General features: G+C 48.6%; 3 protein-coding genes across 4 annotated transcripts; 2 read left to right on the top strand and 1 right to left on the bottom strand.

The window, feature by feature from the left end:
- The first annotated feature begins 63,836 nt into the window (after positions 1-63,836).
- XCR1 (X-C motif chemokine receptor 1) lies at positions 63,837-64,835 on the top strand. Its single transcript, XM_004614520.2, has one exon. The coding sequence runs from the start codon at positions 63,837-63,839 to the stop codon at positions 64,833-64,835; it is 999 nt and encodes a 332-aa protein (XP_004614577.1).
- Positions 64,836-71,753: 6,918 nt separating this feature from the next.
- On the top strand, positions 71,754-142,301 carry FYCO1 (FYVE and coiled-coil domain autophagy adaptor 1). Of its 2 annotated transcripts, none has more exons than XM_055136331.1 (18): positions 71,754-71,866; positions 81,832-81,968; positions 83,613-83,719; positions 86,137-86,262; positions 90,324-90,430; positions 91,588-91,731; positions 94,608-94,698; positions 95,627-98,005; positions 98,974-99,066; positions 99,725-99,843; positions 102,047-102,214; positions 104,828-104,977; positions 105,476-105,693; positions 109,308-109,440; positions 128,266-128,361; positions 132,063-132,273; positions 138,773-138,882; positions 140,296-142,301. In XM_055136331.1, the coding sequence occupies exons 2-18, from the start codon at positions 81,914-81,916 to the stop codon at positions 140,369-140,371; spliced, it is 4,383 nt and encodes a 1,460-aa protein (XP_054992306.1). In that variant the 5' UTR covers positions 71,754-71,866; positions 81,832-81,913; the 3' UTR covers positions 140,372-142,301. The 2 variants fall into 2 exon arrangements, with proteins under 2 accessions (XP_054992306.1, XP_054992307.1); XM_055136332.1 differs by lacking the exon at positions 71,754-71,866 and adding an exon at positions 81,281-81,400.
- On the bottom strand, positions 116,218-117,237 carry CXCR6 (C-X-C motif chemokine receptor 6). Its single transcript, XM_004614521.2, has one exon. It carries the CDS (start codon positions 117,235-117,237, stop codon positions 116,218-116,220), a length of 1,020 nt encoding a protein of 339 aa, XP_004614578.1.
- Positions 142,302-143,140: the final 839 nt, after the last annotated feature.

The following is a 143,140-nucleotide window of genomic DNA, read 5'->3' as shown; positions in this document are numbered from 1 at the left end:
CTCACTGCCACTTTTTCTTTTTCTATGTTCTGCCCTCCACAAAGCTGACAGTTGACAGTAAATAAGAGAGGAGTTTATTTGACTAATTATTTTTAATGTTTTGCATAGAATCAACCATGGACCCTTTAAAATAAAAGTAAGTCTTTGGGGGATAAAAAGTCCTATATATGTTTATGTATGTATGGACTGGAGCGATGCACAGTGGATAGGGCGTTTGCCTTGCACGCTGCCAACCCGGGTTCGATTCCTTTGTCCCTCTCAGAGAGCCCAGCAAGCTACCGAGAGTATCTTGCCCACATGGCAGAGCCTGGCAAGCTACTTGTGGGGTATTCTATATGCCAAAAACAGTAACAGTAAGTCTCACAATGGAGACATTACTGGTGCCTACTCGAGCAAATCGATGAGCAAAGGGATGACTGTGATACAGTGATGGATGTATGTATCATATTGTGTATCTCATATATATACATGTATGACATATATATACATATATACACTAACCTCCTCTCTTCCATTTATTTCCTCAAATAAAGTATTTTCTTGCTGAGCTTTAGTCTAGTTGATTACCAAGAGGCAACAAAACAGTGTTTTCTCAGGAGAGTACTCTGTTACTCTCCTGATTGATAGAGAATCAGAAAGCTTTGCAACCTGAAAGGAACCCACAGAATAATAGGACCAAGTCAACTATTTGTTTTTTATTGTTCCTGCTGTTTTGCGACCACCCCTGGCAGTGCTCAGGGCTTGTTCCTGGTTGAGTGCTCAGAGATCACTCCTAGCAGTGCTCAGAAGACCATATGTAATGCCAGGTATTGAGTCGAAGTCAGCCACATGAAAGGCAGGTGCTTTACCATCCCAGATAGAGAAGGGAGCATCAAGTAAAATGTGATTGGAAATCCCGAGCGGGGAGGGAGATGCACGCTGAAAGTAGACTAGAGACTGAACATGATGGCCACTCAATACCCCTATTGCAAACCTCAACACCCAAAAGGAGAGAGAGAGAACAAATTGGAATGCTCTGCCACAGAGGCAGAGCGGGGTGGGGGGGATGGGATAGGAGGGTGGGAGGGATACTGGGTTCATGAGTGGTGGAGAATGAACACTAGTGGAGGGATGGGCTCTTGAACATTGCATGAGGGAAAAACAAGCACAAAAATGTGTGAATCTATAACTGTACCCTCACTGTGACAATTAAAAAATAAATAAATTATTTTTTTAAAAAAGGCAGGTGCTTTAATCCCTGAAGCATGTCTCTTGCCCTGAGTTATTTATTTCACAGATAAGGAAATAAGCTATGACCCACCCCTTGTACATAATTGATAAATCAGGGTGAGAATAATAACCCCAGTATTTAGGCAAACAAATTATTGTCCAGTATATGTCACCTTCCTTCCCTGGACTGGAAATGGTCTGACTCACCTTCTGCACCAAGATCGAGGCTAGCCTGAGACAGAACCAGCACCTAAGCTGAACTATTAGGGCATATGGTAAAGAGAAAGGTGATGAGTGAGCAGCCTCTCGTTAGTCTATTATTACTCTGAATCAAGAAAATCCAGGCTTGGGGCTGGAGAGATAGCACAGCGGGTAGGGCATTTGCCTTGCACGCGGCCGACCCGGGTTCAAATCCCAGCATCCCATATGGTCCCCTGAGCACCGCCAGGGGTAATTCCTGAGTGCAGAGCCAGGAGTGACCCCTGTGCATCGCCGGGTGAGACCCAAAAAGCAAAAAAAAAAAAAAAAAAAGAAAATCCAGGCTAGTACATTTCTGTATTAAAAAAAATTAACCAAGTCAAAAACAAAAAAAAAAACAAAAAATACCCCAAATTCAATTTAATTGTTTATTGTTTACTCATTTTTTCTATGAAAGTGAAAAATGAATTTGAGTTGTCTCTTTGTATAAATATTAAAATTCTCCCTGCCCCCAAAATATAATAAACACCAAAAGTATTTTTTAACTTTGTTTTATTTTTAAAACAGGCAGAATCAGAAAGATAGTACAAAGGTTAGGGCATTTGTCTGGCAAACCACAGACTCCATTTTGAATCCCAGCACTGTCCCTGAAGCATACCAGAAGTGATTCCTGAGCACAGAGCTAGGAGCATTTCCTGAGCTTCACTGGGTGTGACTCTAAAACCCAAAATGAAAGAAAATCAGGCAAATGTATTCCGGCAACCCTCAATTCAAGAAAGGAGTAAATGTCATAATACTCTGCTTTGCAAAGTGCTGTCAAAAGCAGAACTATAAAACTCTTGAGATCAAGTGTCTAGCTCTCAGAAGTGGTAGGGATGGAAATGGGGTGGGGAGAAGCAGGAGAGGGTGAACTGGAAGTTGAATGAATAGGTTCTAAAAAGTCTTACTTAAATTAATTTTAATTTTAAGGAAGAGCATAGGGAAGGCAGTTCCTACAGTAGAAATCTTCTTTACCAATGTATCAATTTATCTCAGATAAAAATAACCTCAACCCAAGTATGCACACATGCGCGCGTGCACACACACACACACACACACACACACACATACATAAACACATATGTAAAGCATTGGTCATAATCATTCCCTCACTAATAACACAAATGAGCATGTAGGTTTTATAAGTTTGAAATCATACAATTTTATAGCTTTTTTCAAGTGAACAAGTCCTTAAGCTTAAAAATTATTCCACATTGTTAAAATCATCCACAAATATCATTCTTAAGAACTCTGTAGTATTTATTAACTACTTCATAATTTAATTATTTCCTTATTATTATATATTTTCCTCAATTTTTAATATTATAAATAATATGTTAAACTAATTTGTATCCTACCAATGTTTTCTCTCTTTTTTCTTTCTTTAAAATTTTTTGTTGAATATCTATGAGATAGACCATTACAAAGCTGTTCATGATTGGGTTTCAGTCATACAATGATCCAACACCCATCCCTCCACCAGTGTACATTTCCCATCACCGATGACCCCTATTTCCCTTCCACTATCCCCACAGACCACCCGCCCCCACCTGCTATCCCCACATCAGCCTGCTTCTATGGTAGACACTTTTTTTTTCTTTCTCTTTATCCTTTTGAGCATTATGGTTTGAAATGCAGGTACTAAGGGGTCATTGTGTTTATTCAGGTCATTCGGTATTTTTATTGGAAAAGTAAGGCTGGAGTAGCTTTTTTAACTGGGCTGCGGCTTTGGGGTGTGGACATGACTGCTGAGGCTTCCAGAAGTACAGGGAGGTTGGGAATTTAGCCCATCCTGACCTAAGAAAGCCTGGAGATTTCAGTCACAAAACTTGCATACCTGAATTTTCAGCAGATTATATCTTGGTGAGGTCCATGCTGAGGTGGTGGAGTTCAGTTGGGGGCATGGTGGTGATTTGGGATTGTGCGAGCAAGCAGCTGCCAGGGTCTCTTGCTTGGTGGGCACCAAGTTGACCCACGACCTCCAATTTACCCCCGTCTGGTCAGCCTTGTGCAGGTCTGAGATTAAGTGTGGCTTTTGATCTTTTTCAAGATTTATTGATGGACCTCTGAAGCAAGGCCAATAGAAAAGCTTACAGGGTGGCACAGCAGTTGATGTGGGAGTGACTTCCAGTACTTCCTGGAATATAGGGAAGTGGGGGGAGGTAGCCCACCCAAACCCCAAGAGAGCTTGAAGATTCCAGTCATAAGACCTGCATACCCAAATTTTCAGCAGATTACAGCAGACAGGTGAGGTCTGTCCTGAGATGGTACCTGAGGACATGGTGGCAATTTTGGATGGTAGGAACAAGCTGCTGCTGGGGGCACCAGGCTGACCCACCCCCCTCTGATTTACCTTAGTCTGTTCAGCCTTGCACAGGTACAAACTTAAATGTGGCTTTTGATCTCTTTTAAGACTGATTGATTGATTAATTGATTTATGAGCTTGTATAGCTGAGCCAGAGGGGATTTGTGGGCATGATTCCCACATACCTAACTTTTGGCCATTTAATTTATCAGGAAACTTGGTCCCAAGTTGTTGGGGTTTGACCAGAGACACAGTGGCATTTGGCGGGTATTTGAAGGCATTTGAAGGCACCATCAGGCTGCTGATGCACTTGCCCCACAGATACAGGTTGACCTGCTGGTGGCAACACAACCCCTCCGACCAAAGTTTTTCAGAGATATTCTCTCTGGGCATCCCGTCGTAAAACCCAGAAGTAACTAGAACATATTTTGATGGAAATTAATGTTATTTTAATTTTATTTTAGTAGAGATAAATGAGATAGAAAATATTGCATCACATCTATTTTAATGTTATTATATCTCATTAATCAGTTTAATCAGTTTACATCTCATTAGGACTGAAATGATAGCACAGCGGGCAGGGCGTTTGCCTTGCATGCAACCAACCCAGGTTCAATTCCTCTGTCCCTCTCAGAGAGCCCAGCAAACTACTGAGAGTATCCCACCCACGAGGCAGAACCTGGCAAGCTACCCATGGCATATTTGATATGCCAAAAACAGTAACAACAAATCTCACAATGGAGACGTTACTGGTGCCCACTCAAGCAAATCGATGAACAAGGGGATGACAGTGCTACACTGCTACAGTGCTACATCTCATTAAGAAAAATATTATAATTTTACCCACAAATTTAGGAAACATGGACATTTGGATAATTTATTCCTTAGTTATCTACATTGAAAACGTTCTTTTAGTTTTAAAAATAGGCTTTTTTTCCCAATATGTCAAGAAAAAAATATGCGCTAGCTCTTTTAAAATAGGCTTTGGGGCTGGAGCAATAGCACAGCGGGTAGGGCATTTGCCTTGCATGCGGCCGACCTGGGTTCGATTTCCAGCATTCCATATGGTCCCCTGGGCACCGCCAAGAGTAGTTCCTGAGTGCATGAGCCAGGAGTAACCCTTGTGCATCGCCAGGTGTGACCCACAAAGCAAAAAAATAAATAAATAAATAAATAAAATAGGCTTTATTTAAAGTAAAATTAATGTATTTGAAATCATAGCTAACTTACCTTTCAAGATGACAACCAGCTACACTTACAATCCTCTACTATTTTTAAATTTTATTATTGTTGTTATAGATGTGGTTGGAATTTCTTAAATGAGCTTGCATGTACTTGCCAGTGGCCTCATACTCTTGAACTGTAATGTTCATGTACGTTTTGATTCAGTGCTCACCAGGGGATCACCCCCTTGGCTGCTGTGTTTTAAAACATAGCTGTGGAACCTGCACTTTGGTTATAGTGTGCCAGCGATCACAAAATGTTGCCAGTATTACAAATGGCAGCAGCGCCAGAATCACACAGCAGGTGGGGTGGTGCTGGGATCATATTCTCTTGCCGGCAAGTTGGGCAGTCTGCCCCTAAGCATCCGCTGGGCCCCACCAACCCTCCTGATAGAAAACTTGTTGAAATGAAAAGACAGACTTACAAAGATGAATCAATTCATGAAACCTGTGAATCCAAAAGAGTTCAGCATACGGAAATGGTAATGAAATCTGTAAGGAGGGAAAGAAGGTGGAATGTATCTGTAAAAATCTGAATTTTATTAGGGTGGGGGGGCTAGGGGCGTGGGGGGGGTTGGGGTGTGAGGGGGCGGGGTGGAGCTATACTGGGATTCTTGGTGGTGGAATATGAGCACTGGTGAAGGGATGGGTATTCGAGCATTGTATAACTGAGATTTAAACCTGAAAACTTTGTAACTTTCCACATGGTGACTCAATAAAAAATTTAAAAAATAAATAAATAAAATTTTAAAAAAATCTGAATTTTAGAGGCCAATGCTCTGAGCACTTTGGAGCGAGAGTAGAAGTAAAGTTACTGATCAGAATAGGATGGGTCCATCACAGTGGAAACTCCCCAAATGGTCAAGTACAAAACTCAGGAGGGGAAAAGACATGACTGATGGATTTTCTATAAATAAATTATAAGGGAAATTGGCAGGAGCAGGAAGGAGTGGCTCTTGTGGCAAAGATGGAGTTGGAAAAAATAAGCTTTTTTTTTTTTTTTATTGGTCAATCAAGACTGACTGGAAGGGGCTGGGCTTACCTCATTTCAGATAAGGTGAAGGAAGTGAAACTTACTAGTCAATCCCCCTTCCATGCCCAGAGAACTCACAATCAGCATTCTTATCCAGAGAAGAGGAAATTCTCCCCTGTTACCATAATTAAATCACTCTGCCGGGCATGCTTACACAGGAACATGCTGCCAGAGAGAGCCACTCATGCAGAAAGAGAAAAGGACCAGTATAAGTAAACAGAAAAAAAAAAAAGCCCAATAGTGGCAGAGCTAAACACTTTACCCTCAGGAAGAATCAAGATGATGCACCAATAAAACAAAAACACTCTTATGTCAAAAAAGAAGCAGCTGGGGGCCAAAGGGCTAATACTTGCCTTGAACGTCTGACCCTGACACCACATATAGTCCCTCAAGCCCTGCAAGAAGTGAGCACAGAGCCAAGAGTAAGCCCTGAGCACAACCAAGTGTGCTCCTCCCCCTAAAACAGTCCTGAGCTCCTCCAGATGTGGCCCCAAAATGAAACAAGACAAAACAAAAAAGGACCAGTTAGGTACTAAGAGCTTGTTTTAAATCCCTTTATTAAAAAATGTATTTGTAATTATGTTGTAGGACATACTTATAAAATAGTTTATATTTGAATAAATTATTTTATTCTAAATAACTTTTTTAAAAACTTAATTACTTAAGGCAATTTATGAATTTAATTACTAGTACACTCAACATAAAGCATGCAATAAAAATAATTTAACTAAACAACAATTAAAATTCAAGATCTTGAGGAAGTAAAATGGCAAAGCAGTGAATAACTTGAGAAAAATTACATGCAGCTTGAATATTTATATAGTAGCTCTTTTAGGAGAGGGAAAGGGTGAAAAAGGAGGAAGTGGTTAAAGAAATAATTGAAAAAAATCTCCCAGAGCTGAAGAAAGACAAGAATTTTAGATCGAAGGACACTCAGCACCCAGAATAATAAAAGTGATCCAAAGAAGCAACCTCATGGAATTTGAGTGCTGGTAATAAAAAAAGATCCTAAATACACTCAGAAATGTCCAGCAAGACATTAAGAACAAAATGGTAACACTCTTCTCATCTAAATTACTGTCTGCTGAAGCCAAGGAAGAACTACTTTCGGCAACCAAAGAAATAATTTTGTAGCTAGAATTCCATATACTGCCAACCTCCTTTAGAGAAGAAATGATGGCTGGTTGAGAGATGCAAGCACTTGAGAACTCACTCCAAAACATTTTCTCTGGAAATAAGCTTATGTAATAATGCACTACCCAAGATAAAGAAATGATGATAGCTAAAAGAGAGAGATATAATCCAGCCGGTCTAGAAATGTGATTAAAGAAACTCCAGCACAGATGTGCACTAGGTGTGGCCAAAAGTCAGGGCATTCTAAATCAATACCCAAAAGTCCATGGCTTTCTTATATGCAAATAGTGAGAGAGAAGAAAGCAACATGATAAAAGCAATCCCCTTCACAATTGTGCCTCAAAAAATCAAATACCTCGGAATCAGCTTAACTAAGGAGGTAAAGGACTTGTATAATGAAAACCACAAAACACTACTTCAGGAAATAAAAGAAGACACGAGGAAATGGAAAAATATCCCCTACTCATGGATTGGAAGAATTAATATTGTCAAAATGGCAATTCTCCCCAAAGCATTGTACAAATTCAATGTGATCCCTATAGGGATACCCTTGTCATTCTTCAAAGAAATGGAGCAAGCCCTCCTGAAATTCATCTGGAACAATAAGCCCCCACGAATAGCTAAAACAATTCTTGGGGAAAAGAAAATGGGAGGAATCAACCTCCCCAACTTCCAACTCTACTACAAAGTGGTAGTCATTAAAACAGCTTGGTACTGGAACAAAGGTAGAGCGGCAGACCAATGGAACAGGGTTGAATACTCTGACACATCCCTCCAAATATATGACCATCTAATCTTTGATAAGGGAGCAAGAAATGTGAAGTGGAGCAAGGAAAGCATGTTTAACAAATTGTGCTGGTAAAACTGGACAGCTACATGCAAAAAAATGGGCTTAGACCTCCACCTATCACCATGTACAAAAGTCAGATCAAAATGGATTAAAGACCTCAACATCAGACCAGAATCCCTAAGGTACATTGAAGACAAGGTCGGCAAAACCCTCCACGACATTAAAGCCAAAGGTATCTTCAAAGCTGACATGCCACTGGCCAAGCAAGTGAAAACAGATAAATAAATGGAACTATCTCAAACTAAGAAGCTTCTGCACCTCAAGAGAAACAGTGACCAAAGTACAAAGACAATCTACAGAATGGGAAAGGATATTTACGCAGTACCCATCCAATAAAGGGTTGGTAACAAGGATATACAATGCACTAGTTGAACTCCACAAGAAGAAAACTGCCAACCCGATCAAAAAATGGGGTGATGAAATGAACAGAAACTTTCCCAAAGAAGAAATCCAAATGGCTCAGAGGCACATGAGAAAATGTTCAACATCACTAATCATCAGGGAGATGCAGATCAAAACAACCATGAGATATCATCTCACACCACAGAGACTGGCCCACATCCCAAAAACCAAAAACAACCGCTGTTGGCGTGGATGTGGGGAGAAAGGGACTCTTCTTCACTGCTGGTGGGAATACCGACTGGTTCAACCCATTTGGAAAACAATATGGACGATTCTCAAAAAATTAGAAATTGAGCTTCCATTTGACCCAGCAATACCACTCCTGGGAATATATCCCAGAGAGGTAAAAAGGTATAGTAGAGATGGCATCTATATTTCTATGTTTATTGCAGCACTGTTTACAATAGCCAGAATCTGGAAAAAACCAGAGTGCCCCAAAACAGATGACTGGTTAAAGAAACTCTGGTACATCTACACAATGGAATACTATGTAGCTGTCAGAAAACATGAAGTCATGAAATTTGCATATAAATGGATCAACATGGAAAGTATCATGTTGAGTGAAATGAGTCAGAAAGAAAGAGACAGACATAGAAAGATTGCACTCATATGTGGAATATAATGTAACTGAGAAGTACAAGTTGGCAATGATGCAACTTCTGGCAGATGTCTCTCTGGACTTAGTTACTAAAATACTAAAATACTGAAACCCAAAACCATGAGGCCGCTAAGTGTGGTCACTCGACCTCATACCTCTTCATTCTCAGCAATGGAAAACAAATTATCTAATGCTTCCTTTTCAGCAGGTCCAACTTTAGGGGAGAGACTCTCCAAACAATAATAGTGAGTTTTGTTGAAATATTGAATGCAATCAAAGTGAAAGTAAAGTGAAATTTATTAGTTACATAGGCGGGGGGGGGCTAAGGGTGGGGGGGCTAGGGGCGTGGGGGCAGCTAAGGATGTGGGGGTACAGGGTGGAGCTATACTGTGATTCTTGGTGGTGGAATATGTGCACTGGTAAAGGGATGGGCATTCAAGCATTGTATAACTGAGACTTAAACCTGAAAACTTTGTAACTTTCCACATGGTGACTCAATAAAAAAAATTTTTAAAAAGTCAGGGCATTCTGGATTATTCAAGAAATGCTATCTTTTAAGAGCAGAAGGGAATTAGCAATATGATAAAGATGGCACATTTGCTTTTCAATGAAATTCCAGAAAACTGTAAGATATGGGTAATTATTGCCTGCAATTTGTGTATTAATATAGACAGGATATTATATAAAACCATAAGTTAACCATCAGCATAAGTAAAAATTAATAATTATCAATAGTTTGGAGGTGGGAGAAGGGGGTAAGCAAATAAATTACCTTCCTGTAGCATCAAATAGTCTATGCTTAAAACTGATGCTAATAACTGGTAAATGACACAGATTTAGTACGTAATATTGAGCAATGTCAACAAAGACCAATACCAGAAGAAATAGAAAGGCACAACCAAAGGAGATGCTTATTAGAAGGAAAACTGGGGGGGAAAAAACTAGTATAAGATCTTAAAATGTATCAAGCGGTATCAGGTCAAAAAGAGATTATGCGGGTCTTTTCCCCAAACTTTCAATTATGTTGTTTTATCGTATGGAATAAACTGGAATAAAATGGAAAAACTCTTTAAAAGTAAATGGTTTATATATCATTTTAGAACTTGGTGGGTAGAGTTTTGGGATCTGAAAATGATTAAACAAAGAAATATTTGCAGAAGATTCTTCAATGGCCATAAAGACCAGAATAACTGTGTGATGCTGGTTAAACTGCTTAACCTCTCTGGATCCTAAAGATTTAAAGTGGAGTTAGCTTCACAAGTTCTCTGGCTGAGCTCAGCTCCATTAGTTATGAGTCTGAATTTCAAGGAACTGAGAGTGTTGCCAGTGAGATCAAGTGACTAAGTGACCAAGACAATCCCTTCCCACTCCCTTTTTTTCGCTGTTCTGTGGATTGAATCCAGGAACATATTTGCCTTACCACTGAACTACATCCCTGCCTCTTACCCAGAAAAATCTGGTTTTTTTTTCCCGAGGGAATGGATTTTTAGTCAATGGGGTCATATGGTTCAAAGCTAAGCGTCGACTCTGTGGTGCTTTTCAGGTCCTCCAAGCAGTACCAGGACCACCCTGGCAGTGCTTGGGGGCCCCTAGGCCTACCCCTGGGGATGTTCAAGTTGCCAGATGGAATCAGGGTCCCATGCATGCAAAACATGCACTCCAATCCCTGTACTGGAATCTTCTCTGGTAAACAGCCACTCTGTTTTTCATGGTTATGGAAGGCTGAACAAATTCCCACTTGAAATTGGAAACTGGAAACTGAATTGCAATGATTTGCTGCAAAAGAAACTAAAGTCCACAGAGGTGATGTTCACAGAGAAGGCCCAAGTCCACACACACCGATGGGCCTCAGGACCTTCTTTAGCCCTCGATTGATGTGTTATTACTTGGATGGTCATGATCTCAAGGAAAGAGGCAACTGGGGTCTATTTCAAAAGGGTAACAGGAAGTGTGTTGAAAGACATAACCAAAGCAAAAATGGCCACGTCAAACTGAGAGACACCCTCTAAGCATGTGAAAACTGCAGGCCACAGGGAACCCAGTTGCACACAATGCTAGGGTCCACAGAACTGAACAGCTCTGTGCCATTTCGCAAGGACATGGGCATTTTAGACAAAACTTAGTTCTCCGTTGTGCAGTTACACAATCAACTACATGTAGCAGACAGACACAGAAACTTGGTTATAAGGTCCTGTGATAACAGGTAATACATTTGGTTTTTGTAATTAGAGCCTAAAATTTCAGGGTGGAGCTCTGACTGGCTAAGGGGCAGTCAGGAATTAGTCTTTTGTGCAGGGCCTGGGATCCTGACATGTATGGTATGTTTGTTTGTTGACATGTATGTATATTTCCCAGGCAGCAGCTACAATTCCAGGACATTTTTCTGTACACACACTCTTAGATTCCCAAGTCAGACTTTCTGGATAGACTCTGGTCACTATCTTCTACCAAAATCTCCAGGCCACACGCGTGTGCATTCAAGTTGGAGAACCCTGTCAAGTTGGTACGTTGACTCACAATTAGCAATTGGGGATTTAACTCTCCCCGAGGCTGAGTGCCTGAGCCTATAACAACTTCTAAGCGGCTGCTGTTATTATTTTTGCATAGAAATGAGGAAGCTCGGGTTAACTTTGCAGAACTAGAGTTTATTCAGAGGAAACCAGGAACTCAGAGCGACTTAGCAAACTTAGAGGACTATGCAAATAAAAAGGTAATAGCATATTCAGGACTTGAAACAAGAGCTCTCTGAGTCTGAAATTCATGTTCATATGTGCAAACACAGGTGCTAAATAACTTTTTTAGAAAATCTGACTTGTTGGCACATATGCTGCCTGAGCCCATGGGCTGCTTGCACCCATGTGGCGCCCAAGCACATGTGGTGCCCGTATCTCCCCTCGTGAGATGTGTATTGAGTATTGTGTACTTTCATGCTTTCCTGTCTAATGCTGGGATGTGTGTAGGGACTCTCTCCGCCCTCAGGTAAGCCTGGGTTCTCTCTTGAGCATGATACTCTCCACTCTCTCCCACTTTCTCTTCCTCCTTCCCTTCAAAACCTCCAAATAAAATCTGTTTTACTTCAAAAACAACAAAAAGATAAAATAATAAAAAAAAGAAAAAAGAAAATTTGAGTTGTTATGGAGACAAAAAAAAAATTGGCAGCTCTTTTGACCAGAATAACGAGACTACACATTACTTTCAAAAATCATAGAAAGTTATTTTAAGGCCCACATTTATAGACTTTGAAAGTTAAAAATATCATAAACTGAGGACATTGGTGTTGGGAAATGTACACTGGTGAGGGAACGGGTATTGGAACATGATATGACAAATCTAATCATGAACAACTTTATAACTGTGCATCTCATTGTGATTCAATTAAAAATAAATTTAAAAAATTAAAAATATATCATAAACTTAGGGGCTTAGAGAGATAGTACAGCAGGCCAGAATGCTTGTCTTGTATGCCACCAACCTTGATTAGACCTTTGACACTCCATATGGTCCTTGAGCGCAAGGGCCAGGAGTGATAGCTTAGCACCGAGCTAGGAGTAAGCCCTGAGCATCACTGGGTATGGCCCCCTCCAAAAAAAAAAAAAAAGAAAAATAATAAGCTTTACAAAATTAAAATTATAGATCATATTTTCTGGGCACTGTAAAATGACAATGGAAATTATCAAGATTGTCTTGTCTCTTTCTTTTCCCTCCTCCTAAGTTAAAATATATGCTTCATTATTAAAAATAAACACTTTAAAAAAATAAAAATAAACAATTTAAAAAGTACCAATTAAAGTGTACCAACAGGTAATATATATCTAAATGCATCTTTTACTTAAGATATATACAACTATGGGATTCAATGGAAAAGCAAAATTACGATGCTAAAGTCAGACTTATGTTCTTAACCATTACATTTTGTTAGCTCACTGGAATTGAATGTTTGCAGCAGTAACTTATTTAAATAATTGCATCTGGATAATATAGCATGCCAAGAAGTGTCTTCTAGATTTCATTCATCCTTGGGATAAAACCTTAGGATTTTCTTTCTCACCCCTCACCAGACCTGGTGCGGGGCGGGGGGGGGGGGGGTTGCTGTGGGGAAGATCCTTTCTGGAGCCTTGTACCAGAGGGTGTGATTCTTCTAGGTAACCACATGTGAGTCACAGAAGAGCTGTGACAGTCTCGAAACGCCTATGTTTAAAAACGGAAGTCCAACTCTTCCAGGAAGAATGACCTATTTTACAATGCCTCAAGGTTTCAAAATGACTATAGACCCTCCTTACCTACCCTCTCTGAGCTACACTAGCATCTACCTTCAGATGCTCTAAGATCCAAAGACAGAGGGTAGGGTGAAGGCAGCTAACGGGAGCCTTGCTTTCCAAGAATCTGAGTCCCAGGACCATTCTGGTGAAGATTCCCCATGCTCCACCTGGTCTGGCTTGAGGAAATGAGAGTTTTCCGGAGTCTTGCCTGCTTGTCCTGGATGTAGGGCACAGAGAAAGGGGAGAACCCGTAAGTGAGCGTCTTGGCACTTTATTCTTCAGGGATGGCCCCAATCATGGGAGTATCTGTATTCACAAAAAATAGATATGGCTGCAAATAACAGGAAACCAGTAGAAATAATAGCAGCTTAAATCAATGTTTCTCAACCCATCATTTACACAGGAATTACCCTTAAAATTTTGCCGAAGGTCTAAGGAGGGCCCAGACTAATGAGTAGATGTTTGTCATGCCTGTTTGAGGCCAAACCTGCTTTACCACATCCCCCTTCCTGAATGAAACTGCCCTTTCTTGAGACCTTGACCCAGACATCTGTGCTGCACTATTCTCTGCCAGGGTGGCCACTGGGTGAAAGGTAGGCATTGATCCTAGGGGCCCCAACCAGACTTTCTAGTGGTGGCAGTTGGCTAAAAGGTAGTCATTTTCTAATGTAAAGTGTAAAAGTGGCTTAACTGCTGTGATTAAATTCCAAATAATATGACTGAAATAAATAGATGCTCACTTTTTTGTTTATTTGTTTCAGGGAGGGATATGGTGAGGGGCACACCCAGAGGTGCTCAGGGATTACTCCTGCTTGGGGGGGACCATATGCAGCCCTGGGGATTAAGCCCAGGTCAGGCTTGTGCAAGGGAAACATCTTGACTATCTCTCTGGCCACACATGTTCACATATTGTTCCCACAATGTGGAAGTCTAAGAGGTGCCTAATATTGTCTAGCTTTTTCTGCATGAAAGGGGCAAAGAGATGCCCTGAGGCTCATGCTCACTGAGACCCCAAGTGGAGGGAGTATCCATCACATAAACAATGATGGAGGCAATGAGGAGCCAGGGCGGAAAAATGTAGAGGGCAGGGGACACACAGACCCCACTGCCACCCAGTCCCCTCAAAGATCACAGGGCACAAACCACTCTCCCCCTGGAGCCACAGTGCTCACATGGGAACGGACAAGGGGTTGAACAGGAAAAAGTGGGGCCAAGTCCTAGGATTCAGCCATGCTAAGGGGACAGGATTAATTAGCACTGGATATTGGAAAACTGAGTATTTACTGGAAGACCACAATACCATTTGCCTGGATAGGCAACGAGTGAGAATAAGAAATATAACATCAGTAAGCAAGGCTCAAAGCATCTGCAATATACCTGAAGCAAGTCCACTAAGGACATGTCCAGCTGTGTGGCTGTCTTGCCCACCCCAAGAGCACGCACTGCCAGGCACATCCATCACAAGCTAACTGCACCTGTGTACCAAGGTATTTTGTTTGGGTTAAATAGCCCTCAGTCCAATTTATTGGGCAGCATCAAGGGAACCGATGAGGTGACTGTGGGCCTTACCAGAAAGGAAGCTCCAGAAGCTCAGTCTTCAGCCAGAAGTCAAAGTTTATTCCTTATAAATCACAGCTGATGGAGAAATTCACCAGAAGCTTGATTCAAAACAGCTTGAGCAACAGCGGGAATGTGTGGTATAGATCACCCAACCCACACTATTTGCAGATGACATGACAAGAAAACCTTAAGAATCCACTAAATCGGGACTGGAGCGATAGCACAGCGGGTAGGGCGTTTGCCTTGCATGCGGCCAACCCAAGTTTGATTCCCAGCATCCCATATGGTCCCCCAAGCACCACCAGGAGTAATTCCTGAGTGCAGAGCCAGGGGTAACCCCTGAGCATCTCTGGGTGTGACCCAAAAAGAAAAAAAAAAAGAATCCACTAAAAGACTCCTAAAACCAATACAGCAAAGTAGACAATTGCAAACTCAACACAAAAATCTGTCACACTCCTATACACAAGTAGTAAACTAAAAGAGAAAAAGAAATAAGATAGTTTACTCTGAATGCATAGATTACTCAAACTACAATAACCAAACTTTAAAATGTGATTGTTTGGGGCTGGAGCAATAGCACAGCAGGTAGGGCATTTGCCTTGCATGCGGTCAACCGGGTTCAATTCCCAGCATCCCATATGGTCCCCGAGCACTGCCAGGGGTAATTTCTGAGTGCAAATCCAGGAGTGAGCCCTGTTCATCGCCAGGTGTGACCCAAAAAGCAAAAATAAATACATAAATAAATAATAAAATTAAAGTGTGCTTGCTAGAAAAAGAAAAAAAATGTGTGTCTGTTAAGTCTTGGGAATAGGATGGAACCTAGGGGAATTAGTGAAATGAAGCTGACATGGGTGGAGGCCTTGGCATTGGCACATTGTACTCCTGATACTCTATTGTGTCTGTGGCCATACCACTCTGAATGCACCTGATCACGTCTGAAACTATTATCACCAATTTTGTAAATCATACTGCTTCAATACATTTTTTCTTTCATTCAAAAACTGAATCACAAAATAAATTTATGAGATCTCAACTGTGAAAATAGTATGGAACAATGACAAACCCCTTGTCTTGGGTTATAGAACTCAGGTCATCAAGCAGGAGAGGGGGCAGCTAGAGATGTGGACTAGAAGTAACATAAGGACATTAGTGGAGCGTGTGGGCACTTTGAAGATATTGGGGTATTGTATTTAGTACATCAAGACCATAAACATTAATACTATTGTAACCATATTATTGACTATAAATTAAATGTAATAACTGTAGCACTGTTGTCCCATTGTTCATCAATTTGCTCGAGCAAGCACCAGTAACGTCTCCATTGTGAGACTTGTTGCTACTGCTTTTGGCATATCAAATACACCACGAGGAGCTTGACAGGCTCTGCCGTGTGGGTGGGATGCCCTCGGTAGCTTGCCAGACTCTCCGAGAGGGATGGAGGAATCGAACCAAGGTCAGCCGCATGCAAGGCAAACACCCTACCTGCTGTGCATCACTCCAGCCCAAATGTAATAACATTAAATATAATGTTATTATCATTCATAAATTATACTTACATTAAATATAATATTTTAGTTAATATATCAGCTACATTATGTTAAAATTAATTCTTAAAGACATCCCGCAATGTCTTGGATTCCTGGAATAACTATTATTTCACCATATTAACAGCCCAACTTCACAGCTTCATCACTTCATAATCAGAAGATATGCCAACTGATGAAACTCCCAGGTGCCCCAGTCTTTAGGATGAAAACTCTGGGTCCTCCTAGGAGGGACGTGAGCTGAGAATTGTCCCAGTTCTGCAGATCCTTTAGCTTCTGGAACATGTGGCCACATATTTGGCCACTTAACACCTCCAAGTTCCACAATCCTGACAGCCCAGTAGGAACACAATAACTAGACTAGATGGGAAAGTAGCAGAGAAGCTCACTAAGCTCATGAAGCAACAATAATGACACATAAATCTCAACTAGCACAACCAGCTTAGAAAATCTGACATTGGCTTTAATAGCATTGTTGTGAGATGTAACAATTTTCACAAAATTCTTTTTATTAAACTGTTTTTTGATAATTCCACTTACCATTTTGTTGTAACAAGCAATATAAATTATTTTATTCCCACTTAAAACAATTTAGATTTATAAAAATTATTTAAAAATTATTTTGCACCTGGGGGGCGTGCTTTGGGGGTGAGTGGGAAACTGAGGTCAACAGTGGAGGGAAGGTCACACCAGTGGTGGGATTGGTGCTGCAGCACTGAATGCCTGGAACAACTGTATTATGAACAACTGTGTACACCAAGGTGTTTAAATAAAGTTTTTTAAAAATTATTATTATTTTAAAGCTAAAAATCAAAAACTATGAGCCAAAACTACCAAGTCGAATTTACTGCCAAATTCCTGCCCCCAGAAGTGGTGTGAGGTAGTGAATGTTTGTGACTTTAAGTCCCTCTGTTTTGAAGTAAGCTTTATGAAAGAGACAGGTAATCAATACATTCTTTATACATATGGGAAATATGCATCACATATGTGGTCCCCTCTCCTGGGAAGACCCACACAGGCACAGGCTCACACATGATCCGAGTCTCAAGCCCCTACTACAAATGAAACTTCTGCTGACCAGGATGCTGCGACTCTGCCGTGCTGCAGTGAGGACAGTGTGTTGTTTCAAGGCCGTGCTTGAGATCTTAGTCCGTTTCAGGCTCTGCCTGGCCCTCTGTCTTCCCCACTGCTGATTCACGACTTTGCTTGAGGGAAGTCACGCCACCAAGGGTCTCCTCCAGCAACTATGTGAATCACTGGCCATGTGGTCACCAGTCACGACTCTGCAGGCAGGGCCTATGGATTATGTGAAATAGCGCAGAGTGTGCTGGTCATGGGGTCAGCGGACAGCAAGTCTTTACTAGCTTAGCTTTCTCATCTTTCCAATATGTAGACTTCTTCCATGAAGAGCGACCATAGCCCAGGAGGAGGACTGGATAGGTAGACAGGGAGTTAAAGGCAAGTTGGAGCGGACCCACAGTGTCTGTATGCAGTGTCATGGAGGGAAGAGACAGATAGAGTCATGAAGCATGGGCTGGTGGTCATGTGGGAGACAGGAAAAGCTTCTGGGGTGGGCAGTGAAAGAGTCAGACGGCAGCTTCCTGGCTGTGTAGGAGGATCATGGAAAGGAACACGGGCAAGACTAAAAGTGGTGCTGCTTCTTAATTGTAGCACTGTAGCACTGTCGTCCCATTATTCATCAATTTGCTCAAGTGGGCACGAGTAATGCCTCCATTGTGAGACTTGTTACCATTTTTGGCATATTGAATATGCCATGGGAGCTTGCCAGGCTCTGCCATGTGGGCTGGATACTCTCGGTAGCTTGAGGGGCTCTATGAGAGGGACAGAGGAATCGAACCCGGTCGGCCATGTGCAAGGCACATGCCCTACCTGATGTGCTGTGCTATTGCTCCAGTCCTAAGAATCTTAAATACTTCACTGAGGATCTTGTGTCCATCCTTGGGAGACATATACGGGTCTCCATAAGTGGAAAAGGAGAAAGTAGAGTATAGAAAAACCTTGGTTCTAATGTAAACACAAGATACTATCCCTTCAATAACTCTGGAAGCTGGTTGGTCAATGTGGATCTCAGTTTCCTCGTGGTCAAATGAAGTTAGTGGTTTTTCAACTTGGTTCCTTGGAGTCCAGGGTTCTCTGGTTCTACCCAGGTAACCCCTGGGAGGGACCCTCTTCATGAGTGTCATCCTACAGAAATATGAAGCATGTCACATATGAAGTTTAAAATAATGTACACAGCATTTTCATCACTAAAAATAGGGCCGTGGGGCTGGAGCGATAGCACAGCAGATAGGGCATTTACCTTGCATGCGGCCAAACCGGGTTCGATTCCCAGCATCCCATATGGTCCCCTGAGCACCGCCAGGGGTAATTTCTGAGTGCAGAGCCAGGAGTAATCCCTGAGCATCGCCAGGTGTGACCCAAAAAGAAAAAAAAATAAAAAAATAGGGCCAAAACAATGAAACAGCAGGTAGGGACCTTGTCTTGTATGCAGCTGACCAGTGTTCTATCCCTAGCACCCTGTATGTTCCCTGAGCCTTATCAGAGGTAATGGATCACTGGGCATAGAATCAAGAAAAAGCAGTGAACACCACCAGGTGTTGGCCAAAAAGCAAAACAAAACAAAACCCTAAAAATAAATAGGTAAAATTCATCTTCATAATGCCTTTGATATATAATAATCTACATAAAATATAACTTTGAACAAGTAGCAAGTGTTACCTTTACTAATAATATTTTTTTAATTTTCATGTTGGTACTAAATCTTCACTCTCTAGTGTACAATTTGCTTTAAGCACATCTCGGTTTAGACCAGCAGCATTGCCAGTGCTCACGAGTCAAGAATCTAAGAGGAGATGATCTCCCCCTGGTGGACAAACAGGGAATGTTCATGGAGAGCCAAGGAGAACCCAAAACCAGCAAAGCAAAATGAGCAACCTCCAAGGCTTGTCGATGCAGGCAGACCAAGCAGTCAAAGGTAGCAGAAGGGAAAGGAGCACTCGAACAAAGCCTGTGAAGTCACCTGGACTTCATCTGTACCGTGAGGTTACCGTGTTATCCAGACAAGGACTCTGTCCCACTGAAAGTGTCGTTGGCTTGTAACCACTCACTAGCTGTTCTTGGTTTAATAAACAAGAATCATGATGAGGAAACAGATGCAGTAATTGGAGGAGACCACCTTGCAAATAGCGAAGTAAGTCAAATCTGGACTGGGGGATTTGGACGTTAAAACGGAGCTGCTGCTGGAAAGTAAGAGGGTTTGGACTGTTCCTCCAAAGGCGTTTTGCTGCAAAGAGAGTGGCTTCTGAGGGACCTAAGAATGCCTAAAATGGGAGCTGTCACAGTGGCTGGGGACCTAAAGTCACTCCCCTGACTGATGGATGGAAGAAAGGGTCCACAGGCTGATGGTCTGACAAAGACTTCATTGAAATCCACCAGTGTTCATATAAGGAAAGAGAAACTATACTCTGTGGAGGGTGGGGTACCCCTGTAGAATGGGGAACCATGCAATAAATGATGACGGGGGAAGTAAGGTGCAAAGGAGAAGTTAAACATAAGCACGGAGAATTGGGTATGCCCCTGTGGAATTAGCTGAAACCTTGGGAGCACTGCAATGGGTGTCACAATGGCCACGGAGGTGATAGGCAATCCCATCAACATAAGCTCTCTGCGAGGGACAAAGGACGACCCAAAGTCAAGCCTGAGCCACTTGGAACTATTGAAGGGCAAATGATCCAGCAAATTCTGAATACAAATTCTGTTTTGCTGAATACAATATAAATTATGAGGCGACAGCGCCCCTCTTGGTGTCATTCCTCCCCATCTCTGGAGAGGGGTCTCCAAAGTCCTCTCCTCTCAAGGAGAATCCCGGGAGGATTGTTCAACAGGGTGGCACAGGTCAGGAGGAGGGATTCCAAACAGGAGGGAGCTAATGTAGACAACAAAACAAGCTGTGAAGAAATTGTGGTGATCAGATGAAGGGGATCAGAGGCAGCCAAGAGGCAGAACAGCTGATGCATAATCAGACTCCGAAGTCAATTTTGCTGCTTCCCGACTGGATGGTTTCAGAGGCAAAATACTTGTATCTCTGTGTCCTCACTATATAGTAATAGTACCCAACTGATCCTTTGTTGAAAACACAGATTCTGTTTTTTGGGGGGAAAAAATGTTCATATAGGACTGGAAAGATAGTACTGCTAGTAGGGTGATTGCATTGCAAGTGGTCAACCTAGGTTTGATCCCCTGCACCCAGTAGTCTCCCCAAGCTCTATGGTCCCTGATCAATGAAGCAGGAATAAGTCTTGAGCACCAAGAGATATGGCCCCAAAACTAAAACAAAACAAAATAATAACAAATAAAAAAACCCTTACATATCAAATTCTTAGAACAGACTTAAGAAAGCATCATGAATTAGTATTATGAGTGCAGGAATTCCTTTAGAGGATCAACATTTTCTATGAGCGCCCACTCTTAGGTCCATTAAAGTTGGAATCAAATTATTCCAGAATTTTCTTTTACTTTAAATTCAAGTGCAATTATATGGCAAGTCTGATGATAGGCAAACCCTGGACATGTTTGTATATTTTTGTCAACCTTGCTGGAAGTCTATTGCAGTTATTTCTGGTTTTGTTTCACAACTATTATATTAATGCTTTGAGCTTTATTAAGGCCACTCTTTGTTTTTTCCTTCCTTCTACTTACTTTGGAATTATTTTCATTTTATTTTTCTAATTTTTATATACTCATATATATTAAAACACTGAGATTTACAAGCTTGTTCATAATACAATCATTTCAGGCATTCAATGTTCCAACACCAATCCCACCTCCAGTGTGACCTTTTTCCACCTCTGTCCCGTTTCCTACCCATCATCCAAGTCCACCTCCTTAGTAGGCACAACAAATTTACTTCATATTGCTTGTTACAACAAAAAGGCAAATGGAATTAACCAAAGATAGATGAATAAAAGCCAATTAGATATATTTGTTGTGTCTCACAATGGTGTCTTTAGTAACTGTTTTGTGCTGTTGAACTTCTGTGTTATTGTTTTTGCTCCTTGAGCTTGACAGTCTTCTATACAACTTTCTCATCACAGTTCCTATGCTTCTTGGAATTTGGAAGCATATATGGCTGCAGAGTCTCTTGCCCCCCCATGCCTGGCTGTCTTCACCAGGGCCCCTCGGAGGGGATGAGTTGCCTTTCCCTCCCTACCCCAAGCAGAGCCTTGACAGTTGAAAACCTCCAGAACCCAGCCACAGCTATGCTTAAGGCCACTCCCCGCACAATTGGATGAGCCTCAAGCATGAAGGGACAGGCAGAGGAACCCAGGCGTGCGAGACCCAGGGCTGAAATCTCCAAGCCTGCTGGAATTGGGACTGAGTCTTCTCCAGCCAGACCCCCCATTTTCCAATAGCTTGGCAGCCACACCCACAAACTGCCCCTGGCACTGTGTAATCCCACCACCGGCCAACATCCAGAGCCTATAAGACCAAGCTCCCTAACATCTAATAGCCTTGTTCTCCCTCTTGGAGAACCTGACAAGCTACCAAGAGTTTATTGCCTTCGTGGGAGAGCCTTACAAGCTTCCCATGGTGTATTCATATCCCAAAATACATTAAAAGATATATGCATACCTCTCGGAGAGCCCAGCAAGCTACCGAGAGTATTCCGCCCGCACGGCAGAGCCTGGCAAGCTACCCGTGGCGTATTTGATATGCCAAAAACAGTAACGATAGGTCTTATTCCCCTGACCCTGAAAGAGCCTCCAATTATTGGGAAAGAGGAGTAAGGAGAGGCTGCTAAAATCTCAGTTCTGAGTGTAATAGAGATGTTACTGGTGCCCGCCTGAATAAATCGACGAACAACGGGATGACAGTGATACAGTGATATGGCTGCACTCCAGGGGTGGTTTGGCGGTCAGATGAGGTTCAACTGGGCCATTTCTACGCCAGAAAATGTCAGGTGGGGGCAGGGGCTGCTGGGTCTCTGGGGATGGGGACTGGGAATCAACCTTCCCCCATTCCAAGAAGACCCCAGAGTTCTTATACCAGACCATTGTATCTGGGACAGTTTCGCATCCTGTTTGTTTGTTTAGAGTAGTTGTGGAGCTAGACCATTTCTATGCAGGACGATGTCAAGTGTTGGTGGGGGCTACTGGGTCTTCCTGTGGTGCTGGTGTGTAAGGGGGAGGGGTTATATTCTTTCGTTAAGAGCTTAGAGTATTTTCATGAAGCATTTTTCTTATTAAATATAGGTGCTTATAATGCAAAAAACTTTCCTCTTAGAGTTGCTTTCATTGTGTTCTACAAGGTTTGATGTGTTATATTTTTATTTTTATGCCCCAGAGCACATAGCCAGGATTTCCTACTGAACACCACCCAGTTTGACCCAAACTCCCCCTAAAAAAAAAAAAATCTATTGGCTGGAGTGACAGCATAGCGAGTAGGGCATTTGCCTTGCACTCGGCTGACCCGGGTTCAAATCCCAGCATCCCATATGGTCCCCGGAGCAACATCAGGAGCAATTCCTGAATGCAGAGCCAGGAGCCCCCCCCCCAAAAAAAAATCTATACCCTGTCAAGCGTATTATATAAAAATTTAATATAAAAACATTTATGTCTTTACTCATTCATCTGAAAACTAGTAATATCTTCCAGACTTCACATTATAATTCCTTACATTTAAATTTATCTGGAATTTTATGTGGTTCTAGCTTTAAAATATATTACCTATATGATAGCGTCCAGGGCCCCTCAACAGCTGATCCATAAAACTGGATATTTGAACTTTTTTTTTTGCTTTTTTTTTCTTTTTGGGTCACACCTGGCAATGCACAGGGGTTACTCCAGGCTCTGCACTCAGGAATCACCCTGGCGGTTCTCAGAGGACTATAAGGGATGCTGGGAATCGAACCCGGGTGGGCCGCGTGCAAGGCAAACACCCTACCCGCTGTACTATTGCTCCAGCCCCTGGATATTTGAACTCTTAAGTGTAAAAAATTCAGACGCGCTCGCAGAAGGGTGATATGTGTTCATGGGCTCTCGGTGCAGCTCTCTGGCTCTCTCTCTCTCTCTCTCTCTCTCTCTCTCTCTCTCTCTCTCTCTCTCTCTCTCTCTCTCTCTCTCTCCCTCTCCCTCTCTTTCTCCTGTTGGACATTATGGTTTGCAATACAAATACTGAGAGGCCGTCATGTTTGGTCCTTTACCACATTCAGCACTCATCTCCCATCCAGAGCAATCCCTTCCAACTATCATTGTCATAATGGTCCCTTCTCTATCCCAACTGCCCTATCCTGCAGCCCTTGAGACAGGCTTCTAACTGTGGGCCAAGCCTCGTAGCCCTTGTTTCTACTGTCCTTGGGTGTTAGTCTCATTCTATTTTTTTTTATATCCCACAAATGAGTGCAGTCATTCTATGTCTTCTCCTTATAACTTCTTTTTTTCCAACAGCTGTGTAGTATTCTTTTGTGCAGATGTACCATACTTTCTTTTTTTTTTTTGGTTTCCTATTTTATTTCTATTTTTTTATTAGTTTATTTTTAATTAGAGAGTCATCGTGAGGGTACAGTTACAGATCCATACATCTTTGTGCTCATGTTTCCCCCATACAAAGTTCGATAACCCATCCCTTCACCAGTGCCCATTCTCCACCACCAGTAAACCCAACATCCCTCCCCCCCTCCCCAGTCCCGTCTCCCCCCACCCCACCCTGCCACTATGGCAGGGAATTCCCTTTTGTTCTCTCTCTCTGATTAGGTGTTGTGGTTTGCAATAAAGGTGTTGAGTGGCCATTGTGTTCAGTCTCTAGTCAGTATTCGGCCCGCATCACCCTTCCCCCACATGACTTCCAACCACATTTTACTTGGTGGTCCCTTCCCTAAGTTACCCAGAATGAGAGACCAGCCTCCAAGCCATGGAAACAATCTCCTGGTACTTATTTCTACTATTCTTGGGCGTTAGTCTTATAGTCTATTATTCTATATTCCACAGATGAGTGCAATCTTTCTATGTCTGTCTCTCTCTTTCTGACTCATTTCACTTAGCATGATACTTTCCATGTTGATCCACTTATATGCAAACGTCATGACCTCATTTTTTCTAACAGCTGCATAGTATTCCATTGTATAGATGTACCAGAGTTTCTTCAACCAGTCATCTGTTCTAGGGCACTCGGGTTTTTTCCAGATTCTGGCTATTGTAAACAGTGCTGCGGTGAACATATAAGTGCATATGTCACTTCAACTATACTTTTTGGCTTTTCTGGGATATATTCCCAGCAGTGGTATTGCTGGGTCAAATGTACCATACTTTCTTTAACCATTCATCTTTTCTCAGACACTTGGCTGTTTCCAGATTCTGGCTAATGTGAATAGTACTGCAATGAACATACAAGTGCAGATGTCATTCCTGCTGTGTGTTTTTGCACCCTGGGGGTATATTCCCTGAAGCGGTATTGTTAGATCAAATGGAAGCCAAATTTCTAGTGCTTTGAGCAATGTCTATATTGTTTTCCAAAAAGGCTAGACCAATTGGCGTTCCCACCAACAATGAATGAGAGACCCTTTCTCCCAGCATCTGCCCCAGCACTGGTTGTTCTTATTCCTTTTTTGTGTGTGCCACTCTCTGTGGTGGAAGGTGATGTTTTATTGTAGTTTTGATTTGCATCTCCCTGATGATTAGCAATGTAGAGCATTTTTCCATGTGTCTTTGGTCACTTGTATTTCTTCTTTGAGGAAGTTTCTGTTCATTTCTTCTCCCCAACTTTTGATGGGAGTTGGAGATTTTTTCTACTTCTATAGAGTTCTACTAGTGTGTTATATATCTTGAATTTTAACTTCTTATCTTATGGGTATTGGGCAAATAATTTTCCCCCTTTCTGTGGGCAGTCTCTACATCTTGGTCATTGTTTCTTTTGAGGTGCGGAAACTTCTTAGCTTAATGTAGTCCCATTTGTTTATCTTTGAATCCACTGCTCAGTCAGTGGTCTTTCATCTTTAAAATACCTTTAACTTTAATGCCATGGAGCATTCTATCTATATTTCCTCCATTTACCTTATGGATTCAGGTTTGATAATGAAGTCTCTAATGCGTTTTGGTCTGACTTTTGTGCTAGGCTTCAGACAGAGGTCTGAATTCATATTTTTGAATGCAGCTGTTTAGTTTTCCCAGCACCACTTGTTGAAGAGGCTTTCCTTGTTCCACTTCCCATTTCTTACTCCTTTCTCAAAGCTTAGGTGATCATATATTTGAGGGTCTATGTCAGTATATTCAACTCTATTCCATTGGTCTGCAGGTCTGTCTTTATTCCAGTACCATGCTGTTTTAACTATTACCACTTGGTAGAAAAGTTTGAAATTGAAGAGTTGGGAAAGGTAATGCCTACCATCTTATTTTTCCCAAGAATTACTTTAGCTGTCCATGGGGGCTTATTGTTCCATATGAATTTCAGGAGTTTCTTGTCTATTTCTTTGAAAAATATCATGGCTATCAGTATAGAGACCACGTTGAATCTGTACAATGCTTTGGAAAGTATTGACAAGCATTAACATTTTGACAGTGTTAATCCTCCAATGCGGCACCATTGGGAAAGATGAGTAAAGAGAGGCTCCTAAAATCTCAGGGCTAGGACAAATGAAGACGTTACTGAGACCGCTTGAGAAAATCGACGATCAATGGGATGATGATAATAATTCTTCTGATCTATGAACAGGAGATGCATCTCCATTTCCTCGTGTCCTTTTTTATTTCCTGACATACTGTTGTGTAGTTTTCTTCACCTCTTTAATTAAGCCGATTCCAAGATTCTTGATTTTCTGGGGCACAATTGTGAACAGGACTTTATTTTAATATTTGTTCCCTTTCATGATTTGTATATAGGAATTCCATGGACTTTTCAGTATTGATTTTGTAACCTGCCACTTTACTATACAAACCTATTCTTTGTAGAAGCTCTTTTGTAGTGTCTTTAGGGTTTTCTAAGTATGCTATCATGTCATCTTCAAATAGTGATAGCTTGACATATTCCTTTCCTACCTGCATGCCCTTGATATCTTTTTTCTTGCGTAGCTGATATGGCAAATACTGCCAGTAGTAGACTGAATAGAAGTGGTGAGAGTGAGCAGCCTTGTCTTGTCCCAGATCTTAGGAAGAAGGCTTTTAGTTTTTCCCACTGAGAATAATACTTGCTGTGGGCTTCTGGTAGATGACTTTGACTGTGCTAAAGAAAGTCCCTTCAATTCCTATTTTGTTGAGAGAAAAGGACATGCTCTTGTCCCGTATCTTGTACAGTAAGTGAGCCTCTGATCCCCCTGGGCTGTGGGCTGTGGTCGGTCTCCACAGGATCCTCAGCTGGAGTGACAGAGAGAAGAATGAGAGGTGCACACACACACACACACACACACACACACACACACACACTCACCCTCAGAAACCTGCTGCTCGTTAACCCCACCTGGCCCATCTGAGACCTTCCCTGAGATCTCTCTGAGCTCATGTCATGCAGGCCACACAGGAATGGGACCAACATCCCAAACTCAGCTGACTGCCAAAAGGAAAGGTGCTAGGACAGGGTGGCTCAAGAGGCAGAGCACAGCGGAGCTGGCGAGAGGCTCAGAGTCAATCCACAGCACCACAGAGTCCCCAGCGCAGTGGGGTGTGGCCCCCACAGAAACGAAAGTGTTAGGGTCTCCTGTCAATAATTTCCCCCTCTCCGAACAAAGAGTTCAGCACAAAGAGTTCAGCCAGTAATGTAACACACAAGCAGAGTTTATTAAGCCAGCTAGCTGGGGTCAAGCATCTAGGCACGCAGGCCCATGCAAGACCCCGAACGAGGGAAAAGCTGCAAGTTTTATAGTTTGATGTTTACATCTGCTTACATCCTAACCCACACATATGAATTTTAACAAAAACTTAAGTGAAAATGCAAGTTTCGTGATTCATTCATGATTCAGAAGAAAACATACTTTCAAATAGTACAAACAAGCAGTTACGAATAGGTGATGTAGACATGTTTTCAGAACATTCTGGCAGCTTCTCACCCTGCTTGTGTCTGGATGACTTCTATAGACAGTGAATAGCGGTTATGAAACTATTTGCCAAGGCCAAGTTTTCAGCCCAAATGACCTTCCCTCACAGATGGCCAGGGGGAGAAGAGGGGGTTTTTTAATAATAAAAAAAGTAGTTTAAGTAAAACAGTACATGGAGCAGGAACCGGGCATGATGGAGTCGCTCCTGCCCTGCTCCGTGTCCAACAAAAGGAAACAAAAGACTCCCCTGCACCCTCACAGTGGCACTGACTCTGGACAAGAGGTGTGCGGGAAGGAAAGGAGATCTGTAAACTCAGCATCTGGGGATGACTTTTTCTTCCTTTTCAAAATTTCAGTTGCTCGCGGGGAACTTCGGCTAAGCATGTTTTGTTCTTGTGGACTAGACTCATTTTGAAAATTGACATACTAGGAAACGTCCCTTCAGTACCTAGGGGCATCAGGGAGACTGATGTTCATAAGGATGGTGGGTGAAATGTTCGCAGGGAAGTGGCTCCAGGGCCAGGCCACACACTTCCCGGTGGGACCTTCCCGGGCTGTGTCCAGGGGCACCACACAAGCGCCCTTGGCTTGCAGATGTGCTTGACCAGGCCCCTCGACTCTGAACAGCTCTGGGCTAGGCACTCATCCACCTTGATTGGTCCGGAGTGTGGGTTAGGAAGCTGATCGGGGAGCCGCGGGAGGCCTTGGAGAGGATTTCAGGAGGAGTGTCCAAAGGCAGAGGCCACGGCAGGCCTGGGAAGGCGAGAACCTGACCTCACTCCCAGCAGGATCTCAGCTTCTGCCCGAGGCCTGAGCCTTCTCAGCAGAGGCACTCGCAGCCCTCATTCTGGGTACAGCTTCCCTGACTTTACTGGGGGCCTGGTGGGCCACACCGCAGGTGCACAGAGCTCCCTCCTGGGCTCTGCTCAAGCCAGGCTCTGCCAGGGGCAGCCATGAGCAAGCAGGCACCTGAGACCCTGCGTCTCTATTGGCCAGGAACTGTCCCCTTGGCCAGGACAGAAAGCCTGCTCTCGTACAGCAGCGCCCTCTGCTGTGGACATAGGGCACTGCATCTACACCCCCATCTCCTCTTCAGTCACTAAAGGAAGGAGGCAGACAACCAGCTCCTGAGACCTGAGTGCCTGTGTCCACGCAGGCAGGCAGGAGGCCTGGGGTCAGTCCCGGAACTCTGTGATGCCCCAAGTGCTAGCTGGAGAGATCTCTGAGCACTGCGGTGAGAACAGGCCCTGAGCATTGCAGGGCGTGGCCTGAGCACAGACCGGACACCCAGGAGACCTGCTCTGGTACCTGGGTCAGGCTGGAGCCAACCTGGCCCGCATCCTCACAGAGCCCCAGCCTTCCCCACCACTACAGGACCACCCCGAGAAGGCCCGGTGTCATCCCAGTGGCCCTTCAGCAGCCCACCGAGCCCCGGGCAGCCCTGCACACCTGCCCGTGCACCTCCCTGCAGAAGCCAGTGGCCAGGCCCTCGGCTCGCAGGACCAGGTGGCTCTGGTGACAGAGGCCGTTCAGCAGGAGGGCGTTCTCCTCATCCTCAGCATCACCACGGTCATGCACAAGGGCCACGACGTTTCCCTGGGACAGTGGGAAGAGAAGGACAGAGGCTCTGACTGGGAGGAGCACAGGGTGCAAGGAGCAAGGAGTACGGGGCTCTCAGCGCCTACCCCCTGCACAGGGTGCAGATGAAGAGACAGAACTCAGTCAGTTTGGTTTCTGTTTCCCGAGACTCGGGATGCGGCACATCCCTCCCCCAGCATTTTATTTGTATGGCATCTGGGGACGCTACACATACAGTGTCTGCTCTGTTAGGCTTTACTCACAACACAGCTGTCATTGAAAAGAAAATGAAGCCAGAGAGATCATACAGGAGTTAAGTTACATGGCTTCTATGTGCCCCCGCGCCCTGTTCCCACCTATACACTGCTAACTTTGAGCCTTGAGCCTCAAAGTTAGCCTTGAGCCTCAGTCATCATCATCATCATCATCCCATCGATTGTCGATTTTCTCGAGTGGTCTCAGTAATGTCTTCATTCATCCTAGCCCTGAGATTTTACAAGCATCTCTTTACTCATCCTTTCCCAACGGTGCCACATTGGAGCCTCTTTCAGGGTCAGGGGAATGAGACCCATCATTGTTACTGGTTTTGGCATGCAAATACACCACGGGAAGCTTGCCAGGCTCACCCATGTGGGCAGGAAACTCTCAGTAGCTTGCCAGGTTCTCCGAGAAGGGGAACTAGGCTATAAGATGTCTTCCAGGAGCTTGGTTTTATAGTCTCTGGATGTTGGCCATTGATGGGAATACATGGTGTCGGGGGCAGTTTCTGGGTGTGACTGCCTAGATACTGGAAAATGGGGAATCTGGGCAGAAGAGGCTTGGCGATCTCAGCCCCGGATCCCACACACCTGGGTTCCTCTGCCAGTTCCTTCATGCGGAAGGCTTGTCTGAATGTGTGGAGAGGGGCCTTGAGCATGGCTGTGGCTGGATTCTAGAGGTCTTCAACTGCAGGGGCTCTACTTGGGGCAGGGAGGGAAACTCGACCCACTCCCTCCGAGGGGCCCTGGTGAAGACAGCCAGGCGCAGGGGTAAGAGACCCTGTCTCTCTCTTTCTGTCTCTCTCTCTGTCTCTCTCTCTCTCTCTGCCTCAGAGCCTCAGTATTTAGAATTAACCCTAAATACTGCTAGGTGTGACCTAGGTACCAACAAATGATTCACTCATTAACCTTTTAAAATGAGAGACGGTGGGTCAGAGCAATAGCGTTGCAGGAAGAATGCTTGCTTTACACACAGCCAACCAGGTTTGTTCCCTGGTACTTGGTATTGTCTCCTGTGGCTACCAGGAGTGTGATCCCTGAGTGCAAGGCCAGCAGTAAGCCTTGAGCATCACTGGTTTGCATGTATACTATAATATATAATCATTTTTCCCTCAATATTTGAAGACCAAGACTATACCAAGGGTAAACTTCCACTTCTGGCTTTGTGTATGTGACGGTGACTGTGTGTCAAAAGGAGAACAATCCTGGCCCATGATTTCCTCTGTAACATGATTTCTTGTTTGGGGTTGAGACAGGTGCTGTCCTGGTGACCCCTCGAGATTGGCCGATCGAGATCTGCCAAAATGAAGGGCCAGGTGTTACCCCTGAGCAATTTCAGGTGGGACCCACAAACAAGCAAACATAAACCCAAAGAAACTGTGGCGGTGATAGAAGGCTGAATTGAACTCTGTTTTGATTTTGCTTTGATTGATTGTTTTGGGGCCACACCTGATACGCTCAAGACTTACTCCTGCCTCTGCACTCAGGGATCACTCCTGGAAGTGCCCAGGGACCAAACTATCACTGTTCTACCACCTACTGAGCAAGCAAGCAGAGTGCCTGACACTGTACAGTCTCGCTCGCCCCCATTTTCTTCTTTATCAAAAGTTATTCAGAAATAGGGATAGTGATAGGACAGCGGGTATGCCATTTGCCATGGACGCAGCCCACCTGATTGTATCCCCAACACCCCATATGGTCCCTTGAGCCCTGTCACGAGTGATCCCTGAGTGCAGAGGCAGGAGTAACTTCTGAGCATTGCCGGGTATGACTGAAAAATTTAAAACAAAATTATTCAGAAAGTATCAAAAGGTGTAACAGATTATTTATCAAAGGGTATTCTAAAAGTTCGGGGAAAAAACAGCTCAAGCATCATCAGAAAACTCTCCCATTTTGGAGTCCCTGTGAGTCGCCTTCCCTCCTGCTCCTCCAAGATAAAGCACTTCTCAGATGTTGTGTCCAGGAGAGGAGAGCGCTGTCCCCAACCTGCGGGTGTATTGTTCAGAGGCTCTTTCCTGCCTGGTGAAAATATCATCATATATTGAAAGCGGGTATTTGTGCCATCTTATTCTAAAAGTGTCCATGATGGGCCCCAGACATCTATAAACCAGGCTTGGTCGAGGGCCCGTGGGTGCTCTGACGAAATCTGCCCAGCAGACCACCACCGCCGTGATTCTCGAGGGGGCACCCCCTCAGAGACAGGGAACAGGACACACTTCGGGCAGGATGTGATCTCTAAGGAAGGAAGGGACCAGGATAACTTTGCCCAGCGAGGTGAAGGCCAAGCTGACACAGCCCCGCAGGTCTAGTCTGGCGCTCGCACCACAGACAGAGGACAGCAGAAGGCAGTGCAGAGCTCCCAGGGCATCAGCGCAGCGGTGCCCGAGGGACTGTGGGCATGAGGGATGGGACAGGGTGGGGACGGGGCACAAACCTCAGTCCAGCCACAAGGCCCATCTTCCTGCTCCCTGGTTTTCTCCCTGTCCCGCACACCCCGGAATCTTGCCTTTTCCTCTGCGTGAATTCATTTGGGGCCAGGTGACTGTCTGCTCCCCTCTCCTCCTGCTCACTCATCAGCTAAGCGCTGCTGTCCTGAAGTGAGGTCACCCCCACCCGCCACGGGCAGCCTGAGGACCGACCTGGGGAAGAAAATCACTTGCTGAGGAGCCTTAGCCATGAGCCGTGAGCCCATCAGTGTCCAGTTGAAAGGATGTTTCCCAGCACAGAAGGTGGCTCCCCTGCTGACACTGGGCCCTGCCCCTACCGGGTGAGGGTCCCGACTCCAGGACAACCGGGGTCCCCTCCCCACCCAATTCAGATTCCACTAAGACCCCCAGTCAGGGTTGTTCCCCTCAACTGGGCACAAAGGCCCCCTCCCCACCCAATTCAGGGTCCCACCCACCAAGGTCAGGGTCCCTTCTCCTCCCAGGTCAAGGTCCCATGGCCTGGGCAGCTGTTCCCCCTCCGCATGCCCCCGTTTCGGCTTCACCCCCAGTGACATCCTCCGATCACTGGCCTCTAACGATCGAGGAGGCCACTCTTCCTTCACAACTATTCTGCTGAGAAGTATCGGGGCCCCCACCCTGCACCTCTAGCGGTGAGAAAGTGTCCAAGAGGGGGGTTGGGCTGTTCGGCTTTTCGAGGAAGATGTCCAGTGGCTCCTCCCAGGGGAGCAGCTGGGACAGGCGGCTCGTGATGCTTCCTGATGCCCATGAGCTCCGGGAAGGGCTTTCTGAGAGCAGAGCAAACTCCTTCCTTTCCCTGACACCTGCCCCCCAGTAGCTCCGACCCCAACCCCCAACATAGCAGACAGAACACTCCTCAGGATTTAAGGTTATTTAATGGGGGAGAGTTGGGATCAGGGTGGTGTCAGCCCATTACCTGTGCCTGTATGGGGACAGTGGTGCCCAACAGGCCTTCTTTAGGTTGGGCATAAGTCCCCGTGGGGGCAGGGGTGGTAGCGCCCCCATGTAGAGGGAGTTTTAGTCCTCTAGGGATTCATCCTGCCATACATGCAGGGCAGGCAGCACCTCAGTGCTCTATTGAGAAGTCGTGCACGGGGTGCCTGTCCCCTCGTGGCTGGGGCCCGGGACCTCCTGATCCTGCGCCAGAACTTTAAAAAGCGATTCCCCCGGTGGGAACGGTTTGCCGGCAGTGCCATTAGTGGGTCACAAGTGTTACACCGGGTCTGTGGCTCTGGGAGATCCTCCCTGCTTAGATCCCTCACGGCTGTATAGCGGGGAACAGAGAGAGATGGGGTGGTGTTTGTATTCGTGCCGGGGACCGTGGTCAGTGGCGTCTCATCACCGGACTGGGCAGAACCAGAAGCCAGGGGTGTGGGTCTGTCTTGGTCTCTCCGTATTTCCTCCTCCCCAGGGTGCTGCTGGCTTAGGGTGGTGTTGCACCGGGTCCCGCCTCGACTCCTGGGGGGTTTCGGGGGGCACACCTTAAATTTCATTGGTGGTGGAGGACCGGAGTGGTGTGTGCCGCCGAGAGGACAGAGATCTGGGGAGTGGACGGGAGGCTCAGAGGGAGGGAGGGCTAGTGGTCCGGATGGCCCTGGAAGGTCTGGCCCCAGGAAGTTGCTCCTTGTGTAGGCTCTTAGGATGGTGGAGGTGAGAGGGCGGAGGAAAGTGCCGCGGAGCAGGTGGAAAGCCGAGGGGCCGAAAGTTGTTACAACAGGCACTGGCGAGACGGACAAACCAAGTAGAGAACCATAGACCAAGCCCCACACGGGGGTGAGTGTGGAGAGGAAGCGGCGGGCTGGCGGGCGAGGCTGGGCCAGAGGAATGGGAACGGGATCTCGGGGGGAGGCTGTAGAGGGAACAGGCAGAGGTGAGGAAAAAGAATCACGTTTCAGGGCCAAAAACGACCCGCTAGACACTGCATGGTCCGGGGCTGCTGGGCCCTGCTGAAACATGGCCTGGCTATGGCTCTTTAAGGCATTGCACCGGTTGTCATTGGATGTAAGGTTATCCTCGTCCTGGGTCTGGGTTCTGCAGAAAACAGGAAGGACAGAGATGGAGAGGAGCAGACAAGGACTACGGGGTGGTGAGGGCTGGGGAGGGAGGGCCCCAGAAGCCTGTCCCCACTTCCCACTGTCTCCAGCCCTGACTTCCCAATCTGCCCCCAGCCTCGCCCCTAGGCCTGACCCCCCATCCCTGTCCCTGTGCCTCCCCCCACCCCCACCAGGCCAGACACACTCCTCCTCAGAAGGGGGCGGAAAGAGACGCAGAGACAGTCACCTGTCCAGGTTCAGGCTCATCCGCCGCTTCTTCAGTTTTGCCGCGGTGAGGTCGCACCTGGCACCTGGGAATCCAAGAGGGGCATCTGTTCATGAAGGTCGCGCCTGTTCCCTGGGAGAGCTGCGGGAGATCCAGGGGGATCTGATCCCCACCAACAGCCCGTATTCTGACCAACTCAGAGCAGAGTCTTCTCTCGTCTCCCACGGCAACCAAGGGGGGCACCCATGGCCTCATCCCTCCCTGCCTCAGTGCCCAGGGTGGGCACAGCAGGGTCTGACAAGGGCTTGTGCCCACCTTCCCCTCAGCAGCTCCTCTGAGGGTCCTCCTTTCAGGGAAGGTCTGTGGAAGCAACGGCCACCCTCAGAGACCAGGGCCCTGGGACTATGGGAATGGGGTGAGGGTGAGGTGGGGGATCACCCCGGGAGGGCACAGGTAGGAAAGGCAGTAACTCACCCCTGAGGGACGAATTCCTTTTCCTTTTTCTCTCTTTTTTCTGGCACCAAGAAGACAAAAATCAATGAGCATTGGGGCCAGTTTATCCCTCTCTCAAACTCAGACACTGTGACCCCAAACCAAAGAAGTCCTGCCACAAACAGGTGGGTTTGTGCCTCGTAGTCATCAATAGATGTGACCAAATGCTTTGCTTTGGTTCTACTTTTTTAGTTTTCTTCTATGAACAACGATGGCCCCTGTCCAGGAGCTGCCTGGCAGGGCAGGCCCTGTGTGTCCGGTCTCCCTGACTCAGGACACGAGTTCTGGTCCAGGGCCCCGATCCCTGCTCTGCTCTCCTCAGAGCTGACACGGAGGAAGGCTTGATGCCACCTCCCAACCCCGGAGGTCTCTCTGGGAGATTTCTTTTCTCTGGAGAACTTGAAGTCTCCAGAAAGGGAAGCCGACTCTGGGTCATGGGGGAGTTGGGGGTTCTGAGTTGGGAATCTGCCACCCCTTCCCACTAGCCTGTGAAATACAGGGGAGCCCTGTCTTGCCCGAATCCCCGCCCCACAGTCTGCCTTCCGAGGAGTGAGGTGCTGCCTTCTCCTCAGACTAAGGCGTTCTTCTGAAGCGAGCAAGCCCACTCTGTGGTGTGCGAGCAGAACCAGACCTCGCCACCACCGCCCTAACTCGCTCAAGTGCTGGTATCGGCTCCTACCTTTTTGTCTGATTTCTTTTTGCAGAAGGTGCAATACGATGTTTTCACTACATAAAAAAACAAAAAAAGACTCAATCCAAGCACTTCAAGGTAAAGGGTAGGGCAGTTAGTACCGAGAAATTCTGAGACTACGCTCAACATTTTCTCAATTTGCAAACCGAACAAAACGATCAGCATCCATATAAGGACTCTCATCGTGCCGGCGAGCTGCCTGAGGCAACTGAGGTTTGAGCCAGCGGCTCTGCCTTATATAGCCTCGCCTGCATCACAAAGGATGGGAGAACCTCACAGGGTTCCACGGGGCCTGGTGCCCACTGCCCCTCCCCCACCGTGTCACCCAACTGATTCTCCCCTCTCTGGGCCCTTGCCTTAGGTTCCTCTGCTCTGACGGCCATCTTGTTTTCCAACCCACCCTTCCTCCTGTCATGGGCTCTATCCCTAAGTAGGGTCCTGCTGCCTCTGTCCAGAACTCGGCTCTCCCCCTAGTTCTCTTGACTCTCTGAAGCCTTGACCTGGTTCTCACCAACTCATTTTTTGTTGATACACTGCCTGGAATTTGGGCAGACTTGGCACTCAGGGATGTGCCTGTCTTCACACCTTCTTTCCTAGAATATGCTTCTTGGCAACACGAACCCACATCTGATTTAATGTTCTTCTATAAGACTTGATTGTGTGAACGGGAAAGAGTCCATTTTAGTTTTGGTTTGATCTGTCTTAATCATTGGTGCTGAGTCTGTTGAAATCGACAAGACTTTTTTCAGCATTCACAAATTCAAATGAGAAGGGCTGGAGTGATAGGACAGCAGGTAGGCCATTTACTTGCATGTGCCTGACTAGGGTTCAACCCTGGCACGCTGTATGAAGGCCTACCCCTGAGAGAAGTCAGTTATATTTTTAACAATCATGTATTTGTACCATCACTGTCACTGTCATCCCGTTGCTCATTGATTTGCTCAAGCAGGGGGGACCAGTAACAGCTCCATGGTGAGACTTGTTGTTACCGTTTTTGGCATATCAAGTACGCCATCGGTAGCTTGCCAGGCTCTGCTGTGTGGGCAGGATACTCTCGGTAGCTTGCCGGGCTCTCCGAGATGGGCGGAGGAATCGAACCCGGGTCGGCCACATGCAAGGCAAATGCCCTATCTGCTGCACTATCGCTCCAGTCCAATATTTTACTATTGTTTGTAATTATTAGAACTGGAACAAATGCCGAGAAGAGCAAAGCAACTTTGAATATTACACTGCAAAGTACTTCTCATTCAAGATACAAAGCTTCATATGAACATTTACAGCAATAGTGGAGAAACATAACCAAATTTTTGCCAAGTAAATTATGTTTGGTGGCACCACAAATGCTAGTAGACTTCGACCACGAGTGTGGAAAGGTCAGACTGAAGCTGAATCTCAGCACAACGATGTTCATGAATAACAGACTAGTCCCTGATGTTCATTTTCTCTCAATGGAGCGAACATCTCCGAATGCAGCAGCTATGTCTACCTGGGTCGAGAACTCAACATGAGGAACTAATGGCGCCAGAACTGCGCAGGAAAAAGAAAGCAGCGTGGAACGCCTTCAAGAGCATTGGAACAAACATCTCCAATTGCAGCAGCTATGTCTACCTGGGTCGAGAACTCAACATGAGGAACAATTTGGCGCCAGAACTGCGCAGGAAAAAGAAAGCAGCGTGGAACGCCTTCAAGAGCATCGAAGAAGTGGTTAAGAGGATGAAGAACCTCCGGCTCTGGGCACGTAATTTCGACTCCACCATTCTTCCTGCACTAACATACACCTCAGAGACCTGGGTCCTACACAAATAGGATGAGAAAGCTATTCGGCTATCCCAAAGAGGAATGGAAAGAGCTATGCTAGAAGTATCACGTTTCACTCAAGTGAGAGAAGGAATCCGGAGCTCTGACCTCCATCGACAGTCAAGAATCATGGATGCCGTCTCATTTGCCAAGGTGTCGAAAATCAGATGGGCCGGACACATAATGTGATTCAGAGATGACCGCTGGACTAGAACGGTTACTGACTGGATTCCACGGGACATCAAAAGACCGCGTGGCCGCCCACCTTCGAGATGGTCAGACTTCTTCGTCAAAACCCTGAATGAATGGTTTGAGGCGCTTCCTGTTCTTGGAGCAAGCAGATATCCTTGGGCTACCTACACTAGCATGCAACAGGGACAAATGGAGACGTTACTGGAACCCGCTCCAGCAAATCGAGGATCAACGGGATAACAAGTGACAAGTGGCACCTTGGTCATTCAAAACTGCATCTCGGGCTTGGAGCGGTTGTACAGTGCTTGCCTTGCCCACGGTCAACCTGGGTTAGGTCTCAGGCATCCCATATGATCGCCCAAGCATTGCCAGGAGTGATTCCTGAGAGCAGAGCCAGGAGGAAGCTCTAAGCACAGCCAGTTGTGGCCACAAAGAAACAAACAAACAAACAAACAAACTGCAGCTCATATGAAGCCCATGTACAGCTTATAAAAATACTGGAGAATAAAGAAAGATGCACTAGGCAAGAGAGAGACCTCCAGGATAATCCTCTGCTTTCCATACAGGTAGTCCTAGTTCCATTTCCAGCATGAAGGGCTGGCATTCAATCTAGACACCCGGGTTCATTCCCTGGCACTGCAAGGTTACCCAAGAGTTGCTAGATAAGCCCATAAATTAGCAGAAAGGCAACTAGAATGTATTCAACTCTTTCTCTTATTCTACCTTTCTCTAGCATTTTGAGAACCAGACCAGTTTCTCTTGGTTACCCCACTTTTCCAGGACAGTAACAGACAATAGTATCATTTGAAGAAAATGGATGATTAATTGTTCCCTTTAACCAATATTTCAAGTTGTAAAGACTTAAATATGAAGCTTTTATAGTCACTGCAAACAAGTCACTTTTTCAGTCTATAGTTCAAATCAGAATCACTGAGTTTTATATTGCACACTGATTCCTGATTCTTGGAAATAAACGAGAATGAAGATATGAGTTACCAGAACTCATGGCACATGGAAAAAAGCATGTATTAAAGTATTAAATGCTTGCAGAGCTGAGGAAATTTTTAGCTTTACAAACATTCATGAAGAAGGAAGAATGAGTCTATGTAAGTCATTTAACCTCACAGTTTAAGAGCTTGGAAAATAACCAACTACAGGAGCCCAAATTAGGAAGGAGGAAGGAAATAATAAAACTTAGAGCAGAAATTAAGGAACAGGAAGCCAGAAAATCAATATGAAAGATCAGTGAAACCAAGAGGTGGTTCTTTGAGAAAATAAACAAGATTAACAAACCACTAGCCAGACCCACAAAGAAAAGAGAGAAAGAATCCTAATAAGCAGAATCAGAAATGAAAGAGAGGACATCACAACAGAAACCACAGAAATTCAAAGAATCATCATAGGTTACTTTGAGAATCTTTATGCCACAAAATAAGATAACCTCTAAGAAATAGATAAATTCCTGGATTCCTATAACTTTCCAAGGCTGACCCAAGAAGATTTAGAATACCCGAATAGATGTATCACGAAGGAAATTGAAATACTAATCAAAAATCTCACCCCAAACCAAAGCCCTGACCCACGTGGATTCACCAGGGAATTCTTCCAGACCTTTGTAGAAGATCTTTTCCCAATCCTTTCCAAGCAGTTCCAGGAAATTGTAGAAACAGAAACATTTTCAAACGGTTTCTGTGAGGCAAATATCGCCCTGATACCCAAAGCAGTCAGAGACACCTCAAAGCAAAAGAATTATAGGCTGATATCCCTGATGAAGACAGACACAGAGATCCTCAACAAAATACTAGTAAATAGAATTCAACAGCTCATCAAAAAGATCATACACCACAACCAACTAGGACTCATCCCAGGGATGCAAGGATGGTTCAACACGTACAAGTCAATCAACATTATACACTATATTAATAAAAGAAAAAAATAGAAGCTACATGATCCAATCAATAGCTGCAGAGAAAGCATTTGACAAGATTCAGCACCCATTTATGATAAAAACTCTCAATAAAATGCGAGTTGAAGAAATTTTCCTAAGTATAGCCAAAGCCATCTCCCACAAGCCCATAGCAAGCATTATTCCAATGGAGTAAAACGTAGTCTTCCCGCTAAGGTCTGGGACAAGACAGGGTTGCTCACCCAAAAACCTTTAAATAAGGGTTTTTGAACTTCAGCATTATTGGCACTTAAGTTATTTTTCTTTTCATGAGTGGTCACTACAGATTCCCATAGATTCTCTTTCATTATGCAAGCTTCCCGTGGCGTATTCCAGATGCCAAAAACAGTAACAACAAGTCTCAAAAATGGAGATGTTACTGGTGCCCGCTCTTTCATTATAATAAAAAATACCTTAGAAGTTGCTAAGATGCTCCTAATAAAAGTCATTTGTTTAGATCTACCTATGCCTCCTTGTTTTCTGCTTTGGATGGTGCACAAAGTCATTTTACTAAAAGCACGATAGTCATGTGGAATGATACCGCAGTGAAGGTCTGTCCAAGACATAAAAAGGCCTCGGATCAGGATGGTCTTGCTGACTTGCTGCAACATTATTAGCATTCTCTTGCTAAATAAAATAAACTGTCTCCCAGTCTATAAGCAGCTTTGAGCTTGTGGTCTGTCACATACCAGCAAGAACATTCCAGTGATACTACTGATAGCTTTTTTCTTGTCTTATTAAATCCATCAGTAATTTTCCATTCGAGATGCATTGCAAACTCCTTACCTTATCCTACAATGGGTTTTGTCTCCCTATTCTGTCTCAATTTCTTTCAGCACTCTCCTTTTCTTCTTACGTCATAAGCAGAATCCTATGAACCAGTGCTGAAATTGTGTACTTCATGATTTTCACATTTGTTGATCCCCTCTATGATAAGTCCTTTCTCCTCTCCTCCTCTTCACTCCCAAGTACCTTTCAAAACCTAGTCCATGCCACCCCCTGGAGGAAGTTTTTCTTAGTCTCCTTTTAGTGGCTTTAAGACATGGGACTGATTAACGGCCAGGTTTTTCCATGCCCCACTGATGCCATTCTGTCTGAATCTTGCAAAACAGCCAACCGTGTCCATCAGGAATCACGTGTAGAGTTCCAGCAGGGATGATGCATAAAGTTCCATGCCTGGCGTGCTGAGCCACGCATGTCTAAGGCTAGATGGTGAGCTGGGTTCAGGAAAATGCGAGGGGTTCAGGCAGTGTCGGCGCCATCTTGCTGCCAATCAAATATGGTGTGGTAACTATGGAAAATGAGTAGGGAGTTATCTTATGATGTGTGCGGTTTAAGAATATGTTCACTCATGCGTGAGGCTCAGCCCAGGCATGTGGAAAGCAGCCTGGAGTGTGGCAGTAGTTGGGTTGTGGAGGTTGGCTACCGGGACTGGGTCCCTTGGGGCAAGGAGGGCTCTCACCCACCCCCTCTGGGGCACCCCAAGTGAAAACAACCTGGTGTGGGGTCTAGTGGCATGGTTATGGGGGCCTCATTTTATGCTCCATTCCGGGGGAAGAAGTCATGAGTTCTGGATGGTGGCCGATGAGGAGATTATCTGGCCAGTATTAAAACATTGAATGTGGCAGTCTCAGCCTGGGCCGGAGCTCGGACTCCAGCCGAGTTTCGACCCGGGTGGCCATGCCTTTGCACAGCCCGTGGATGTGGAACGAGCAGGAACCAGAGACAGCTTTAGGATTTGGGGTTCCAGCAAGTGCTTGCAACCATGTATGGAGACTGTGAACTAAGCTTTTGCCCCACACCGACTAACGGAGGAAATATCCTTCCTTCTTGGTCTCTCTCCCCTCCGGGAGAAGGCGTGGTGTCCGACATTCTATTGGTCCTTTGAGCAGGTATGAACTTTTGGCGCGGAAAAAAAAAAGAAAAAAATGTGCTTTGAACTTAAAACAGCCGCGGGATACCAGGGCAGTCTCAGCCCGGGCCGGAGCTCGGGCTCCGGCCAAGTTTCGACCCAAGTGGCCATGCCTTTGCACAGCCGGTGGATGTGGAACAAGCAGGAACCAGAGACAGCTTTAAGATTTGGGTTTCCAGCAAGTGCTTACAACAATGTATGGAGACTGTGAACTAAGCTTTTGCTACATGCTGTTCCAGGAAGGGAAATGATTCATTTTCCAACTTAAATCTCCGTGGACTTAATTACTATAATACAGAAATTGTAAACCTCGCGGCCGCTACCGCGGCCACGCGACTTTTTATCTCTTCATTCTCATCAGTGGAAAACTTATTATCAAATATTTCCTTGTCAATAGAGCTGTATTCTTGGGGGATAAATTCCAACAAAAATAGTGAGTCTGTTTTGAAACTCCAACAACAATAGTGAGTTGTGTGTTGAAATCTGGAATGTAATCAAGGTAAAGAGAAAAGGATGTGAAATTATCAGTCACGCACGGGGGGGGGGGGGTTGGGGGGTGAGGGGTGGGATGTATACTGGGTTTTTTTTTGTTTTTGTTTTTGTTTATTTTTGTTTTTATTGGTGGTGGAATATGGGCACTGGTGAAGGGATGGATGTTTGAGCATTGTATAACTGAGGTATAAGCCTGAGAACTTTGTAACTTTCCACTTGGTGATTCAATAAAATAAATTAAAAAAATAAATAAAATAAAACATTGAATGTAATTCATTATTGTGAACTACTTCATGAAAATAAAATTTGAAGAAAAAAAAAACATGTGGTATCAAACTTGATGAATACTCCTCCATTTGAGAGTAGTGACCCAGAGTAGTTTCCTGGTGCAGGGATTTGAGTATTTGTAGTTTTTTATATTCTCTGAGCTTCAAAGCAAAATGCTAATCCAGGAGAGAGCTGTCCACACAAGTTGACCTTCACGCTAAGAACACACAGCGCAGAAAGGACCTGAGAAATGGTGGTGCAGGGGGTTAAGGCAATTGTCTTGCATGCAGTCAACCCCAATTCAATCACTGGTGCCACCTCTTGCCTTTTGTCTAAAAACCCAACACACACACACACACACACACACACACACACACACACACACACCGAAAACGAACACAGTGCATGAAATGAACTGGCCAGAACTGAAAGCATCAAGCAACCCAAGTGAACCCAAAAACGGCTGCTGCTCAACTTTTCTGTCTCAAGTTCTGTTAATCCTGCCTCTTGCTCCACATACTGCAGCCACTCATCCAATTGCTGAATGACCTAGAAGAGTTCATTGCATGAGTGTTCCTCCACACCTGGCATTCAGCACCCTGTTCCTGAATAATTCCTAATCGTTCTTTAGGTGTCCCTTTGATGGTTTTAATTCAACAAATATTTTTCTGAGACCCGACCCTGTATGAAAGGTACAAATGCTTTTTTTTTTTTTTGAAAGGTACAAATTCTTACATCTCATCTGCTGCCTCAGCCAGGCAACTGGAGCTGAAAGTTACTGAGCATGACCATAGACAACAATTCATTGGCTCTTACTAATCCTCTTAAATCTCAGTAAGATTGACATTGTGATCGTCTTGAAATTCACATAGGAAACCTGAGGTGCCAAAAATATGTGGATATTGGATCCTTGGGACTGAGTTTGTATTTGTTACCTAATTCCAGAGCCATCGGTATTAGTCTCAATACTTCCTGTTTCCTTGTTCTGAAGCAGTGCTACACTTGTTCCAAGTGCAAAGGGCTTGTTTTTATCAGTCAGGGGAGACTTGAAAAGGTGCAGTCTTCATGGTTCATGCAGTGCAGTTTCCTCACCAACTCTCTGCTTAAAAAATGATGACAGTGTCCTCAAAACTTCAAGGAGTTTCCAATAATCTATGAGATCTGGGACTGAGGCATCTGTTTTACACTTACCTTTCTCTAAATTCTTCTCCCTCTGCCAGGAGTGGCTCCTCCTCCCACCCACCCAAGTATGTCTGAATAACTGTACAGGGAGAGATGAGAGGGAGAACTTTCTGCTCAGAATGAATCACCAAATGCCCCATACACACATCCCCACACAGCCTCAGGGCAAGCCCAGAGTCACCAAGCTTCTCAAAATGGCAAGTAATGCTACCAGAAACATATAATGGACTCTGTCTAGTGTGTTCCACACACTCATGGCAGAGATTGGCTGAACCACAGTTGCCTTCTGAACTCCTCACAGGCAATTCCTGGTGATGATGGTGGCACTGATTTCCTCTAAGACATGTCCCACCCAGGGAGCAAGGTGACTGAAATAAGGGACACACGGCCCCCGCCAGCCACCTGTGTCTTCTTAACTCTGGATGTGGAAGCCCTCTGACTAGGACCCTGTCAGGTTGAGCAGCCCTCAGGGACAGGACTTCTATCCAGCTATGGGTGACTTCTCTGACCCCTAATGTGAAAGGACACCATGTGAAGATTTAACAGGTGACGAAGAACAACACAGCAGTCAGGGCATCACTAGAGAGTGGGCAGGCCTGCATTTGGGGGTTTTCCCAGCGTGAAGCAGATGGAAGCATTGCTGAGAAGACGCCTTTGCGACAGCCACATGAAAGGGAGCCTGAGAGTATGGGATGGGTGGAGGAGGGACAGGGAAATCTGTCTGGGTATTTTCCCCACCTTATACTATGTGCTCTAACTCATCATCATCATCATCATCATCATCATCCCATTGATTGTCCATTTTCTCGAGTGGTCTCAGTAACATCTCCATTCGTCCTAGCCCTGAGATTTTAGAAGCCTCTCTTTATGTGTCCTTTCCCAACGGTGCCACATTGGAGGCTCTTTCAGGGTCAGGGGAATGAGACTCATCATTGTTACTGGTTTTAGCATATGAATACACCATGGGGAGCTTGCCAGGCTCTCCCATGTGGGCAGGAAACTCTCGGTAGCTTGCCAGGTTCTCCAAGAGGGAGAACTAGCTTATAAAATGTCCAAACTTCCGGGAGCTTGGTTTCATAGTCTCTGAATTGTTGGCCGTTGGTGGGATTACATGGCACCTAGGGCAGTTTCTGGGTGTGACCGCCTAGCTACTAGAAAATGGGGGATCTGGGCGGAAGAGGCCCACTCCCAATCTGAGCAGGCTTGGAGATCTCAGGCCTGGGTCCCACACACATGGGTTCCTCTGCCAGTTCCTTCATACGTGAGACTCATCTGAACTTGTCAGAGTCTCGTGCCCTCGTGACTGGCTGTCTTCACAGGGGCTTCTCGGAGGGGGTGGGTTGAGTTTCCCTTCCCACTGTTGGACACAGCGTGTGGTAGGAGCGACTCCATCATACCCCATTCCTGCTCCACATCCTGTTTTACTTAAACCTTTTTGTTTCTCTTAAAACCCCCATTTCTCCAGCCCCCGGCCATCTGTGAGGGAAGGTCATCTGGGCTGAAAACTCAGCCGTGGCTAATAGTTTCATAACCTCTATTCACTGTCTATAGAACCCACCCAGACACAAGCAGGGTGGGTAGCTGCCAGAATGTTCTGAAAACATGTCTAGGTCACCTATCCATAACTGCTGGTTTGTACTATTTGAAAGTATGTTTTCTTCTGAATCATGAATGAATCATGAAACTTGCATTTTCACTTACGTTTTTGTTAAAATTTGTACGTGTGGGTTAGGATGTAAGCAGATGTAACATTAACTATACAACTTGCAGCTTTTCCCTTGTTCAGGGTCTTGCTTGGGCCTGCGTGCCTAGAAGCTGGACCCCAGCTAGCTGGCTTAATAAACTCTGCTTGTGTGTTACATTACTGGCTGAACTCTTTGTGCGGATTCGGAGGGGAAATTATCAACACCAGACCTTAACACCCACCCAGAGCAGAGCCCCGGAGCTGAGCAATGGCAGGCGAAGCAATGTCAAATATTAGAGCAAAAACATGCAAGTACGAAAGTACTCAGGGCCACAGTGCTAGTTAAAAGGGCTGGAATGCAGCATGCTTTGCATTCAAAAGGTCAAAAAAAAGTGTTCTGGGGCCGGAGCGATAGCACAGCGGGTAGGGTATTTGCCTTGCACGAGGCCGACCCGGGTTCGATCCCCGGCATCCCATATGGTCCCCCAAGCACTGCCAGGAGTAATTCCTGAGTGCAAAGCCAGGAGTAACCCCTGAGCATCGCTGGCTGTGACCCAAAAAGCAAAAAAAAAAAAAAAAACAGTATTCTAACTAGTGTTCTAAATATAAAGAATTCCAAATATAAGGCTTGCATGAAGAACCACTCACGGTTTTGTGACTTGGGTAGAGGGGGACTCCGAGGGGTCTGCTGGGTGGGTCTTTTTCATGTGGCTTTCTTGGCGATCCCTTGCACCCAAGATCTGGAGGACTGACTGCTCTGAGACAGTGTCCCTTGCAGGCCTAGCCCTCAGCAGTGCAGACTGGGGAACTGAGTGCAACTGGGAAGATCAGCTGTCCACATGCAGCCTCACCAATAAGTGGTGTTCAAGACTTCCAAATGGAACGTTGTGAGGGACTTGACTGGGACTACAAGGTTTCTTAGGACCTGGATGTCCCAAAATGTCATATGAACCATATGCTTTCAGTTAAGCCAGTCACAAAAATCTGATTACATTCAAAGAATTAATTCTCCATCTGTATGGAAGTAGTAATAAGGCTTTAGCAACTTTATGTACTCTCCTACATACAAGAGAGCTAGCAATCACTTGTTCGCTTCATTGCAGGAATCTATTCCCCATGTATTTTTTTTTTCTTTTCTCCTGTAGCACTGTAGCACTGTTGTCCCATTGTTCATTGATTTGCTCGAGTGGCACCAGTAACATCTCCACTGTGAGACTTGTTGTTACTGTTTTTGGCATATTGAATATGCCACGGGTAGCTTGGCAGGCTCTTGCCATGCGGGCGGGATACTCTCAGTAGCTTGCCAGGCTCTCCGAGAGGGATGGAGGAATTGAACCCAGGTCGCTGTGTGCAAGGCAAACGCCCTACCTGCTGTGCTATCACTCCAGCCCCTTTTCTCCCTACTTTATTTAAACATTGTGGGATTTTTCACCCTTTTTTATTTTTTAAATTTATTTTTCATAAAGTTATTCACATTAATGGATTACATTTAATTCGACACCAGTCCCAACACCATTACACCTTCCCACCACCATTGTTTTGAATTTCCCTGCCACCGCTCAAACCTGCTTAAAAGGTAGATACTAAATAATTCATTTTGTATTCCTTCTTATGAATAGCCTCTTGGCCATGTGCTCCTAAAATTCTAGATAATTAGGGTCTGGTTCTCCAGCAAGCTGCAGCTAGCTGCTCAGTTCCAAGATACTTTTGTGTGTCTCTAGATCACAGATAAGAAGCTCAAATAGCAGCCGGAGGCAGTTCATGGGTGTGACATCCAGGGTCCGTAGGGACAGGGAGATGAGAAGGAACAGCCCTTATCATCCCTTATCGTCGGAGGCTTGGTGTTTGCCATAGAGCCTGCATACCTGGGCTTCTCATTGTGTTCTGGAAGTTGGTGGCCGCAGGGATTCCTAGGGGCCAGGTGGAGGGACAACGCCTGCTCTCATCTGTGGCTCCTGGTGAAATCAGCCTGGCTTCAAGTCCAGAGACATCTCTGCAGTGAGCTGCTCAGTTCCGAGATTGTTTTGTGTGTCTACACTGTGGTTCACAAAGTCATTCATGATGATTTGTTAGATCGCTTGTTACCCCTAAATGGCTAATGGAATTGATCAAAAAATATTTGCACAGACGAAACTTTGTGAAAATTGTTTCTCCTCACCATGGAGACATCAAGTCCTTGTCTGAGGATTTACTAAGCTGTTGTTGCAAGTGAAACCTTCTGTGTTAATGTTTTTGTTAGTCAAGATTGGCTGGCTTCTGTGTTATATTCCACCCGATCTGGAGTGCTACCACTGGGATGTCAGTATTGTAGAGTTTGGAGATGCTGCTGCCGCGTGCTCCAGAAAAGTCAGAACATGAGCCTGAGTAGTCTGGCCAGAGGTGGCAGCTTTGGGGTGTGAGAGTGGCTGCGGGGGCTTTGCTAGAGCAAGCGCTGGCCCTCCCCACTCCACTCCATGACTTTTTTGGTCTGTGTACATACCAGCCATGGCTGCATCACTGTTTATATTATTATGCAAAAACTCCCATCCATGAATTTTAAAACTGTGATCCTACCTTCCTGGTATTCCTCACAACATAGTTTCTGCTTCAGAAATTCATTTCACAGGGCTGGAGTGATAGCACAGTGGGTAGGGCATTTGCCTTGTGGCTGACCTAGGTTTGATCCTCAGCATTCCATATGGTCCCCCGAGCACCGCCAGGAGTAATTCCTGAGTGCAGAGCCAGGAGTAACCCCTGAGCATCGCTGGGTGTGACCCAAAAAGAAAAATAAACTAATTTTGTTGTAGAGCAATGCAGCATCATTGAGAAGGACGAGTAAAGAGAGGCTTCTAAAATCTCAGGGCTAGGACGAATGGAGACCGCTCGAGAAATTCAACGATCAACGGGATGATGATGATGATGATGATGATGATGATGATGATGATGATGATGATGATGATGATAAAAACAAATTTCACATCTAAAATTCTAAAGCAAAAGGTTCATACATATGAAATTCCCTGAACTTACCGTTAGTTCGCCACCATCCTCATACAGATAGATTTTTTAAAGTGGCCCAAAACTCTTTAGAAGACTCATTTACCCTATCAAATAGGGAGTGGTACTTCATAGGACTGGGGTGATAGTTTTTAAGAGGTAATATATGCTATAAACCAGTATCAATATATAGTGCTATTTCACTCATAGCCAGGATTCATGGAGCCACAAATCAAGGGGTACAATGAGAATTGCACCATGTTTACTCCTACTGCTCAACCAACAACATATTTATTTTCTGTCTCATACCTTATATTCAGCTAATTTCGTTGTCTTAGTTACAAATGGAGGAATGCTTTTGCGAGGAGACACAACAATGATTCATTTTACTATAGGTCAAGACAGCCATGTGTCGCACTGGGTTGGTTCCTCTTGCCTCTGAAGTAATAGGCAGAGAATGGAGCCCTTTTACTGAATGGGCTGGTTGACCCTCTCTACCAAAGGGAAATTGGCCTACTTACACACAATAGAAGTGAAAGAGAATATGAAAAATGTTAATAATGTCTCCTGGTATTGCCATGTCTTGTGATCAGAGTCACTGAAAAATTAGTTTGATTTAAAAAAAAAAAAAGCAGTGGTCCAGATTTCATGAATTAAGTTATGACCTGTCCTGCAGGGAAAGAACCACAAGCAGTAGGAATACTTTCTGAGGGCAAAAGAATGGAATTGATAATAGAAACAGGAGATTATAAACACCTATGTACCTTCTGTATATAAGTACCTTAAGTACCTTCAAGTACTTCTCTGCGAAAGAGAAGACAATGTAGCAAGATTGAAGACAATGGACACGTAAATTATATCCTCATCTAACAGACACCCTGTCTTCAGTATCTTCGTGGACTCAATATCATATATCACCCACCTTTGCATGGGGTGGGTTAGACATAGATGACAGGTGTTTGCCTTTAATGACAAAGAAGAATCAGGAGGATTTAAAGATTCTGTAACTTCATCTTTTTCACTATCTGTAGGAAAATATTGGGTGTGTCCTTTCAGCCTTGCCACAGGGAACTTAGGTTTATCTGTTTATACCCATCACGGTGCTCCGAGTCACTCCCCTTCCTCTGTTTATTTGTAAACTCATCTCTGTGCCCTCCTCCCCAACTAGTTAATCACCTTTTCCCCTAATCAGATTCTGTTAACGTGTAAGATCAGATCCTTCTAGGATATTGAACTTGTATTGCATGTAAAATATTACTTTTCTCAGCCTTTTGTATAGTTTACTTTAAAGCAGTGTCCTTTCTGTATGGACATAGGAAGGCTGAAGACCGTTAATATTATGGTGTTAGGGTCTGGTATAGATAATTTCCCCCTCCAAATCCACACAAAGAGTTCAGCCAGTAATGTAACACACAAGCAGAGTTTATTAAGCCAGCTAGCTGGGGTCAAAGCTTCTAGGCACGCAGGCCCAAGCAAGACCCCAAACAAGGGAAAAACTGCAAGTTTTATAGTTGATGTTTACATCCGCTTACATCCTAACCCACACGTACAAATTTTAACAAAAACGTAAGTGAAAATGCAAGTTTCATGATTCATTCATGATTCAGAAGAAAACATACTTTCAAATAGTACAAACAAGCAGTTACGGATAGTTGATGTAGACATGTTTTCAGAACATTCTGGCAGCTACCCACCCTGCTTGTGTCTGGGTGGGTTCTATAGACAGTGAATAGCAGTTATGAAACTATTTGCCAAGGCTGAGTTTTCAGCCCAAATGACCTTCCCTCACAGATGGCCGGGGGGAGAAACGGGGTTTTAAGAAAAAACAAAAAGGTTTAAGTAAAACAGGAGGTGGAGCAGGAACCGGGCATGATGGAGTCGTTCCTGCCCTGCTCTGTGTCCAACAATGGTTTGAAATGAAGCCACCCAGACACAAGCAAGGTGGGTAGCTGCCAGAATGTTCTGAAAAAAATGTCTAGATCAACTATCTGTAACTGCTTGTTTGTGCTATTTGAAAGTATATTTTCTTCTGAATAATGAAACTTGCAATTTTTCCTTACGTTTTTGTTTGAATTTGTAAGCAGGGGCTATAATGTAAGCAGTAACTATGAAACTAGAAGCTTTTCCCTTGTTCGGGGTCTTGCTTGGGCCTGTGTGCCTAGAAGCTTGACCCCAGCTAACTGGCTTAATAAACTCCGCTTGTGCGTTGCATTACTGGCTGAACTCTTTGTGCGGGTTCGGAGAGGGGTAAATTATCGACACCAGACTCTAACAGTAACTTGGGGGCTGATTGACTCCAAATAATATTCCAAAGGAATATCCTCATTCCTTTCTTCGCCTACCTATCGCCATCGACCTCCACAGGGTGAGGGAAGTGACGTGAAACTATGAACAGGGGCAGCAGAAGAGATAGAGAAGTGCTGCCCCTTGATAATTACACAACTATCTTTTCATACACCCCCATACTAAGTTTCAGAATCCTGTTCCCTTTTGATCTATTTTCTCACTTGAACAGATAATACTATAAAAGATGTAGGGCAAGTCTAAGTAAGTCATTGAAGTTTTGGGACTTTTTTTAATTACTAAACTCAAGTTCATGTGCTCCCCACTTAAAGGTGACGATACAAGGATGATAATTGTTGGGAGAAAAACAGATTTCTGCAGATGCTACCAATCTGAGAAGATGGTAGACTTCTTGTCCCCCAAAACTATCTTGCATTCAGGCTGGGGTTAGTGGTTAGAGCTGACTGGGAAAGTATGTTAGCAGAAAATTATGGAAAATGGATCAGCAGGAATCAGATAAATTTCAGGAGTCAGATAAACTTCAGGAATCTTTGCAGAAGGCCCAGTGTTGACTCACTCCCTTCTCTGGACTGAGAAGACTCCTGGGGTGTAATAATTCCTAGGACTGTTCACAGAGGGTCTGATGTTTGCTTCGGCCACCGTGCTCCTATTATAGGTTAGGCAGGCACCCAAAAATCTTTCACAGAGTCAGTGTTGTCCCAATTTAAGGAGTCTTTATTAGCTGGCTGGTAATAAAGCCACTATTCTCTGGAGGGGAGAAGCCAGATGGAATAGAAAAAGGATTACTAAGAAAATGATGGCTGGAAGAACCAGTTGGGATGGGAGATGCATGCTGAAAGTAGATAGATAATGGACCAAACATGATGACCTCTCAGTGTCTGTGTTGCAAGCCATAACGCCCAAAAGTAGAGAGAGAGTATGGGGAATATTGTCTGCCTAAGAGGCAGGGGTAGGGTGGGAAGGGGGGGGTATATAGTGGATATTAGTGATGGGGAATGTGCACTGGTGGAGGGATGGGTGTTTGATCATTGTGTGATTGTAAACCAAACATGAAAGCTTGTAACTATCTTATGGTGATTCAATAAAATTTATAAATAAATAAATAAATAAATAAAGCCACTGCTCTCTCAAGCCCAGTCTGGAAGAGAGGCAGTGCCGAGAGCAAAAAGCAGGGTGTTTTATAGGGCAAAACCTCCTCCTGAAATCTCCCTAAGCAAGCAAGCAAGCAGGTTACAGAAGCTAGAAAGAATAGCAATTAGTCAATCTTGTGTCTTGACCCCAGCAGCAACTACTGGAACCCTATCCTGAAAACAGGTGCTGCAAGTTTCTTTGCTCTGGGCCCAGGGCACCGGAAACGACCCTTTCTCTTTCAAGTGTTAATCTCCCTCCTTGTGTTTTATGTCGATGTCCCGACTTTAACACTTCATCTGTAACTGGATTTGGTTTAACATCAAACCCACAATGTTTGAAACATCTTTTAAAACTGGATAAGAGCCAAGCAAGAATGAGAGGATTTTTTAAAATACATTTGTGAAGAGCAGGATAGCATCACTAATTAATGCATTCTCATCAATCCCCATTGTCAAGGTCTCCTTTCCATTTCTACGGAAATTGGAGATGGAATCCAATCTGGATACTTCTTCTGGGTAGGGTTTCATGGGAGTTTGGCAAGAGACTGATGTGGCGGGACAAACAACCCTTCGATTGGTTTAGTAGGGAACTGAACACCAGGGGGTGCTGTTTGTCATGAAATTTTCCAACCTTTCTAGACTTTCCTGTGTATGTAAATCAGATTAAGCCAAGTGTCAAGATGTCTTTTAGTATGGGACTGGATTATAGCTGACGTCTAAGAAAATAAACCGATGAAAATAGTTTCATTCGTATGTAAATAATACTGGATTTGTTGCAGTCACATGGTCTGTGCTTATTTAACAGTCTGTACCTAGGGGATTTTTTGCTGTTAAACTCAAAAAATAATTTTCTTTCTCATTAGTTTTTAACCACACCATCGGGAGTTTATTTTCATACTCTATGTAAATATTTAGGCAACAAAAATATTTCTTGTTATTTCCTACCAGGGTCATTATGAGGGAAAAGGGTATTTAGGACAAACTGAGCTTGTGGGAAAACAATATTCCTTTATCTGGTATTAAAAACCAAAGTCTTAGGAATAACATTATTTTAGCAAATGAATGCTTAAGTCTAGTAACATATAAATATATTACATATTTTAAAACATAATCTAAAATTCTTACAATTCATTATATCCATGGCCATGCTTCAGGTTTGTTTCCTTAACATTCTTCCATAAACCTACTTTCACATATATGTGCTTCCTTCTAATAAAGTTCTTCCAGCTCCATTCTATTTTTAGGAAAACTCTTTTATTTCCCCTTTATTTAAACTTCTGTCCCTTAATCTTCATTATCCAGAGAATATATTCACTTTTCTTCATTCTTTAAGTCCTTACTTGCCAGCAAACATTATAAATCTATGCTTGAAAACATTGTTTGGAGCCCAAACATTGATTTATAATGTTTGGATTCCACTTATGTATACATTAAACTACCTTTAGTTATAGGTCCATGAGGAAAAAAATGATTTGTAACACTGTTCAGCCAAGGTATGTGAAAGAATCTGAAAAAAGATGACTCCTAGGGGCTGGAGAGATAGCACAGTGGGTAGGGCGTTTGCCTTGCACGCGGCCGACCCAGGTTCAAATCCCAGCATCCCATATGGTCCCCTGAGCACGCCAGGGGTAATTCCTGAGTGCAGAGCCAGGAGTAACCCCTGTGCATCACCAGGTGTGACCCAAAAAGCAAAAATAAATAAATAAATAAATAAATAAATAAATAAATAAATGTTTCCTTGAGACAGTAGATACAAGGGCCAGGAGGGTTGCCCCATAGCTGGAAGCCTGCTTCACAAGCGAAGGGGAGAAGGCAGATGGAATAGAGAAGGGATCACTAAGAAAATGATGGCTGGAGGAATCAGTCGGGATGGGAGATGTGTGCTGAAAGTAGATAATGGACCAAACATGATGACCTCTCAGTGTCTGTGTTGCAAGCCATAATGCCCAAAAGTATAGAGGAGTATGGGGAATATTGTCTGCCATGGAGGCAGGGGGAGGGTGGGAAAGGGGGTGATATACCGGGGATATCGGTGGTGGGGAATGTGCACTGGTGAAGGAATGGGTCATTGTGTGATTGTAGCCCAAACATGAAAGCATGTAACTATCTCACGGTGATTCAATAAAATTTTTTAAAAAGTGAAAAACAATAAATAAATAAATGTTCCCTTAAATTATGATATTCTCTTAGAAGTGTTTTGCCAAAGGTCTGGTAAATACCATATGTCCATACAAATACCATCTGTCCAAGTTTTTATGCCACTTACTGCCCAACATGGACTCCTTTCAGATGGGACTCCACTTAACGGTGCAGAGAGGGAAAGGAATGAACTATTTTTCTGATCATGAAACCTGAGAAATAAGAGATAAATTGTCTGGAAAGGTTGAATCCCTTCCTCTCTCCCGGACTTGTCCACACTATTCCCTCAGCAGCCACCAGCACTGTCTCTCCAGCTGCTGCCTCCTCTGGCCTCTCCCTGCAGCGAACGGTCTCTCTGCCTACTAAGGAAAATGTGAACAGGCTCTTTCTCCATCACCAGGAGAGCTGGGCATGGGGACCACCACTGTCTTAGGTTGCTAACTATTCTGAAGCTAGGAAACAGAGGGTTTAGAGATTAAAATCTCTTCCATGTTGTTTTTTTAAAATCAAAGTTGATAGAAATAAGAAAAATAGAGTCAGAGAAACAGTGTAAGAGGTAAGGTGTAGTCAACCTTGTTTTGATTCCTGGTACCACCTATGGTCTCTCAACACAGTCAGGGGTACTCCTGAGCACAGAGTCAATAACTCCTAAGCATCACCCCCACAAGTCTCTGCCCATCCCTTTGTAATAGAACCTTCCTCTACCTTTATCCCAGGCCATCTTTTTTCTGCTTTCTGTCATAGCAGATTCGTTGGCATTTTAAAAACGCATTTATGTAAATGAAACACATGCCACGTGCATGTGTTACTTCTCACTTTCTTCCCTGGGCGTTGTTATTGTGAGACCAGCCACGTGCAGCATATGTTCATCATCTTGTTTTTTTGTTGCTAAGAATGTTCCATCGTTAACTTACCTATTTACCTGCTGATGAACATTCAAATTGCTTCAGGTTTTTCACTCTCACATATTGTCATGATCATATGTGAGTAACATTTTATAGAGACATTATTTTTGGGTTCCCTTGAGTAAATATCTAGGAATAGGTTGTTGCCTGGTTTCTCTAGCCTCTAGAATACGAGCAACAGAAGAGATAAACATGGGGTGTGCTTCACCTTATGAGAAACTACTAAGCTATTTATCAGAATGATTATACTATGCCTTCAAGTTTAAAAGTGCTACCAAACAGCTCTTGCTATGTGTAGCACAAATTTTGCATAAATGAGTAGTTTGTATTGAAATTACATCTAAAAATGCCAATCAGGTACATTTAGTGGTTTTCAAATTGGCAGACTGATGCCAGTTCACAATGTCACTGTCACTGTCATCCCATTGCTCATTGATTTGCTCGAGCAGGCACCAGTAACGTCTCCATTGTGAGACTTGTTGTTACTGTTTTTGGCATATTGAATACACCACGGGTAGCTTGCCAGGCTCTGCCATGCCGGCGAGATAGTCTTGGTAGCTTGCCAGGCTCTCCAAGAGGGGCAGAGGAATCAAACCCAGGTCGGCCGTGTGCAAGACAAATGCCCTAGCCCACTAGGCTAGCACTCCAGCCCGCCAGTTCACAGGCAAAAAAAAAAAAAAGTTCAAAACCACGGTTCTACCAGTGTACAGATATAAACTCACCCCTTGAGTGCATTGTTGAACTTGTTGAACACAAATACATGAGATGAGGACTGCATCCAGAGAAGTCATTTCTCTCACACTTTTTATTTATTTATCACTGGTTATAGGAGATCAGGAATAGAGCTTAGCAATGCTGCCCGTGTATAGAATTCCCTGCATCCACCAGCACCATTACAGTGCCATGCTCCCACTGAAAAGACTCTTTTTTTTCTTTCAGTCTTTATTGGATTTTTAATTTTTTAAAAAAATTTTAAATGAATCATCATGAGTGCAGTTACAGACTTACAAACTTTCGTGCTTAAGTTTCAGTCATACAATGATTAAATACCCATCCCTCCACCAGTGCCCATTCTCCACCACCAATGATTCCAGTATCCCTTCAACCACCCCCACCCTATCCCCCCCACCCCACCCCACCTCTGTGGCAGGCACATTCCCTTTTGCTCGCTCTCTCCTTTTGAGTGTTGTGATTTGTAATGCAGATATTGAGTGGCCATCATGTTTGGTCTATAGTCTACTTTCAGCTCGAATCTCCCATCCCAAACTGGCCCTCCAAGCACCCTTTACTTGGTGGTCCCTTCTCTATCTGAGCTGCCTTTTCCCCCAGCACATGAGGTGAAAAGACTGTTTCTATTTATTTCTCCACTCCACTTCTGGTAATCATCATAGTGTTTATCAAGGCCAGCAGCTCTTTTGTTGGGTTTTACCAGTTCCTTTGCTTTAGTTATTTATATCCCACATGTGAGTAAAACCTTCTGGCAATTGTCTTTCTTTTTCTTGTTTAGTTCACTTAGAATCACCTCAAGATCTTTACATTATTTTCCCAAATGTACAATTTTATCTTTGTGAATAGTTGAGTAGTCTTCCATTGAATACTTATTTCTCTAGTCACCTGTGGATGCGCATTTAAAGTTGAGTGCATGTTTTAGCTATTGTGAATAATATTGCTATAAACACAGGGGTGCAAAAAGCTTTTTGAAAAAATTTTGGTTATATCTTTTAGAAGTGGTATCCCACTGGGTCATGTGGTAGTACATTTTTATTTCTCTGTTTGGGGAAATACAAATTGGTGCAGCATCTAAGAAAAATAGAAAGAAGGAAAGAAGGAAGAAAGAAAGAAAGAAAGAAAGAAAGAAAGAAAGAAAGGAAGGAAGGAAGGAAGGAAGGAAGGAAGGAAGGAAGGAAGGAAGGAAGGAAGGAAGGAAGGAAGAGGGAGAGAATGAGAGAAAGAAGGGAAAAAAGGCCAGCAGTCACTTTTTTTTTCTTTTTGGGTCACACCCAGCAATGCACAGGGGTTACTCCTGGCTCTGCATGCAGGAATCACTCCTGGCGGTGCTCAGGGGACCATATGGAATGCTGGGATTCGAACCCGAGTCAGCTGTGTGCAAGGCAAACGCCCTACCCACTGTGCTATCACTTCAGGCCCCAGCAGTCACTTCTAATAGCAGTTTGAATGGAGGAGTCCAGGGTGTTAGATAGAGCTTCCTTACTGTCCCTAACCCAAGACTAAACCCAGTCTTGGAAAATGGTGTCATTTATGTAAAACAAGCTATACCCACAAGGTCTGCGGCCTTGGAATCAGACAACCTGACATTTTTTCCCCCTTCACCCTGGGGAAACAACTTAGCCACACAATAGAAGTAAAAGGTGAGCCCTTACTGCCCACTTTCACAATGTCCACTTTCACACCTCAGCACTGTGCAGAGAGGCAGTGTGTGGGGAGGGAATGGGAGGGAGCAATAGGGCTTGAGGCAGAGGGGAGGAGGGGTGGGCGAGGCAGAAAGTAACCAAATTGGAAAGGAAGTCAAACTATCTCTATGTGGGGCCGGAGCTAAAGTAGAGCAGGTAGGGCATTTGGACCCTGGTTTGATCCCAGCATCTCATATGACCCCCTGAGCACTGCCAGGAGTGATTCCTGAGTGCAGAGCCAGGAGTAACCTCTGAACATTGCCAGGTGTGACCCAAAATCATGTTTCTCAACTGATTAATCAGTCAGGGGTGCAGAGACAAGTCAAGGCGATGGAATGATCAAGCACGGAGAGCGGGAGCTCATTCAAGGCAGTTCAGCTCTGATAGGTTTCTGCAGCCTCATTTTATTGAGTTAATAATCAGGCATGTAGCGTAGTACATCAGAGTACATAAAAAAAACTTAAGATCAAAATACATATTGTCTAATGATTTAGTAACGCACAGCATTCCCGATGAAGCAAGACAGACTACCTTGTAAATCTTTTACATCCCACTCCCATACATTGTTTCCTTATTCTCTATAAACCTAAACCTATGCAAGCTTACACAATAGCCCAGCAAGGTATTTGTTTAACTTTCATTCAAGCATAGCACTGTAGCACTGTTCTCCCGTTGTTTATTGCTTTGCTCAAGCGGGCACCAGTAACATATCCTTTGTGAGACTTGTTGTTACTATTTTTGGCATATCAAATACACCACGGGTAGCATGCCAGGCCCTGCTGTGCGGGTAGGATACTCTTGGTAGCTTGCTGGGCTCTTCGAGAAGGACGGAGGAATCAAACCAGGGTCAGCCTCATGCAAGGCAATCACCCTACCTGCTGTGCTATTGCTCCAGCATACCACAGTTAATCTATAATAAAGAGCAACCTCATTGTGACATGCTAACCCCAGCCCAGTTCAATCAGAGTTCCAAGCTGTTTGCAGCTATGACATGGCCTTGCTTGCAAGAGGTGTCTCAGAAACTTCCTCATGAATCTGGTCAGGCTCCGACACAAAAAGCGAAACAACAGCAACAGCAACAACAATAAGACAACCATCTCTATATGCAGATGATATGATGTAATGAATCAAAAATCCTAAATGTCTCAAAAAACACCATTCATGCTAGTGAATTCAGCAAAGATAAAGTCTACACAATCAATATATTAAAATCAATTGTATTTTTATATTTTCAAGCCAAAAAAAAAAAGCATTCCCTTTGTCGTCATTCAATTGAAACGTTTCGGAATAACTATAAGCAAAAGAGTGTGATATCTGAATACCGAAAAACAGAAGAAACCATGGAGGGAAAAATGAAGATCTAAGTCCAGATGATCAATGTTCAGGGCTTAGAAGACTCAACCCTTCCTTCATTAAGCAGTCAATACTCCCAAATTAAACAGCAACTCACATACAATCCTAATCAAAATTCCTCTCTTGTTCCTTGATAGTGTCCTTTGACAAACGAGTTTTAGTTTTAGATCCGTTGTCATACATGTTTGTATCACACACCAGGTAAGGACCCACATTTATTCTTTCTCTTTCTTTTCTTTTCTGTCATTTTTTAGAATAAAAACATGTCCCCTTCCCTTCATTATTGAGATGACTGAGGAGCACACAGATGCTTGGCTGTGGTGCTCACACACTCAGCTAAAGTGCGCATCAGGGTCATACTCCTTGATTGTAATGTTTCCTGGGTTGTGGAGAGAGGGGGGTCACTGTGGTACACGCATATGTGCTCTCCAGGAGGTCACATTCTGGCCACTGCTTGCACATCTTTCCCTTGTGGTGCTTGCCTACGGTGAAGGTGAACGCTTCAGCTGCAGTGCTCAACATACCTAGCTGGAGTGGTCCATAGACTGTATACTCTTCCATTGCTGGAGGTCCCAAACAGCAGAGGCCAGGGACCATACTCAGCTGATGGGATTAGCAAGTGGGGTTCCAACTCTCAGCTTCAAGCTTGCAAGGTGGGCGCTTTTGTCAGTGGGCTGTCCTGTGGGTCTTCCAATTCATCTGTAGATCTGTTATTATTGTGACTGCCTGTTCCCCCAATGACAGGTTTCAGGCCCTCCCCTCCCCCTTATACAGTTCACATTCCCTTTCAGTCAAGACAGGAGTTTCATTTTTTTTTTTTTTAGCAAAGTATAAAAGAGAGAAGCACCACTTCTGCCTTAAGACTCATGGAAAGAAGTGGGTGTATAGGTGAGTTCCCTTACGAATGTTAAATTCATGCTTTTTCTCTAGCTAACAGTCTAAACCAGAATTCTAAGATGTTATGTGCTCCTGCATTACCTAAAGTGCCAGTAAATATTCAGATTCCTGAGTCTACCTCCAGAGGTTCTGGTCCCATTGATCTAAGGATTTTTAAAACTCTGTATTGTTACAAAACTGGTCTGTGAGCCCAATTTTGAGTGGAGCTATAACAAGACTTCCCTTCTTCTACTGCAGAGAAGTGGAGGATTTTGTGTAAGGTGGTATGATTATAATTATGATTGATGACTGGAAAGTTTTGAGCTGGTTTTTGTTTTCACTCCAAATTGTATTGAGGACCAGAAAGCTAAATTTACTCTCAGAATCAAGATGAACCACAGTGATGGTGCGGGAGAATAGCAATTGGTGAAAGGGGGTCAAACTCCTGGAATGTAAGAGAGTGGTTTGGGAACAACTCATCATTCTTCTTTGTATCCCCAAAGCCATTCAGTCCCAAACCATGAGTGCCTCTACAATGTTAAGAAAATTCATGAAAGACCTACAGAAAAGCAAATGGTTTCTGTAGATATCTCATTTAGTGCTAATTTGATGAGAATTTATATCATGAATGGGCACTGAGTTTTGTGAAATGATTTTGTGCATTTATCAGTAAGGACCAGTTGGGTGACTTAATTTATTTTTCAAACATTAAACCAATCTTATAATCACTATAGTTATGATTATTCCATTCAAATTTATAGCTAGATATGATTTATCAATGTTTAGATAAGAGTTTTTATGTCTATATTAACAAAGAATTAATTGTAAATGTTTTATTTTACTTCTTCCTTCCATAACTAACATATGCACTAGAACAATGATCTAGTCCAGAGTTTTGTGCTTTTTTTTATGGTTAATTAAATATCTATAGTAAGTATAAGATATTTATTATTTATATTTTCCATACAATTTTATGTCAGGTTTGGTAGGCTGAAACTTTAAGGAAATTTGGCCGTTTTAATTTAAATTGATAAATCCGTCAACTTGGTTATAATATTTGATCATAATATAATATGTTACAATTTATAATTAAACAATTTATTTTTATAATCAGAATAATTTTTTAAGTCTGTAAGATTGGTAGCAATGAACTCTTCTTTTATTCTGCTAGGGACAATGTATCTTTGCTTCTCTTTTTCTCAACCCATCTAGGGTTTTATAACTTTTGTTTAAAAATTCTTTTCCCAACAACCAACTTTTGGTTTTGTATATTTTCTATCTATACAAATGAGGCAGAAGTGACAGTTTGTTAAAGATGGTCAGATTCCGAGTTGAAAAGTAGAAAAGTTTATTGGAAAGTAGAGGAGAGAAGAATAGGATTTTCCCAAGTGGGGAGGAACTGAATATAGGACTAAGAAGAGACAGAAATCAGAGAGCACTGAGACCCTATCTTCAGTTTTCAGTATTATTATTAATTAGAATCATAAAACATCAGGAGAACTACAAATTCTTTAGTTGGGTTAGATTTTTACATATCTAAGGGCTTTGGTCAAAGATAAACATAAAAAGGTTTAGCTAAGCATAAACATAAATATGGATTTAGTTGAACATAAATATAAACAGATGTAAAGCACTTCCTTCAGAGGAAATTCTTTTAGGAGACCCGCCCAGGGCCAGCACTGCATCTCAGGGCTCCAGCATTCTGGACTCTGGTCCCCAGCATTCCCTTCTTATGCTGGTGGTGTCTTTGTTTGCTTTGTATTTGTGTTGATGGTGTATTTGTTATTTTAGCAAGCGACTGACTTAGTTCACAAATTAAACTCTCGTGAAGTTAGCAGCAGCACAAACTTCAGTTCAGTTCTCTCAATGTTCACTGGCACAATGATTCTTTAGAAGCCAGTCAAACATTTTGCCAAGGGACAAAAAGATCACTGTCACTTTCATCCCATTGCTCATCGATTTGCTAGAGCAGGCACCAGTAATGTCTCCATTGTGAGACTTGTTACTGTTTTTGGCATATTGAATACACTATAGGGAGCTTGTCACACTCTGCCTTGCGGGTGAGATACTCCCGGTAGCTTGCCAGGCTCTCCAAGAGGGAAGGAGGAATCGAACCCGGATAGGCCGCGTTCAAGGCAAACACCCTACCTGCTGTGCTATCACTCCAGCCCAGGATAAAAAGACAGTGCAGACATTTGGGGGTACATTGTATATGCTGGACCCCAGTTTGATCCCCAGCACCACATGTTTCCCCAATACTGCTAAGTGTGACCCCAGAGGTCCTAAGTAGCCCTGGATGTTTCCTTGATGGTCTGTGGCACCTGAATAGATGATCCACATTCTTGTGTCCTAGTGTTGAACCTTCTAACCCAGTTGGCCATGTATTGGTGGAAATGATGTCTGGGAATGCTGATCGCAGTTTGCAGTCCATCTCCCAGTAAAAACATTTGGGAAGAGGACATACATGGAATCCAGAGTTCTCCAGCTCTAGTTTTCTCCACTTATGCTCCCCTGGATCTTCAGGAGTTAGCGTTGCCCTAAGCATAGCCCTCTGGATTTTCAAGCTAAAAAAAAAAAAATATGTGAGTTTTCTTTTTATTTATTTATTTTTGCTTTTTGGGTCACACCCAGCAATGCACAGGGGTCACTCCTGGCTTTGCACTCAGGAATTACCCCTGGCTGTGCTCAGGGAACCTATGGAATGCTGAGAATCGAACCCAGGTCAGCCACGTGCAAGGCAAACGCCCTACCCATTGTGCTATCGCTCCAGCCCCCAAGTTTTCTTTTATAATTTTAACTGCCCCTCAAAACTAGAGCCTTCTCTTTGGCCAAAACCACAAAAAGTGGAATATCACCCTATACTACTTCACTGCTCTCTGTTTTACCCTAAACTCTTGGAGTATTCACCACCTTGGGCTGCAGGCATCATTCAGAGGCAAAGCACATGCTTTGCATGAATTCAACCAAGGGATAATGCCCCCCGACTGGGGAAAAAAAATCTATACAGTATTCACTCTGGTCTTTTGGCAGCTCAATATGACCCTTAGAAGTTTTTTTTCCATCGTTCTCATCTGTAGGATTGGTCTCACCAGATTTTATTCAGTCATTGCTAAATACAAAGAGATGTGGTAAGGAACAACAAATGGTCAAAAGCATGGGAACTGGAGAGTTGGCCCATAGAAATAGAATTATGGGGTGGGGTGGGGGGCAGATTGTGAGGGGAGAAAGAGGTCCTTGGGACATTGGTGAAGGAAAGCGGACAATCTGGTAGTGGGTGTAGTGTTGGAATGATGTATGCATGGAAGAGTGTGTGATGTTGGAATAATCTATATATGAAACTATCATTAACAGATTGTAAATCACAAGACCTTGATAAAAATGGGGCTGGGTGTGGAATGTGGAACCAAGTTAGTTATTCTCTGTGCAATAGAGTCCAGTATTTGACAACCTGATAGGCATGCCTGAAAAGTTCACTTACCAACCCATTCCAATGCATTTGCTCAGGGCCATAAAGCAGGAAAAGACCAAGACATGTGGGAGAAATAGGAGTTAACTTGTCTAACAGCTACTGCGTCTCTGTCAGGCAGACAAGTCTAAGGACTCTTGGACAGTTGAAGGGAAACTCAGGGGTCATGAGAGGTGAGATGTGAGATTATAATTCCCCAGCCATGCAGGCCACACAAACCATCATCCAAAAAGCCAGCCCATCACTCTGTTGCTTTGTTCTGTATTCATGAGACATGCTAAACCATGGGGAGTTTGTAAAAACTGCTTGATTTTAGTGTATTAAAATAAAAGGGGTGGAGGAAGAAGTCATTCAATTTTAAGAAATTCCATCTATGAAGCTGGAGGGTTTATATTAAGAAGATGGTCAGTTGCCAATGGTCCTGGTAGAGACAAGAGATAATGCAATAGAGTCGGGGGTTACCTATCTGATACAAAAGGTAATTAGATGACGGGCTGGAGTGATAACACAGCGAGTAGGGCATTTGCCTTGCATGCAGTTGACCCGGGTTCGATTCCCAGCCTCCCATAAAGTCACCCAAGCACCGCCAGGAGTAATTCCTGAGTGCAGAGCCAGGAGTTAACACCGGAACATCGCTGGGTATGATCCAAAAAATATAATTGGATGGGGACCTGAAAGATAGTATGGCAAGTAGCCTGCTTGCCTTGCACACTGCCACCCTGAGTTCTATCTCTACCATCCCATATGGAGTAATTCCTGAGTGTAGAGCTAGGAGTAACCCCAGAGCACTTCTGGGTTTAGCCCCCAAACAACAACAAAATAGGTAATTAGAAGACTTCTATTCCAAAACAGTTTCACTTCCAATTTGTCATACAGGAAATAACAAACATTATCAATTTTTTATTTCATTCTAAACTGTTAATTATCCAAGTTTATAGCCTAGAATACAACATCTGTCATAGCACCTGGTATATGTCAGTGATAGGGTTGTTGTATGAATTCATCTATAAAATATAAATATGAAACTTCCTTATTAGAAAAAAATTAAGAACATAAGTTAATTAAAGTTTTCACAGTTAAAAAAGAGTAAATAAAACACTCTTTAAAATCCATAACAAAGTTGATCTCCAACAATGCTAAAGAAAAAAAAAATCCCTAAAGAAAGCAGTTACCCTAACTAGAAAACAGACAAAACCCAAAGGTAAGAATTACAAATGAACAGCCATACAGACTCATTGTACTAATCTCCAGAAATATAAAGAATACAAAATAACCATATGCAATATTTCAAGTCTCTTAATTTGGGTGTTAATGCACTACTTCTTACATCAAAAAAATCTCGCTAAGAAAAATCACTTACCAATGAAGGGATGGGTGTTTGAGCATTGTATAAGTGAGACTTAAACCTGAAACTTTTGTAACTTTCCACAAGGTGATTCAATAAAAAAAATAAAATTTAAAAAAAAATCACTTACCAAACTAAACAGTAGAATTAGGGACTTCATGTTCTGGCAAAAGTTCCTCGTCTCATTACAAATAGTTCATAAATTGGAAGCTGGTCTCTGGCCCTCAGGTTTTTTTGTGATATTGGTCTTATTGGTCTCTAACATAAACATCTAACTTGAAACCCTATGTTTTTTTTCTCATTTCAGATACCTCAATAACTAGATGGAGTCCACAGACACCCCAGACAACTACACTTTTGACTATGACCTTAGTAGTGCCGTGTGTGAGCACAAGTCCTTTGGCTTTGTGACCATGAGCACTACCATCTTCTACCCTCTGGTGTTCCTCCTAAGCCTGATGGGCAACAGCCTGGTGTTGTGGGTCTTGGTGAAGTATGAGAGTCTGGAATCCCTCACCAATGTCTTCATCCTCAACCTGTGCCTCTCAGACCTGGTATTTTCTATCTTGTTGCCTTTGTGGGTCCTGGAATACCACATGTCCTGGTTTCTGGGAGACTTCATGTGTAAACTCTCCAACATGCTCTTCTCTGTCAGCCTGTTCAGCAGCATCTTCTTCCTGACCATCATGACTGTCCACCGCTATCTATCTGTAGTCAATCCCCTCTCATCCCTGAGCTTCAACACCTTCAAATGCCGTATGCTGGTGACCACCATCGTGTGGGTAGCCAGCATCCTGTCCTCCATCCCCGATGCCATGTTCCACAAGGTGAATGATAGTTCTTGTGACTATTCAGGGACCATGTGGCATGCTTTCTCAGTCTACCAACACAATACGTTCTTCCTGCTCTCTCTGGGGACTATTGTGTTCTGCTACGTGAGGATTCTTAGCACCCTGCTCCGCATGCGGTCCAGACGTCACCACCGAACAGTCATCCTCATCCTCACCATCGTGGTAGCCTACTTCCTCAGCTGGGCTCCCTATAACCTGGTCATGTTTCTGGAGACATTATTGAAACTTGGAATCATCGGAAACTGTGGGTTCAAACAACAGGTGGACTATGCCTTGCTCATCTGCCGTCACCTTGCTTTCTCCCACTGCTGCCTCAACCCAGTGCTCTATGTCTTTGTGGGCATCAAGTTCCGCAGACATCTCAAAAGACTGTTCCAGTTTTGCTGGCTCTGCCAGCATCAGGCAACCAGTTCTCTCCCCAAAGCTCACTCTCTGGGTGGATTCAACTATGAGGGTGCGTCCTTCTATTGAAAGGAGTTTGGAGATTTAGGCAAAGGTGTACAGAGGACCTGGAGGAGTAGCAAAGAGAAATGACAGAAGGTGCAACATTGAGATTTCTATGGTGGCAAAGGTGGGGTAGGTGACCTCCCCCGACTATGACCCTTCTTCTCAGGAAAAGTGGTTTCCCACCAGGAAATTTTATACTACCACCTAGAAAAATGCTTCTTGAATTCTGCTCCATTATTCATTCCCCATTCCCCATTTATTCATTCATATTGACATGGATTTCCCATAACTACTTGGGTCCTAAAAATGGGAAGATTCCCAGAAACGAGCATATTTCAAAACTTTTTAAAGTCCTGAAACTGTGTAGATACTGAAAACTGGCACAATGTTTCTTCCTTCCCTGCCTGTAGTGTCTTCCGGGCTGATCTGGGTGGTGGTTAGCTCTGCTCTCCAGTAGATGCAGGGTGCACCTGTCCACAAAACCAGAGTAACCACATCCTAAACAAGTATAGTCAGGATGAAATTTGAATTCTGAAAACCTCCTCCTGCATTGGAGACAAGTTCTGTATTACAGTTCCAGTTTCTAAGACAAAAACTGGAACTTTCATATTGATTCCGTAAGACTCTTATTAAAGCCTGAAGTGCTGCATTCTGCAGAATGCATTCATTTGGGGAATATAAAGAGGAATAAAGCATAGTAGGTACCCTCCAAATGCCAACAGACCAGCCTACAGCCCCGCCCAGCCAAAGTGAACAACTATCTTGGCCTAGATATCCAGGGTGAAGATACCTACAACTTCTATCTTCTGTTGATAGTCCTCACTTTTCATGGGAATTGTACAAGGGAGGAGCATCCTATAAGAGCACAGGGTACAAGTCTGTCAGAAGGAGCAACCAGAGGGCTGCACACCAGTGACCACATTCTACATGCTCAGCCCATAGACCTGTTGCGCTTTCCCTGCCTTCCAAGCGCCGAAACTCCTGTTCAATCTCTACTGAACTCTTGTAGGCCAAGCCCTCCCTTCTAGTAGAAAAATGTTCTATGGACACAGCCTGAAGGTCTTCTGGCATATCTCCATCAGAAACCCCATCGCAATTCCCAAAGAAAATCCCCATGAAAGCATCATCCCTTTCATGGTCTATGGAACAGAGCAGGACAAAATCATTGATGTCTGAAAAGTAACCGACCTCCCAGCCCAGGGCAGCTCAAGAACTCAAATGACGTCAGCCATACTGGAAGTTCCTTGAGGGTCCCCACCCAAAGGGCTACCTACCCATGAACTCTTCTTCAGCACCCACCAAACCACTAGCCCTGACATCAGTGGGTTTGTTGGACTCATAATGGTTTTCGTGTACTCAAGCTACCTGAGATGGGACAAAGAGACTCATCAAAGCAATCTCCAAGGAAACTCAGGAGATTCAGCAATATGCACCCTGAAGCCACCCCTGAAACTCTTTCATTTACTCACAGTAACCTTGGACCTCTTAGCCTCAGCGTCCTCATCTGTAAACCTATAAAGTCCAACAACATAAAGATAGACTCTACTTACTTCATAAAGTGTACATGAGGTAATGTGTATAAAATTATTTGCTTAAAAATTATCTAAAAAATAAAAGTTCTGCACAAATAAAAGTTTAGCATGTAATCTAGCATCAGACTCGTTTTATTCTCCCATCCCCCCATCCAAATTACCATGTGAAGCTCCTGAGAGAACTTGGCTTATGAGGAATTTTGATATGGATTTAGAACTAAGGGAGGAGGACAGAAAAGAGATTGGAGGGAAAGGTGTGGAGCATCCTCATACAAGTTAAAATGGTAGGAACTTTCAACCTCAGCAAAAATGGTCCAGGAGGCCAAGTCTGTATTGAGCTTTCAGATTTCCATTCTTATTTCTTCCCTACTCTGGAACCCAAGTTTTCGCATTGCCCAAATAAAGCAAAGGAAAGGAATTGCAGGGCAGATGTAGGGGAATGTGTAAACTGTGAAAGTCTCTCTGAGAAGGTGGCATTTTTGGCAAGCTCGAAGGGGGTGAGCATGACAGTTTTAAAACATATCCACAAAGCCTGTGACATTCCTCTCATTGAGAGTTGGGGCGTGGGGGGGCAGAGGGGCGTCTACATATCCTCTCCCTGAATTGCCTGATCTTGGAGAATGTTTTATAATCTACAGAAAACAGCAAAAGTGGCCCTGGGAAACTTTGGAGGGGAGGACAGAATAAGCTCCTACTCCACCTGGGTTCCCTGGACTTGTACTTTGGGATTAGACAGATGCCAGGGAAGAAGTCTGCTCTTTGAGAACTCCCTGCTGGGGAAACCAGAACCCAGAGCCCAATGGCACTCCCAGCTGACAGCGTCATCAACCACAGACCATATGCTGCCCCATCTAAGTTACCATATAATCTGCCAATCGTTGGGCAAGGTGGTTGCTGTGAGTTTTATTATTTACACCTTTTTTTTTTGGTTATACCCCAGCAGTGCTTGGGGGAAATTCCCTGTAATACTTGGGTCCTCAGGGAACCAGGTGATTCAGGGATTGAACAAGGCATGTGCTCACTTGGCACATTGAATTCTCTCTCTGGTTCCTGTGAGTTTTAAACATAATACTGTGTTCAGCATAAAACAGATCCTCAAAAAATATTAGGTTGTGTCTCTCTTCTCTTCAAAGTCCTTTTGGGTCTAAGTTCTGAAGAAGGCAGCTGGACCAGATGACTGAAATGGAATCTTTTTTATTCTTCATAGTTCATAAAACTCTTCAGACAGTGGTTGGAACAATGGTTTCTCTTTGATATCTTCTTCCTCCTTTTCCTTTCAGAATCTTTTAATAGGGAAAGAGAACGAAAAATCACTTCTCCCCAACCCTCTCCCTTTTAAACTAACTTACTGTTGTATTTGGCCAATAATAGATCATCTAAAATTAACTAAGAAAGGGTCAAGGAGATTGCTGGATGGCCTGAGCATGTGGGTTTGATTCTTAGCATGGCATGGTACCTGTATACTACCCAGAGCAACTCTGAGCCCCAAACTGGAATGAACCATGCATGGTGTGACCACCAAACCAAAACAACAGAAGCACATACAATTAACTGAGAAATTTTCTTGCCTGTAGCATTCTACTCCGAGTCCTCTCTTTCTCCAGTTCTCATGGAGAAAGAGAGGTTCTTTGTCTAAATCCTGTAAGACAGGAAGGTCTTTCAGGTTTTAAGCGGTGGAAACATGGTCAGGGAGTAAAGGATGGTGCAGCCAGAACTGAATGATGGAATCCAGTCACAGACTGAAGAATCAGATGTGCAACTCTTTGTAAGGAGAACATTGGGTTTGTCCTTTCAGCCTTGCTCCAGGGAATTTAGGCTTATTTGATTACACCCATCACAGTGCTCCCAAGTCACTCCCATTCCTTTGTTTATCTGTAAACTCTTCTCTGTACCCTCCTTCCCAACCAGTTACTCACCTTTTCCCTAATCAGATTCTGTTAACTTGTAAGATCAGATCCTTCTAGGACATTGAACTTGTATTGTAAGTTAAATATTGCTTTTCTCTCTTTTGCATAGTTTACCTTAAAGCAATGTCCTTTCTGTATGGACACAGGAAGACAGTTAATATTATGCTCCTGTAACTTGGGAGTTGATTGACTTAGAATAATATTTACTCCTGGGGCTGGAGCGATAGTATAGGGCATTTGCCTTGCATGCGACCGACACAGGTTCGATTCCCAGCATCCCATATGGTCCCCTGAGCACGCCAGGGGTAATTCCTGAGTGCGTGAGCCAGGAATGACCCTTGTGCATCGCCAGGTGTGACCCAAAAAGCAAAAAAAAAGAATAATATTTACTCCTGGGCATCTGCTTTCTCGACTCAGTTGCCCTTAGTTCCTAGCACCCCAAAAGCAGGGTCCTGACGAGGGACAGAATGGACCCAGGGTAAGCTGTGAGAAACCCTGGCATTGAAATGGGCCAGGCCAAAGTGCCACAATACTCAACTAGAAGTTGAGAGCATAGTCATAGACAAATGCTGTCATAATCCAAAGATAACAAAAAACGAGATTAGGACCCTGCTGGGGTTAGGATGATTAACCTGGCCTGAAGAATGTGGTCTGGAATGTATAGTGAGATGTCCCCAGGAAGAACCAAACTTTAAGTTTATATCTCTTACTGTGCTCATACAGAATGACATTGCTAGAAATATTAGAAGTAAATGGATTACTAGCTGAGGAAAGAAGAAAGCGACACACCCTTGTTAGAATCCCACCCTAGAGCAGATCTCCTAGTAATCTGGAGTAATCTCTTTAGATGAGATTTTGTCCTTGAGGAGTGGTTTTAGCTCTTTGTTGATGTGTTAATGTTCCCACCCACCTTTGTGTTACCACCCTATGTGATTGCTATATAAACTAAGACTATAGGAGAAATAGGGGGAGAAGACACAAAAGCAGGGGGTCTGAGGAACTGGCCCAGAACAGACCACAGGAAGCAATTTAGCTTTCTCAAGACTCTTTTTACAGGAGCCTGCATGGCAGAATAACTTGATTTTCTGCCCCTGAGCAAGGAATTCGGATACAGGCACTCCGGGTTGCAAGAAGGGTGGTGGTCAGATCAGATAACCAGATCCATATCCCAAGACCCATATCACAAGACCCATATCACAAGACCCAGGACTGCCCCCAGAACCGGGACATTCCTGAATATTGGCGCGAATACTGATCTCTAAAACCATAGGCTAAGGAGTGATGTTCTTTTAAATGGATCGGTTAAGAAAGTTTGCAATATTACAAATCTATTGGCTATGAAATGCGCGGGCACTGCTGTAATGGCCGGGGAAGGCCTATATAAGATCTCCTTTGGAGAAGCTCGGGGTCTTTGCCCAACCTGCTGGACCTGCGTGTCCGCATAGGTGGCTGGACCCTGGCTAGCCAGTCTTATAATAAGCCCTGCTTGCTGTTTGCAGTCTCTGGAGTCTCTTTGTCATTATAGGGAGATCTCGATCCACACCCTAACAGGGGAAGACACAGAAGCAGAGCACAAGGCGAAAGAAGTGAGAGTGAGAGGGGCCCGGGAGAGAGAGAAGCAGAGGGGCGGAGAGACAGAAGCAGAAGGGGAATGGAGATCAATTGATACCAACCAGCCTGATTCTCGTTCCTTCCTTCCCCTCCCATCACCATCAACCTCCCTGGGGTTGGGAAAGTGGCTTGAGACTACTGAACCCAGGCGGGAGAGATAGAGCGACCAGAGTGACTGACACTGCCCTTCTGTGAACAAACAATTCTTCTTAAAAAAGTTATTACTGATAAATGCATCTTGCTCAATTAAGTCCAACCTCTACAGAGCCAGCTATTCAGTGGCTTGAATATATTTGTAAAGTATAAACATAAACTTACCTAAAAGTGGGACAAAAGTTAAAGGGTGGTATTTTAAAAATTTTTATTTATTTTTAAATTTGACTTTTTGGGTCACACCCAGTGATGCTCAGGGATTACCCCTGGCTCTGCATTCCTGGCAGTGTTTGGGAGACTATAAGGGATGCTGAGGATCAAACCTGGATCAGCCTCATGCAAGGCAAACACCCTACCCGCTGTACTATGATTTGGCCCAAGCATGATATTTTATTAACACTGGTTTTAAGTGAGCCCCAATGTTAATGATGTCCGTGACCCCACGGGTGACTTATGTGAAGTGGGTCACTTTCTCCCCAGTCGCTTCTACCGCTTCTACCACCCGGGGCCCAGGATTACTGGGTTCTTGTCTCGCTCTTGGAAAAGAATTTCAGGAGTAGACAAGCAGTGAAGTAAACAGATTTTATTTAGAGGCTTTTTGAGGGGAGGAGGAAGGGATAAGAGGGAGAGAGAAGAGTAAGAGTAACACACTCAAGAGAGAACACCGGCTTCTCCAAGGGTGGAGAGAGCTCTACGCCATCCTAGCATTAGACAGAAAAGCTTAAGAGTACACATCTCAAGAAGAGAGATGCGGGCAACACATGTGCTCGGCCACATGGGCGCAAGCAACACATGGGCTCAGGCAACAAATGCACCCCCTTCCTTTGTTCAAGGTGTCTTTTATAGGGTTTCTTCAACCTGCCCCCACGTGAGGCTTCTCTCCAGGTAAAAGTTCGTTGCTAAGGAGGTTACCAGGGAGGTTGGGAGTGTTGATGGCCTTCTTTGGGGTACTTCCTGGGGAGGGGTCCATTATCCTCAGGGTCTGCTGATGGTCTTATCGGGTCTTTTGTTTTCTGTATCCACAGGGTGGATCAGTCTTTAGATTCTCCTTCCCAGACTTTGTTAATCTAAGTTTCATTGCCAAGGGCCTTTCCCTATCTGCCTGCCTACATCATTAAGAAATGAGTATGACCAAAAGATGGGACACTGTGACTAGAAACATAGCAAACTCTTAATTTAGACTCAATACATGAAAAAGATGATCGTTTCTGAACATAATAAAGATTAAAAAATATGGGAGCTATACTACGTGCTTTTGGTACTCAGTCTTTGGGATGCAGTTATATTTATTCATTGACTGCACAGTCGTAAATCAACTCAGAATAATCAGAGTTCAATTTGCCAAAGTCACACTTGGAAGGCACTGAGTTCAAAATCCCAATGAGGTGATTTGTGGACACAAGCACGCCGTCCAGGATGGAAAGGGTTAATGCAGGGCGGGCCAGCGGGCGGGGGAGGAGGAGGAGGAGGAGGGTGGGCTGTGGGGAGGATGGGTGTCAGTCTCCGTAACCGACCCCCGGAGGGCAGCCCGGGTTCCAGCGCCAGCCGCGCCGGCTTCACCCGCGGGAGATGCTCCCGGGATCCGCTAGGCAGGAGGCGTCAGGGCCAGTGGGAGTCATAAACCTGGGCTCCGCGAAGCGTGTCGGGAGTTGTAGTCGGCGCCCGTTCGCCCGTGAGGTCCGATGGGAGTTGTCGATCACGACCGCGCGGAGCATGCCGGGAGTTGTAGTCCGTGCCCCCCCACCCCCCCGTGCCGGCGTCGGCGTATCATGGCCGCCCGCTCCTCGCTCCCTGACTCTTCCGCTTGACCCCAGAAAGTTTCGCTTCTGCCCCTCCTCGGACCCTTGAGCGCGTAAGTGCCTCGGGAAGCCTGCGGGACCTCGGGGGCTGTGTCGGCCGCTCTCGGCCCGGGAGCGGAAAACTCCGGGGCGACTGTCACCTGTTGCGGCGCCCGTCCCCGCCCCCCCCGGGTCTCCCGCAGACCCCGCCCTGGCTCTGGCTCCTGCCCGGAGGGTCCGGGGAGCATCAGGGGCCGCCGGGGCCGGCGCGGGCGCCGGGGCTGCCTCCGGGGCTGCCTCCGGGGGTCAGTTACGGAGACTGACCCCCCACCCCCACCCCCATTCCAAGACCCCCGCCGGCCGCGCGTCCGCCGCCAAGCCCGCTCCGGGACCGCTGTGTTTGCCGACGAGCTTGGGCTGCTCCGGGCGGTGGACAGGTCCCGAGTGTCCACTGACCCCGTCCGAGAGGCGGCGGAGCCCCAGAAGCGGCGTTTCTGGCGCAGCTGGGCCGGGACAGCCCCGATCTGCCCTTGGCAGGACCCTCGAGCGTGTCGGGGTCTCCTCTCCATCTCCCCCAAGGGGACGGTTGGCGCCCCGCAGGGCCACTGTCAGATCCAAGTCCAGCCCCTTGGCGATGGCCCCGGGGTGCCCGCAAGCACCTGTCCGCTTGTGGGTTGACTGCCCGGCGCGGCCGCGCTGGACCTGGGCTAGAGTCCACGCTCAGAGCCCGGGGAGCGGAGCTGGAGGGGCAGGGCTGGCTCTTATTTTTTCCCGAAGAAGAGCACGTTTGGTGCAGCCATCCTGCTCCTCCTTACTGCACGGGTCCTCTGGTGCCCCTGGGGCTCCTCACACCTCCAGAAAGAGAAAAAAAAAAAAGAGGGGGGAGAGGTGAATTGCGGACTGGGGGGGGGTGCTGGGGGAAACGGCAGCGCTACTGAAACTGGGGGTGTTGGCCACAGCCCAGCTGCCCCCTCTGCTCCCCTCACCGCAGCAGTTTCCTTTCCCTGCAGAGAAATGGGTCAGCGGACTCTGAGGTCGCAGGAGCAGCTGCCTCCAGGGGCCTGTGGTCTTCTGGGGAGCAAACCTAACTGAGACTGGAAAGAGTCAGAGCCAGCGTCAGCAAGTTCTGGGTGTTCCGCTGGCAGAGGTTTTATGCCTCCAGGGTCCCCTGTTTTCTATATTTTCAGTTTGTTTGTCCCTGGGTTTATTTATATATTTATTTTGTCCACACCTGATGGTGCTCAGGGATTACTCCTGGCTGTGCTCAGGGATCACTCTTGGTGGGACTCCAGGGACCATATGTGATGCTGGGGATTGAACCCAGGGCAGCTGCTTGCAAGACAGGCTCCCTACCCCATGTATTCTCTCTCTGGCCTCTGTCGGTGGCCCTCTTTTCTGTGACAGCCAGTGTACATGTGTTACCAGACACCCCCGTAAGAGTTGTAGGTCAGCGTTCTGATCACCCTGGAAAGCTCAGTTCATTCTCTATGATCAGACCCGGCCTTCTTTGATGAAAAGGGTCTGAAAAGACTTGCCTTCAGAATAGGCTTTTTGCTTCAATTAGAAGGGTTCCTCTTCAGGTTTTAATTTTTTTTAGTTGTTTTCACGGAAGAAATTAAGCAGCTAGAACAATGGAAACATTTGGATATTGTACAGGATATAAGGCTACAACATATTGTGTGTATACACTTACGTACATATACAAGGTATAATATGTATTGTACCTTGTTTGGGGTAAAAGAAACATCCCTCTGGCCACCTGTTGGATTCTCCCCTTGCTGGCTCACTTGGATCAGTTTTGCATTTGCTTTGTAATTGATGCTCTGGCTTCTTCTCAGGCATGAGCACAGGCTCAGTGTTACACGTTGACCCTGTCTTCTGTAGGGCAGAATGACTCCACAGATGTTTGTGTTCAGAGCAGCCATCCTTAACACGACTAGCGCAGCCTCTGCCTACAGAACCTCCGGTGTGTGGGGGTGGGGGGGCACTTTTGGCATGGCAGCCCCCTCTGCTCTACAGGAGGAGGGCTTGGCCACCAGACAGTCTGGGTTTCCTAATGATTCTGAAGGTAACTGGTGACTCAAGACTGGGCCGTCCTTTCAGTGTGAGGCAGAGGAAGTATGTCCTCTCCCTGTGGTCTCAGGGTGAACACCAGTGGTAGGAAGTTGGGAGGCACATTTGGAGGCTGTTTGCTGGGGCAGCCCCTAGCAGCCCGGCACATGAGCGCTCCGACCAGGTGCGTCGTCACCCTCGGGCGCCACCTGTGAGCAGAGACGATTCAAGGTTGACCTTGCCAAAGCTCCTATTCTGATGGCTGTAATGTCATTGTCTTTTCTCGCTCAAAAGAATAAGGCATTTTCTTTTTGTAAGCTTTAAAAATAAATAAGGCTTTTTCTCTTTGTGAATGCCAGTTTAAGAAAGAAGCAGCCTTTGATAAGGAAAAGGGTCTTTGTTTGAACTACTGCATAAATAGGTATAGTGCCTATTATAATGCTGCCACAAGTCAGTTTTATTTGTTTATTTATTTATTTATTTTGCTTTTTGGCTCACACCAGCGATGCACAGGGGTTAACTCCTGACTCTGCACTCAGGAATAACTCCTGGCGGTGCTGGGGAGGGGGCGGGGGGACATGTGGGATGCTGGGAATCGAATTCAGGTTGGCCGCATGTAAGGCAAACGCCCTACCTGCTGTGCTGTTGCCCTACCTGCTGCACTGTCGCTCCAGCCCCAGTGTTTATCTTTTTTTCTATTTAAATGAGTCTTTTAAAATATCCTTACTTGTCCCCATAATAAGAGCCTCGGCTTCAGAGCCTGTCCATGAATGTTTACAGTACACCATGCAGAAGGTAAGCTCTTTGACCTGATGGTTTTAGTGGCTGCCAGTGATCCTTCCTGTTTGCACAGTTCTCTGTGGGATTTGAGAGACCCCAAGCTCTGCTTTTAGATGGGCCAGATCCTCTTTTCAGGGATGTGAACCTGTGCATCAGTGCAGTTCTAAGGACCAATGTAAGGAGAACTGTGGTTTGATTGCGGCTCTGTCACCTGTATCCGGTTCTGGAACCCAAGGACAGGCCTTATCAACCACCTCAGGAACCTGGGGGTACAAAACTGACTTAGAGGAAACTTTGAAATCCAAGATGAAAATGTGAGGGGAACAAAAAGCATTCTAACCAGACGGCTAGTGTGAAATTGACTAGCCTAGGGGAGAATGTCAGGACCAGCTAGAAGCCGAACTATAGGTGGTACTTTAACATGGAGCTGGAAGAAATTCCCTGAAGCTTAAACTGTGGTTCTGGGTGCCTTTTCCTCAGCCTCAGCAGCCTCGCTTAGGAGCATGGACACTTAGAAACCACAGCCAGTGTTAGACATCGGGAATGTCTGTCCTTCCCTGCTCTTCTATGATGAAGAAGAGTAAAGAGGTAAAGAGGGAACCACTCCATGTTGTATTTGAAAACACACACACACACACACACACACACACACACACACAGGCCAAATGATTTCCCTTGGATAGATAAGTTTTCCAAAATTGCTGGAAAAAAATCTGGGGGTGTTTAATATACCATAGATTTCATACAGTTATGACACATTTTGATTACATTATTCCTGAATAGCAGGTAATGGAAATTTCACATGACTAATCTGATGGCCATAATCTAAGTAGGGTCCAAAGAGGCGGTGCTCAGCTACAGCTGAGAGGAGAGAAGACAGATTCCTGCCTGTTTCCATACTAACTTCAGAGTCATCAGGGCTTTCTCATTGCTTTGATCTGCCTGCATCACCCCCTTCCCCACCTGCACTCCGGTTGCCGTTCCAATCACCCAAGGAGAAAACAGAACTCGGAGCTATCAATAACCCCCACTATAGGTTTCTTGCTTGATGGTTCCAGATCCAAACTGGCAGGAATGGAGATAGGACAGGAGCTTGTGGGAGGCCTGGCTCAGGAGGGACGGTGGTGCTGGCGTGATTAGCATTGGGGGGTGAAGGAGGTTCTGGGTAAGCATCCTTGTGGCAAATCTGCACTGCATTCTTTCTTGTAAACACACTACATCTGTCCCGTCTGCTCCTTCACTATCTTTATTCCAGCTACTCTTGAAATAACTCCATAATATGTTCACAGTGCTGCTGATATAATGTCTGCGATTGCATCTTGACTTTTTTTAATGCATTGTATTAATCAAAGTAAAAGGAACTCATGGGCCACAAGAGGGTAGCCGGAAAGGTCACACCATGCACTTTGTATCCGGCACTGCGTGATCTCCTGACCACCACCGGGGGTGGCCCCCAAACCAAGAAGTGTTTAAAAAAATAAAAGTAATTTTTGCTTCATAAAGGAAAATTAAAAATCAGGAGATAAAATTCCTTTTTAAATGTGCCCATATTTTACATTATTGGAGGGTAATTACTGTTTATGCGTTGGTATTTTTATAATATATTTCTATGCCTAATGTTTGACTCGTTTGTGGTATAAAAATGTGTGCTTGGTTTTATCCCATTAACCAATTAGCAGGTACTTTACTCATTGTGCTCCATGTGTCAGACTGTGATGGGCAGTGGGCATGTAAGGACGAGCAATGTCGCTTACAATGCATGGCAAAGACGAAGTTAACAAGAGATGACTGGTGGAGTGTGGAGAGGCAGGCAGGAGAACCCGCTTCCTAGGGATGCTGAGAATCTGCACAGAGTACAGTTTGGGTTTGGTGCCTTGGGTGCTCACGTTTTTATCCAAGTACGTGCTGGCTTCAAATGATCTCTCATTTGACTGCCCTTATTGAGGTGCGTGCTGTCTTCTTCCAGGAGAGCTGCCGTCCCTTTAAGACCAGGGCTCCCCTGGGCTTGTTCTCAGCTGTAACCCCAGCTCCTGGCTCGACTAGCCCTTGCATCTGACTCCAGGCTTCCAACAAATCTCTCTTGCCAGGCTGGCAGTTTGTTAACACTTGCTGGTGTCATATCTTCCCCAGGGTAGTGTTTGGTTGCCAAAACCTAGATTCTGTCAGCCATCCATCACTGTTGGGACTGTCCTCCCTGATGTACTGGCCCGGGAGATTCTCAGGGGTCTCAGACACCCGCAGTTTTCCTCACTTCTGTGGGGTTGAGCTGTCCCGGGCAGGAGCAGATATCCCAGTTGACCCACAGCGACCTGGGCAGCTCTCCTGGAATCTGCTCAGGTTTTCTGTCACCTGTGATCTCACCTCTCTTGGTTGTTTTCTCCAGGGGGCCCAGCAGCTCCAAGTACAGACCCGTGGCTTCTCCCTGAAGCAGCTGCCCAGTTTCCTAAAAGAAGTAGAAGTCAGCTCCCCCGGCCCAGGAGCAGTCTCCCATGCCCCCAGGTTCCTCTTGGCCCAGCTTGAGGCCCAGCTTGGGCTGGAACTGTGGCCAGTATCATGTATGTACCAGGGTTCAGGGAGAGGGGGAAGGGAGCGATCAAGGAACCTGAAATAGTTGATGCAAAGGAGACAGAAGACCAGCCGGAGAAGGTTCCAGAAGTGACGGTAAACCCAGGTGTCAGTCCCTTTGAGAGAGGCGATGTGTTTGGGAAAGAAGACTCAGGCATGCGGTTGGTTGGTCAACACTTTAATAACAGGTCTAAGCAGTTGGCTCACCTAATGGGCCTGTGCACGTGTGCGGAAGTGTCTGCCCCGGACAGATGCCTGAGCACTCTCTGAGGTACCCTCCCGACGCGCCGGTGAAGGGAGCCTGCCTGCCCACCAAGCACTTCAGCAACTACCGCCTGGACCTCCCCCATTGCAGGTACCAGCGCTGCCCTTTCCCAGAGGCGGGGACTAGAAAAGACCGCTGGGTGTGCCGAGCCAGGCCAGGGCGTTGGAAGGCAGGCTTGGTTCAGCTGTCTGAACGGTCTCTACTCTGGGTAGAATTCACAGCAGAATTTCTACCCTGGGTTTGAGGGTGGGAGGAGAAGCCCATCTGTTTTGGGGTCTTCTGTAGGTCAGCCTTAGCTGCTGGGAGCAAGTTGGAAAAACAAAATTGAAGGCACAGCAAGGCTGTCCTTCACGCTCTAAATCTTCTCCACCTCCCCTTCTGATCTTTTCTTCTCATGCCGTTGCCCAGTTGCTGTATTGCTCCTGCCAGAGTCAGTTTCTGAGCCACACTGTGGGCTACCGGTCATTTCTGCCATAGTGTATATAAGTGTATACGAATCGGTGTTTGTCTTCGTGTCTTAATTTGGGGCTAAACTATGTTCTCTATTTAAAACATTTTGGACATCTGGGCGAGGGAAGGAGAAATTTGGAGGTGGGGTGGGGCGGGAGGGGGGTGCATTGCCCACTAAAATGATACCTTGGCCATGACTGGAAGTACGGGTAATAGTTCCAGGTGTTTTCTTTGCACTTAGTGTGTTTTCCTTTTTATCAGAAGATTGGATATTTTCATGTTGGCAGAAGAGAATCTAGGATTTAGTAACATTTTATAACCCCCTCTCCCCCTCCCACCCTCTCCCCCCATTTGAAAGGATCTGTCAGGGCAGTGATTAGGTTTTTGTTTGCTTGGTTTTTGTTTTGCTTGGTTGATTGGGTTTTGAGATCACACCCAGCAGTGCTCAGGGTCTACTCCCAGCTTTGTGCTCAGGAGTCACTTCTGGTGATGCCCAGGAGTCCATACGCAGTGCTGGGGATCAAACCAGTGAGTGATGGGGGAAATCTCACGTGTCCTTACTAAGTTCCCTGATTTCATGGAAGTGTTTTCCACTTTGAGTACCTTGCAGGGTGTGGGAGCCGAGAACGCACCCCCCCCACACACACACCCTGGTCTGTCTCTGTTGTTTGGACACGTGTCTTTCTGAGTCCCGCTGAGTTAGGCAAGCAGTTTGCAAATGGGTGTGGAGGTCAGGATCTGTCAGATTGGTTTGTGATTTCCGTGACAGTAAGAAATAGGCACCGGGTCTTTGTCTCCAATTCTGGGACAGAACTTCTAAATCCTTGGAATTTCCTGAGCGACAGAAGCAGTAACAATGCCTTTTGGTTGTGTTCTTTGACCCTTACCTAGTAATATGACTCCTGCCGGGCACCCACACAGCTTCAGGGTAGGAGCCACAGGATTCAGCCATGTCATTAGACTGTGGAAACTTTCATCTTCCGTAATTCATGGCCTCTGGAGAGGGATTGAGGATGGAGCGAGGGCCCATGGCTGGTGATTTAATCAGTCGTGTTCATGTCATGAGACTTCTGTGACCCCAGAAACAGCACAGTTCTGGGGGCCGGAGTGATAGCACAGTGGGTAGGGTGCCTGCCCTGCATGTGGCTAACCTGGCTTCGATACCCAGTACCACGTACTGCCCGCAGAGCCACCAGGAGTGGTGCCTGAGTGCAGAACCAGGAGCAAAAGTCCTGAGCACTGGGGCTGGAGTGATAGCACAGCAGTAGGTGTTTGCCTTGCATGGGGCTGACCCAATTCCCAGCATCCCATATGGTCCCCTGAGCACCACCACGTATAATTTTTGAGTGCACGAGCCAGGAGTAACCCCTGTGCATCACCAGGTGTGATGCAAAAAGCAAAACAAACCAAACAAAGTCCCGAGCACTGCTGAATGTGGCCCCCAAACAAAAATAAATAAAATAAGCAGCACTGTTTTGAGTTGGTCAGCCCAGCAGGGTCTGGGAGAGTGGGGAGCCCCAGGTGGGTATAGAAGCTCCATGAGCCACCCCTTCCTCCCATTCCCCAAGTCTGTGCAGATCTTTCATTCTACTGTTCCCAAACGGTGTTCTTTAAGGTAAACCGATGCAGGACTAAAGTGCTTCTCCAAGTTTTAAAAGTCTTCCTAGCAAATCCTCCATCCTGGGGAGGGGATCACGAGATGCCAGTTTATATTCTGTTGGCCAGAAATCCAAGCAGTCACCTGGGACTTGGCGCTGTTGTCTGAAATCAGCAGCCCTGTAGCTAGATCCCCTCCCTGGGGTCTGCATGGGACGTCCACGAGTGAGTCAGAAATTAATTGTCACTGGACGCCACACCAGTCAGTCATTGGTGTTTGAGAAAGCCTCGTATTCGGTACCAGAGGTATTCAAGTAACATTTAGCCCGTTTCTCGGAGAACAAACTCCTCTCGGGACATGAGGAAGCTGAGCAGCATGTGGGGACAGTGTCCCATTCCCAAGTCAAGTGAATAATGACCTCAGACAAGCAAAGGGGATAGGGGGAGGGGCAGGATGCCAGGCGTGGGCCTGCGCCGGTCTGTGAGAGCAGCTTCCCTGTGCCGCCCAGCTTCCTTCCTTTTAGAAAACCCATGAGGCAGTGACCGACCCCTGACCCCCCCTCCCCCAGCCATGTGGTAAAGCAGGAGACAGAGGTGGGGTGGAGAGGTGCACTCTGACCTCCAGGCCCGGCAGCACGTTCTTTAGGGTCACCATCTTGCTGGCGACAGGGGCTCCTGGGAAAACTCACTTGTGTAATCCACAGTTCCTGAGACCTGGGAACTTGGCACCAGCTGAGTGCGCCTGGTGGGAGGGGGGCGGGGGGGGGCGGGTAGTCAGACAAAGGCCTGGTGGATCCCGCTCAGCCACATGTTAGGGGCCTGCAGAGGGGCCGGCTCCTCACACCTACAGTTTGGAGCCTGCGGAGGGCGGGCTAGCACTGCTCACCAATGGGCTTTGGAGGTGCTGTGCGGCTGGTGTCGGGAAGGCGGGTGTGGCCCGGGCGTGCCCCTGTCGCACTCCACCCCCAGGCTGGCAGAGCCCTCCCTGGGCCTTGTTTTCATTGAGTCACAGCTCCACCGGCTTGTGTGTTAAAAATAAAGCTGGGCCTCTCCTCCCGGTGACTAACACACTGGCAGGCTTCTCTGCTTCCTTGGAGGAGTGTGGCCGGGACCTCTGCTACTTGGCTCTTCTCGCCTCGACCCCAGGGCCAGGGCGGGGAAGGCGGAGTGGAGGGCCAGCATAAGTGAGAAAGGCCTGGGGTGGCGGCACCATCTTGCAAGGATGCTTGCTGGAGAGGGGGCAGTGCCTCGACACTGTGGAAGGGGTTGGGCGTCTGCCGTGGTGACAGCCTCCGTTGTAAGGCTGCAGAGTTTGAACTCATACCGGCCCGGGTCCCAACCCTGATTCTCTGCATGCTGGTTTCTACCCCACCCGGGGGATGTTGAGGGCTCAGTTGATCCCATACGTGAAACTCCTCCAGGACCCACCACGCTGTGCTAGCCACAGCGTTGGGTCTCATGGATGTTGGCTGCTCGCCCAGGCCCCTCTGCCCTTGCCGGTGGACAGGGCTCTGTTGGGTATCCCAGGAAAGAGAAGTTCTGACGGAAGGACATAGGAGTCCCAAGGCCTGTCCAGACTCCTTTCCGCTGGTGCTCACAGCTCCTCATCTTTTGTTGGTCTCTGGCCACTACTGTGTCCTTAAATCACTCCCAACAGCTGCCCAAGAGGGCCTGGTAACTCAGGACACACCAGTCACAAGAGGACTGTAACCGAGCTTAAAATAGAGACGTGTCCCTTGCCTGGGACAGAGGGCCGCCCTGGCTCTGGATGGCGGGCAGGCTGCATTCGCACACCGTGACTGAGTGGGGCCCCGGGCAGCCAGGAGGCTGCTGACCGTGCCCCCAGGGAGTCGCTGCCCCACCAGGCTCACCTTGCTCCAGAAGCCCCGAGGGTACGAGGGTATGTGTCCTTAGCTGCCGGCCCCACTGCCACCTGGCCGAGGGTGACAGAGGAGGCCTGTGGGCGAGGGTGTTGGGAGACAGCCTCTGGTGGGAGCCGGTGCACAGGCTTAGCGGCCTGTCTGAAAGTGGATTGGACTAGTTCTGGCCGGTGGGAGGGGAGGGGGAGGCAGTTTTGCCAAAAGAAGAGACCGGGAAGGACCAGGCCACCCATTTGGGTCATCGTGTTGTTTTCCTCAGCCCCGAGCCAGGCCATTACGCCCAGGTGTCGGTGTGTGTGGAGCCAGCCGGAGGGTGACCCCAGCCCAAGGCCCACACAGGAGGGGCGAGTCCTCCCCGGACGAACAGGACGGCTTGGGTCCAGAGCAGCGTTTTTCTTCTCTGGCACCCTGACCTGTGTCAGCGACTTCTTCCTTGCCCTCCCCGCTGCAGGTGCCACCATGAAGTCTGACCGCTGCTGACCGGACCCAGGCAGGAGCACAGGGCCCAGGAAGGTGGCCTACAGCCAGTGGCCATGGCTTCTGCTAGCTCCGAGAGCCAGCTCCAGAGAATCATCCGTGATTTGCAAGGTACAGTTAGGCCCCAGGGTTCAACGGGCTTGGTTTAAAGGGGTCCGTGACTGGGCTTCGGCTGCTGCCCACTGAAATCCAGTCCTTTCGTCTTTGTTCCCACTGGGAGTAACTCGACCCCATCTTAGTGAAGTATTTAAGGCTCCATTGGCCTCTTTATGTAAGGCTGGAGAGCTGCCCTGGCCCTCCCCACAGGGCCTGGTGAAACCACTCTGTAAACAAAATCAAGTCCTCCCATCCAGGCTTAGGGTCTGACTTCAGTGTGCGTGTGCTTGTGTGTGTGTTTCAGTGTGTGTGTGGGGGGGGGGGTCTGAGTGTGTATGATTTCAGTGTGTGTGTGTGTGGTCTGAGTGTGTGTGTGTGTGTGTGTGAGGTCTGAGTGTGTCTCTTTGTGTGTGTGTGTGTATGTGTGTGTGTGTGTGTGTGTGTGTGTGTGTGTGTGTGTGTTACCTGTTAAGTCTGGCTGAATCACGCGCTTCTGGGCTGAGTTGGCTCACTTGAGGAGGAAGATTTTTCCTCCCTCTCAGCAGGAAGATGAGATACCCGTCTTTCTTGTTTTGCTCTCCAACCTAGCTGGCAATCCTATGGCCCATGACGTGCTCCAGTTCTGGGTCTGCAGTCTCCCGACTTCCCTGAGCCCAGCACTGCCCAGTGGGAGAGGCTGGCATGTCGCCATCTCACTAGAGAATGGCAGGGAGGGGACGTGTGTGAGGTGGTGAGGACTCCGGCGCAGTGGTCTGCAGAGTCTAGGGTCCCAGGTTCACCTGTCCACGTGATACCCCAAGGGTCAGTGTTTTGGCAAGTTTTCCGCCCTCGGCTGAATGCCAGGCCAGAGCCTCTTTGGAGTGTGGCCCATTTTTCATAAAACAGTCAGCCAGAAGCTGACCACTTCCGCGACACAAAGACACAGAGACACAGGGCCACTCCTGACATACAGGAGGCAGATTCCTAAGTGCTCAGTAGCTGGTCGCAGCCACAGTCCAGCCCTCATTTTGGAGGTCAAAGGTCAGGGACATGACAGCATTTGCTCAGCCTTCTCTTCTGTTTACAGAGTGCTCAGGGCCTCTGAGAGCAAATGTTTGCACTGTGTTCCTTGTGTGCTAGACACAGTCCTACATGTGCCTCCCAGATAGCCAGCCAGGCGCCTGCACTGGGTCCTGTGAGGCAGAAGTCACTGCTGTGCCCGTGTTGCAGACATAGAGACAGGCAGAGAAAAGTTTGCTGACTTCCCTGAGGCCCCACACAGCGGTGTGTGCACACATACCTGGCGCTCTCTACCGCACCGGTGCGCTCCCCGTGGAAACGCACAGTCCCGCAGAGCGGAGTTAGCCTCGACTCTCAGAGTCTCCGTCTTCCTTTTCAGCCTCAGGTTCTCAAGGAAAGAGTTGGGACCGTGGGATGAGTCTTGCGACCCTTCTCAGTCATCTGGCCACTTGGCCCCAAGTGGTTGGCCAGGGAACCCCAGCTGGTGGGCACACAGGCCCAGCCAGGCCCTGTCCAAGGGGACTGTGCTCTCAGGACACCTCCACAGGGATGGGGTTGGGGCCCCGGAGCTTTGCCCATCATTGGCCTTTGACACTCCCGGGCTTACTCAGCTTCCCTGTCCTTCCTCTCTGCTTCCCTGTTCCGTTTGTTGTCATACAGATGCTGTGACAGAACTAAGCAACGAATTTAAGGAAATAGGAGAACCCATCACCGATGACAGCACCAGCTTGCACAAGTTTTCCTATAAACTCGAGTACCTCCTTCAAGTAAGTGACTCCTGGGACACTTTGTTTTCTGCACTACTGTTTCTTGTTTCTGTTCTGGGCCACCACTTAACATTCAGGCTGTGGATCCAGAAGCTCCCTGGAGCCAGTCAGCACCCCTGCTTAGACAGAGGGGCAGAGCAGCGCCCGCTGTGGGCCAGAGCCTCCGAAAAATAGACTGTCGCCCCTTATAATGGTTTTGGGAGTAGAGAATTTCGTTAGTGATCTAGGTCACCTTACAGTAGGCCTCAAGATACCGATATCACAGTGCTTGTCCCTCCAGGCCACCGCTTACCCCTTGGACAGGCTGTGGAAGTCTAGGGTCTCTCTCCAGGCAGACACGCATATCTGTGCGCACCCGTCATACTCGTGCTGGGCTGTGTGGCCCCTCAGCAGGTCGTCTGGAGGCTTCTGCCAGACTGTGACACCGGTGGGGGAACATGTTAGACAGCATCATAGGGGAACATGTTGGACACGTCACTGTGGCTCCATCTTGACCTGCTGAGTTGGTGCCTCCAGGAAGCTGCCGACCTGCTCACAATGATTGATGTGATGCTTGTGTCCACTTTGTGTCCAGCACCATCGCCCGTGACCAATGGGCTTCCACCTCCAGGGCCACTCTGCCGGTGTCAGGATGGTTGGACACCATTAACGGGGGAAACTCTGCAGACATGGAAAAGTGCAGGTGACTAACAGACAGGAGGAAAAGGTGGCAGTGTTGCCAGAAGCTGACCTTGTTCTAGTAGCACAGTGTTACTGGACATGTGCCTTAGAGATGGTGGGGTGAGGCATTATGGGTTTTTAAAAAAATTATGATTACTGTTTGACCTGGATTTCTTAACAGTATATGCATATCTTCCTGCTGTCGTCAGGAAAAGGCATTTTTTTTTTAATTCTTTTATTGATTCACCATGTGGAAAGTTACAAAGCTTTCAGGTTAAAGTCTCAGGAAAAGGCATTTTTAAATGAAGGTTGTTAGAGAGAGGGATATCCGTGTCATTTTGAACAACTGGTGGTTTGTGGTATCGTGACCACGAAAACATCTAGAGATCTTTTTTTAAAAAAAATTATTTATTTTTTAAATTTTATTTTTATAAAGTAGTTCACAATATTTGGTTACATTTAATATTTGAACACCAATCCCATCACCATTATAATCCCAACACCTTCCCACCACCATATTTGGATGTTTCCATCCCTAGCCCCAACCCCTGCTTCAAAGCAGAACCAAAACCAAAATTGTTTGTTATGAATAAACTGCTGAAAATATTCCAAAAAACTTTCCTTAGAGGAGAGTGTGTGAAAATTGTTGTATTTCATCCAGGAGCCATTAAGCCCTTCCGTAAGAGATTACTAATATGTTGTTAAGGGTTGAGTCTTGTGTGCTTTTATATATATGTGTGCGTGTATATATATATTTATATTTATAAATATATATTTATATATTTATTTTTGTTTAAATATATATAAGTATGTATATATTTATATTTCCCTCTAAGATTGGTTGCCTTCTACTTTAAACCCCACCAAATGCGGTGTGCTACTCTTGGAGTATGAGTGGTGTGAGGTATTAGATGTTGTGGTCCAGGGATAGGTTTTCTCATGGATGAAGCTTGGCCTGAGGTACGGAGAGTGACCATGACGGTGGTTGAGTTCTGGAGGTTTTCGGCTCTTGGGGCAGGGAGGGGCCTCACCTGCCCCCTCCAGGGTGCCCCGAATGAAACAGCCTGACATGGGATCCAGGGGCATGGCTATGGCGAGTCGTCTTATGCTCTATTCCCATCTAGAGATCTTAATGAGATCACTAATAAGTTACCCCAGTGAGTTACCCCAGTGCACTGAAGGGCTTGCCTTGCCCAGCCCTCCTCAACTGCATCTCAGCTTTACATTGGGAAATATGGATGGGAAATTTGTTTTCCAGTTGGCTCATTTTGGGTTTGATTTGAGATGACTCATAGTTGACATTTATCTGAGTTTATTGCGGTGTATAAAGACAGCATTGACACTTGAGTGACGGGGATAAAAATGTCTCTAACTCATCTCTGTACTTTGAGAGAGTCATTTTCCCACGTGTTATACCTTTGTGTCTTTATCATGTGTTAACCACAACTTCAGTGGTCTTCCTCTCAGTCCTGGACACAGAATTCCCTTCAAGCGATGATTTGGGGGTATGGGACATTAATTCCTGGATCTCACTAGTGATGTGACTTTAAGCCAGTTAACCTCTCCTAGCTTCTGTTTTCTCATCTGTGACTTGGAGGCCGAAACACCCTCATTAGCATGAAATAAAAATAAGGTCAGTGAAAGCCCTTGCCCAATGCTGGATGGCCACAAAGTTATCTTCACTCTGTATTATTTAAATGACGGGATGGCCAGCCGTGAGTTCAGACTGCTTCCCTCTGTCCTTTTCCCCTGCCCAGTTCGATCAGAAGGAGAAGGCCACCCTCTTGGGCACCAGGAAGGACTACTGGGATTACTTCTGTGCCTGCCTGGCGAAGGTGAAGGGCGCGAATGACGGGATCCGGTTTGTCAAGTCGATCTCGGAGGTAAGCTCAGCCGCTCTGCGCCTCGTCCCCTCTCCTCTGCCCGGTGTCTCATGTAGACATCTTTGCTGTTGACAGCCAAGTGAGGGAGTTGGGGTGTGCAGGCGGTAAAGCAGTGAAATCCAGGTCAGGTAGACTCATTGTCCACTGTTGCCCTGCACTGGGCTCCGGCGAAGCCTCCTAGGCAAGCGTTTCCCAAGTCGAGGAAAAACTCCATCCACCCCGACAGGTCGTACACAGGACCCTCACGTCCCTGGCACAGCAAGCCCTGAGGTCCACGGGAAGGGAGAGAACTGGATGTCTCCACCTCTAAAAGTTAAATTTTTAGATGAGATTCTTAGTATATTTGGCATTTGAAGCTACTTTCCTTATAGTTTTTCCCAGGAAATTTGGACTTAAAATGAAGAAGATGATCTGAGATCTTAAGAGAGATTTCTGCAAATGCTGGTGTGTTAATAAGCAATTTCAGTTTTTCAGTTCTCTGCCTCTCCCTCCCTTCCCCCCTCTTTCTCCCTCTCTCCCTCCCTCCCCCACTTCTCTCCAATCGAGTAAACCACAGGCCTGGGGCACGGTGGACTAAGACTGTTTCATCTCTTCCATTATCAGTACCTGTAAAATCAGGAGACCTGCCCCTTGGCCGGCCTCCCGGAAAGGCCAGAGTCAGGCGCTCTGGGAAGGTCTCCCACCCTGCCCACTGGAGCAGGGGGTTTCTTCTAACAGAGAAGAATTTGAGCCCCATCGGCATCGAGAGCCAGGCACTTCCACCAGCTGCATCGCCTGGGACAGTTTAGGGAGTGAGGGGCTCTGCCAGTTTGCTCTGCAGGTTTCCTACACACTCTGTGGGTCAGACGAGTCTTGTGGGATCCTCCTGGGGGGCTGCTCAGGCCGTTGGTGTAGGGCAGAGTGTGTTGCTTCATGAATCCAGAGAGGGTTCCCAGTGTCCCTCCCCTCCTCTCCCCTCCCCTCCACTCCGCAGAGCAAAGACAGACTTTAGTCTTACGACTTCAGACAGCTCAAGTCTGGAAATGAATCTGGTTCTAGTTATAAGTGGGAAATCCTCATTTCCCAGGGTCGTGAGATACACACGCCTTCTGGCTGATTTCCTTTCCTGACGGTGCAGCCAGACCCTTTGGTAGTCAGGGGCAGGGGAACCTGCCTTCTCAGAGAATCAGCCCTGCTTGTACAGAACCTGGTGGTTCCTTGGAAGTTGCCAGAGGCTCCCCCCATCCCATACGGTTCACTCGTCTCATCTTCCCTGAAGTCTCCTCTCTGAGGCAGCACGGGGTAGAACGGCCTAGAATATCACCTGGCCAATAGAATACTGCATACGCAGGTTAACTTTAATAATAATTAAGTTCCATCCAGGACAAGAAGGTAAGCATTAAAAGCCGGAAGGTAAACATTAATCTACACGAAGCCTCACCAGGCGGTTGGAGCAGTAGTGTAGCTGATAGGGCACTTGCCTTGCACGCAGCCACCCCAGACTCAATCCCTGGTATCAGATAGGGTCCCACAAGCCCTGCCAGGAATGATCCCTAAACACAGAGCCAGGTGTAAGCCCTGAGCCTGGCCAGGTGTCTCTTACCCACCCCATGCCCAGATGAGCACTTCAGGGCTCTTTGGAAGCAGCCACTTGGCCGATGTGGTCTAATGCTTTGGTGCACTGCTTCTAGGGCTTTTGAAAGAGTCTAGCCCCGACTTCCCAGGCGTTCCCTCTGTGGACAGGATGAGAACAGGCTGCCCCTCTGTCCAGGCTGCTGGCTCCCTGCCTGCCTGAATGCAGAGTCACCTCCAGTGGCCCTTGCAGACTTCCTGCCCTTCACAGTCTCGTTTCTCAGCCCATGGGACTTGGGATTAGATGCAAACCGATTTAAGGAACTGGGTAAACGAGAGCAGACCTGTGGTGTCAGAAACAAAAACTAGGATGTGACCTAGTGTTTTATTTACAGTACAAAGGGATGGTTCTCTTCCCTTTGTACTGTAACCCCAATAGAGGTTTTTAAATACCTTTAAAATAAAAAGCTCCCTTTGCAGGGAGTCAATTCAACCCAAAGGTCCAATTGAAAATACAGCCTCAAATATTTGCCATTGAGGAAATTTTGATGTCCTCGGTGCTGTGAGGACTGCTTTGCTAGCAGGGCAAGCCCGTCCCCGGGGCCTCGCCGCAGTGACTGGAGCCTCTCAGGGAAACTTCAGGGCTCCTGGGGAGGGTGTGGTGGTCTGACTACCCTGGCTTCACAGGGTCCTACCCAGCTCTTTTTCGTCTGCCCCAGGGTACTGGTCTCACAATACTTTGTTCTTCCCTCATGAAACAAAAAAGTGTTTGGGGGGCCGGAGCAATAGCACAGCGGGTAGGGCGTTTGCCTTGCACGCGGCCAACCTGGGTTCGATCCCCGGCATCCCATATGGTCCCCCTAGCACTGCCAGGAGTAATTCCTGAGTGTAAAGCCAGGAGTAACCCCTGAGCATCGCTGGATGTGACCCAAAAAGCAAAAAAAAAAAAAAAAGTGTTTGGGCAGGGGGAGTCATCAAAATCCCCTCCTGGGGGACAGAGAGCCAAGTGGGTAGAGCCCTTGATTTGCTTGTGGCCTACCCAGGTTCCGCATATGGTCCCTGAGCGCTGCCAGGAGTGATCCCTGAGGGAGAGCCCCAGTCTCGGGGCCTGACCCACCAAAACAAAACAAAGCAAAACAAATTAAAAGTTCCCCCATTTGCAGACACAGCCTGGCAGTTTGTATAAGTGACCCCAAACCCACGGAACTAAGTTGGAGAAACATCTGCAGTGCCAGTAGTTCATGAGGTTTCACACCTTTTTTCTTTTTCTTTTTTCTTTTTTTTTAAATTACTTAAGATACTGCATCAACAGTAAGGACATGCTCTGAGGAGCAGTTTGTAGTCACCAGGATGTTTACACCATCGTAAGTGTGTCAGAGCCGAGGCTACCACAGATTTCCTTTCCAGTCCTTTCTCGGTGGGATGGAGGGGTGGGATAATGTTTTGAGTTCAACATTACTGCCCCTTCCCTCAGCCCTGAATCAAACTTTTTGACCTTTGAAGGCGCGAGGAGGGTGTGGGCTTTTGCTTACCCTGCCAACACGTCTGCTAGAACAGGTGCGTGGGGGCAGGCCTAGAAGTTCTGAATTTGTACCTGCTTATTTTGAGCTTCTGGGGATTCCAAGTTGCAGGGATCAGCTGGTCTCAAGTGTCCTCTGTGAACTGTCCCCTGTATTCCATCTGTCCTGGCAGCTGTGTGCCCACAGTTGGCAGGACCCTGTTTGGCCAAATCCCTGAGCAGCCTACCCCTCTTTCAACATGAGCTGTATTTTGGCACTGTGGGGAGAGGGTTCAGAGACAGGCCTCCATCTGGACCCTCCGTGCTCTTCACCTCAAACAGAACCATGGGCATTTTCTGTTGTTGTTATTCCAGATGTCCCTTTTCTCATCCCCAGGGAATCTTCTAAATAATATGAGTTGCCATATCTGGAAAGAAATAAGTCCAACTAGAAAAGCTTTGACAGAGACATGAATTTTACTGATGGCTTCTTGAGGACACAAAGCACTTTGACATCCATTCAGACATCTTAAGAGCCCCTCTCTCCGTATCTCCCCCCTGGCCCATCATTAGCCCTATGGAGACTCCCCAAGCAGCCTTCTTGTGGGAGAAGCTCTTTGTTCACCTCCTTGTTTCAGTCCACATATTCCAAAAGGAATCAGACCATTTCCTAGGGGACTCCAAACCCAGAGAGGCTGGCAGAGCAGCAAAAGGCAAATGGCATCTGGTCCAGGGCTGCTCATGAGTATGTCTTCCTCAGTGTGTGTGCTGGAGTCCACAGGATTATCTCTGGTGGCGTCTGAGAAGAAATGAGTGAAGTCCACACTGTCAGGTCTCGTTCTCCAGGGCCGACATTATCAGTGTTCATCCTTTGAGGGACACGGATAAAGCCAGCATGAAGGGTCAAATTGGGGGATGTTTTCTGGTTTGTTTCTGTGTTTTGGAAGCCATCCTTCAGGCCCGGTTTGGAGTGGACAGTTTGTCATCGCTACGTAATCTTGTTTCTTTGCAGCTTCGGACATCTCTGGGCAAAGGCAGAGCATTTATTCGCTACTCCTTGGTACACCAGAGGTTGGCAGACACCTTGCAGCAGTGCTTCATGAACACCAAAGTGACCAGGTAAATTACCTCTCACATTCAGCAATGCTCTAAAGTCCCCTGTGCTTGGCCTGACCTGGGTACTCAGCAGAATCACTGGTGGGACTTTTTATGTCGGCAGGACCTGAGGTCAGGAGAGACACTGAGTCATACCTGCTGGGCCTATCTGGGGCTGCTGTGGCCCCCTGAGTAGTCCGTGTGGTTAGTCTTGGTGATGTAAGTGCAGAGCCCTGGGAGAGCAGGAGATGGGGGGAGAGGAGGCACTGAGCCCGTGCCGGGGCGAGGGGTTGGCAGAGTACATGCTACAGATATTCAACAGCTGGGCGTGCCGGGCACCCCTTTCCGGCTCTGGCTCTCTTCTCCCTCGGCCTGTCTTCCCAGCTGATCAAAAACAAATCATTTCTGAATTAAAAAAAAAAAATCGGTGAAAAACTTTTTGTTTCATCTTGCCACCCTTAAAATTAATTTATATAAAGATTCATTTCTCTTGCATGGGTAGGCCCTGTAAATTCCTTTGAGTTGAGAACCTTTGCCTGTTTGATTTGATGGTTGTTTGTAGATGTTTGGTCAAGCCCTCATAAACTGCAGGGCTTCCAGCATATCACACTTCACAGACATCAGCTAAGTGATGTCTTTAAATTCATCCGTTTAAAAGTTTTCAATTTAAATTTTTTACTTTGTTGTTTCCTATGAAATAATTACCACCTTGAAGTGGAGATTTTCTTTGCCCTTGGCCTTTAAATTGTTATCAGCATAGAGATTAGCCATAAGTTCAGTGTTTTGTGTTGAATTTTCCAGAAGAAATAGAGGATGACATAATATTTTTTAAAAAAGAAGTATTTTTTTAATACTTTAATTTAAAAGATCCCCTTTAACAGCCCGTTCTTGGCAAGTAATTTAGATATGAGTTTTCTTGCATCCTTTTGGGGAAAGATATATGTAATATATGCTATTATGTAGTTCATTTGTTTTAGTAATTTCTTTGAAGAACAAGTTTATTGTATACTTAAATATGAAAATCAAATTTATTCTTTTTTTCTTTAATTGATTTTTTAATTGACTTTGTAACCTTGAGTTAGAATTTGATAAGGCAGAGCCACTCTGGAAGAACTTGTTAAATTTGTTCTTTCCTTATCTTGGTTGCCTTTGTAATTGATACCTTTCATTTTTCCCTGTAGTGACTGGTACTATGCAAGAAGTCCCTTTCTGAAGCCAAAGGCGAGCTCTGACATTGTGGGCCATCTCTATGAGCTGACTGATGTTCAGTTTGACCTGGCATCAAGGGGCTATGACTTGGATGCTGCCTGGCCCACCTTCGCCAGGTACCTTGAAGATGTGTTTGGTTTAAAAGACAAAGGGGAAAGCGTTTTATCATGTTGAAGACTGACACCAGTTTACTCAGAGCCATGTTACTTGCTCAGTGCATTGCATATAGCATTGCAACTTACATGCCTGTTAATTTTACAGACATTGTTGAATCACAACTAACATAATAACATCTGAAAGCTCCAACTTTAAATTAACCTAACATACCATGGGGCTGGAGTGATAGCACAGCGGGTAGGGTGTTTGCCTTGCACGTGGCCGACCCGGGTTCTAATCCCAGCATCCCATATGGTCCCCTGAGCACTGCCAGGGGTGATTCCTGAGTGAAGGGCCAGGAGTAACCCCTGTGCATCGCCGGGTGTGACCCAAAAACCCAAAAAAAAAAAAAATTAACCTAACATACCAACTGGTGTGGATCAGTGGCAATACATGTACAAAAGCCAAGGTGTTTTAATGTGTTCAGGGCTTTGAGGGTGTGGAGAGATGAGAAAGAGGCCTTTTCCCATTGGGGGTACTGTAAAGGCTTGGTAATGTGGGAGGGAATGAGCTTCAGCTCATCCATCTAAGCATTGCTGGAACGATGCTTTATTTTCAGCTCTTATACCAGTGTGGACAAACATGCCTTTCAGTTGACCCCTCAAAGCCATTCTGGGTGGAGAGGGGTGGTAAGCAAATAGGCTTTGAAAGTGGAGGGGGCCCAGAGAAAGAGACTACGGTGGGTATGTGCCCACCTTGCACGTGGCTGACCTGGGTTTAATCCCCAGCACCCGATATGGTCGCCTGAGTGCAGAGCCGGGGGTAAGGCCTGAGCACCACCAGGTGTGGCCTAAGACACAAAACAAAACAAAGAAAGAAAATGGAGGGATTTGTCCAAAGACATAACTAATCGATGGCAGGACCAAGACATAAAACTCAAGTTGAAACTCAAGGCCAGTGTTCCTTGTTTTGTTTTGCTTTACTTCAGCGAGGCATTCTGAATTTCAATTTTCATATTTTCATTAGGAAGTACTTTCTGTGCAGAGAAATGTATGAGGGGACAGGTGCTAATCACATAAATATGACCAACATTTTGTCATATTTATGTTACATATATGTTTAAAAAGTTTTAATTTTGAAATCATTTCACAATTTAAGAAAAATTGCAGAAATACTATCATGTACTCATCTGTCCTTCACCGCAATTCCCTGGTTATCAATATTTTCTGTTTCTCTTAGAAAAATTCTTTCTCTTTATGTTGGTTTATTCTCTGAGCAATTTGGGAATATATCATAGACTTTAATTCCTTAGACCAAGCAGTTCATTGTGCATTTCCTAAAAGCATGGTCCTCCTTTTATGTAACCTCAGTAGAGTTACTAAAATGAGAAAACTAACACCAAAACAGTACTGCGATCTAAACCTTATTCAGCTTTTGAGAATTATCCCCAGAATGCCTTTTACAATCCAGTATCACATGTTGCAGTATGTGCAGTCTCTCTGGTCCTCTTTCCTTTGGAAGTTTGCAGTCTTTCTTTCAAATTGCCTGAAAAGTACAGGCCCGTTCTTTTTTCCGTGCAACTTTTTTCCATTTGTGATTGTCTGGTGTTTCCTCATTAGCAGATTCAGACTCAGCATTGGTGGTGGGAATGTTTGGCATTGTGCGTCCTCTTCTGCTTGTTTCGTTAGACATAGAGTACCGTATGCACACCACTAGCAAGGTCAGCGTGATGGCTGGCCATGGTGGCTGGCGAGGGTGCTGCTAGCCAGTTTTCATCTGTATTGATGGAAATATGCTGGAGGTGAGGTATTCTCCTGTCTCTCTACAAGGAAAGATTGCTGACCTGTGGTGAAGAGCAATGGTTTCCACCCTTTCACACCTGCGACAGGCACTTGGCCCAGCACTGCTCCCGGAGTAACCACCGAGCGAGGCCAGTGATTTTTGCCCTCTTGATGCCGACAGACTGACACTGACTGGCCTGCAGACCTGCCGGTAGAAGCCACTCATGCTGCAGATTCTGTTGTGCAAATAAACCAGACTATTTCCCTACCAGTTAGAGTTAGGCCAGTTCCCCTTTCTGCCCGGGCTGCCAGGAGTAGCTCCCTATGTCTCTGTGCACATGTCTTTAAGATAGACACCGAAAAGTGGAATTGCTGGCTTTTGGACACAGGTTTTAAAAATGCAACAATTTTAGGGCCGGAGCAGTAGTACAATGGGTAGGGCGTTTGCCTTGCACACGGCTGACCCTGATTCAATCCCATATGGTCTCATGAGCCGGCAGGCGTGATTCCTGAGCTCAGAGGTAGGAGTAACCCCTGAGCATTGTCAGGTGTGGCCCCCAAACCAAATAAATTAAGATGGAACAATTTTAGATTAAGGAGAAAGAAAATTCTGTTTAAGTAGAAAAGCATCTGGTTTATAGTGTTCCCACTCAAACAAGAAGCTGCTGTGTTTCTAGACTCGTGCTGGCGACTGAATTGTCTTCCAGTGAGGGAAATACTCTGTATCTGCACTAACCAGTGCGTGCACTTGAATTAGAAGTGGGTCTTCCAGCCACACTGCATAGATAGACTATTAACTGCAGCCTTTGTTTACCAGACCCACTGCTGCTTAATCTTCCCTAGTGGACAGACCATAGCAGGCATGAAAGGCTCAAGGAAAACATAACAGCACCAAAAATTGGGTGCTGTTAGACTCACTTAGTTCTGTTTTGGCAATAAGTGGAAAGTTGTCACTATGCTGGAAGGTGACATAGAGCTGTGAATTCTTACACTCTACCAGGAGGCTTTGCCTGACCATCACCTGGTTGCCTAACGACATCTGTCCCCCTGAGTGAGTGTATGTGTACGTTTCTTTCCTGCACTGATCCGAGCACGTGTGTCCTGTGGCCCCCCAGGAGGACACTGACGCCCGGCTCGTCTGCCTACTTGTGGAAACCCCCCAGCCGAAGCTCCAGCATGAGCAGTCTGGTGAGCAGCTACCTGCAGGTAAGGCCAGGCCGGCCAGGCCTTCCTCTCCGCGCCCTCGCTCTGAGCAGTGCAGCGCCATCTTCTCAGACACCTGCCCTTCCCCCCGGAGCAGTAAGACTCCACTGCTTCCTAGATTCCAGATTCCTACAGCCAAATGGCATCTAGGCCTTTGAACACTTTAATTCTTATGCCAACTTTGAAGTCTCTCCAAAGAAGCAGTTTAAGCGCCGAAGGCAAATCGGTCTTTCCTCTGCCAGCTGTCTGGCCCGGGGAAGATGACCTGCCCTCTCGAAGCTCTGGCTCTCTCGTCTATAAAATGAGGACCGTGACAGCCCTCTGAGCCCCCTGGGGCGGGCGGGAGAATGGAGGTGGGGCAGGAGATGGAATGCACCATGCCCCCGGCTTGACAGAAGCAGGCGACTGATGAGCGTTAGCAGGAGGGTTAGTTTTGTTAGAAACAGGAAACGTTTTTGGTTACTTATTGCTTTATGGGAAGAAACTGAAATCATCAAATAAAAGTTGACGAAGATCAGTATCAAAAGTAGGACACAGATAAATCTCTCATCCTGTTTCGAGGTTTAATCCTCTCAGAAGTCATGGCGCAGAAGTTATGGCGCAGTGGGCCTGCAGGGTTGACCGTGGCCTCGGGAAACTTCACGTGTGGCGGAACCAGCCTCCCTGCTGTTGCTGAAGCAGCAGTTTTAGGCGGACAGCGTGTGCAGGAGCCTCCGCAGGACTCGTGGTGGCCTAGCCTTGGACTGTGCTGTGCCGCCTGCCGCCTTTGGCCGCTGCTGTGCACATAGGGGATACAGTATAGCCCTTTGTAAACTAGCTATAGGTCTTCTAGTGTCTGCTTTTTCACTTCTCTCTCATTGAACGCTGAAGTCTTCCCAGGTAGCTCTGCAGCTTCATGCCAGGGCCGTTTCTGTTATTTTTGCCTCCACAGACCCAGGATATGGCCGCCAGCTTTGACCTGAACAGCTCCTTAAATAATGAGGCCATGGAGGGCTTTGATGAGATGCGGGTGGAGCTGGACCAGTTGGAGTTGCGGGAGAAGCAGCTGCAGGAGCGGATCCAGCAGCTGGAGAGAGAGAACCAGGAGCTGAGGGCAACCACCCGCTTGCAGGAAGAGCAACTGAGAGAGGAGAAGGAGCGGGGCCGCGTGGCAGCGGAGAACAGCACTCACCTCCCCTACGTGCTGGCCGAGCTCCAGAAGCAGTGGGAGGTCACGCAGGCCACGCAGAGCACCGTGCAGGAGCTGCAGGGGTGCCTGCAGGCCCTGGAGCAGGGCGCGGCCGAGAAGGAGGAGGATTATCAGTCGGCCCTGCAGCGGCTGGAGGCCCTGCTGCGGCCCCTGGCTCGGGAGCTGGAGGCCACCCAGGACTCACTGGGCAGGAAGAACCAGCACCTGACCAGCATCCAGGGGCAGCCGGGCACAGCCGAGCGCAAGGCGGACACGGCGCCCGAGCCAAAGGGATCGCCAGAGCTCACCCCTAGCAGTGCGGCCCTGGAGGAGAAGCTCCGAGCCCTGGAAGGCGAAAACGCACAGATCCGGGAGCTCAGCAGGCAGCAGGATGCCCGGCTGGAGCAGCTGCTCCAGGAGCTGCAGCTGAAGGAGGAGGCCCGGGCCCGCCTGGAAGGCCGGGTGGAGGAGCTGAGCCCTCTCCGGGAGGAGCTGCTCAGGGAGCGGCAGCAGGTGGCCCAGCTCCAGCAGGAGCTGCGGGAGTCCGTGAGCCGGGCGCTGTCCCTGCAGGCCGAGCTGCAGGACGCCAGGCGGGAGGAGCAGGGACTGCGGGACGAGAAGGCGCTGTTGGAGCAGGAGACCCGCTCCCTCACGCGGCAGCTGCCCCTCCTGGAGGCCCAGCTGGCGCAGGTGAGCCAGCACGTGAGCGACCTGGAGGAGCAGAAGAAGCGCCTCATCCAGGACAAGGACCACCTGGTGCAGAAGGTGGGGATGTGGGAGCGGCACCCCGACCAGAGGGAGGCGCTGGGCCCCCGAGACTCCGCCCAGCCCCGTGCCAGCCTGAAGCTGGAGGAGGCGCCAGGAGACCCACAGGGCGGGCAGGCGGGTGAGGCCCAGACGGCGGGCGGCTGCCAGGAGGAGAAGCTCCCGCAGAGCACGGCGGAGCTGGAGCAGGAGCTGCAGCGGGTGCTGGAGCGCAACCAGCTGCTGGAGGGCAAGCTGCAGGCGCTGCAGGCCGAGTACCAGGCCCTCCAGCAGCGCGAGGCGTCCATCCAGGGCTCCGTGGCCTCCCTGGAGGCCGAGCAGGCCAACATCCGGCACATGGGCGACCAGATGGAGGCGAGCCTCCTGGCCGTGAGGAAGGCCAAGGAGACCATGAGGGCCCGCGTGGCCGAGAAGGACGCTGCCCTGCAGAGCAAGGAGGCCGAGTGCCAGCAGCTGCGCGAGCAGGCGGAGGAGAGCCGGCGGCTCGCCCAGGCCCGCGCCGAGGAGATCCAGGCTCTCCAGAGCCAGTGCCAGCGGCAGACCCAGCTGCTCGAGACACGCCCAGCAGCGAAGGACCCGCAGGGGCTCGGCCCACCCCAAGACAGTGGCTCCAGTGAGCTCGCCGGCCAGCTAGCTCTGTCCCAGGCCCAGGTGGAGGTCCACCAGGGGGAGGCCCAGCGGCTGCAGGCCAAGGTGGCGGACCTCCAGTGCCGACTCCAGGCAGCCCTGGGGGACCAGGAGAAGGTGCAGAGCCAGCTGAGCGTGGCCGAGGCGGCGCTGAGGGACCACAAGGCCCTGGTGCAGCAGCTGAAGGAGCAGAACGAGGCCCTCAACAGGGCGCACGTCCAGGAGCTGCTGCAGTGCTCGGAGCGGGAAGGGGCACTGCAGGAGGAAAGGGCCGGCGAGGCCCGGCAGAGGGACCAGGACCTGGAGGCCCTGCAGGAGCTGCTGGCGCAGGCCAAGTGCAGCTCCCAGGAAGCCGAGGCAGAGCACGCCGAGCTGCAGGAGCAGCTGCACCGGGCCAACACCGACACGGCCGAGCTCGGCATCCAGGTCTGCGCGCTGACCGCCGAGAAAGAGCGGGTGGAGGGGACGCTGGCCCGCACTGTCCAGGAACTGCAGGACACCAAAGAGGCCGCCTGCCGGGAGCGCCAGGCCCTGGAGTGCCAGGTGGCAAGCCTGCAGCTGGAGAAGGAGAGCTTGCAGGAGAAGCTGGGGGCGGCCCAGGAAGCAGCGAGCTCCCTGCCGGGCCTGCAGGCACAGCTAGCCCAGGCCGAGCAGCAGGTGCAGAGCCTGCAGGAGGCCGCACGCCAGGAGCACGACACCCTCAAGTTCCTGATGAGCACCGAGATCATGGACTCCCAGAGCAAGCTGAAGGTAGGTAACCCTTGCCCTGCACTCCCGGCTCCCGCTGGCTTCCTGGGGGTGGGGTGGGGGTGGGGTGCATGGGAGGAGGGAGGGCTGCCCCTTGGTCCAGGTGGCTTGTGAGGGAGGGCCCGGAATGTACCAGGGTAGGGGGTTGGGGCGAGTGAGGTTCCCTCCTGCCTTCCTCACACACAGCCCTAGGGGCCTCGGTCCCGGACCTCCCCACTCAAAGCCACGGCACGCAATCTGTTCTGCACCGAATGTTTGAAGCTGGAGAGCAGGATGTGACGGACTCAGCTTAGGGGCTTCCTTTGGGATCTTAGAAGACCCGAAAGCCTGCGCCTTCCTTTATACATGGCAGCAGGCTGCAAGCCCTGGGTGGCGGGCCCACCCCAAAGGAGGTACACGGCGTGGGGCGTTTTCCTATCCGAGGCCCCTGCACAGGCATCTGACCTGCCCCACTCCTGCCTCTGACCTCTCTGACCCTTCAGATGCTGGCCTGAGGCCAGGTACAATCTGGGGAGCAGACACGGTGCCTTTTCACAGAACCCTGGGGTACCAGAGCTTAGGAGAATGGGTGGGTTCCTGCCAGCCATGGAGAAGTTTCTGTGGGCGCAGACGGGGGGGCTGGAGGCTGTCCGAGGGGCTTTGGTTTCCGGTGCATCAGGCATGTGCGTCTCCTACAGCTCCTCACCCCCCTCCAAGGAGCTGTGGCATTTCCACGGGGGTCCTCCCACCCCGTGCCACTCCACGTGCCCAGGGGCCACTTTTTTGTTTGTTTTGTTTGTGGAATTTTAATGCAAAGTTTGGGAATCAAGCCAAGTCTCTCAGTAAGCTTGGAAGATATTGCTACCACTGAAGTCCAAAGTTTATGGAGTTTGTGGGGGGGCAGGGTGCGGGGGAGACGTTGTTTTTACAACCTTGGGGCCAGGGAGTCTCAGAACACTTACCTCCCTCCTGCCACCGTGTCTCCTCTCCAGACTGCCAACGAGCAGTGCAGGAGCCTCCAGGACCAGCTGGAGAAGCAAGGCCAGAAGCTGCAGGCCGCCGAGGAGGCTGTGGAGAAGCTGAAGGTAGGCGCTGGCCCAGGTGACCCAGGAGAGCCTGCCTGGAAGCTCTGACAGGCCCCAGAGGGCTTGGGGTTTGTGTGTGTGTGTGTGGGGGGGGGGGTGGGCAGGGGTCACTAGGATCGGGATCCGGTTCCATTTCCCTACCCCATCTCAGAGGGCTCCCACGGAACTGGCTGCCCTCACACTGCCACTGACATCACTGGACCTTTGAGTCGTGCCCGGCCCCTTCCCACTACCTGGACACGTGACTGCATCTGCCAGCTGTGTCTCTTGTCCATCCCAGAGGCCTGTGGGAAGGAGACAACTCGCCCCTTGTGGCGCTCTCCGCAGGCATTGCCCAGTTACCGATTCCGCCGGGTGCAGGGGGTGGTGCCGAGACCCACTGTCGAGAACAGGGACTTTTCCAAATGAACTCTGTTCCCGGCTGCCCCCCCTCCACCCCTGCCCCAGAGGGCCCGATCCTGCCGCGCCTGCCGCCACAGGACCCAGTGACAAACAGGGTCGTGTCACCTTCCACGGTGGAACCTAAACACGAACTGAAGTCCATCCCATTGGAAGTGACCCAGCTGGGTGCGGGGAGAGGGGGCGGCACACCCGTCACTCGGGGCAGGTGGCACGGGCTCCTGTGAGCTGAGCGTCTCTCCCTGATGCCCCGTGCCAGGCCGCCCAGGAGGACATGGGTGAGAAGCTGAGCCACGCGAGCAGCCGCCTCTCCGAGTGCCAGGCGGCCATGCTGAAGAAGGACGAGGAGGGGGCCGCCCTCCAAGAGAGCCTGAGCAGGTTGGTTCCGTGCCCCTCCCCGGGGGGAGCGCGCTGCGGGGAAGACGGCTCCGGCAGAAAGTCATTTAGAAAGTCAGACACTCATACCGGGCCTCAGAAGTTCTTCTGCGAGAAAAGCCACAGCCCGACAAAGGTGCTGGTGTCAGAGCCCCTGGCAAGGGGCCCGCGGTGCCCTATCGGCAGCCGCAGAACCTTTCTGCCGGTTCCATTTTCTTATCTCTACAGGGTATTTTCCAGCTCAGTGAACTAGATGCTTTGGAAAAACCAGCATGAACTGAAACGTGGGCTCTTCGTAATGGGCAGGATAGGAGCAAACATTTGAACAGTGCCTAAATGGGGGTGGGGGGGGAGGCAGGCAATGCTTCAACTCTGTCGCACCTCTTTCCCCAGGTAGCCCTCCCTCCAGCCCTCGGAGGCTGGTACTCTTAGTCCTTATTCCCATTTCACAGAGGAGGACAACGAGGCTCAGTGGAGCCAAAGGTCAGACTGTATGCAAGTCAGGGTGGTGGGCTGGCCGTGGAGTCTGGTTCCCTCAGCAGTTTCCCTTACGATGCAGAGATCCTTTGGGCTTTGCTCCAGGAAACTTGGCACGGGTGCGTGTCTGTTTTCGCTCTCCGGGGAGCTCTGACTTGCGCGCCGAAGGGCAGCGGGGTCAGCAGGGGGAATTCTCCCAGACTCGCCGGAGGGTGTGTGTGCCAGAAACGGGACTGGCTCACCTCCCCGAGGACAGGGGCCGCATGCCCCGTGCAGAGCCCGTCACTCCAAGACCCTTTCATCGAGACTCATTTGCTTTCAAGTCTGGCCAGCCCCGAGGCATCCGCAGGTATCATCACCTTCAGAACTGGGGCCCACATGGAGCGTGAACCTGAGCTGGTCACCCGGTGGACCAGGCCAAGCTAGTCCTGTCCAGGCAAGTGGTGGGAGGAGAGAGGCGTCTGGGATTGAACTGCCACGTGCTGCCCTCAGCTGGATGGGAGATGCAGGGGACGTTGGAGGTTCGGTCACCTGGATAGCCATTTCTTCCCAGCTGGTATTTCCGAAATTCTAATACTGTAGGGCTCCAACTGCATGTGGTCAGCTTCTTCATGTGACAGTGGAAAGACAGAGAACCTCCCACATTGATGTTTTTGTCTTTCTCTTCGTTGCTATATAACAGGGCTATAGAAATAGTACAGCGCCTTGTGCGTGCCTGGCCTGGGTTTGATCCCTGGCACCCCATATGGTCCCTGAACCCTGCCAGGAATGATCCTGAGTGCAGAGTCAGGAGTAAGCTCAGCTGGCTGTGGCCCAGGACAAAACAAAACATTAAAAAAAAACTATAACAGCAGCTCTTTGTTAGATTGCTCAGAGCAATTATTTCAGCTGCTCACCGTTGCGTAATTCACCTGACCAGGTCTGGTCATGCGTGTGTGTGCAGACTAGTCTGTCTCCTTAGAGCCTGTGTTCCGCAGAGCTTTTGTGAACCTCCTGGCATCCTGGGGAAACCACTGCCGCCGGATATAGGTGAACTGAGAGTGCAGTGGGCATGGGCAGGAAGGATGTGGGCCCTTTGCTGTAGTCTGAGAGAGCCTGCTGTGCCCAGGCGGAATTCCTGGGGCCCTGGGGCTGCCATGTAACGCCCCTCAGCCCCTCAGTGCAGATTGATTGCCTGGTCTCTGCCTACACTCGGAGCCCTGTTGAGCCCTGGAGGACAGTGTGGTCCCTCTGGGAAGTAGACCCTGTCTTATCAGTTCTGACTCCCCCCATCTTTGAGCAAATCCCTGCATCACCTGCCATGCATGTGTACCTTTTCATGTGGCCTCCCTACACCACCTCGGTCCCTGCCTCAGAAACCAGTGGTGTCGCTTTCACTCATCTGGGGCTGACAACCCAAGATCACCAGGTGCTCCTGGAATACCCCCGCGTGTGTGGTGTGTGTGTGTGTGTGTGTGTGTGTGTGTGTGTGTGTGTGTGTGTGTGTGTGTGTGTGTGTGTGTGTGTGTGTGTGTGTGTGTGTGTGTGTGTGTGTGTGTGTGTGTGTGTGTGTGTGTGTGTGTGTGTGTGTGTGTTGGGCTGAGTGCGAAGAGTTTCTAAATTAGAGGAGGATTCTTCCATGCACGGAGAAACCCTCCTCGGCGGTCTGGGGTAACCCAGCAGCACAGGATGGTCACACCATGGGTGACCACCATTGGTGACCACCAAACCTTGACGACTCCTCTGCCAGGACACAGAAGGAACTTGAAAAAGCCAAAACAAAGATCCAAGAGTATTATGACAAACTCTGCCAGGAGGTGACGAACAGGGAGGAGAGCGACCGGAAGCTGCTTGCCGACCTGGACGACCTGAACCGAACCAAGCGGTACCTGGAAGAACGACTGATAGAGCTGCTCAGGTGCGTGGCAGGCCCACGGAAGGCCAGGGGCTCCCCGCATTTTGGGCTTTTCCTGGAAGAAACGCAGCTGTTCTAGAAAAAAAAAATCAAAAAACTCACAGGAAACAGGCCCCACTGTCTGTGTTCGGTTTTCAGGGCCGCACACACATGGCCAGGGCCTGCTGTGTCCCGAGTGACCTCAGAGCGGGGCTCGCTATTCCCACTGGAGTTCACCTTACTGTGTGGTTTCATACAGAACGGTGATGCAGTTATTTTCAGAATTTCCGTGTACTTGAACCACAGGAGAGACGGTCCCTCTTAACACCATCAGGCCTCTCCCCATGGCCTCGCGTCTCTTTCTTAACCTCCCTTTCCCTTCCCCGCTCCACTTTCCCCAGTGTGAGGGCTCCCAAACTTCAGTGTCTCCAGGGAGCACACTGCTGTTGTGAATGCATGGGCTGGACCCAAGAGGCAGTGGACACGCTCGCGTCCTCACTGCGTGCTGCAGCTCCAAACCCCCGCGTGGCAGTCAGGCTGCCTTAAGGGAAGGTGGGCATCCAAAATTCCCCGTATTGGAGAATTCTTCTCCAGAAGCTCTTTTCCTTGTGCTGTGACAAAATATACAAAAATATACAAATATACAAAAATAATCTAACATATAGCACTCTTGTATAGCTGCCCCCCCACCCCCAGCCTCTACGTTACTCAGCCCACACTCGGTCTTGTTTCATTCTGCTTTCCCCCACCTCTCTAGATTATTTCAGAGTCTGTTCCAGCCAGAGTATCTCCTAACCCTCAGACATTTCAGCATATGCTTTACTGAAACAGGGACCCTCCATTTTAAACAATTACAGTATCGTTCATTGCCCTGCTTTAAGATGAACTAATCCTTAGTATTATCAACTGTCTTTTAGATTTTGCAATTGCCATCCATCCCACCCCCATTTCTTTCTCTTGCAATTTACTTTGAAAGAAACCAGGTCATTGATCTGGTAGTGCTTCCTCTGGGTAGATACCACCAGGACTCTCCACCTCCCCCATGACCTGGCATTTCTTCGTGGGGATTCCCCCTCCTGCCCCCCACCCCACCCTGTGAAGCCATTATACTGGTTCTCCCAGCCTTTATAGTTCCTCATTGATAGGTAACACTAGAATATTTTCTGAAACTGATGGGTTGAACCGCCCTCAACCTTGGCTACAGAGTAGGGTCAGTGGTGGAGCTATTACATGATGCCCGGTCCATGCCAACCAGCCTGAGCCCCGGAGCGCAGTCCTGCTGTCAGGTAGCCAGAGCCTGGAGCCCCAGCTCCGCTGGCAGCTTGCTCAGCCCCAGGTACAGACACATGGGCAAGGGTGCTGTGTAGAGTCGGTTCACGGTCTAGACTCTTTCCTTCAAGAACCACAGGAGGTCTGATGTGGTTGCCATTCTAAAATCTGATTAGCCCCTTCTTTGCTGTGTTAGCCATTGTATGTAAACAATGCTCGTATCTCCTAACTCCCCAGGGCTTGCAACACGGTGATATTAAACTACGATTAATTTTGACGTTTAACACCCGCAGCCACAGATCATCAGTGCACCGGCTCGGAACTTGACATTTGTGACCTCTCAGCTTAGGCAGCTTCCCGCAGTCTGCGAGAGGAACACCCAGGCTCTCACCCCCGTAGGCTGGGCCAGTGCCTGGCTTCCTGGCCGCACAGGCAGGGTGTGGACCTGCTGGGGGAATGATCCCGGTCCTGCGCACTGCCACTCCGGCCAATGTTCTGGCCTTTGTGAGAGGGAGAGTCTTGCTGAGTTGGAGACCTGGGCTCTGATGGAGCCCATACCTCTTTTTTTTTTTTTTTTAATTGAATCACTGTGAGATACAGTTACAAAGCTTTCATGTTTGAGTTTCAGTCATACAATGCTCAAACACCCGTCCCTCCACCAGTGCACATTCTCTAGCACCAATGTCCCCAGTATACCCCCTTTACAACCCTCCCCCTGCCTCCATGGCAGACAGTTTTCCCTATACTCTCTAGTTTTGGAGCCCATACTTCTTGACCTAATGTTAGTCTTCGGGGCTGGGGAGCCACTGGGCCACATCACCCTCAGGATGTTGGTTGGAATAAAGAACTGAACCCTCCCACGCCCTGAGGGTGATCACTGTCAGCAGTAAGGAAGGCTCTTCCTGCATCTTCCCCTGGGCATCAGGCCTGCTCCCGGAAGCCCCCCAGTGCTCGCAGTGGTGTCTGGGGTGTGTGGGTTCAATGAGACCTTCAACCTAGGACATATTTGCTCTTCTCGAGTGATGAACCAAAAAATGGAATATGAGTGTAAAAGACCCCAGAGCACATGGAAGCACCCCGTGGTCCTCGGGCTTTTATGTAACTGAGTGCGGGTTGTAGCTTAAGTTCCCAGGGGCATACGCTGTTGATGGAGACGCGTGAGTGGGGTGTGATCCCGTCAGCCATGACATGGGGCTGGTGGCAGGGCGGGGTGCGGGCACATGAGACCTAGACCAGGGCTGTATTTTCATTGTCAGAATGAATTTTCCTTCCTTGCCTTGGGGCATGTGGACTCGACCTCTTGTAAGGAGTCGGGGATGATTCTCTCATTTTCACGAATTCTTCTCTTCTCCTGTGGCTTTGTCACAGGGACAAGGATGCTCTTTGGCAGAAGTCAGATGCCTTGGAATTCCAGCAGAAGCTCAGCGCCGAGGAGAAGGGACTCGGGGAAGCAGAGGTGAACCACTGCGCGGACTGCAAGCGGGAGTTCAGCTGGATGGTGCGGCGGCACCACTGCAGGTCAGCGGGCAGTGCCCGGGCGGGTAAGGGCTGCTCAGCTGGCTCTCTGGGAATGGGTCCTGAGAGGACCCCCAGGGGACCCTGCTGTGCTGGAGCCAGGGGGAGCAGGAGAGAGCCAGCGCTCCCCAGCAGGAACACCTTCACCCGGGGAATAATTTTCCCTGGATACGATTCAGAGTTATGGGCAGAGGGGGCACCGTCAGCATGGGCTGGGAGAGTCGGTACCTGCCTGGACCCCAGACGCTGAAGCATGGCATGCACTCCTGCAGGGCTGCATCTGGGACCACGGGCTCGGCCACACACTTTGCACCCTGCCTCCCGGGATCTTGGCAGACACAATGACGCCCCCGGAGGGCGTCATTGGGATCTGAGCAGTGGGCCTGGGAGGAGGTGGCAGGTCGTGTGGCACCTGGAACCCAATTCCAGGGGCCCAGGCACAGCCTAGGAGCTGCTGCCCAGGGCGCCGTCCTCACCAGCCCCTGCTGCTTTCACCCCCAGGATATGTGGCCGCTGCTTCTGCTACTACTGCTGCAACAACTACGTCCTGACCAAGCCCAACGGCAAGAAGGAGCGCTGCTGCCGAGCCTGCTTCCAGAAGTTCAGCGGAGCGCCCAGCTCCCCCGACAGCAGCGGCTCGGGCATGAGCCAGGGAGATGCCAGCCCCGTGTCGTCGCCAGCCCAGGCTGGGCCCCAGACCCCTGCCGGGGGAGGCCAAGGTGAGGCTCCTGCTCCGGCCCTGGGTGCTGTTGCCACCCCCAGAGGCCCAGGTTAATTTGATGTTTTCCAAACAGGCATTTAAAGAGGTACTAAAACCACTTTGGGACTTTCTTTTTGAGGTGATTAGGATTGAAAGAGAATTGAAAAGGGAATAATTTTCACTTGGTATGATTCAGAGTTCCTTCGCGTAAGGTCTGCGCCCTTTTTGTTTCTGGTTTCTGGGCCAAACCCGGGCCTGTTCGGCGGCTGCTCCTGGCCCAGTGCTCAGGCAGCCCTGTCGTGCCAGGGATCAGGCCTAAGGCTCCTGCCTGCAGAGCGGGCACTCCAGCTCGTTGATCTTTGTGCAGCCCTGAGGTCTGTACCTCTTCACTCACGAGCCGCCAGTGCAGCCCACGCTTCGTAAACACTGTCTCCCGAGGCCATGGCCCCACTATCCAACTCTCCCAGGTGACCGGTATTCTGTGCTGTCTCTGTTGGTCACATTTTCTGTGTGACCGAGGATAGATTCTCCTTTGTCTACTTTAATTCAGTAAAAGGAAGCCGGATGAGTTCCTGCTGCTGCTTCTCCGAGCACAGCCTATCAGGCTGGCCCAGGCTGACCTCTCCAGGATTGGACTTGGATCTAGGGCCCCCGGGAGCCAGAACTGGACTGGCATGGGCAGCACTCAGCCTCATCTGTGCTCCAGCCTGCAGTTTATATCACTCGCCAGGCCTTTGCCTGGGACCAGGCCAGCCAGCCTTCAGAAATGCTCTTTCCCTCTTTAGTTTGACAAAATCAGTGGAAGGTTGGTGGGCCCATCATTTATATCCAGTACAAATCTCTGCTGGGGGTGTGAGTATATATCCTTCTAACCTTTTGCCCATTGCATGATTGGCTTTCTCAGTTTTGAATTTTGGGACTTTATATATTCTGGATATAAGGGTATTTTTCCCCATTATTTGCCAGATGTATATTTTGTAAACCTCCCAATCTATAGATTACCTTTGCATTTTTTTTTTTCAAAGAGCAACGAAGTTTGGGGCTAGAGCGATAGAACAGCGGGTAGGTTGTTTGCCTTGCATGCGGACGACCCAGGTTCAATTCCTAGCATCCCATATGGTCCCCCAGCACTGCCAGCAGTAATTCCTGAGTGCAGAGCCAGGAGTAACCCCTGTGCACCGCTGGGTATGACCCAAAAGCAAAAAAAAAAAAAAAAAAATCAGAGAGCAACAAAGTTTATAATTTTTATGAAGTCCAGTCTATATCAGATTTTTCTTTTATGGATCAATTGTTTTTCATATATATATGTATTTGGTGTTATAGTTATCTGGGTTTAACTCAAGTACTCAAAGATCTCCTGGTTTCTCCTACGGGTCTTCTGAGCATTAGGTTGTATATTTAGGTCTGTGATCCATGTTGATGCAACTTTTCTGTAGGCTGAAAGCTACGAATAGAGAGATTCATGTTTTTAAATGTGGTGTCCGATTTTTATAGTAACAATAGTTGAAAGTCCTTTTCCTCTCCCATAGACTTGACTTTGCACCTGTGTCGAAAGTCAGTTGCAGAGGAGCCAGAGTGATATCAGTGGGTTGAGTGGATGAGAAGCTTGTCTCCTGCTTTTCATGTAGGAGGCCTGGGTTTGATAGTGATTGAACCACTGCAGGGCCTCCTGAGCAACCTCCACTCAGAGCCAGGAGTCACTCCCAGGCCCCTCCAGGTGTGCCCCCAAACAAATAAACAGACGAGCAAAAAAGAACAGTTGCAAGACTGGAGAAATGACTCAAAGGGCTGGAGCACATGTGGCATTTTTGGTTGTGGAAGCCCCATGCTCAGTGCCCAGCACTGGATGATCCCCTGAGCACTGCACTCAGGAAAAAACAAAAAACAACAACAAACTTTTATTGAATGAGTCTGTATCTGGACTTTCTATTCCATTCATTTGTCTGTTCTCTCTCTGTTCTTCTCTGTCTCTTTCTGTCTGTCTGTGTCTCTCTCTGTCTCTGTCTGTCTCTGTCTCTGTCTCTCTCCTTTTCCTGTTCCTTTCTTTTCTTTCTTGTATTACCCCTGGCAGGGCTAGGGGACTGTTTGGGTCGCTGAGGATCGAGCCTGGGTCCGCTGCAAGCAAGGCACACAACCTCCTTAAGTGTCCTTTCTTTCATCACTACCATACTACTCTGCTCACAGTAGTTTTCTGAGCCTTAAAATCAAATAAAATAGGTTCTCCAATTGCTTTTCAACTGAAGAACTGGCTATGCTAGTTTCTTTGCCATTGCATAAAGCTTTTAGGATCAGCTTGAGAATTTCTAAAAGAAAAGTCCTAGTGAGGGCCAGAGATGCAGCTCAGGGGTAGAGTGGATGCCTTACACGTGTGAGGTCCTAGGTTTCGGTCCTTGGCTCTGCAAACAAGAACGTAGATAACCCCCGATGAAATATTGTGTGGAATTGCATTAAGTCTCTCCATCAGTTTTGGGAGAGTTGACATCTTCCGACCCACAAGCAGGCTCGGCCTCTCTAACTTATTTAGCTCTTCGTTCAGTAATTCCCGTTTTCCTCTATCGACGTCAGTTTGAACCCCCATTGCCCATTTCCCCGTGCTTCTGCCAGCCTTCCAGAACTCCATGTCCTGGAGTGTGGCCGAGTCTGTGGAAGGAAATCAGCCCCAGGCCCTGCTTTTCTGCAGGTGTCCCCAACCCTGCGGGCTGCCGCTGAGAGGAGGAACTTCCTTCTCAAGCACAGCGTGCGCCAGCAGCCAAGCAGCGGGGCCAGCTGGGAACTGTCCTTGCTCGTAGCCTGAGAATCTGTCCCTTGCCCTGCCTCACAATGGCGGGCAGTCAGGAACTGCACATGGCACCACAGTGCCATGGTACGAAGGCTCAGAGGGCACTTGCTTTGATTTCTGACATTTCCTCTCTCCTCTCTCCGTCTCACTACCATCGCATCCTCCCCCCCCCCCACCCCCCACACACACAGTTAGACACACATACCCATACCCAAGGGCTGAAGCCACATTTTCCATGACATGTGCGAGTGAGTGCTTGTGGTTAGGTGACTGGTATGGGCTGTCCCACAGTGTCCATCCGACTGAGGGGCCTGCAGAGCCGGAGACAGGGCCCTGGTCAGAAGCACGATAGTTGCTGCAGCTCCTCGAGCCCAGGATCAGCTCTCGCACCTCAGTGGGAGCTGAGGGGGTGGGCAGGGAGGTGATGCCTGGGAGTCAGGCCCCTCCCCCACCCCCACACTACGATCAGAGCAGAAGCAGGCAGAGCCCGTGTCCCGTGGAACAAGGACTCAGTTGCATCCGTGTTTCCTTCTCCACCAGGTTCTTGCGTAGCAAGGCTTGGGTAGGGCCTTTTCCCTCTAAATAAGGGAACTCAGAGAATATGGCAGAGGTTGAACGGCCTCTACATCACGATGGAGAGAAGTCTCCCAAGTGCTTTAGGGTTCACCTGTGGTTCCCTCCTCATTCTCGCTGGGATGTCCCCAGCACCGTTTTCTCGCAGCAGCACGGGACAGCTGTGAGCTGGGGTGTCCTGTGTTAGACGTCCCTCCCCCATCTCCTGACCCCATGGCCTGCTTGCTCATCACTGTTTCTCTCTCTCCCCACCTGCCTCTGTGGCCCACGTGCAAACCCAGACTGCAAAACCCCAGACGACGCCGTGTTCGACATCATCACAGACGAGGAGCTGTGCCAGATCCAGGAGTCTGGCTCTTCCCTGCCCGAGACGCCCACCGAGACCGACTCTCTTGACCCGAACATGGCGGAACAGTGAGTAGAAACCACGCTCACCGGCCCGGCGCTCAGCCAGCCCTGGCCCCTGTGCCTAGGTTTCAGGGGTCTTGTGAACTGGAGTTTGCGAAGCAGCCCTGGGTGTCTTTGCTTAAGGGAAGGCGCCTCACCCCAATGCATGGGGCAGGCTGGCCCTTGAAGAGCCCCAGGGGTAGGGAGTGGTCAGCGGTCAGCATCCTCACAGCCCCCTGATTTTGGCATCTCTCCTCAGATGTCTGTGGGCTGGGGCAACTGTATTAATTTGCTCAGCACTGTCATCAAAACAGGCCAGATTTCTCTCGGGGCCAGAGTCTAGAAAGTCAGAGACCCAAGGGCCGGCAGGTGTGGGGTCTCCCAAGGCCTCTCCTGGCTCACAAACGCTGCTCTCTCGCTCTCCTCACTTGCTTATCCCTCCGTGTTTGCCCACCCTGGTGCCAGACTGGCTTCTTTTTAAAGGTCTGACTTCTTTAAAGGTCCTGTGTACAAATAAAGTCCCATTCTTGAAGTGTGGTGGGGGTTAGGGGCTCATCCTGGCAACCATGAGGGGCCACAATTCAGCCCTTAAGAACGCCCATCTATGTGATAGCCAGGGCCATCACAGAGCAATTGGTCACTTTTTAAAAGCTGCGTTCAGGGAAGAGAGATAATACAGGTATTAAGGTCCTTGTCTTGCATGTGGTAGACCTGAGTTGAATCCCCAGCACCACTTGGTCCCCGGAGCCCTGCAGAAGTGATTTTCCTCCCCACCTCCCCACCCCAGCACTGAGCCACCCAGACACCCTGAGCACAGCCGGTGTGTGCCACCCTAGCCCCAAGATCTGTAAATAAAAATAAAAATCACATTTATCTTGTGAAGCCACTAATCAGAAATGGTAATGGTGCCATGAGAAAGGAAAGCGGAATTGAGGTTCCTTTGTTTGGGTAGAAATGCTCCCCCCACCCCCTTTTTTTAAATCCAGATAAGTCTGTTCCTTTGGGCCCTGCAGGGACTTTCCTTCCACCTCTCTGCTTCTAGTTCATCTCCACTATCTTTCTGCCTGTGGCCCCGATCTGCTGGGCCTCCCTCCTATCTGGGTGCTGATAGTGTGAACTCTAGGGCCACCTTCAGTGTGGGTTTTCCAGCGGCCTCTTGTTTTTCAGGTGGGGCTGTTTCCTATCTGGGGTGGTAGGGGCCGAGCTTTGTGAGGGCTCCTTTGTAAACACACGGAATAACCGTGGAATGTGCCCCCCTACTAAGGACACTGGGAGTTGACATCTCAGAACCCGTGGGACGGGGCCAGCTGTCCCCACCCGCAGCCTCGCTCCATTTCTCAGCTTCTGGTTCCGACTCAGCTGCTGTTTCCATAGCAGAGACGCTCAGGGGACTGGACGTACTCCAGAGACAGGCACTTCCTCTTCTACTTTCCGTTCCGTTTTCATGACGCTCGTGCCACCAGCGTCAAGGTTGGCAGTGTTGCTCTCAGAGGGAAGGCCGGGCTGGATTCGTGGAGCTGACCCTCCCTGGTGGTGAACGTGCTTCCTCTCCCTGAGGCCCTCGCCTCCGTGCACCTCTGCACTTGCCTCTAGCTCAGGTTCGAGGGCGGCTGAGGGAGGCCTCACGGTTAGGCCGGTTCCCTTAGCCGGCTCAAGGCTGTCCCTGCTCGCGTTGCTTCTGCAGCTTTGGACCCTGCCTTTTCCTGACCCCGACCCCCTCTCTGGAGCCTTCTCTCTGTGCCTCACCCTACAGGTTCTCCCAGGTCCCCGGGGCCATGGTCCTTCCCCTGGGCATGTTCCTCTCCATCACTCTGACCAAGCCACTGCCCAGCCGTCGCATCTTTACTGATGGCAGACCATGTGGCAGCAAGGGGCCTCGGCATCCGGCACCCTTGCCGATCCCTGGCCACCACTCCAGGGCCCCTGGCGTGTGGGCACCTCTGCCCCCTGCACTCAGTGTCCCCGCCTGCCCAGCAGAAGCATGGTTCTCCCTCCGGGGCGGTCGGGAGGATTGGATGAGGTGGGTGTGATGAGGCCTGCGCCTTGTGCCTTGCACACAGAGAAGCCTCCTGGCACTGTGCCTTGTCTTCAGGGGATGTGAGGAGCTGAGCTGTAGGGGTCCGCCCGTGTGCCCTGGAACCCAGCACCTGGCGTGCTCTGTCCAGGGAAAGGTGCCCCAGACACGCAGACAATGCCACGCTTGACTGACTCACAGAACCCGCGCCTGACTCACAGGCTAACTTTCGGGCCCATTTTAGAGCTGCGCTGTGCGGTCAGAGCGTTTCCGAGAGCACTCGGCGGGTTTGTCGCCCACCAGGAGGCTTTGATGCCTGGTAGCTCAGAAACAAAGTGAGAACAGGATACGGTAGGGTGGTTAAGGCTAGAGAACCACCTTGTATTTGGCTTGGTCCAGCGTCTCCACCAGCACCCAGATCCGAAACTGGCAGCCAGCCAGGCCCTGAAGTGGCTTGAAACACCTCAGGGGCAGTGCCTGGGGGCAGAGAGAGCTGTCCGAGGGGGCCCTTGCCCCCACTCTGCTCCACCCATCTCTTTGAACTGGTTTCCTCACCTGAAGGAGGCAGGTGGGGGCGTAGTCTCGGGCCCTCTACCCGAGGGCCTGGGCCGTTCCCGTGGACCTTGCAGGCGGGGCCCGTAGGAGGGGGCACAGCCTCTGGAGCCCCTTAGGAGAGGAAGCTCGAGCGAACCCTCTGCTCTGGGCCCTACACACTGTGTCTGCTGCTCCCACCGCCCCCTGGGGCCCCGTCCACTTCTCTCCTCCAGCCCTGTGCCCTCCACCTAGATGCACACACAGCATCCCTGGGCCCGGGCTCCCGGGGAGCCTCTGGAACCAGAGTCACCCCATGTTCCCACACTGAAGACCACGGAGCACCCCCCACCCCATGGCCGTCACTAACACACCAGACCCCAAGTGCTGGGGAACGGCAAAGAGTGAGTCCTGCCCCCTCCCCAGGGCTGACATCAGGGGGCGGGATGGGCAGAGACCCCGGGCAGAGGAAGTGCAGGTCTGAGGGGGGAACTGGATCTTCACAGGGGCAGAGATGAAAGAGCCCCTTGGACTTCGCGGGTGCGCTGCCCGTGTTTGCTGCAGTGATGGTGTCTGCCCCAGAGAGGTCTGGCCAGCTGGTCTCTCCACCCCAGTGTGGCGGGACGGGCCCAGAGTGTGTGGGGCCAAGGCAGAAGGAGGCACCACTGCTGTGCCAGGCTTGGAGTAGACACGGCCGAGCGTGCGTTTGCCCTCCTCTTACTGGCACCACCAGATGGACGCCTGGTCGGCGAGAACCCGGGGGTGCCCTGCAGCTGCCCAGTAATTGTCCCAGAGCATGGCCCTGCTCCCAGGCTCTGCTCACATGAGGGCTCTGACGAGCTCGTAGTATGGATGGAGAAACAGGCCAGGGAGGCCCGAGTGGCTGGTTCACGGATGCACAGAGGTGGGGCCATCACAGAGCTCAGGGCCCCGACCCCCCGGCAGCCGCTTTCGCAGCTCACGCCCTCTGCCACGGGGCCATGTGGGGAGGCCACCACAGCAGGCGGGCTCCCTGCTCCTCGCTCCTTCCCGGTCTCTCGGGCTGGGACAGTTAGGGAGGCCGGGGAGCTGCCTCCCTCCTGGCAGTGCCAGTGTCAAGCCGGATGCTCAAGGCGAGATGCAGGAAACACTCCCTCTGGCACCGAGGTCAGCGTCAGCCCCTGAGAAGAGGGTGGATCTGGTGTTTGACACCCCGAAGGGCCGTATGGCCCCGTCACAGCAGTGCTACTCTCTCAAGGATGCGTCCGACACACGGATGAAACGTGGGTAGGAGCCCCGGGCCTGCTGTCCTGTGCTGGGAAGGACCAGCATGCACGCGGCGCGCTGCGCATCTCCCCGGGGCAAAGGGCAAGCATCTCTGAGCCTTGCTGACTCTCGGGGGGTGGCGGGGGGCTTCCACGATGCTTTGCTAATTCTTCCCAGAGACAGGGAATGACTGCCGACCTCTTGGAGCCCTTCTCTCATGAACTGCAAGCCCAGCTAGTCTTAGCTCAGATCCTCTGCGGGGTGCTGTTTGGTTCCTGCTTCTCCAGCCAGGAAGAGGGAGGGACAGAGCGGGGGTTTGTCCTGGTTTCTCACAGCCACGCTGTGAAGCCGGTTCTGGCCAACTTACCCGCACACTCTGCCCACCTGCTTGTGTTGGTTCTCTGAAATCCCGTGAGTGGTTTTGAGCTGGAGTGAGCCACAAAGTCAAGTTTTTTGTTTTTAATTAATATGTTTATTTATTTATTATTGAATCACAAAAAGGCAACTTTGAAGCCTGCTGAACTGATTACAGGGATTAAGTAACTGTGCACAAGCATCTGACATTTGAAAAAACAGCCTCATTCTGTGACCACAAGGCAGAAGTCAAACAAATACCCCTCACATTTTGGGCAGGAGGCTGAAAACCACAGTAAAGTGTCATTATCACGGGTACATTCCATTTCCTTGACAGAGCAGTGGCCTGAAAATTTGAATTTCAACCTATTTCTTGTGTTCTGAGTCTACATTTCATTATCTCTGGTAGATTTCAGACATGTCACACTAAAGCAGAATGTACCTAAGGATAAAAGAACCTTAAAGGGTGAAGTAGGTTATCTAAAAGTTTTATTTCTTAGTCACAGAAATGATATCAGTGAGTTTATTATATGTGTTTCCAGTGTGTGGGAGGAGGTGAGGGGAGGTGGTGAGAGGTGTTGGATAATTCTGTTTTTAAATGAGCGAACCCATTTCAGAAATGCTGCTTTACAGTCATGTAGTCTAAAACTGCTTTCTAGCTTCCTGTGGACCGTTCAGATTCTCAGCTGATCCTGATTTGGGCCCATTTCGTGTTCGCCAGTGTCAGTCCTCCAAAGATTAGCCAGAGAGAGAATAGAGGCATGAGTCAGACCCTAAGGAGAAGCGTAACCTTGGTCATTTCTGTTAGGTAAAGGGGGGGCTGAGCTAGTTGCCAGCTACTCTTGTTTGTGTGGCTGCGCTGATGTCCCCTGCTCCCCAGGAGCTCAAAGCGTCTCCTGAACCTGGGAGCCCATAGCGTTATTTGTCATCAACAGCATTGTCAGCCCTCTCCGATTTCAGCCCTGGTGCCAGGGAAGAGCCTGATGCCCTCCATGTCCCACATCATTCATTCCCATGGTGCCAGCGTTCCTGGGGAGCTCCCACCTGGGTGTTGAAGGAGAGAACAAAATATGTTCCTGCACCCAACACCAGCTGTAACATTTGGTTGCTTCTGCTGCTTCTTATTTTCCTCTCTCTCTCTCTCTCTCTTTTTTTTTTTTTTTTTGGTGACTGAGTAAAACTCAGACATTTTAATTGTAACTTGGGTTTTGGAATGAGTCAGAAGAAGACACACAGTTATAGAATGAATACACTCATTTATGGACATAAAAAATAATATTAGATTAATATTTCAAGGCCAGGAAAAACAAGATCCAGAGTGTCTGGTCAGTGGTTGGAAACTTGCCACAAGTGTCTGGGGGGCCAAAAGGCAGTTAGGATAGCGAAAGAACCAGTTTGAGGGAAATTGAGGAAATTAGTGAGGAGAAATGTACACTGGTGAAGGGATGAGTGTTGGAACATTATAGGAGTGAAATCCAACCATGAATAACTTTGTAATTGTGTATCTCATTGTGATTCAATTTTTTTTAAAAAGGAAGGAAGTAAAAAAGAAAGGAAGATGCCAGGCTAAAAAAAATAGAGTAATTGGGCTGGAGCGATAGCACAGTGGGTAGGGCGTTTGCCTTGCACGCGGCCAACCCGGGTTTGAATCCCAGCATCCCATATAGTCCCCTGAGCACCGCCAGGGGTAATTCCTGAGTGCAGAGCCAGGAATGACCCCTGTGCATTGCCGGGTGTGACCCAAAAAGCAAAAAAAAAAAAAAAGTAATTAAAAAAATTGCATTCTGGGTTTCCTTGGGAATGAGGGTTAAGGGGTCAGCTCAGGATGCACTGAAGAGAGCAAGGCGTGTGTTGCTGGGGGAAGCACAGAGAGGTAAGTGGGGTCCTGACCTGTGACCTAGAAACCTCTGGCGCCTGCCACGTCAGGGAGCTTGCGCAGGCTAGTGGCATGGATCCGCCAAGCCAGGTTGCAGGGGCCTGGTGTTCTTCTAGAGGAAGCGCAGGTCTCCCGTGCCTGGCCCAGCCGACACAGCCAGGGGGACGTAGGCGTCGTAAGTCCTGAAGACCAGCAGGAGCACCTCGCTCAGGAGCGCCTGGAGCACGTGCAGCACAGCCTTCTGGAGGTGAAGCCAGGTCCACTGCTGCCTTTGGGGGGGTGGTGTTCTGTGCCTTGTGCAGAAGCTTCTCTCAAGTGGCCTTGAGTCTTTCGTGGCAGCACACTGGGATGAACATCATCAGGACGCGGCAGAGGGTTTGTCTCTCACCCAGTGTGGAAACAGCAGCTTCACAGTCTGTTAGCCAAAGAGGAAGGTGGTGGGCACCCTTCTGGGTGCCATGTGTCCACTGATGTGGGAGTGCGTTGCTGGGCCAAAGAGGGGGTGAGATGGGGTGCTGCTAGAAGTCTCCAGGGACGAGGAGATTGCAGCTGCTCCCTCTTGCAGGTGCAGATCACACCTGGGACCAATCAAAGCGTTGTCTTCCTTGGGAAGGCAGGCAGTGGATCCTCTCTTCTAGGAATCGGTGGTGCTCCACAATTAGTTACTTCTGTATGAGGTGCACAAGCCGTAAGCAAAGCCTTTGTCATGACACCCAGAGGAGACAGCCATGGTCCCGTAAACTCCTGAATAGTTCGTGCAAGTCCGTCTCCATCTCAGAAAGGCCTACAGCTGGAACATGCTGGTGGCTTCTGCGTTTTGGGAGGCAGAAGTGCGGGACGTGTCCTCAGAGGACTTCCATTGGCTTGAGACCCTGAGGTAAGGGCAGCCAATGTCTTTGAGAAGTTTGCAGAAGTTCCTCCGAAACTTCAGGCCGACAAAAGCATAGAGCACAGGGTTAAGGCAGGCGCGCAGGTAGGCGATGGACTCCGTCACCGTGATGGCATAGTGGAAGCTGACCATAGTGGAGTACTCCCAGCTCGTGCTGCCGATGAGTTTCACGAGGTTGAAGGGCGTTTGGGTCAGCAGGAACATAGCCACCACCAGGAAGATGATCTTGAGGGACTTGTGCCTGTGGAAGCCCCGCGCCTGACACAGGGTCTTGATGATGACCGAGTAGCAGATGATCATGGTGAGTAGCGGCACGAAGAAGCCCAATGTCATCTGGGTGGCAAGGACCACGGTGGAAAGTCTTTCTTCATCAGCGCCACAGTAGCCCTTATCTGTGTGGCTGACTTTGGCATAGATGATCTGAGGCAGAGACACCAGCAAGGCGATCGCCCAGACGGCTAAGCAGGTGGCCTTACCACAGGTCATTCTCTTGGTCTGCTGGGTATAGGCCTTGGTGGCCTTCACCACGGCCATGAAGCGGTCCACAGTGATGCAGGTGAGCGAGAGCATGGATGTGTAGAAGTTCAGAGTATAGATGCTTAACAGGAGTTTGCACAAGATGTTACCAAAGACCCACTCGTGGAAGCCCGCATAGGCCCAGAAGGGCAAAGTACAGACGAACAGCAGGTCTGCCAGGGGCAGGTTTATCAAGAACATGTCTGTCGGGCTCTTCAGCTTCTGGTAGAAAGCGTAGATGATGAGCACCAGGGAGTTCCCCACGAGGCCGCAGAGGAACACCACCACGTACGTACAGGGCAGGAAGATCTTTCTGAAGTTCAGGAAGGCCTGATGCTCCTGGCCGCTGTCATCCGAAGTATTGAAGAAAAATGGGTCTTCATAGTCCTCTTCGGCCATGGCGTCTGTTCTGATCACCCCTATGAGTCAGACACAGGAGTTCTGTTTGGGACTGAGGGTGCACCGCCCACCCCCTGTCTTCCCACTGTCCCAGAGCCCTCGGGGAGGGCAGATAGTCTCCTCCCAAAACCTCCCACCGTTGAGCTTCATACCTGCCCGTGCAGATACAGTTCTGGGGGGGGAAAATCGCTCTAACAAGTTGAGAGACTTTTCGCTGTGGCTAAAATCTCCAGAATCTTACCCATCTGGAAGACAGCTCAACCCACAGTGCAAAAACTCCTCCCCTAAATGGTCTTGAGAACAAAGGTCTGCTGCAGGTGGGTTTCTGCGGGAGTAGCCCTGCTCTGTCTTGGGCAGGCAGGGCCTGTCCTCATCTCTGCGGCTGACGGCAGCTGCGCACGCTGCCAGCCCCTCGCTCTGGGAGAAGCGGTGTTCTCCCAAGGCCTCGGGTCCATCCCGCCTCTTCCTGTCCCCATTTGCGTAGAATTCAAAGAGGGGGGACACGAGGCACTTTGGGAGAATTGGCTTTATGATCAAGGAATGGGGCTGCTCCTGCTAAGACCCAAACTTCCCCTCTGCCTGCCGTCAGTTCGCCATCCCACTCTCAGGGCCTCGTTTCCTGGCCTCTTGGTTCGTTTCCCCAGGAGGGAACCAAACTTTTAACTTTCAGTCAACAGTGTAGAGCTGAGGCGGCCCACAGGAATGGGCCAGGAGAAGGGCAGCCCTCTGCAGTGAGGCCTGGACCGGCCTTCCTGCGAGGCTGAGAGCTAAGATCAGATCCCTGCCCGGCCTTGCTTGGGGCTCCCAGCCCTTCAACACTGCCCCTTCTTTTAAAATTATTACTATATATATTTATATATGACATATATTTTAATCTGTATTTATATAGTCAATTTATATTTATTTATATATAAATAAATTACTGAATCACTGTGCGATACACAGTTACCAAGTTGTTCGTGATTCAGTTTCAGTTATACAGTGTTCTATCACCCGTTTGTTCACCAGTGTGCATTTCCTATCACTGATGCTCCCGGTTTCCCTCCCGCCCCCTCCCCAGCCTACCTCTATAGCAGGCACTTTTCTTCTCTCTCTCTCTCTCTCTCTCTCTCTCTCTCTCTCTCTCTCTCACACACACACACACACACACACACACACACACACACACACACACACCCTCTCCCTCCCCCCCTTTCCCTCTCCCTCTCTCTCTCCCTCTCCCCCTCTCTCTTTCCCTATTTCTCTCTTTTCTCTTTCCTCTCCTCCCCCACCTCCTCTCCCCCCTCCCCCCCATTTTGGGCATTATGGTTTGCAGTACAGGTACTGATGCTCTCACATCAAGGGTTAGCTCACCCTGACATCTGTCTGGCCCTCAGCAGGGCCAAAGGGCATAAAGAAATAGTGCCGGCCTGAGCTCTGGCACCCCATCTTTCCTGGGGGCTCAGCACCCTCTCCTGAGCAGGACCTCACCTCCGGGGTGAGGCCACCCAGTGAGATGTGTCTGCTCCGAGACCAGCCTGTTGGCTCTCTGGAGTGTAAGGCCAGCCTGCAGACATCACTCCCACCGCTCTCACTGCCCTCGGGCTCCTTGGTCAAATGTCAATGTTAGATGTTACTGTTGCTCATGAGGACAAACATTCTTTCCCCCCATCGCTGTGGCTTTTTTTTGTTTTCCTGAAGAATAGGTCAAATCTCCCATTATTGGTTAAGTTGCCTATTCAATTAGTCCTGTTACCGTGGTGGCTGGATCTGTATGCTAGCATTACCTCTTTTCTCAAAGGATGACACCAATTCACTTGTTATCATTGGTAGACTTGGATAACTAATTTGATGGCACAGTTCTCTGCATAATGAGGCTTGCAGATTGACTTTAAAAAATCTAGAGGTGGGGCCTGAGCAATAGAACAGCAGGTAGGGCATTTGCCTTGCACATAGCTGACCCCAGCACCCTGTATGGTCCCTGGAGCCTGCCAGGGGTGATCCTTGAGTGCAGAGCCAGGAGTAAGCCTTGAGCACTGCTGGGTGTGACACACACACACACACACACACACACACACGCTAGATGCTCCCTTCCCAAGCTGTAAAACAATCCCTAACTTCTGTATCTTCCATAAAGTCTTGATTTCTGAAAATTGAAAATATATAAGCCTAGAAATAGTGTTGTTAATGGCAAAGAAAGAAATTATTACTCAGGCATAAAATAGAGTATTACTGTTAAGCTTAGAAAGTACTTTTAGGGGCTGGAGTGATAGCACAGCGGGTAGGGTGTTTGCCTTGCACTCAGCCAACCCGGGTTCAAATCCCAGCATCCCATATGGTCCCCTGAGCACCGCCAGGGGTGATTCCTGAGTGCATGAGCCAGGAGTGACCCCTGTGCATTGCTGGGTGTGACCCAAAAAGCAAAAAAGAAAGTACTTTTAATTGTGTAGGGAAATGTAGATCCACTTTGGTTCCTCAGAAGTGTTTGTACACACAGTAAGCACAGGGCGGGGTGTGAGCGCAAAGCAGGTCAGACGAGCAGCCTCACCTCCTTGGCTGGACGCTGCCCCTTGCTGGCCCCGCTGCCCTGCTACCCTGCTGGCCGTGGATCACTGACAGTCAACCCTGGGTCCCCTGAGCACCACTTGGGGGACTCCCCAAAATACGATACAAAATAAATACAGGTTACTCACCCATTCCCCCTTCATTTGAAAGTAAAACATTCCTCTTTGACACGATTGAGGGAATCTGGAAATGCTGTTATCACTCATGTTTTTGGAAAATTTTTAAGAATTCTAAGACCCCAGAAACAGACCATCTTACTTTTATAGCAAATAAGAACCTGTATGCAAATTCTATTCTATATGCAAATTATATTGGCTGTTACTAGCACAGTGAATTGAAGGCAATATGATCTATAGCTATTCATGTTTCTGAGCCTTCTGTGATCATGGTTCTTAATGTTTTTTTTTTATCACAAACCCCTTTGAGAATCTCAGGAGAGCCGTAGGCATTTTCCTCAGAAATGCAGAATAGCGGCCTATAGCTCTGTAGGTTCATGATCCGCTGAACCTTCTAGGACACGCTCCAGTGGAACCTTGTTTAAGAATTCCTAATGAGTTCTTAAGTCAAACTTGTATCAAGGGAAATAAGCCCCTTGCTCCTTAACATTTCTCCAAAGTGATACATTTACTTAAATTGAGAAAAGAAAGTAAGCAATAGTCTTGCCTAATAGCCTATCCTATGACATGCGAAAGAAATTAAAGACACGGAGAGGAAGGAGTGATTAGGAAGGGAACAAATGCAGCCGGTGACTAGACTCTCATTCTCCTTGGGGGAGCCTCACTGTCCCCCTACCAGCGCCACCACCATACCCAGGCTTACTATGTGCCCAGAGGCACGTAAGTCATCGGCACATATTAGTCATTGAACCCTCATGGCACTAAATGACAAGAAGTGGGTTTTGAACCATCAGGCATCAAAGCGTAGACTGCCCCTGTGGCATGCTGCAGGTATGAGTCAGAACCCCAACATCGCAGGGTCAGCCCCTGCCTTAGCTATCAAAGGAAGGCAGACGGCTTACCAGCAGAGATGCACTCTGTTTCAGACAGGAGCTTGCTCGCGCCGAGGTCTGCCTCTGCCCCTCCGTGACGTGGACCTTGTTTCTGATGAGTGTGTTTGAAGAGCTCCTGGCGGGTGAATATGAGCGCTAAGCTTATCCCATCATCAAAGGTTAGGAGTCACCTGACTCCTCCTCTATTTGGAGGGGCGGGGGCAGGCCAAAGACAGGGACTGGTGGCTCTGAATCTCCCCACAGCCCCCCTCCTCACTGAGGACTTTTCCCTTCCCCTGAACCTGGCTCAGGGGTCTGTACTGTACTACTGAAATAGCTGGCTCTGGCAGTCTACTGGACATGGTGGCATTGGTGTCTGACCTATATTTCGGTCACTAGTCATGGATTGTCTCTGGGGCAATCTGGGGCCTGATCAAGGCCGAGGGCATCTCTGGCCTGAGTTAGTGCATGTGGGTGGACAGTCCCAACATAGCTGGGACCCCAGCCCCCTCACAGCCATGTAAGGCAGGTCTGATCTTGACTTTAGGGAACGCTGAGAACCACTGCAGAGATAACAGCCCCACGTGGCTAATTGCCAGAGTCTCTGGGGTCTCTGGATCAGTGGATCACTGGATCAGTGGACCAATGGATCAGACGTTCTGTTGGAGAGCCTGCTGCAGGGCTGCCTCCTAAGCCGACCTGACTGCGGGCTCCTGCCAGCTGTGCTCGCCTGCCCCCTGGTCTCCGGGGCTCCTGGAGGCTGTGCTCACCTGCCCCCTGTACTCCCGGGTTCCTGTAGGTTGCACTCGTCTGCTGTGCTGCGGGTCCTCAAGGCTGCCCGCTCCACTCCTGGGATCTCCCCACAGGTTGAGCAGCTGTAAAAACATTACAGTTCTGTTCATAGTCAAACATGAGCCCTCAGAGCAGGCGTTCCTGGCAGATAGCGCCTCGGGAGGTGAGAATTCAGTGTCTGCATGAGTTACGTGCCCCGGTAGCTCTCCTCTGTGGAGAAGGATTCCAAGGACACTGTTTCTGCTTTCCTGGAAGCAGATTCTTTCTTGCGGAGTCACCAGGCCTTGCTTCTCTGAGGCTGTACTCCCATCCAGCCTGGTTCCTCCTCGGACTGATGTGCTCCCCCCATCACTCCCCAGTCCCCAAGCCTTCACCTGTGGCTCCTCCTTAGGGCTGGGTTTTAGGCATTGGGAACAGCTCCAAGATCTAGGGACTAAGACTCAGCTCTCCTAGGAGCCAGGATCCTGTCCTCGATGCTCCCAGATACCATCACATAATCCTAGTCACTGACAGAGTAGTAAGAGATGATCAAGATTAGCTCACTACGTGTCTGACTCCAAAGACAGGCTCGCTGTCCTGAGCTTTCTTAGTGTGGAGCTATCCCTGGGGCCTTGGGGGGAAAAATGTGACGACTTCTCATGGATTTTCAAGTCTTTTATCAGTAGCCTAGTTCAAACTGTTCACTGTGTACAACCAGTTACTGTGAAAAGCAGATGCCCAGAGGCTGTGCAGACAGATGGAAAGATAGCTAGAGGAAATTAGCCAATGAACAGACCCAACCGGATCCGAAGGCGAGAGGAGCCAATGCAACTTCCTTCCGAAAGATCTATCGGGGCAAGTCGGCTTCTTGAGAGTGAGCCGGGCTGGCACTGGGACATGTCAAATTGAGAAATGGGCTCTTCCCCGGATCTTACTTGCTTGGGACCTCTCCATGAGGTGGAACTTGGGTGGCCGACGCCTTGGCGGATCTGCTCGCTCAGCCTTGCTCCTCTCTCCTAGCGTGCTGTCCTGTAGCCTCCGGGGGGATTGGCAGGACAACTCCTGATGCCCCCGTGGCTCTGTGCACGCCTGTGCACGTCATGTGCGTAAGAGGAGGGGCAGTGCGTGTATTGGGAGACCACCACCGAGTTTGTCAAAATCGACCTGCAGTGGGCAGCCTGCGACTGAGTTGGAGGAGATGAGACACTCGTGATACGGGGGCCACTCTGGTACTCCGTCCACTGTACTGAGAGGAAAATGGGCCAGCTTGGGGGTCTCAGGTCCATCACTTTTTATTTGAAACAAACCCCTAAACCTCTCAAGGGCAAGGGTTTCCCCTTAGAAACCCAGTTTTGATTTTTTTTTTTTAATAGTGAATCACCGTGAGATACAGTTACAGACTTACAAACTTTTGTGTTTGCGTTCCAGTCATATAATGATCGAGTACTCATCCCTTCACCAGTGCCCATTCTCCACCACCAATGATCCCAGTATCCCTCCCACCACCTCCACCCCATCCCCCACCTTTCTACCCCGCCTCTGTGGCAGGGCATTGCCTTTTGTTCTCTCTCTCTCTCCTTTTGGGTGTTGTGGTTTGCAGTAGAGGCATTGAGTGGCCATTGTGTTCAATCTGTAGTCTACATTTGGCACGCATCTCCCAAGTGGGTCCTCCAAACACCCTTTACTTGGTGTTCCCTTCTCTATCTGAGCTGTCTTTTCCCCCAGCATGGGAGGCCGGCTTCCAAGACATGGGGCAAACCTCCTGGTCTTTATTTCTACTATTTTTGGGTGTTAGTCTCCTATTCTGTTACTTTATATTACACAAATGAATACAATCTTTCTATGTCTGTCTCTTTCTGACTCATTTCACTTAACATGATACTTTCCATGTTGATCCACCTATATGTAAATTTCATGACTTCATCTTTTCTAACAGCTGCGTCATATTCCGTTGTGTAGACGTACCAAAGTTTCTTTAACCAGTCATCTGTTTCGGGCACTCGGGTTTTTTCCAGATTCTGGCTATTGTAAATGGTGCAGCAATGAATACACAAGTGGTGCAGATGTCATTTCTACTATACTTTTTTGCCTCTCCGGGATATATTCCCAAAAGTGGTAGTGCTGGGTCGAATGGGAGCTCAGTTTCTAATTTTTTTTTTTTTTGTGCTTTTTGGGTCACACCCAGCGATGCACAGGGGTTACTCCTGGCTTTGCACTCAAGAATTACTCCTGGCAGTGCTTGGGGGACCATATGGGATGCCGGGGATCGAACCCGGGTCGGCCGCGTGCAAGGCAAACGTCCTACCCGCTGTGCTGTCGCTCCGGCCCCACAGTTTCTAATTTTTTGAGAATCGCCCATACTGGTTTCCAAAAGGGGAAACCCAGTTTTCTGAGTAAAGCTGACAGAAGGGTAAGAAGGCCAAGTCTGCTGCCGGCTGCGGTCATCTCAAAGGCATGCTATGGGCCTGCTCCGCCCGCCTGAGCCCTGACTGTCTCCAGCTGGAGTCCTCGCCAGAATGTCAGTTCTAGGGCCCAGGGAGGAGAGTCTCTGGTCAGTTCCAGAACCTGGTGCTGAGAAAAAGTCCAAGTGTAGGGGCATTGCGGGGGGGGGGGGGGGGCGGTGACAGGGGCTGCAGTGCATGATCCGGGAGGGCCTCAGAGAAGTGACATCACCAGACCGCAGCCAGGGTGCTGACTGAGGCGTGTTGGGAGGTGCCGGGGAGCCGGCCCCAGGAGGCGCTCGAAAGTTTGCCTGTTTCATAGTCAGACCACAGTTAGCGGACAACCAGAAGCCAAGATACCAGAATGTGTTTCTTCACTTACTTCTGGGTCAGAAGGAAGACAGTGGCCAAAAGCAAAAGCCTCCCACCAGAGAAAGAAGAAGAATGTCAAACCTACTAGGAATTGACATTAAGAGTGAAGTAAGCATTTGTGCGTGGGGCTGGAGAGCTCAGTGCGCCGACTGAGTGCTTTGCACGGAGGAGGCCTGGTTTCGGTCCCTTCCAGGAGTGGCCCCTGAGCGCTCAAAGCAAACCCAAGGAGGCCTCTCGGGTGATGCGCGGGCGTGCCCCATGTCCATGCTGCCTGTGAGCATCTTCCCACGTGGCACACAGAACCAAAGACCCCAGCGGTACGTTCCTGTTCGTGAAATTGAGCTGGAATGGTCACTCACACCAGTAGCTACCACATTAGGAGTCCAGCAGTATAGGCCACAGCCTTTCCCCGCGCACCGGGGCTGCTCTCAGTGGAGGCTGCCACGCGTTATCAGGGGAAACAGCCCAGTTTTGTGGGACTGAGGAGCAAATGAGCCCCCCAGAGACTCACCAGCGAAACTCTCACACCATGGGCCTTTCAAGGTCCCTTCCCCGGCCCGTCTGCCCGCCAGGCCATCTGCAGGACTGGCTTAAATGCAGACATTTCAGTTTATAAGAGGATTCCAGAGTGTTCTAGACTCCAGCTGCAAAGATCAAGCTAGAGGCATTCCCCCCACACACACACTCTCAGGCCCCCCTCTCCCCACATCTGTAGAGACCTGACCCCTGGGCCACACTGCCAGGTGCTTCCTCAACAAACCCTTTGTTTGCTGGTCACCCCCTTGATTTCTTTCTTGGTTATGGAATGGCCAGGTTCCTCAATTAGGTCCTTTGCATCTCTGTACCCTGAGGTGCCACTGATGTTTCTTGATAGGCTCTCTGGTATGTGCCCCGCACCTGCCCAGAGGTGCAAGATGAGCACCCCAGAAGATCCAGCAAGTGGCCAGACAGATGTGCATGCCTCAGACAAGACAGGTCCAGGGGCAGAAGCTCTCCAGGAAAGGGTGACATGTCATCAGCCCTCCAAGGTCCCCTCGCTAGCAGAAGGCTCCCACGGCCCAAGGAAGAGGAAGGTCACTTGTTGGCATTGTGTTTGCTTTTGAAGTTTTCTGAGACAGCAAGAAAGGAAATGGCTCTGGTCGGAGAAAGGGTGCCCTCTATCGGTCTTTCCCGGGTAGGAAATACTTTCCTTTAGACTGCCACTGCACAGAGACAGAGTCAAGAAGAGAGCGTCATAAAACACTGTGCGTATTTCTGTTCTACTTACTTTTGTGTTGATTATGAAAAAATTGATTCGCTGTCTACTCGGTGGGTTCATGATTCATGGTCTGTTAATGTCTTTGAAAAGCAAACTCTCAGGGCTGGAGAGATAGTACAGTGGGAAGTATATTTGCGCCAACCCAGAATTGGTGCCCGCCGTTTTGTATGGTCGGTCCCTCAAGCACCACCAGGAGTGATTCTGGAGTGCAGACCCAGGAATAAGTCCAAGGAAGGAAGGGAGTAAGGGAGGCAGGGCTTTTTTTTTTTTTTTGTAATTGAATCACTATGAGATTGTCCCTTACATAGCTGTTCATGGTTAGGTTACAGTCATGCAGTGTTTATTTCCCAATTTACAGTGTCCCCAATTTCTTTCCCATCAACCCCCATCCCATCTCCAGCCTGCCTCTGGCAAGCACCTCTCTCTCTCTTTCCCCCTTCCTCTCTCTCCCTTTCTCTCTCTCTCTGTCTCTCCCTCTCTCCCCCCCTCCTCTCTCTCTCTCTCTCTCACTTGTTCACTTGCTTGCTTGCTCGCTTACTCACTCTTGCTTTCTTGAAGGTCACCTCCAAAACTGCATCATCCCATGCAGAATCCCATTTGTGGATTATACTGAGACGAATAAGGAAGAGACAATTACTGATGCCCTTGTTCATGTGAAATAAGAACCACTAAAGCAAATGAACTGGCAAGAGTGTCTCTTATCCCAAGTATAGGAAAGTTGAACCCACCACATGTTCAGGGTTATTTCATTTTCTCATGATGCTGGCACTTTGGGAAAGAATGAAAGTAAATGAAAGCCAAGGCGGGCCTGAGTGATCTCGGGCCTGTATCCTCTGCCCGGGACCCTGTTTCCCTGGCTTTCTCGGCGGGGGTGGGGGATTGGACTGCATAGTCTCTTGAGCTGCTTTGCAGGCATTCTGTGATGACCTGCCCCGGGGGTGAGCCCTGGGGGGCCTAGCAGGAAGACTCCTGTGAAGGAGCGGCTGGGCTGGGGAGGGGCACAGGCTCTGCAGGGTGCTGTGAGCACAGTCCTGGGGTGCTGGGCGGAAGCCCCGCGCGGGCACCAGGGTGGTCTGCCTTTTCTGTGGGCTCTGTAAAAACTCTTCTAGGGACCCTTGGACACGAGCAATCTTTTGAGTCAGTGGAACCTAGTACCCCAAAGGACCTCTTCCCCCGCCCCCATCAAACAGTTCTCTGCAAATCAAACAGTGACTCCCCTCAGGACTGACTCTGCCTCCCCTGTCCTCTGGGTGAGTGCCAGCTCCAGGAGCACCCCTAGGGGAGTCTCACAGGCTCTGTCCCCAATGGGCAGCGTGCTCTGTGGGCAGGGGGGTAAGGGGAGCCTCCCATTGGGGATGTTAATGCAGGTCGGATTATCTAGGCAGTGCTGGCGGGTACCCGAGTCCGGCCCTGACCCCAGATTCCCACACCCTCAGCGCCCTCTGGGAGCCTTGGGCAGAGGAAGCAGCTGCAGGGACGGGCAGCAAACGGGCATGAGGCACAGGCTGCTGCGTGAAGCCATGCCCAGCCTCTCCGCGCAGCTGGCACTTCAGACCTCGCGGCAGAGATGGCTTCTGTGTCGGGAAAGCCCGTGAGCGGCCTCGGGCGCTGGTCAGACCCGCCTACCCACACTCCGAGGGGCTCCTCCACGCAGGGCCTCCCACCACGTGGAAGCTGTCCGCAGACCTCCTCTCGACCACGCCCACATTCCTTCTACTCCACTCCCCACATTTGCACACTAGCAACGCACACCCCGTGTATTAAAAGTCTTGCAAGTAGCCTTAAGTCTGTGGCCACAAGGCAGTAAGCCCAGCGAGGGCAGGGCCATGCGGGAACCCCAGGTGCCACATGGCTGTAGTCATGAGACCCACAGCAAAGTGTAGACTGTGTGTGAAGCGCTGGTCACAAGACGTCGCGCCACCCATCCTGGGGCTATAGTACGGGAGACCATCTAGCCCCCGAGGATCACACACAGCAGCAACGTGTGGATGCAACACGCCCCCCTGGGCAGCACAGTCCTCCCCCTTCCCCATCACCAGCTCCCAGAGTAGTGCTGTCACCACACACGGTGACACCAGTGCTGCCCCGATCCCCGCCAGCCCCCGGCAGAGTGGCGCCAGGACTGGCTTGATCCAGACTCACCAAATGCCTCCATAGGCACATGGAAGTCATAAGCTCAGGGGCCTCCGTAGGTGCCGTCCAGGCCCCTGCAAATCAGTGGGGTGCCCCTGGCCTCCGGCACCTGCCGTTGGTTGCCACGTCTCTCTGCTCCCCCGCCCGTACCTCTTCAAGCATGTGTCTTTCCTGCACCTCTGCCCACTGATGCCCGCACCTCCTCCCCACAGGAAGGTGCATGTTCCTACCCGCTTTCCAGGGCATAGACTGGCCAGGCAGAGACTCGCTTGCAAGCCGAGGTGAGGGGGGGTTCCCTGAGAGGCCAGAGCCTGGTGAGAAGGCGGGTGCTGTCAGTCCCCTTATTTCTGGCTGCACTCTCCCTGGAGCCCTGGATTTTGAGGGGGCGGGGGGTGGAGGTGACAAGCCCCCATGCCTTCCCCAGGTGTGGCTGTGGGTGTTGTGGGCGTGGCTGAGGCTGGCTGCAGGACTCTGCCCCACCCAAGAGCTCAGTGGCTGTTCTCTCGTCCGTGCCATTCCAGGGATACCACGTCCAACTCGCTGACGCCCGAGGATGCGGAAGACTTGCATCTGGGGCAGGATGCCGAAATCTGCCTGCTGCGCTCTGGAGAACTGATGTGAGTGACATACGCCACCTTGGGGGGAGGGCTGCAAGGGGCGGAAGTGCTCCCTGACCTGAGCCGGGGAGCACCCTGAGGCGCGCACTTGGCTCCCGGCTGACTTCTCCCCGTTTTCGGTGTCATTCATAAAGGGGTCAATGTTTCCTTTGTAGTCCACACTGGGTTGCTGTTTTTTTAACTAGTTTTCTTTGAGGCACCATGATTGACAGTACTGTCAATAGCAGGCTTCACGCATACATCAGGGGCCCCGGAGTATCTGCTGCCCTCCGTGTTTCCCACCCTCGCTCAGGATGAGGGAGCTTCCCACTGAAGACCAGTTCCCAGTTCCTGCTGCCTCTGCCGTTTGAGTTTCCTCCCTATGTTTGTTTGTTATTGAATCACCGTGAGATAGTTGCAGCAGTCACAAAGCTTTCACGTTTGAGTTTCAGTCATGCCATGATCAACACCCATCCCTCCACCAGTGCACATTCTCCACCACCGACATCCCCAGTATTCTAACCCTCCCCCTGACTCCATGGCCGAGAATTTCCCCAGTACTCTCTACTTTGGGGCATTGTGGTTTGCAATACAGATACTGAGAGGCTATCATGTTTGGTCCTTTATCTACTTTCAGCACACATCTCCCATCTCAAACGATCCCGTAAACCATCATTGACTTAGTGCTCCCTTCTCTATTCTAGCTGCCTTCTCCCCCAGCTCATGAGATAGGCTTCCAACTATGGGGCAGTATTCCTGGCCCTTGTGTCTACTGTTTTGGGGTATCAGTTTCATATTATGTTATTTTATAGAGCCTGGCAAGCTACCCGTGGCATATTCAATATTTCAAAAACAGTTAACAACAAGTCTCACAATGGAGACATTACTGGTGCCTGCTCAAGCAAATTGATGAGCAATGGGTGACAGTGCTACAGTGTAGTGCTAGTCCACAAATGAATGCAGTCATTGTGTGTCTGTCCCTCTCTCTGACTCATATTTCGGTCCTTAAAGTTAGTTTGTCCCAGGTCTGTCCTTTCCTTCTGATGAGCTTCACTCCCCTGCTGGGACTTCGATTTACTAGTGTGGTCACCAGTCAGCCGGCAGGCGCACGGCTCACTCAGCAGTGGCTTCTGCCGCCGGGGACTTCAGCGCCCGGCCAGTTAGTTCCCTGTCCACCTCTGCCAGAGAGGACAACTGAGGCCCACAGGCACCATGAGGAAGATGAGAACTGTCATGTCCCCCGCAAAGTGCTCCCCTTGGGCCCCCTTCCCTCGCTCCATCCCATGTGTTCTTTCTTTTCTTTGGGGGGCTGAGGAGAGTGGGGGTGGCCACACCTGCTTTGCTCGGGGCTTACTCCTGGCTCTGGTCTCAGGGTTCCCCCTGGGAGGCCTTGGGAGCCCCACTGTGGTGCTAAAGGTCGAGCCCGGGCCGGCTGTGTGCAAGGCAGGCGGCCTGCCCGCTGTACACTCTCGCCTGCCTCTTAGTTTCTACTTTTTAGCAGTCAATGGTAGTTGGTTTTATATTTTTATAATTGCTAATATTTTTTAGACTTCGGGGGGAAAAAGTAAATCCCACCCCCCTTTCTTTCACCCCTCCGTCCTTGCCCTGTTCTTTCTCCTCGGGTGAACTCAGTTCTGGTGTAAGTGTTCACTGGATTATTTTCATTTTGTTTTTCTCCTATGCATTGATTTTTATTTCCTTACATCACACACGCGAGTGAAATCATCCATACTTGTTGTATTTCTTTTGACTTATGTGTTGCAAAATGCCGAGTTCCTTCCATTTTACTGTGAATGGCAAATTTTCATGCTTTTTTTAAAAATCACTGAATAATACTCCATTGTGTGTATATCCATGTGTATGAGTATATGTGTCACACCTTATGTATCCAGTCATTTATGATATGGACAGACACTTTCATTATTTTCATATCAGCTCTTTTAAGTAATGCTGTCCTTTTTTTCCTTATTGTAAGAGTAGTTTTCTACATTATTGTACATTATTATTATTTCTCTTACAATAAGAGAAAATTCTACACTTTAATTAAAAAGGAAAATTCAGATAACAGACCATTTTGCTTTTTTTTTTTTCTTTTTGGGTCATGCCTGGGGTTACTCCTGGATCATGCACTCAGGAATTGCTCCTGGCGGTACTCGGGGGACCATATGGGATTCTGGGAATCAAACCCAGGTCAGCCGCGTGTAAGGCAAATGCTCTACCCGCTGTGCTATCGCTTTAGCCCCCAGACTACTTTGGTATAGAGATTTTTGGGCATATGTATATAATTTTTAAATATATAATTCAATTATCTATGCTATAGTTAGATAATATATATTTATACATATAATTTTAATGTGGGCTGGAGTGATAGCACAGTGGTAGGACATTCACCTTTCATGCAGCCAACCCATGTTTGATTCCTCCGCCCCTCTTGGAGAGCCCAGCAAGCTACCGAGAGTATCAAGCCCGCATGGCAGAGCCTGGCAAGCTACCCATGGCATATTGGATACGCCAAAAACAGTAACAATAAGTCTCACAATGAGAGACGTTACTGGTGCCCGCTTGAACAAATCGATGAGCAACGGGATGACAGTGACAGTGACAGTGAATTTTAATGTATATAAATACATTTTATTTCATAATGCACGCATTATTTTCCCATATCAGACTTTTCCTCTGCTCTTGTGCTCCATGACTCTATAATTGGACACAGGCAGCTGCTCAGCCTCAGGTTTTTTGTTTTTTTTTTTTCATGCCTTCTGCCTGTCAGAGATTGTTCTAGGTTCTTAGAGAACAGCAGTGAACAAAACACACTTTCTTGCCCCCATGAGTCTCTGTTCCAGCGACAGAGACTTATATATACAGCGGTTGATAGCCAGTAATCGTAGGTAAGTGGATTAATCATGCCCTGTGTTCCAAGGTGATGTTTGTTGTGGCATAGAGACAGGAGGAGAAGAAGAAAGGATTTGCAGTTTGGACGGGAGAGCCTGACCTGTGACCTCAGGCACCTCCCACGCAGTGGAGAGGGGCACCAACACCACAGAGTCTCTATGATCTATGTCAACACACAGCTAGGGAGGGCGCCCCGGGGCCGAGAGCACACCTGTAATGCTTCTCACAGCAGCCCTTTTCCACCCACCGAGGGCTGGAAGCCATGTCTCCGGGACCACCCTGCCACCCCTGCTTTAGAGAGTTGGGGCATTTGCATATGAGAACCTCAGATTTCAGCATGAAGAGGGACCCCCCCCCCCCCACACACACACACAAGTCTAGAGACTCCCAAGGAAAGGATGCTTCTTGCTGTGCTCCTTCAGTCAAGGGGGCAAGACAGGAAACTGACCAGGGGGCAGGCTGTGGGCAGCTCTGCAGACAGAAAGCTCAGTGACCACCTTTCCATGATGAGAGGCGTGGAGTGGATCTGGTGAGCCTCTCACTCCCTCCCCCCCCCCCCCGAGTTTACAGGGGCGACTCCAGCTTTGTGCCAGCAAGGACTGTTCACTGTCTGCTCTCTCTGCCCAGCACCTCCGGAGAACTATGGTGCGTGGCAAGTGCTCGGGAAGCATCCGTTGGTGTGAGCTGTGCTTCTCCCATCATCAAACTTCCCGGTCAAGCTCTGTCCTCTCGGGAGCCTCCAGGACCTCCAGCCACCTCGGGACCCCAGATGACCTGGCCAGTGGATCCAGACTCCTTTGATCACGCCTTTTCCGGCATTTCTGTTTCAGGATAAAATTGCCCCTCACGGTGGACGAAATCACCAACTTCGGGGAAAGCAACAGGGAACTATTTGTGAGATCCAGTACGTACAGCCTCATCCCCATCACCGTGACTGAGGCAGGCCTCACCATCAGCTGGGTCTTCTCCTCCGACCCCAAGAGCATCTCCTTCAGCGTGGTCTTCCAGGAGACTGAGGACACACCGCTGGACCAGTGTAAGGTAAGGCCGCTCGTAGAACCCTCCTGGGGTAGGGCCAGCTCCCCTCCAGCTGGCTGGGAGGGAACGAGGACCAGGGCACCCTGTCAGCTGCATCACAAGGAGCAGAGAGTGCCCTGGGCTTTTCCATCTGGGAGAAGGGGAATGCAGGGACCCAGGAAACATTTCCTCCAGAAGGCCATGTTGCTTTCAGATAGCTTTGGTCTGATCTGCAGGTGAGACTTGGAGAAATCCACATATATATATGACTTCATCTAAGGCTTGTGTTTCGACAAAACTGTCCAGGACAGAAAGAAAATTGACCTGAACTTGAGGGTCCCCATGGGAGGAAGTCCACTCTCTTGCTTCTGAAGGTAGCTTGTAGTATACAGCCTCCCCCCTTAAAGATGTCAGGCGAGACATGTCCTGTATGTCACCTTGTGGGCTTAGAAATCTTGCTGGCAGTGCCCGTTCATACACTCCAAGACAGCCTCATCATGGAATGTTGACAGTAACCAACTCCTGTTCTCAGCCTGGGCGGCATGTGACAAGTACCTGGGGTACTTTTCTGAGGTCATCCTGAGGCCACACCCATACCAGTAGATCACAATCTCCAGGCGTGTCCGCTGGCATCCCTAGGTGATTCCTGAGAACAGACATGGGTGATGGCCAGGTCCCAGGGATGAAGAGGCTGGAGGTGAGCGCAGGAAGGAGAGCAGGATTCTGTTTGATTTGGGAGAGGAGGAGGGAGACCTCTGCCTGCAGCATGCCGCCAGCTCTGCGGGAGAGGCGCAAAGGGCAGGTGGAGGCAGAACTGGTCAGGGTGGAAGCACGAATTGTATTTGAATCGAAAGGAAAGATAAGAGCAGCCAAGACATACCAGACCTGCACGTGAAGTAGAGCCAAGGCTGCCAGAATACTTGCAGAATCTCCATTTTTCTATGAATGAAAAGGACTGAGATAGAGAAGGGAAATTTGAAATTCTTGTGAAACATGACACGTGTGGAGTCTTTGCAGTCACATCCTCTGGTCCCTTATTTGTGTGAGCCTTTGGGTACCCTCAGGAGGCCCAGGTTGAGGTGTGGGAAGGCCTGGAGCCACAGGAAAGCCAAGTTGATGCTGAGTGGGGCACATTGCAGTGTCCACACCAGTTCCAGTGTCCTCGTGGAGGAAAGTGTCCAGATGAGCCCGTGCTCCTCCCATCCCTACCCCACTTTGCATCTGCTGCTGAGAGATTGCTTGGTCCTCTCTGGCCTCTTTGACTTCACTCCAAACTTGTAGCCTTAGTCCCCACAATCTTGGCTTTGATCATTGGTGTCTTGTCTGATTTCTTTTTTTAAAAAACTTCTTTGCCTTTCATTTCTTTTTTTGTTTTGTTTTGCTTTTGTTCTTGGGCCACACCCGGCAGTGCTCAGGGCCTACTCCTGGCTCTGCAGTCAGAGCTCACTCCTGGCGAAGCCGGGGTCTCTGTCCTGGTAGTCCCCGTATGTCATTTCCTTCTGCGCACGTCCAGCCACTATACATACCTGGCTTTGAAGCCCGCCCTTCCTGAGAGCCTCCAAAGCTCTAGCTGGGAGGTCCTGGGGCTTGTACCCTGAGAGTGGATTCAGGCTCCAGCCTGCACAGAGAGGGTTCCCCCTGTGGGGGAAAGATCTTAGTCCTGGGCAGAGTGTCTCGGCTCAGGACGCTGAACTCAGAGTGCTTCACTCGGTCAAGCAGCATCTCGCCCACTGTTCTGGTGAGCTCTGCTCCTAGAAGCAGCCTCGCTGTCAGGAGCTCACCACCGCACCCTTGCCGTCTGCCCTCAGACTCCCAGCATCTGCCGAGCATCGGGCACTTTGTCCTCCCAGTTCAGACACCAATGAGTGTCCTGGCAGGGGAGGCCTCGAGGAGGTGACTAAATACATTGTCCACGTGGTTGCCATTCTACCTGCCGGCCCGGAACTGAGCTGTGGGCCTCTCTCCCCATCCTGTCCCTCACCTGCCACGTCCTCATTGCCCTAGAGTCCAGTGTGGTTCCTAGTTGGAATCAGAAACTTTGGGGCTTTGGGACCTGGGTCTTACAGGAGACAAAGGACACCGTATTTTGGTTTCTCCAGGCAGAAAATTGGAAGTGGCGATTACACTGTTTTTCCCACAGTGGGCGCTAGGGGGCAGAAAGAGTCCATCGTCCCTGTAGATCCCGCAGCATGGGTGAGACTGGAGCTCCTGCAGACATTCCCTCGCCTGTCAGCTCTGAGCAGCAGCTTTCATTGGTTCCTGACCAGAGTTTCTGTCCTGGTCGACCCCCTGTGATGCCCTGACCAGCCTGGGCCTTTTAGGAAAAAACAGGATATCATGTAAATTGTACTAGTGACATTTCACGATTATGGAAATACAAGTACAAAGAACCGTGCTGAGTATGTTGCAGTCTGTTCACAACCCCGAGTTGCATTTCTGCTGTCTGCCAGGGCCCTCGAGGACCCACAGAGGGGAGAAAGAGACTTTGGGGCAACACTGACCCCGTATTACCAGAAGGCCCTAGGAAACGGACAGCCCCGATTCCAGGTGATGAGTGTTAAGTCATGGCGGCCGTGCGTGGGTTGAGTAATCAAGGCAGATCACCGAGGAGCTGAACCAGAAGTGGTTGTGGAGGCGAGAAAGGAGAAAAGGGTGAAGGGAGAAGCCACCAGCAGAGAGCACAGGGCAGCCCGAGCCAGCTCCAGGCCCGGTGGCATGCTCCAAGCAGTGACCACTCAGGGCCACCCTCCCTAGAGTGACTTCCTCCATCAAGGTCATGCCTCGACACTCAGATTAGAAGTTGTAGAATTGGGTGGGGGGGGAGGGTGGGAGAGTAACCAAGGACTTCAGGCTACTGGTGGCTAAACTGCCTGAAAGCTCGTTGAGAGAGTCAGACCCGGCTCTGGGCCGGGCAAAAGGCCTGTTCGGGACCAGAGTTCAGTGACCTGCATGGGGCCACAGAAAACATCAGAGGAGCAAAAAGGGGCTACTAAAGTGATGAGAACATTCTACACAAACCCCATAGTAACCACAAAGTATTGATCTGGAGCAGAGACACAGCACAAATAAGAAGGAAACTGAGAAAACGAGATATAAATCGACCTAAATAAAATGGCCGGTGGAAAACACAATGAGAAAGAAATATTGAAGATGGGAGAATAGCCAGACAATTTAAAATAAATGAGAGGGGCTGGAGCAATAGCACAGCGGGTAGGCGTTTGCCTTGCACGCAGCCAACCTGGGTTCGACCCCCAGCATCCCAGGTGGTCCCCTGAGCACCACCAGTAGTAATTCCTGAGTGTAAAGCCAGGAGTAACCGCTGAGCTTCGCCGGGTGTGACCCAAAAAGAATAAATAAATAAATAAATAAATATAAAATAAATGAGAGCAGAAGTCCTCAGTAATGACCCTAAATGTAAATGGACTGAATTCTTCGACCAAAGGGCACAGACTGTGTAGGTGTATTTACAAACAAAACCCAGCTATATGATGTGTCCAAAAGTTCCGCTTCTGGTTAAACATAAGTTTAAAGTGGAGGGTAGAAAAATCATTCTCCAAGTAAATGGAACGAAAGAAAGCAGAAAGAGCAAGCAGGTAAAAGTCTCCAAGTCAAAAAGATAGAAAAACAAAAAGACATTATTTGATGATGAAGAAGACAGTTAGACATTGCACTTACTGATATGTATACATCCAACATAAGTACTCGAAAGTATATAAAGCAACTAGTGTCAGACCTACAGGGAGACATTGATAACACAGTAGAAAGTGGGAGATCTTCAGGTCCCACCTAAATGAGTGGGTAGATCATTGGGTCAGAAATTCAACAGAAGAACAAGGGCCATAATCGATCCATTTGACCAGATGGACTGAATAGATGCATAAAGAAAGTGTCGTCTAAAAGAGCGAATATTTTGAAAGTCTGCATGAAACATTCTCAATGACACAAAACTAGTCTCAACAAATTTGTGGCACTTGAAATAATTTCGAACATCTTATCATAGTGGTATGAAACTCAAAGTCAAGAACAGCAAAAAGATGAAGAAATCATAAAAATTGGAGTATTAAACAACATGCTAGGGGGCTGGAGTGATAGCACAGCGGGGAGGGCATTTGCCTTGCAGGCGGCCAACCCAGGTTCGATTCCCAGCACCCCATATGGTCCCCCAAGCACTTCCAGGAGTAATTCCTGAGTGCAGAGCCATGAGTAACCCCTATGCATCACTGGCTGTCACCCAAAAAGCCAAATAATAATAATAATAATAATAAACATGCTAGTGAATAGCTTATTAAGTCAATGAAAAACTTTAAAAGAAACTAAGAATTCTAGAGATGGGCTGGAGCAATAGCTCAGCAGGTAGGGCACTTGCCTTGCACACGGCCGACCCGGGTTCGATTCCCAGCATCCCATATGGTCCCCCAAGCACCTCCAGGAGTAATTCCTGAGTGCAGAGCCAGGAGTAACCCCTGTGCGTCGCCGGGTGTGACCCAAAAAGGAAAAAAAAAAAAAGAATTCTAGAGACAAATGAAAACCAAGACATAAGGCGGTGTGGCAGAGCACCTGCCTTCCGTGTGCAGGCCTGGTACTGTGTGCCCTTCTCCCAGGGACCACATGCTGGGGACAGGGCAGCACCCAAACACCGTCCGAACACCACCGGAATTGCCCCCAGGGCAGTTTTTAAATTGTTTTCTATTTTGTGTATTTTGTTTTCATTGTTTCCTGAGAAACATTCTTCCCCGTGTTTGAATGTACCTTGTCCAGTGCTGCCTCCTCAGGGAAGTCTTCCCTGACATCCTGTCCTTCTCCGCGCCCCGGGCCTGGAAGAGGCATCTCTCCCAGTTTTCCTGTCCTGGCATTTTTCTTATTTATACTCTTTAGTGGTTAAGCATTTTCTTTCTAATCACTGAGGTAACATGATTTTGACAATGTTAATATTCGTGTTGGGGGGGGGCTGCAAAGTCACTGCACTTTCACTACCACCAACATGTCAAAGATTGCCTTAACTCCCCTTTGCTCCTGGCACTTTTAGCTGCCATAATGGACTGTTTTCTGGTCTGTTTAGATCCATAAAAGTCTGCCCGGGGGCAGAGCCCTGGGTGGGAACTCTCTTCACTCTGGGAACTCTGTGGCCAGGAGGAAATACGCAGCTATATTTAAGTTGAAAGAGTGATTGTATCTTTGTAACTGTTTTGAGTTTAAAACATGTTACAGGCTTAAAAACAGTCTAACGGAAAAATTGGAACCAAACTCAGTGAAAAAGAAGCAATTTGTTTTGTAAAGCGTGAAAGTGGTCACCACAGAAGCTCAGAGCTGCCGAGAAGCCGCTTAGCGGTCAGGAGAGCTTTTGTTTACGTTGAGGCTGGAGTGAAGGCATCGCGAGACAAGCTCTCTAAGCGTTCCTTCTAAGAGAAAAGTTTTTTCTTTCTAATTTTGGTTACTTCTGTGGTACTTCCTTTTTCCTCATCTCCTATTACTCCCTTGGTTTTGAAAAATGTCTGCTCATCAGTGGGTTGAAAACCGTCCTCCCGGGGACCCTCCTCCTGAGGACCCAGATACGCTCAGATTTGCCGTCTGGCCCTGAGGCTGTTAAAACATACCTGGAGAAAATGTTCCCCGTAATGAATTTCTGGCTCTTGTAGAATGTGGGGTAAAGAGGCTGAGGACTTGGACGTGTGAAAGGGCTCTGGGACATGTGGATAAACCCAGACAAGGCCAGGAGTGGCAGCCTGGGGTGGAGCTGGAGGGGCGCCGAGAGTGGGTCCCAGAGTGCTGGCCTGGAGGAGAGGGGCCAGCAGCTTCCCGAGTGAGGGAGAATGTGCAGGGGGAGATGGGGGTGAGCGGCCCAGCCGCAGTGCACTGCCCTGCCTGCACGAGGCCCCGGAGTTGGATCTCGGCACCACCAGGAGGAACCCGGGAGCACCTCTCAGTGTTGTGCTAAAACTGACAAAAGGTGTAGGAGGAGGCCCGGCCTGGACTGTGAGACCTCCGCTCCTCGGGGCAACAGCAGGGCCCATGGGAGGCAGCCATTCCCAGGGACTTGACTAGGATAAACCCCAACTTCCAGGAGGGAGGCAGGGAGGGAGGGGGAGAGAGAGGGGGGAGGGAGGGAGGCAGAGAGAGGGGAGGGAGAGAGAGGGAGAGAGAGAGAGGGAAAGAGAGAGAAGGGGAGGGAGAGAGAGAAAGAGAGAGAGAGGGGGAGGGAGGGAGGGAGGGGGAAGGGGGAAGGGGGAGAGAGAGAGAGAAGAGACAGACTCCTTGCCCTGGTGGAGAAGCAGGTGTGCTCGGGCATGGTCCGAGGAGGCCCAGGCACCACTTCTTCAGGGTGCCGGCCAGCTGGTGAGTTTAGCTGGAACTCAAACTCACGGCCCTCGTCCACCATAGTTTCCAGCAAACCCAGGGCATGTGGAAGGTGCTGGGTGCAGCCATCGCTGCTCTGGGCCCCCAGCCCTGCCCAGAGTCGCCTTGGGCAGGGCTCTGAGGCTCGGAGGGACCCCCTCAGCGCTGCTTCTTTGCCCTCCCGTTCCAGGTGCTCATTCCTACCACCCGCTGCAATTCCCACAAGGAGAGCATCCGAGGCCAGCTGAAGGTCCGCACACCCGGCATCTACATGCTCATCTTCGACAACACCTTCTCCAGGTAAGGGGGATATCCCACAGCACACAGTCCACCCGCCCGCCACTGGACCTCAGGGACAGAGTTCAACAGTGTTGAACTGTTGGTGATTTACCTCCACTCCCTCCTGGAGCCCCTCCCCTCGGCCTGTGGGTTTCTGGGCCATCTCCTTTGTGCTCACAGGCTCAGCTGGCAGCGCCTTCGCCCTGTCAGTGTGTCTGTGACCGTCCACTCTGATGGACACACTCAAGTTCCACAGCATCGCCGGGTGGGAGGGACTGGCTTTTCCCCCCAGTGTCACCGAGGTGGGCACTGCGCACCTGTGAGGTGAGAGCGGCAGTGCCCACAACACCACCGTCCCCACAGGGTCAGTGGAACTACCATGCATGGAGTGGTGGGTGGACGGGTCAGTATCGAGTGAGCATGGACAGTGAGCCAGAAGCCCTCCTCCCTGGACGCAGGAGGCAGAGTGGTTAAGGCTGCTGGGGGGACAGAGCGTCCCTCTCCCTTCTACACTTCTGGCTTCCGTGTAAGCTCTTTCCTGGGTCCGCCTGTTTTATGAGCCAGGCATGGTCAGTACCCAGCAACCGTTCCAAGCTGGGCCCTGAACTAGTGGCCACATCTCCTCGTCCTGGGATCCCCCGGCCCTGCCCGTGACGGTTTTTAGAAATCGCTTGATTAGACATTCTAGGGGAAAGTGGTGCCCTCCCCTCACCAGCTCCAGGCCTTGACTTCTCCAAACTTGTAGTCAAGAGTGTCCACCAAGGGAGAGGCCAGGAGGGTGAGACTTGCCTGTTGTCCTCGTCCCCATGAACAGGAATGTGCCTGGGGTCCTAATCCAGCTGTTACTTTTGGGGTCATGACAGATTTTGTCCATGACCGTGCACTTAATTTACAGTTACGTATTATGGCGCTTTGGCCTGGCCCATTTCGATGCCAGGGTAGCTCACAGCTTGCCCTGTGTCCGTTTGGTCCCTCGTTGGGACCCTGCTTTTGGGGTGCTAGGAAGTAAGGGCAACTGAGGCTTAAGTTGAGAGAATAGATGCCCAGGAGTGAATATTATTCAGAGTCAGTTAACTTCCAAGTAACAAAAGTGTAGCATTAACTGTCTTCCTGTGTCCATACAAAAAGGTCATTGCTCTGAATTAACTATGCAACGGACTTAAGGAGAAGAGGAAAAGCAATATTTACAAGTTAACAGAGTCTGATTAGGAGATAAAGGTGGTTAATCTGTTGAGGAAGCAGAGCACAAAGAAAGAGGTTACAAATAAACACAGAGGAATGGGAGCACTGTGATGGGAGTAACCCAATAAACCTAAGCTCCCTTGTGGCAAGGCTGAAAAGACAAACCAGTGTTATCCTATAGCTCACCTTGCCAGTCACACCCTTCCAGGGCAGCTGCCGCCTCTCACCCCCTTTCCTTCTCTCTTTCCTCAGATTTGTCTCCAAGAAGGTGTTTTACCACTTGACAGTTGACCGGCCTGTGATCTATGATGGGAGTGATTTCCTGTAGCCTCAGCGCCTGGATTTCAGTGGCTCCACTTTACACTTCTCCCCAGGAAACACTACTCTTCCTTACCTGCCACATAAATCACTAAGATTAGATATATGTGTATATATATCTACATATTTATAGACACACATGTACGTATATATACACATACATGTATATACACACATATACATATGTATATGTGTATGTTATTTTAAATACATGTTATTTTAAATACATATGCATATACATACATGTACATGTATGTTCATGTACATGTGTGTGTATATGTATATATGTATTTTAAATCACACTGCACCAGCACTCAGCCCCTGCGGCTTCCAAGGGCTCCAGCACGTTCCCATTCAAGAGCGTTTCAGTTGCCTTCCCACCTGAAGGTGAATCAGAAATCCTATTTCTTCGGGTCTTGGGCCCCACTCCCCACCCGCCAGGCCCCGGCTTCCCCGCTGCCCCCCACCTGCTCTTCGGCCTGCGCCTGACCCCTGGAGACGCGCTCAGACATGGGGATCCTGTTCTGCCTCTTGGACAGGGAGGAGGAGACTCCCACCACCACCATCCCCGTCTGTGGCCGTCCCTGCACTGCAGAGGGTCCTGGCAGGTTCATGCCGTGCACAGAGTGGACACTTGCCCTTTGTCCCATTGCTGTGTCCACTCGGGTTTGTTGTGTGCCACCCAGCCAGGACCTGTCTCAGTTGGCTTCAATGTGGCTTGTATGTCAGTCACCTTCTCCTTTGAACGTTGGTATTTAGAAACAAACGGCCACAAAACACAGCTCCTTCGAGTGGTGTCCCGGCCAGTAGGCTGACTTACACTGGAAATCACCAAGAAGGAAAAATCCTTGGGATCCTTATTCAAAGGAAAAGGACAGACCCCCACCCCCCGTTGGTGGCCCAGCTCTTGGAATCACAGTCACACTCACTGTTCAGTATCGAGACCCGCTGCCCTGCCGACCTCACTAGCTGCGGAGCCACTGGCCAGCCACGCCCAGCCACACGTGCATACACGTCTGTGGGAAGAAGGTGCCTGGAGCGGCGTTCCTGGCTGGACTCACTCGCCTCAGGTGGACGGGGCCGACTACCGGCAAAGAAACCCTCCGGCAGGAAACTGGAGTGTAGAAATGAAAAGCCGCAGGATGTGACATACAAAGAAAAGGGACAGTTTTTCTGAAATTTCCACCTGTCTCCTGAGATGGTGACGCCATTCCGGACTTGGGGAAGGAAGTCCTCACTTAGGGATGGCAAACTCTCCAGTCTCTGTCTTAAGAGTTGATGTCCACAGAGTTTCACTGGTTGGGGTTTCATTTCTGAAGTGTCCGCTGACCGCAGGTGCAACCTCCCCCCCCCCCCAGGTGCTGCGGATGAGGCAGAGAGAGCACGTGTGTGCTGCTCACCGCCAGGCGCCGGCATGGCGCTGCTGAACCAGCCACCCCGTTTACAGAACACCCACCAGACACTTTAGTGGCGCCTCGCGTAGGTGCTTCCCCTGATTGTGATACCTTCCAGGAAGACGGAGCTAATGCCTTTCTCCTTCCTCTGAAGCACGTCTTCAACACAGCAAAGGTGCATCTGTAAGTTTCAGGAGGCGTCTCCCATCAAAGGCTTCCTTCGAACGCCCTGAGGAGCGTTCTCTGGTGACTGCAAAGCAGCACCGAAGCCTCTGAGGGCAGCTTCAGAGTTAGAATTGCACTTTAATTGACTCACCCTCCCTCCTCACGGCCTTGGGAGACAGCAGGCCTGGGAGCCCACTTCATTCTGATCTGCCAAAGAGTTACCCAGAAGCACATCAAATGTCAGCACCCCACCTGCCACAGTAGGGGGGATGATAACTTTTCTATCCCAAACATAATCCTTTGTAGCATCCGCTGCACCATTCAGAAATGTTACCTTGATAATCTCAGGATTCTAAATAAAGCAAAACACTATGATATTGACAGGAGTGTGTCTTCATTCCGACTATCTGAATGATGAGATTAGCCAGTGGGGGGTCAAAGTGGCAGTCGTCCATGAGAGCATCGTCTTGGAGCACAGCATCTTAGAAAGGCCGGAGCCAGCAAATGCTCCCAGGGACCCATGGGTGCCACCTCCCCACCGCCACCCCCGTCTCTGACCCACATGCTCCTAATGCGCTGACCTCAACCCCAATACCCCTCTCTTCCCCTTGAACTAAGACCAAACTCCGACCTCCAAGAGTCCTGGGGCGGCATGGCTGGGGGCTGCAGGGAGCTTAGAATGGAAGCACTTAGAACCATGATTCACTGGGGCAGGGTACAAAGCTGAGCGAAAGAACCTCCCATAACAACTTGCCCTGCAGCACAGAGCCTGGACACGGGCTGTGAGTGCCACGTTCCCATCTCGCACAGAGGGATCGAGCTCAGGTCAGGCAGACCCCCCCCCCCGCCAGCCTCCCCCCACCTCCCCCCACACCAGGAATGATGGGCTCCTTCCCTTGTGAGTGTCCGAGCCTCACAGCACACCTCGAACCTCCCTCCTGTCCCTGTCCCCACTCCGGATGGAGTGGTGGGACTCTCCTTTAATACATTACTCAGGGATCAGTCACTCCCACCGCACTCTCCGGCACCCAGGTTTTCTCTCCAGAGCAAGGCGCATGTTTCATTGACCGCCTCCTTCCCACCGCAGCGAGCACCACACGAGACACAAGAGGAACCCGTGCCCTCACGGGGCCAGGGGCCAGTCCCAATGCCATGGGCATCTGTACGGCCATCAACAATCCCACTAGTCAGGGGACAGTACAGGGAATGCCCATGGCAGA

The sequence above is a fragment of the Sorex araneus genome, chromosome 4 (assembly GCF_027595985.1).
Source record: "Sorex araneus isolate mSorAra2 chromosome 4, mSorAra2.pri, whole genome shotgun sequence".
Classification (NCBI taxonomy): Eukaryota; Metazoa; Chordata; class Mammalia; order Eulipotyphla; family Soricidae; genus Sorex; species Sorex araneus.
The sequence above is the reverse complement of the archived record's forward strand: the minus strand, read 5'-3'. Positions and strand labels throughout refer to the sequence as shown.

Coding starts and splice junctions, on each gene's coding strand:
- XCR1 (XM_004614520.2), top strand. CDS start 63,837: ATGGAGTCCACAGACACCCCAGACAACTACACTTTTGACTATGACCTT.
- FYCO1 (XM_055136331.1), top strand. CDS start 81,914: ATGGCTTCTGCTAGCTCCGAGAGCCAGCTCCAGAGAATCATCCGTGAT. Junction 99,067..99,724: donor AGGCTGTGGAGAAGCTGAAG/GTAGGCGCTGGC, acceptor GCCCCGTGCCAG/GCCGCCCAGGAGGACATGGG. Junction 138,883..140,295: donor TTCGACAACACCTTCTCCAG/GTAAGGGGGATA, acceptor CTCTTTCCTCAG/ATTTGTCTCCAAGAAGGTGT.
- CXCR6 (XM_004614521.2), bottom strand. CDS start 117,237: ATGGCCGAAGAGGACTATGAAGACCCATTTTTCTTCAATACTTCGGAT.